Genomic DNA, 144,179 nt, shown 5'->3' on the forward strand with positions numbered 1-144,179 from the left:
CTATGATGAAAGGCAATGAAGACAAGGGCTCCTCATGTAGGTATCAATATAAATATTACTGGAAGGTCAATTAATATGTAAATTAACTCCTCCATTTAATTAGCTATTTAACTATTTTCCGAGGCATGAACATATTAAATCATGCTTAAAGACCCCTCTAACTAGGCTCCTGACAATAGTGCTAGGGAGTCGCGGGCTCATAAACTACCGGCTTGACCTATAAAGAGCCGCGAGTCTGCTAATTCCATCTCAGGCTAATTTTATGACTTGTATAAAATAACCATAGTGCTTTGTGGCTGTGAAGAGGACGTGGGTGATAAAACTAGAGCTGGGGAAAGCATCAGACATCTCCTCTTTACTAGTGTCCTCATTTATTATTCTATTATTCTTTGCAGGGTACCGGGCTCCCGTGAAAGACAAATGACCTTATTATATTAAATCATTTGTGAGGATATTAACAGTTAATCACACATAAACAGCATTTAAAAGGTATTGATTTCCCAGCAGCTCTCAACAGCTTGTTAAATTTATGTCTGATAACATGATAATAGATAATCAGAAGAATTGTGCCCGTCAACCTAGGGGACAAAGGAAAGATAATGGGTGTTACCTGCACCCACCCCACCCCACCCCCACCCACTGATGACCTTTGTTTCAACAGGTTCATGACCTTGACCATTCCCAACACCCACGGAGAGATAAACAACATGGACAACAGGCCTATATCTGTCCTCTATCAGTTTTCTGTATCATACCACATTACTTACCATGTAATGCTATTTCACATGTTCATATGGATTAAAACTGCTTTTGTCACCATTTGTCATTGTGATATTACAAATAGTAGACAATACCTTATTGTCAAAGGTAGGAGAAGACATTATATACGTACAGGCACAATCTCTTTTGTTCACACTATCTGGCTAGCAGTTTTTAGTCAATGGATACGGGACAACAAACTTGGTGAGAAAAACTGACACCTATAGTTGGGTTTTTGACACCTCAGGTGAATCATCACACTTTATTTGCAACTATGGACAGCCATATTGTAATCAACCTGAGAAATTAACTTCAAAGACTGTGTATGCGCACCTGTTGTGCATCTAAACCACCCGCAGATACCATTTAGTTTTAAGAGTCCTCCAAGTTGCTGTTGGGAAGCTGGCTTGCCACAATAATACATTAGCAGCAGGTAGCAGAGGATAGAGGCATGCAAATCAATCTTGGTGTCCCTCTGGGGCCAGGGAGAGAAAATGAAGCCGTGGTGCTCCAAACACTCTCTCCTCTCTCTCTGGGACCTGAATTAATATCAGAGAGGAGAATATAAGGTTCAGGCCTCTCTATCCTCTATCCTATCTATCCCCTGTTTCGATGCACTGTGGCTCATAATATGGTATCAGAGATAGATATGTGAGAGGATAGACTCACACTTTAAGCCTGACACAGGTCCAGCTGATTCAGTGTGACAGGCCTACCTTTTATTAGCCTGTGCCTCGTATTTAAATTCCATCTCGTTGGGGAGGAAAAAAATGTGAATTTTCTCTGGATGAATACAGCTGATTTATTATGCAGCCAGATGTATGGGCTATCCAGGTAATTATTATTATCCCTGTGTGTCCTGACAGGTGTGTTGAGTAGGGTATTATGTAGGGTATGCCTATATGATATTAGGGGTAGGGTTAGTTAGGGTTACACCGAGTATACCAAACATGATTAACATTTTAGTTATTTTATATAGCTAAGATTTCAGTCAAACGATACCTTCATTAGACGAGTCTGATCTTCCTGCAGTGTAGCTTCTTTGTCTTGTGTATGGTAGAAATCTTCAGTGTCTATAGTTCTGACCTCTATCAGAGGGGAAAAGAGAGATCGCGGTTCAGGAAGTCAAGGCAGTGATGATGGGGTGGGTGGTGTTGATGGTAATGGTGATGGTGGTGGATGTGCTTCGATGTGTGTGCTCTGGTGTTGGGAGAAAGGGACCAAACTGTATTGATTCTGATAGTCTCATTTTTGTAAGCGGCCAGCGTTTCACACTTTGTTTGGGCACATTTTTGATGGCCCCCAACAGGCCTGCTGATGCTATCTGGGAAAATTTGACAGACCGGACGAGTCTAGGGAAAAGGGGGGAGGGGAAGGAGAAGGGGGGAGAGAAGGGGAGAGAGAAAGGAGTGGAGTTAGGAGGCAGGAGGCTCTGCTCAGCTCAGCAGCAGTGACTATCCTATCCTGTTGCCTCCTCCTCCCTCAGCCTCCTGGAATCAATTCTGTGTGTTCACAGACCATTTACCTGTACCATCACTGGTGTCAATCCCATAAACACCCCCTATATATAATGGATGAATTAACATAATGGTTCAAACAAGACTCCGGCTACGAGCACCAAGAAAATGTCAACATGTTCTCTTCACTAAGGTAATTAGAGACCATTACTATGGCAGGCTTGGCAGGAAACATCATCAAGGTTAACATCAACATCCACAACTGTTTTTTTTTTACCCCTAAGTCTCTAATAGATGAGGAATAGAAATGTAAATGTTAGTAAACAGAAGCATTAGCAGGGTTTCTTCCAGGTTAAACTCTAATCAGTCCACTTATTCAGCGTTCACAGGTAAAAAGTATATTTCTACCACTGTGGCTTTAACTGTCTAGAGGGATGAGTATCCGTGAGCTGGTGAGCTGGTCAGATAGAGAGCCTTTAGACTAAAGGTGCTTCCAAAATGGCACCCTGTGCCCTAACAATGCACTACTTTTGACTAAAGCCGTATAGGCTCTGATAGGGGATAGAGCAGTGCAGTATATAGGGTATAGGGTGTCATTTCAGAAGCAGACTAAACCATTTAAACAGAAGCCAGGAAACACAACACTGGCTACTACATGGAACACATGTTTAATAGGACATGATGCAATTTAGATTTATCCCCTGCACCAAAAGAATTCATTTAATGAATTACTGAACACACACTTAAACTGGTCAATTGAGTATTTGTGTAATTATATTTTTGAAATGGGTTAAATGGTTTCGCTGCTGAGCCTATTCTCATTTGAGAAAGCAAAATAAAGAAATACTATGTAGCCTATCATTGCTTACACTGGCAAATATTGATTGTCATATAAATCAATTGAAACGGAATAGCTTACTTACAATAATATATATTTCTATAACATGTGTAATATGTGTTGAGTAGAATACTTTGGGGGGAAAACAGCACATTGTCTCAGGCGTCCAATGGCAACAATTTAGGAGAACGTTCCACGAACGTAGCACCAGCCTGATTCCAACGTATGAAAACTGAGCTACACTGCTGATGGCGTTAGGTAAAGACCTTGGAAGTATTGCCTCAAAACTGCAGATGCAAGCAAGGCCAAGAGACAATGGTTCATGACCACACATCATCCTATGGCCTTAAAGAATGGCTGTAGCTGTGCACAGGCCTGATTGGGTATGATATCTTGCTCATTCGGAGGTTACTGTGTACATCCCAAAGGCCATGGCTTTTTAGTCCAGAGTTTTTCAACCTTCATCAAGGTGCTGACTTGACCAGACCACTACTGTAGACATCTGCTGAGGGAGCTGGGAGCAAGAGTTAAGCTAATATACTGTATAGTAATAGTTGTATAGTGAGTATAAATCATTCTTCTGTACAGTGTTGCAAAGCATGCAGAACTCCATTACTATACGGTTACAATGCAATTACCAAAGTACTATGTAACAACACGTTAAATACAATGTTTTAACTAGTGTAACTTCAGTGTTACTACACAGTTATAAGAGCAACTTAAAGTGTTGCTAAAAATTAATTTCTAAAAATTCCATTTTCATTCAGCAGCGGTATCCAGTCTGACTAAATCCTGCTTGTCCATAGAGAGCCAGGCTGGTCAGGCCGCAGGCCGCACGTCTGCATCAGAACCGCCCGACTGCCTGCCCTTCCAACGCCAGATGATAAGTCACCTAGCCAGGCCATATTGATTGGGCTTCTGGAGCCTTACAGAAAGGAGAGGAGCTCCCTGAGTGATTGTGTTTTACAGAGAACATTATCACTCCACTCGTGACAGAGTGGTGAGAGAGAGAGAGGCCCAGCCGGACGGCGGAGGTTCTTCACTTGCCCAGGAAATGGAGAGACCACCAGCTACGGCGAGAGGGAGTATATGACTTGACTCAGTGAAGCGCTCAGTCCAATTTGAAAGCCAAATTGTGGGGCTTTAGAACAAAAGAGACAGCTACAGATTCTCTCCAGATTTTTCTACCTTTGGTTTGGCCTTGACCAGATTTACAATACTATTACTATTTCTATTCAGTGTGTTCTCTACTATAATTTATAATAGCACTGAAATGAATTACACTGTAGCCTACTAAACGTGTTTAGAATTTCATATTCAACTTCGTAGAGAAAAAAACATGTTCCAATGTAACATCAGGTTTGATCTTATTCAGTGTTTCATCTATTTTTATCATGACAGTGGGAGTGGGATAGGCTGGTTGAAGATGAGTGTCACGCGGGCTTGGCTGTGTATAGATGTAGGATCTTAATTTGATCATCATCCTTTTGTTGCTGAGAATGCAAACTTGTAGTATATTCGAGGTTTAAAAAGGCTTCTAAAGTTTATAATTTCTACTTTAAAATGCCAGACTTGATTTGCCCTGAGGAAAAATGTATCAACCCCTACAAAAAAAAATCCATTATTATAATCCACATAATAATTCAGATCTCCTGATGCTACAGGATACTTTTCCTGCTGTGGGAAACTGGCTCAAATTAAAATCCTACATCTGTATGTTGAGCCCTCAGCAAGTGATCTGAGGCAGCGTCTTTGTTGCATATAACACAGTAGATGTGTCCATTATGGGAATTCAAATAACATTTACAGTTTTATCTTAGTCTATTTGAGATAAGACCATATGAGATGTATGCAGGAGCCCAGGTTCTATATTGTTTTCTCAGTTCTGTCTGTAGATTAAATCTGGACCCTTCTGCCAAGAGATCCTTGTGATCCTAATGAATGCCATAATCCTCAATTGGAGATGATCTCGTCGGCAAAAATATTACCTCAAGTCGACGCTGCATGCAGGCGAATGAAAGCACTCTCCTTCCCTCTATCCCTCCCTCTTTCCTCTCTCTCTGTATTATTTTGCCAGTCAAGCTGTGCTCTTCATAGATAGGACTAACCTGGTAATCAGTGAGGGTATCAGAGCTCTAATAAACTCGCACAACAGCTTCTCTTTTCAGCCAGGTGCAATCTGGGGCCGCCGCGCTTAACAAGGAATTAAATATTTTTCCATGCTGCTGTCGCCACTTTAATTGATTGATGCTAAAAGTTTAGAAAATAAAACCCTGCCTGCCGGCCGGCCTAGCGCCTTGTAGGGCTGCTTCCCGGGCACCGTCAGCCCCTCAGAGAGAGAGAGAGAGAGAGAGGGGGGCCCTCGATTGGAAGTGGCAGCTCGCATTCTCTGCATCAGCCGGCCCTGTCATCTGGCCCGGGATGTGTGTGTGTGTGTGTTAGGGCCTGCCACTTCACACGAGAGCAGCGTCTGAAAGACACATGTACTCTAAATCAGGGAATCAATAGAACACTTAATGAACAATTAGGAGAACAGCTGTAGGGCTGTCAAAGGCCCATCTCTATACAGCTCAAAGCGAGGAGGGGAGGGGGAGGGGAGAAGGAGAGGAGGGAAGAGATGGAGAGAGAAGGAGAGGGGAGAGGAGGAAAAGAGGGAAGAAGGGGGAGAGAAGAGATGGAGAGAGAAGGAGAGGGGGGATATAGGGAGAGGGAGAGAGAGGAGAGTGGGAGTGGAGAGAGGGTGAGAGGGAGAGTGGGGGAGAAAAAAAGAGGGGAAGAAAGGGGAGAAAGAGAGAGTGGGGGAGAAAGACGAGAGGCGAGAGAGAGAAGAGGGGGGAAGAGAATGGAGAAACAGGAGAAGGGGGATAGAGGGGAGAGGAGAGATGGGGAAGACAAGGGGAGAGAGCGGAGAGAGAAAGGGAAAGGGTAGAGGGCGTAGTCCCATAACACTGGGGCTATAGCTTCAGGACATATCCCTCCTCCTCTCTTTCCCATAACAGCCATGCCTATTTAGCCAGCCGAGCCTCCCTCCATCTCCCTCCCCTCATCTCACATTAGAGAGAGGCCAGTAAAAATATGGAAATGGCTCAAGACATCCCTCAGGCTTCATGTCAGGGTGGAGGATCGATAAATTTGACAATCCATGGCATTTAATTAAAATGGCTGCCGGAAGCGAGGCAGTTTGTTTTTTTGTGCCGACTCGGCCCGTCGTTTATAGCTTAAATGAATACATAAGTGTATTCATAATCACCATTACATTAAATCCTCCTTACTCTTTTAAATAGGGTGGCGGACCATGGTTTCACCCTCGCCAGTTCCTACCTGCCAACCACCACGGAGAGAAAATGTATAACTTCACCTCTCTCTACCGCTCTACAGTAACTTTTAACTTATTCTTGATGCATAAAGAGATATCCTTCCACCTCAAGCACTGACGAATGAGCGTTGGCGACAGTGAGCTCTCTAATTCGCTTGTCACTGACAGTAGCGACCTGAGTTGCCAATCAGGTGGACAAATAGTCAACAGTAAACAGACACAGAAGTGTTGGATAGGTTCAGCCTTCGTGTGTAGTCTGCATAGCCGACATTTACGTGTGGAGTTGAATCAGACCACTGCCGTATGACTGACACATATTATGGTTAACTAAGCACCATGTAGAATTTGGATGGGGGGATGGACAGAGTCTTGTAATTGACCTTGGACACCCTCCATCGTGCTTTATTAAAACTTCATTTAAAGAAGAACAACCCCGGGTGGAGGAGGGATGAAGACTCTCTCTCTCTCTCCGGCTATAATGGATTAGATGGGAATCCATTATGCATTTCAGCCAGAGAAAAAGTAGGGCCTGAGACCTGCTTAAAAATATATTTTTAGTACTGAAAATTAATGCGTTCACACAAGCCACTGAATCATTTTAAATGTTCTTTTTTAGTATATTAGGTATATGTGTTGAGAAGACCTATATTTCAACGGAGTGTGGGGACCAAGTCTTAGAATAATGGGCACATTAATACATTAATGATTTGATCCAATGTGCTATCTGTGTTTTGCAGTTGTTATGGTATACTTTAAGAACACACACACAGTGTCTTCACTATACTGTTGTTGTGACACTCCTCTCACCTCCACATCAGAGTGGTTGTATGTGATCTTGTCACTACGCTGTGTAAATAACTAACTCTTTGGCCCTAACTCCATGGGCGGATGCACACCAATAGCCACCAGAGACGTTCCACTATCCTGACATTTTCTTCCCTGACATCCAGTCTCCTGGCTCCGCTCCTCTAACCTCATATTTATCTCGGACAATGGTCCACTCATTGGTAAAAGTGTTTCGAAATCCAAGCGATTACCAGGCATATCATTTTTTATAATTCAAATTTCTGAGTTATTAAAAAAAGGTTTGATTACACCATCAGGTTGAGTCTTTAACAGGTGCAGGTACTGATTAAGTTGATTCACTGAGGTAATTACAGCCGGATCCCCTTTAATTAGTCTGGCTTTATGGCGTCTCTCTGCAGCATCAGGATCATGGAACAGCTAGCTAGGCCCTACAGCCGCAGGAGGATAGTTTGTGTGTGTGTGTGTGTGTATGTGTGTGTGTGTGTGTGTGTGTGTGTGTGTGTGTGTGTGTGTGTGTGTGTGTGTGTGTGTGTGTGTGTGTGTGTGTGTGTGTGTGTGTGTGTGTGTGTGTGTGTGTGTGTGTGTGTGTGTGTGATCTTGCCTGTGTGCACATACACAAGTACTTATACATGCAATCACGCACAATTCTATTCACGTGCACACGTGAATATGTATGCATACACACATTCTCAAACACATACCGTACCAGTCAAAAATGTGGACACACCTACTCATTCCAGGTTTTTCTTTATTTTTACTATTTTCTACATTGTAGAATAATAGTGAAGACATCAAAACTATGAAATAACACACATGGAATCATGCAGAAACCAAAAAAGTGTTAAACAAATCAAAATATATTTTCTATTTGAGATTCTTCAAAGTAGCCACCCTTTGTCTTGATGACAGCTTTACACACTCTTGGCATTCTCTCAACCAGCTTCATGAGGTAGTCACCTGGAATGCATTTCAATTAACAGGTGTGCCTTGTTAAAAGTTAATTTGTGGAATTTCTTTCCTTCTTAATGCGTTTGAGCCAATCAGTTGTGTTGTGACAAGGTAGGGGTGGTATACAGAAGATAGCCCTATTTGGTAAAAGACCAAGTCCATAATTTTATTTTTTTATTTTATTTAACCTTTATTTAACTAGGCAAGTAGGTTAAGAACAAATTCTTATTTAAAATGACGACCTACCAAAAGACAAAAGGCTTCCTGCAGGGACGGGGCCTGGGATACTTTATTTATTTTAAATACAATATAAATATAGGACAAAACACACATCACAACAAGAGAGACAACACAACACTACATAAAGAGAGACATAAGACAACAACATAGCAAGGCAGCAACACATGACAACACAGCATGGTAGCAACACAACATAACAACAACATGGTACCAACACAGCATGGTAGCAGCACAAAACATGGTACAAACATTATTGGGCACAGTCAACAGCTCAAAGGTCAAGAAGGTAGAGACAACAATACATCACACAAAGCAGCCACAACTGTCAGTAAGAGTGTCCATGATTGAGTCTTTGAATTAAGAGATTGAGATAAAACTGTCCAGTTTGAGTGTTTGTTGCAGCTCGTTCCCGTCGCTAGCTGCAGCGAACTGAAAAGAGGAGTGACCCAGGGATCTGTGTGATTTGGGGACCTTTAACAGAATGTGACTGGCAGAACGGATGTTGCATGTGGAGGATGAGGGCTGCAGTAGATATCTCAGATAGGGGGGAGTGAGGCCTAAGAGTGTTTTATAAATAAGCATCAACCAGTGGGTCTTGCGACGGGTATACAGAGATTACCAGTTTACAGTTGACATAATATGGCAAGAACAGCTCAAATATCCAAAGAGAAACGACAGTCCATCATTACTTTAAGACATGAAGGTCAGTCAACCCGGAACATTTCAAGAACTTTGAAAGTTTCTTCAAGTGCAGTCACAAAACCCATCAAGCGCTATGATGAAACTGGCTCTCATGAGGACTGCCACAGGAATGGAAGACCCAGAGTTACCTCTGCTGCAGAGGATAAGTTCATTAGAGTTAACTGCCTCAGAAATTGCAGCCCAAATAAATGCTTCACAGAGTTCAAGTAACAGACACATCTCAACATCAACTCTTCAGAGGAGACTGTGAATCAGGCCTTCATGGTTGAATTGCTGCAAAGAAACCACTACTAAAGGACACCAATAAGAAGAAAAAACTTGCTTGGGCCAAGAAACAAGAGCAATGGACATTAGACCAGTGGAAATCATTATCATTATGGGGTATTGTGTAGATTGATGAGGAAAATGTTTTGTTTAATACATTTTAGGATAAGGCTATAATGTAACTTTTTTGGGGAAAAAGTCAAGGGGTCTGAATACTTTCCGAATGCACTCTATGTAGAGTGAGCAGGACTATGAAAGCTTATACGGTTGTGGCAGAGACTGATTCACAGACATGGCTACGAAAGATAAAGCTAGTGGTTGAGCGAACCGTGTGTGTGTAATGCACACACACACACTTCCCACCCCTCTCAACACAGCAGTGCAGGAAAACTGAGTCGACAGCTACATAGCAGGTAATATCCCATGCCTTCAGCCCTGGTGAGGTGCTGGCTACTTTCTTCTCAGGCTGCAAATGCATCTGGTTAGCGAAAGCTGACAGATGGCTGGCCAGGACTGAGAGGAGATGGGAATGAGGAATTTCGGTGTTCCTCCACAACACACGGGAGACGCGGGAACACTGGAGTGCTTCTCGATTCGCCCGAGATTCCCTGTCACCGGGAATGGAAATCGAAACCGACACACACGTCCGTTATCTAAATGTTAACTCCAGTGCCCTCCGTGTTGTCACAGCCAAGCAAGGTAAGCCAACACCGGCTAGGAGGCATTTCTTTGGGTTCCTGCCATGACAGCGCTCAGCAGAAAGAGGGGACACGGACGCCTCCCATTCCCAACACAAAGTCACATTGTAATAGAATTTAACCACATCTTAAATATTTAATTTAAATTCTTCAGAGTTTTCTTGAGGTCTTTGCTGGACATCTCTAGGAGGACGATCTTAGTGGCTGTTGATGTATGGCTGCATCATGTCGAGTGTCTGGCATATGGCCAGCAGAGACATGAGGCATGCGACACCTCAGCACTCCTCAGGAGCCCAAACAACTGAACCAGGATAGGACAGGATAGGACAGGACAGGACAGGATGGGACAGGATGGGACAGGACAGAGAGACAGGACAGGACAGAGAGACAGGACAGGATGGGACAGGACAGAGAGACAGGACAGGACAGAGAGACAGGACAGGATGGGACAGGACAGAGAGACAGGACAGAGAGACAGAACAGGATGGAACAGGACAGAGAGACAGGACAGGATGGGACAGGACAGAACGGTTCAGGTTAGGGCAGGAAAAGACAGGAGTGAGAAGAGGGGACGGATGTGGGAGCGGACACACTTTGAAACGGAGACATTCGTGCACCAGGCAGTATTTATGTTCTGACGACTGCTAGAGCTAATATATTTAGCCTGTTAGACTTATCACACCAAGATGAGATTTCAAAGTGGTGGAGGTACCTGTTTGAAGAAGCACTGCATTCCATTCCACAAAGGTGGACGATGACGGAGGGGCGAGGGCCGAGCGTAAATGTATCACCGCTGAACCTGGCGTAGGAACAGGGATGGTTTGAGAGGGGACGGGTCCAGACACCTGAGAGGAGGACTTCACATTAACACTGCATGTCAGTGTGTACATAGGTCACAATCCATGAATGAACACACACATACACACAGGCATGCACACAAGCACACAAACGGTGCATATATTATGATATATACAGTACCAGTCAAAAGTTTGGACACATCTACTCATTCCAGGATTTTCTTTATTTTTTACTATTTTCTACATTGTATAATAATAGTGAAGACATCACAACTATGAAATGACACATATGGAATCATGTAATAACCAAAAAGAGTGTTAAACAAATCAAAATATATTTTAGATTTTAGATTCTTCAAAGTAGCCACCCCTTGTCTGGATGACAGCTTTGCACACTCTTGGCATTCTCTCAATCAGTTTCTCCTGGAATTTTTTAAATTTTATTTTACCTTTATTTAACTAGGCAAGTCAGTTTTAAGAACAAATTCTTATTTTCAATGACGGCCTAGGAACACTGCCTTGTTCAGGGGCAGAACAACAGATTTTTACCTTGTCAGCTCGGGGATTCAATCTGCAACCTTTCGGTTACTAGTCCAACCCTCTAACCACTAACCACTGCCGACCCAATGCTTTTCTAACAGTCTTGAAGGAGTTCCCACATATGCTGAGCACTTGTTGGTTGCTTTTTCTTCAGTCTGCAGTCCAACTCATCCCAAACCATGTCAATTGGGTTGAGGTCGGGTGATTGTGGAGACCAGGTCATCTGATGCAGCCCCTGATGCATCTCCTTCTTGGTCAAATAGCCCTTACACAACCTGGAGGTGTGTTTTGGGTCATTGTCCTGTTGAAAAACAAATGATAGTCCCACTAAGTGCAAATCAGATGCAATGGTGTATCGCTGCAGAATGCTGTGGTAGCCATGCTGGTGAAGTGTGCCTTGAATTCTAAATAAATCAGAGACAGTGTCACCAGCAAAGCACCTCCACACCTCCTCCTCCATGCTTCACGGTGGGAACCACACATGCGAAGATCATCCGTTCACCTACTCTGTGTCTCACAAAGACACTGCGGTTACAACGAAAAATCTCAAATTTGTACTCATCTGACCAAAGAACAGATTTCCACTGGTCTAATGTCCATTGCATAATTTCCACAAATGAACTTTTAACAAGGCACACCTGTTAATTGAAATGCATTCCAGGTGACTACCTCATGAAGTTGGTTGAGAGAATGCCAAGAGTGGAGTGTGCAAAGCTATCATCAAGGCAAAGGGTGGCTACTTTGAAGAATCTCAAATATAATATATATTTTGATTTGTTTAACACTTTTTTGGTTACTACAGTACATGATTCCATATGTGTTGTTTCATAGTTTTGATTTCTTCACAACTGTTCTACAATGTAGAAAATAGTTAAAAATAAAGAAAAACCCTGGAATGAGTAGGTGTGTCCAAGCATCATGCTGTGGGGATGTTTTTCAGTGGCAGGGACTGGGAAACTAGTCAGGATCGAAGGAAAGATGAATGGAGCAAAGTACAGATAGATCCTTGATGAAAACCTGCTCCAGAGCGCTATGGACCTCAGACTGTGGCGAAGGTTCACCTTCTAACAGGACAACGGCCTTAAGCACACAGCCAAGACAATGCAGGAGTGGCTCCGGGACAAGTCTCTGAATGTCCTTGAGTGGCCCAGCCAGAGCCCGGACTTGAACCCGATCGAACAGCTCTGGAGAGACTTGAAAATAGCTGTGCAACGACGCTCCCCATCCAACCCGACAGGGCTTTAGAAGATCTGCAGAGAAGAATGGGAGAAACTCCCAAATACAGGTATGCCAAGCTTGTGGCGTCATACCCAAGAAGACTCGAGGCTGTAATCGCTGCCAAAGGTGCTTCAACAAAGTACTGAGTAAAGGGTCTGAATACTTATGTAACTGTAAGAGTTCTGTTTTTATTCATATAAATTTGCTTAAATCGACAAAAAAACAGTTTTTGCTTTGTCATTATTGGGTATTGTGTGTAGGTTGATGAGACTGTAACTTAACAAAATGTGGAAAAAGTCAAGGGGTCTGAATACTTTCCAAATGCACTGTATATTATATTATTATATATATATATATGCATTATATTATTATACATTTATTATAACAACATTTTGTGACGTTTTTGATCAGTTTGGTGTTTGGCAGGTTTCTTTTCAGGCTGTTCGTGCACAAGACATTTTTTCTTGAGGTGAGTCGAAGTTTGGTAGCAAAAGTCTACGCCCCTTCGTCGGTGATTGGTCAACAGTATTACTCCTAGGAGTGGCAACTATGGAGGTGATTCTTCAATGAAGTGCTTGTTTTCATTCAACAACAGGCACCTAGTTTTCATGCACATTTTTTCACTTGAGAAATACTGCACCAAACATTTTAGATAGATGTCAAATTAATCGAATAAGACCTCCTTATAAAAACATCCAAATTAATGACAGATTTCTTGATTTATCTTAGATCAGGGTCTCTAACCCTGTTCCTGGAGAGCTACCCTCCTGTAGGTTTTCACTCCAAGCCTCCAACTCCTGTTGTAACTAACCTGAATCAGTTTATCAACCAGCTAAGTATCTAAATCAGGTGTGCTAGATGATGGTTGGGGTGAAAACCTACAGGATGGTAGCTATCCAGAAACAGGGTTGGAGAGCCCTGTCTTAGACTAATTAGGACTATTTTGAGGAAGTGTATACTGGCTATGTTGTTGCTTTTGGTTCTCAAGAGGGACAAACAGTAATATTTTCAAGCGAAGGTATGCGAGCACAGATGTTCACTTCCCTATGCCGAGTTCTGCTAGGAGCAAACCGAATTTACAGTGCCTTCAGAAAGTATTCACACCCCTTGACTTTTTTCACAATTTGTTTTGTTACAAGATGGGATTAAAATTGATTTAATTTCTTGTCAACGATCTACACAAAATAATCCTTCATGTCAAAGTGGAAGAAAAATTTGAAAATGTGTAAAATATTTTTGAAATATAAAACACTAATATATCTTGATTACATAAATATCCAACTACCTGAGTCAATACATGTTAGAATAACCCTTGGCAGTTATTACAGCGGTGAGTTTTTCTGGGTAAGTCTCTAAGAGCTTTACACACCTGGATTGTACAATATTTGCACATTATTATTTTTGAAATTATTCAAGCTCTGTCAAGTTGGTTGTTGATCATTGCTAGACAGCGATTTTCAGGTCTTGACGTATATTTTCAAGTAGATTTAAGTCAAAACTGTAAAAAGGCCACTCAATGTCATCTTGGTAAACAACTCCAGTGTATATTTGGCCTTGTGTTTTAGGTTATTATCCTGCTGAAAGGTGAATTTGTCTCCCAGTGTATGTTGGAAAGCAGATTAAATCTAGGATTTTGCCTGTGCTTAGCTATATTCCGTTTATTTCTATCCAAAAAAACCTCCCTAGTCCTTGCCGATGACAAGCATACCCATAACACGATGCAGCCACCACCATGCTTGAAAATATAAAGAGTGGTACTCAGTAATGTTTTGGATTTGCCCCAAACATCACGCTTTGTATTCAGGACATAAAGTGAATTGCTTTGCCACATTTTTTGCAGTTTTACTTTAGCGCCTTATTGCAAACAGGATGCATGTTTTGGAATATTTTTCCTTTTCACTCTGTCATTCAGGTTAGTTTTGTGGAGTAACTACAATGTTGTCGATCGATCCTCAGTTTTCTCCTATCACAGCCATTAAACTCTGTAACTGTTTTAAAGTTGCCTCATAGTGTCACGGACGTCGAATGAAGTGGACCAAAGCGCAGTGTGGTAAGCGTACATATTCCTTTTATTAGGTGATGATGCCGACAAAACAATAAACAATACAAAAAACGACCGTGAAGCTTAAGGGCTATGTGCCACAAACAAAGTTAACTTCCCACAGAGAAAGGAGGGAAAAGGGCTACCTAAGTATGGTTCCCAATCAGAGACAACGATAGACAGCTGTCCCTGATTGAGAACCATACCCGGCCAAAACATAGAAATACAAAATCATAGAAAAACAAAACATAGAATACCCACCCCAAATCACACCCTGACCAAACCAAATAGAGACATAAAAAGGCTCTCTAAGGTCAGGGCGTGACACATGGTGAAATCCCTGAGCGGTTTCCTTCTTCTCCGGCAACTGAGATAGGAAGGACGCCTGTATCTTTGTAGTGACTGGGTGTATTGATACACCACCAAAAGTGTAATGAAGAACTTCACCATGCTCAAAGGGGTATTCAGAGTTTACTTCTTTTTTTACCAATAGTGTACCAATAGGTACACTTCTTTGTGAGGCATTGGAAAACCTCCCTGATCTTTGTGGTTGAATCTATGTTTGAAATTCACTGTGTGCTACAGAGATGAGGTAGTCATTCAAAAATCATGTTAAACACTATTAATGCATCCAGAGTGAGTCCATGCAACTTATTATGCGACTTGTTAAGCACATTTTACTCCTGAACTTATTTAGGCTTGCCATAACAAAGGGGTTAAATACTTATTGACTCAAGACATTTCAGCTTTTAATTTTTTATTCATTTGTAAAAATGTCTTTGACATTATTGGGTATTGTGTGTAGGCCAGTAACACAAAATATCTTACAATTCAGTCAGTAAAACATCAAAATGTGGAAAAAGTCAAGGGGTGTGAATACTTTCTGAAGGCACTGTATGTATGCGGCTGCCTTAACACACAAACGTACTGTACGCACGCACACGCGCACGCGCACACACATGCGCACACACATACACCCTGTTTATCTTCCTGTAATCTGTTGGACCAGATTTAATTCCAGTGGATGTGCCCCCTACCATCCATCATCCTGTGCTCTGGGCTGCAGCAGACCTGGCTGGGTATACACAGCGCTGAGTTCATGAAGATGGCCAATATCCAAATTAAACAGCTCTCTGCATTATAAATGCAACATGTTTAATGGCACTGCAAGATCAAAGGTTATGCTGCACCGCAATGATCTAAGGGTTTAACAAGTGCACAATTAAATAAGACTAATCTCAAACATCTACAGTAGAATAGTGGAATGTAACAGGGTTGGATTTACTATGCTGATTTGGCTTAAATACTGTATTTTCATATTTTTCTGTGTGAATGTTTATTTTTTTTACACATCTTGACCCAAACACATTGTATTGAAGGGTCTTACTCTAGCCCTCAGAGACTCCGTCAAACCTGTAGGCCTAGTCCCAAGAACTTGCGTGCTGCCGATTCCGCCAAAACTCTGCTTCATTCCATTCCCGCGCATTAACCGACAAGTCGCCCAAGGGCTGCGTGACCAGCGACACAAGCCATTTCCTCCCATGAATGACACCAAAAAATCTTTATTGAGCGTCTATCTGTGAGCTCCAAACTCTGGGACAGAAAGATGCCTCTCATGGAGTCCCTTTCATGTGAGGAATGTGCTCGGCTGGGCAGATTAGATTTTCTGGAATCCACAATGTCAATGACACTATTGGCAGCTGTGCTCTGTTAAACAGGAGGGCATGGTTGTGTGTGTGTGTGGCTTTGTACAGCCGCTGCATGCCTACTTAGTGTATTTCCCCCGAGCCCATCCATGACTCATTAATCAAATATTCATACATCCCTGTAAATACATGGTGAACACAGCAGTCCCTTACAGCACACAGCAGCAAGCCCCGTGCCCCCCAGCACAACACTCTTTCATGTTCACCTGGGGCCTGACAAAAATCCACAAATCCTTCCCCTCATAACGTTCCCCCTCCCATGTCATTCCTCTCCACAGCCACAGCACCAAAACATTGCTGCATATTTGATGACTCGATGTCCATCTCTCCATCCACACAGCCAGCCGGTTTGGCCCTAAAAACAGCCTGTTATGTACTGTTCAGACACTTCCTCTAAAATGATGCTATTATGTTCTCTGCCAGCTCTCTGGTTCCTCTCGCTCAGTGAACGGACATGAGAACAGATCCCTGATTCTTCCTCTCGGTCTCTCTTTCCATCCTCACCCCTACCGTGGCATCCTCTCAGAAGGGCAACTTTCCCCCCAAAAATGGGACCTCTGACCCCCTAACCCAAGGCCAAGCTCCTCACAATACAATAATTTGTATTGTACGTGAAAACATGTACAGCATAGCTCAAACGATAGGGGCACAAGAAATATTACCCATGGCAACAGTGCGTCGTTGCACGAGGATATTTTCTTTTCCTCCGCGGGCGGACACAATCCCAGCCTGTGTCAGAGGGTCACATTTTTCCCGCCGGCTGGTTAATGGGCTGTAGAGATGGTTAGCACTTACGATTAGTTTTAATCTAGTACATTTGACTGGGTAATAAACAGGATTTCAACACAACAAGTGTTGTATTATGCATGGCAAGATGAGACAAAACAAATATGTTTTTCCAAGAGATATCTCTCTCTAATGCTTGTGAAGAGGTGCACAGATCAGATGAGAAAATCAAAAAGGTTTTATGACTTTATTCTACTTTGCTGCACAGCAGTGTGAGAATCAATACTGTGATAAAGATATGCATTTTGGGAACATTTTGCAACACGGGTAGAATGTAGCTGTCTTTCTGCATTTACAGTTGAACATTTCAATTACATTCAACCCACATAAGAAATTGTGGCTTCTACAAATATCACCATTTAAATGAGATTACTCAATTACCACAATTAACTTAGTATGTGGGTAACGTATATTTAAAGTTCGTAATTATTGTGAAAGTACAAAGAGAAGCAAGGCATTGTACCGGTCACCTCTATAGACGGGTTTGACTGTGACATTGGAAATTAGACAATTCATTTGCTTTGGAAAAAAAAATGCATGAACCAAAGTACTGTATCGTTTCAAGGACAATAATCAGAAATTCTCAAATGGCTGTTTGAAAATTCAAAGACGTGTTGAAATGATTTGGCAACCTAAAACTTTTCCTCCTAATGTAAATGTGGTCTCGAAATCATAAGAGTATAACCCTAGAACATATTTGACCACTAAATCTTCCAGGACTATCAAAGTATTTCTAAACACTTCTAAAAATAGTCTGTGAATGACACTCTCCTATAGCACTTCACTGTGTTATAAGGCCCAGCTATAGAACAACAGTGATATCCTCACACATAACCTCTGATGACTACCGTCTCCTAAAGTGCAGAACTGATTTCCTTACAAGGCAAATGTGTTTTATATTTGGCTGAGAGTTTGTTTTCCAATAAGCCAAGGCACCCAATTCTCCATCTGTATCAATAATGCACAGTGTACAAGATACAGTACATCGCATAACCCTCAATACAACCTCATAGCGCTTACAGACCCATGGTATGTTTGTTTGATCCTTTGCCCTATGTTACCGATTTACACAGAACAATCAAAACTAACAGCAACTATCTACAGTATAAGATAACAATTTTAGTATTTTTAGGTTTTGTGTATTAAGTCATGAATGCTGGTGTGAGATTTATTTTATATTGGCTATGTATTTTCATAATTGTGGAATATAGAGTCCTGGCCTTGGATAAGCAGGTATCAGTCTGTCTGGTAGTCACTTCGCTGGTCGTTGTAAAAGTCTCTGACCATGACCTTTGACCGTGGCGTTGACCTTCAGAGCAGCACGAAGTCTCCAGCGGTAGCGGCTGCTCGCTGTGGGTCACGGATAAACGGCCATTCCCTCTTCTCCGGGGTCAACTCCGCCGAAAGGTTGTAATCTCTTCCGTGACCTTGCATGAAAGTGAATGCTGGGTATTTCTCATTCGCTGATGGCAGCAACACCTGATACACAAACACAGACACAAAGACAGACACAAAGAATGTTATATAAAAGCCTAAAAAGTTTAATTGAGTTAAGAAGCGAGCATCCTGCATGAAAGCAACAGACACAGTTGTAGGGCAGGGATGGGAGCAGGGAGAGGGGACTGCCTCAGATTAACAGCTAAATAGTGCCACCAGATGGCCAGTTCATTTAACTTCTCTTAGACATTCAAACTACTGTATAATACGGTCATTATAGCAGACACTTTTATCTACAGTTAACACATATATGCTTTCCTCTCACTCACGTTCTATGCTTTCATATTGGGTATTAATTTATCTGATGACAATGATTAAGAAATAAACTAAGATGATTTTGACTAAATAGTAAAGTCTTTAGTTCACCCACCTTGGACAGTTCGTGGCTGATTGTCTGGTAGTCCTGGACACTTCTAGAGTAAAAGCCTATGGTACAACTGGGGTCCATCTTACTGAAAGGCATCTTCTTTGGCGACGGGCAATGATACGACTAAAAATACAAAATGTTCGCTGTGTCAAATTGACAACAATTATTATCACTGGTTATTAAAAAATATATGGTTTAATTGATCGTGATAATACAGTGAAGTATTGAAGATAAGTATGAAATAGGTAGGAAAGTTTATGAATATAAAATGTTATGTTTTATGAATGCAATGAAATTCAAATTCATGAATTCAAATTAATCTCAGACTGCTGAAAATAAAAAAATCTAGCTCTGTTTCTGGTCTCTTGTCCCACTGTGTGCTGGTTCTACAGCCAAGCATCAGGAGAAGTTTCAATGCAGTAGTCAATGATAAATGCAGGTTTTTATGTGTTCTACTGCTGAAATATTCAGGATCATAGTATCTGAGCTTCTCTATATTCTCCATATTTCTCCTCCACAGCAGCCTCACATATCTGAGTAGCAAATAAATCAGCAGCCAGGGACTCAGTAATTGAACGGGGGCTGCTTTAGGATTCATACCCTTAAGTACTAACAGAAACTATTAAATTCACATTACTGAGCCCCAGTCAGCTCAGTGTAATTTCCCATTACCTGAAGAGGGAAATGGTTAGTGCTGACATCCACAAAAGACTGACAGTAATGAGGGTCCATGTAAATCAAGCTGTCATCTGCAAGGACAAAACAAAAGACAAGTTATTCAAAAACATCTGATTATTACAAACGCTACCACGCCGACGAGCGACGACATACTCCTTCCCTCCAATTTCTATGCAGGAAAGTCATTTCGCTAGGCTACTGTTAGCATTCTTACAGTCAAATACGCCTCCTGTTTTTTAATATCGACCAGGGTGGATTCAACTCTGCATAATCAAATGCTGTTGTACAAGCACATTTTTTCCTCCCGGCCACAGAAAGGGGGCTGTCCTTAGATGTGTGTGGGGAAATTACTTTTACAAACACGCAATTATATTCGTCCATTTACATATGATGTATGCGGGCCGGAGTCGACGCTTGGCAGGGAGAATGTATTGCTTGTCATTTAGACATCATCCGGCACTTCATTTCAAATTGGTAAAATGTAAATGTGTAAATATTGACTGCCAAGATGTACAACTGAAGGTTCCTCCCGTCCACTGAAGGTGATGGAGAGTGGCTCACTTTGGGGCCCCGCTGGATGGATGAGAATGAAATGATATGCATAATGTCTCCTATGGAAATCAATTACGGACACAACTTCGGATGTTTACCCCTTGTGATAAATGAGTAGGGCTTTGATGGGTCAGAGAAAATAAAATAAGAACTGTTTCACACACACTCCTCTCCTCACAAACACGAATGCATTACCTTAGTCTCTTTATACAGAAAGAAGAGAGGAGGGGGACAGTACGGTAAATTATCTCCACTGTCCTCTAGTCTTTAGTCCTCTGGTTGGTTTCTGGGTGAAACACTAACCTTGAAAGCCCACGAAGTAGCAGGCCTGTTTGGGCTTGCCCCCGATGATACCAATACAGTACTCCAGACTCAATATGCTCTGAGGAGGATGGAGACCAGGGGACACACGGTCAAATACTCAGCCATACAGAACAGGTTTACGTACTGCTGTAGCTAATACTGTCTCTAGGTTTATATTCAGAAATATGCATTATAACAGGTTTACGTACTGCTGTAGCTAATACTGTCTCTAGGTTTATACTCAGCCATATGCATTATAACAGGTTTATGTACCGCTGTAGCTAATACTGTCTCTAGGTTTATACTCAGCCATATGCATTATAACAGGTTTATGTACCGCTGTAGCTAATACTGTCTCTAGGTTTATACTCAGCCATATGCATTATAACAGGTTTATGTACTGCTGTAGCTAATACTGTCTCTAGGTTTATACTCAGCCATATGCATTATAACAGGTAATGCTGTCTACTGTCTCCCTGCTATCATATCTAAATTAGCTGAGAAGGGGGAACTACTACTCATGAGTAGCTGTGCTGGTAAAGCCTTTTTTTCTTAATAGCAAATCATTTCTGTGTAACAAGTAAGTACCTTACTGTAATTATTTGAAATTAAAATGGTAAAATGTAACAAAAATAGCTTCGTAGCAAAGAGCAATTTCTCATCCAATAATTTTGATAAGACTGTCTGGGAAAACTGAAAAAATAGCTGTTATTGGCAGAGAAGTTTGGAACTCATTCTTATTGGTCTAACTAATTTACCACCTGGTGATGTCACCAGGCAGGCCAAAACTCCATCCCACCAAAACAGGCTGAAATATCAGGCGGTCCTTTCAAACAACTCTTATACTAAAAGGGCATTATCATCATTTTCACAATTTCACAATATTATTCCAACCTCATTGTGGAAAAATATATAAAACACAGGTCAATCACATTTTTGACTGCACTGGGCCTTTAAGACAAAATAAATTAAGAAATTTGCACACTATATGTGCTTCCAACAATTGAATGGGTAAACTTCATCAGCAACGAAGTGAAAAAAAATCTAAACTGAAGGCGTGGTTGAAGAGTTGATGAAGTTCACCCATTCAATTGTTGGGAGGACATTAAGTATGGTGTGGGACTTTATTTTCAAAAAGTTTATTCACCTTTACTCTTCAAACATTTCTGGGTGTGTGTCTGCTCATGCTTTTTATTAGGTCACTTCCCTGCAGACACAACCTTTAACCTGAATCTGGAATTCAAAATATAGTACTGCGTATGTATTTTTGCTAACACACAGGCTCTCTGATTAGGTTAGAGATACCTTTGTCTGATATAACATAGCGGTAGTAAGTGTATGTGTTTTCTGGACATTCACAATTAGTGATTTTAAAACCACAACTCACTCAAATCTACATTCTAGACAGGATCATCCTACAAGGGTTAGGGCTATTGTTTTTCCCACCTTGACAAAGCTGAAGTACTCTGGGTTGATCTTCTCTCCCCCCAGTCGAACTGGGATGAAGATGATGACCGCCCGGCTGTCAGTAAGGGGCAGGGCATCCGCTCCCCCAGCCACACACGACTGGTGGCTATCGATGACATCAGCATTGTAAACTATAGGGGATCAATAGAGGTCAGACAGGGGTCAAACGCCTGCCTGGTCATCTGCCTGCCTCTAAACCCTGCTATCACACACTGAAGGACATTTGCAATGATCATGAATATTCTTATTATAAAGTGAACATTTCTAACAGATGCAGTCGAGTGTTATTACACAGGTAAGCTATAGAGCAACTTCTGTACTCAACTCTCTCACCCAGGTCTCCAATCATAAGTGTGTCTGCATTCTGTACAGTAGTGAGAGTGTAATCCACTGCTGCTGTCCACATCTCTCATTCTTATAGTGCCCTACTACTGAACCCACACTGATCCCCTCACACACTGGGAGAGTCTAGATCCTGCAGCTCTCATCTTAACATTCTCCTCTCTCCGTCACACAACCAGTCCCAATCACTCGCTGTTGAGAATAATGACTTCATTCAAAATCCAGGTTATTGGAAGGAGGACGATTTAGGACAGGGGGGGTTGGAGGAGGTGGTTAGCCTCCTTTCACCTCTGTACCACTCGCCTGGCCAGCTCTCTCTCTCTCTCTCTCTCGACCCATCCCCTTCTCTACCCATCCTTCCTCGATCCTCTCTGTCCATCTAGTCTCTCTCTCTCCTCCGGCTCTCTCCTCCCTGGCTCTCTCCTCCCTGGCTCTCTCCTCCCTGGCTCTCTCCTCCCTGGCTCTCTCCTCCCTGGCTCTCTCCTCCCTGGCTCTCTCCTCCCTGGCTCTCTCTCCATTCCAGCTCTATATACATTGTCCTTCTACACTGTGTTTCTCCTGATGAGATTCCCAGACCCTGGGCCCAGAGGAGGTTCATCTGTCATACCTGTACAGTCCTGGGAGACATAAGCAGTTATGCCCGACAGCCCAGGGTCTGTTGCCTCCTCTACAGCTTTTCTAAGAGCGAAAGAGAGGGAAAGATAGTTATTTGGTGGCCACCAAGAATGTGTGAAACAGCATTAATATAACCCTAGAACCAGACCCACCTCAGGATGTGTGAAACAGCATTAATATAACCCTAGAACCAGACCCACCTCAGGATGTGTGCCACCACGGCAGGGCCATACCAGTCCCCTGCCCGTTTCCCAGACACCAGGCCTAACTCCACCAGTCTGTGGACACCCAGCTGTGCCTGAGGACTGTCCCCAAGCCAGGACACCAGGGTGCGGTGGTAGACCTCCCTCTGGTGGATGTCAGCCTCCTCCGCTCTTCCAGGGGCCCCTGGAGCATGAAGCATTGGTCCTGGGTCCGAGGGCCTCTCTCCCTGCAGTGAGGCCTCCAGGCTGGCCACCAGACGCTTGGCTGCACTGGTGGTCCAGGTCTCTGTGTCCAGAGGCTGGAGGGCCAACGCCTCCGACCACGTCCATTCTGAGGCACACAGACAGAGGGTCAAAGGGATTTTTTTAACATCTGGTATATCTTTTCCATTTTGTTAGTTGAACACTCTGCTATCGAAGGAAATCATTTAAATATTAAAACATTTGTATGAGCCACTTATGTTCAGCAAATATGCCAATATCTTGAGAAAACTAAATGTAAGCCACATTCAGCACAAGAAAGCTACAGCAAATGGTACTGGCGTTCTGGCTCTCAACTCGACCGCAGAAATGATCAAACTGAAAATATATACACAAGTATTTGGCCTGTTGTCAATGACAACGCCTCAGACATTGAACCACATTCTCCAGACCAAAGACTCTTAGAATATAGAGTTTCAGAACTCAGGGAAATAAAGTTCTGGCTTAAATCTTCTGCTAAAACAGATAGTCGAGTTTGACTTTAAATAAGAGAATGAGAAAACCCTATTGTATAATAGTCCAATTATAGGCCTCTCAGTATGTCCAGTATTTCACTTTTACAGCGCTTTAGCCCTACAAACAGGGTGGGCACCTGGGGTGGCGAGGGGCAGTAACATAATGACCTTGCAGAGTGAATGAAAGATATTTATTGATCAATTTCAGTTCTTTAAGTGGCCATTAGTCATTTTATAGCTTAAAAGATTTATTTAATGACATACTGTATTTCACATTCAGTGGAAGAACAAGTTAAATATTGTTTTCTAAATGGTTGCATTAAAATGGTAGTAAATTAGTTTCCTATTCACTAGTGTGAATCTCAAGAGATCCTACTCTGAAGAACAGAGAATGCACTTCAATGACGAAACTCATTAAATTATGAAATTCTTAGATATTGTTTGACAAAGGAATGAGGAACCAAGGACTTTCCCATTTTTAGTAAGAGTTATAAGGGTCATACTATAAACTTGGATTGCATTCATTAGGGCACGCAACAGAAAATGTATTTTATTTTTTTGCAATGGAAAACTAAAATAAGTATTTCTTACTGGACCAGGGGTGTACTCATCAGTGCACAACATAGCAAACCATTGCAAGAAAGCAACTATAGAAACTGTAGCAATATAAATTCTTATTGGACAATTTCAGGTTAGTCCCTCGCCGTTTGCTTCCGTTTGAATACACCTCTGGTAGTCCCCATTTCAAAAGGTTTTCTTCCATTTAGTGCCTAATGAACACAACCCTGGCCCACTGCCATCCCACTGACCTCTGCCCAGGAAGTGTAGTATGAGGGCCTGAGCCAGCATCATTTGTCCCGCCCTCAGCATACAGCCCCAGCCACAGTCAGAGGTTAGGGAGGAGCCTGGCAGGGCAGGGAACTCCTCTCTGTAGGTCAACCACACACGGGAAGCAAAGTCCCTCCGGAAGGCCTCCACGTCGTCACCCCCTGTGGCGGGGGGTGCATCACAGACCTCAGTGCTGCAGCTCTCTGTTGGGCTATCCTCATCTGATCAATGAAATCACATTCAATCAGATCAATCACATATTGAAAAGGAGCCAGTGAGTAAGAGTCTATTTGGAAAGGGAACACAGCAATGCAGACCGAAATTCAGTATGTGTGTGTGTTACCTTACCGTCAGCCTTAAAATGGTAGCATTTCCCCAGGAGGAACACTGGGGAATTTCTGCTAAAGTAGGTTTTTGACTTCAAAGCCCAACCTAAAGATCAGAATGAAATAGTTAATTAGCCATAGGGTGGGTAGTTGTGAATGAACTCAGTAGCTTAGTTGGTAGATCATGGATAAAAGCATATGCCAAATGGCATATATTATTATACTGAACAAAAATATAAAACGCAACATGCATCAATTTCAAAAGATTTTACTGAGTTACAGTTCATATACAGAAATCAGTCAATTGAAATAAACTCATTAGGCTCCAATCTATAGATTTCACATGACTGGGAATACAGATACACATCGGTTGGTCAAAGACCCCTTAAAAAAAGGTAGGGGCGTGGATCAGAAAACCCGTCAGTACAACACATTTCCTTCGCATAGAGTTGATCAGGCTGTTGATTGTGGGCCTCAGGATCTCGTCAAGGTATCTCTGTGCATTCAAATTGCCACCGATAAAATGCAATTGTGTTTGTTGTCCGTAGCATATGCCTGCCCATACCATAACCCCACCTCCACCATGGGGCACCCTGTTCACAACGTTGACATCAGCTCGCCCACATGATGCCATATACGTGGTCTGCGGTTGTGAGGCCGGTAGGACGTACTGACAAATTCTCTAAAACGACATTGGAGGCAGTTTATGCTCTGGCAACAGCTATGGTGGACATCCCTGGGGTCAGCATGCCATTTGCACACTCCTTCAAAACTTGAGACATATGTGGTATTGTGTTTTGTGACAAAACTGCACATTTTAGAGTGGCCTTTTATTTTCCACAGTACAAGGTGTACCTGTGTTATGATCATCTATCTGAAACACAGATAGTATTGCTAGGGTCAGACAGAGGATCCATATAGAAATTATATGGAGTATAAACACATGCTTGAGAAGCTGCAGTCAGCCACAATTGATTATTATCTTATCAGAATAATCACACATGCTCTGATAATTATCACATCTATCATGTGCTGAAGCGAATGACAACTCAGCTGACAGCTGTTAAATCTTACAAAGACTGTTTTAAATTTCCGTGGTCAATTAACTTAAATCAGAAGGATTGAGACAGCAACCTGTAGAGGATAACAGGAGCCTAAAGGGGAGTCTCGAATAACCATTACGATGCACTTACTGTACTTCACATTGTGCCATGCTGACAAGAACTTTGTCTTCAATTTCTCCACCTCATCAGTCCCTTTATTCTCCATTTTGACCACCGGGAAATTGAACTCATCCCAGCGTAGTTAACAATCTCACTGTCTTCCTGAAATGCTTCATTTGAAAGGACAAGACATTCATTTATTTTGTCGTTTTAGTTAAACACAAAGGGCTTGAATTGAAACGGTAACGTTAGTGTTGCCGACTAGCAGTTTACCAACATTAAACCCCCAGCTAGCTACCTAATCTCTACCCCCATCCAACTCATTATGGAAGTGTCATGGCAAACATGTTTGGATTGACAATGAAAGCAACTGAGTTGGCAAGAGCGCAAACAGTTAGCTAGCTAACGTTAGCGAGCTAATTTACACATTGTTCAGCTAGTTAGCAGTCACGCGAATAATTTAACTTTGCGTTCAGTCTCCGGTATAACAACATACATCCGAGACTCGTTCGAATACATTTATACATGTCAAATAATTTAACATAAAAGTTCGTATTTCAGTTTGATACTTACTGTGTATCTAGCTAGCTAACCAGCTCCCAGTGTTTACATTTTGAGGAAGCAAAACCACAAGCCAAGCACGCGACTCTCGCGGTGTTTGCGTCATTCTGCAACGTAAATGTGCTGCGCGGCTACTACAAGCACATAATCTCTTTTACAGTCACATTCATTCATTCAGTTAAATTGTTGGTGCTGACCTAATTTTAAATTGATCCATTACTTACAATTCACTTTTAGGGTGCCAAAACATTCCATTCCCAGAAATGCTTTATAGTCAGACAATGTATTGGGACTTGCATGATATTCAATAATCCATTGAGGTTGTGATAAACTATTTGAAAATGAAATTTTATTCAACAGTAAATATGTGCCAAATGGTATTATGAAACTTGTATTAATTCCGTTTTTGGTGTCATACAACTACAGTCTGTCTAACCTCTGGCAGGGTGTGTTCGTGTGCGCCTGCTTTATGAGGTTTACGGTAGCTATTCCCAGTCTCTTTTTTTCCAGCAGCTGAGAGTAGTGGAAAGCCTGTGAATCCAAGCACATCAGCGGCTACAGCTATGGCTGAGCGCCGCGCATTCGCCCAAAAAATCAGCAGGTAAGGGAGTTACTTCTAACTTTTACAGTGATTGCACTGACAGAGTCCCCCGTTCAAGCTATGCCGTTTTCAATCTTTAAAACCCTATCGTCCTCTGCGCTCTATTTCAAGGCAAAGCCATTGGCAATTAAGGCCCAGCCAGCTAGCATCCATCCAAGTTAGCTGTCGTTAGCCATATCAAAGATGCTCCAGTGACCCGCCCATAGAGAACAGGGGTCTGTTTTTCGCAATGTTATTTTTGTCTCGTGCGGTTACATACGGGTTTGAAATGTACCTTTGACATCTATCGTACTATCAATTCCAACCATTATCTTTCTTTACAAGGATTTAGCTAAGTATTCATTGGACTGCGTGTAGACTACTAGAAAATCCGTAGTAACGTTAGACAACTGAGCTACTTTGGTGGCTACGGCTGGGTGGTTGCCACTGACACATCGACGAGACTTCATTGACACCGTAGCAAACAATACAGTAGCTAAAATCGTCATGGAGAATGTTAACTAGTTTACCTGTAAAAGCCCGACATGATCAAACCTATCTGCCCCAGTTAAATGTATGCATTCAGATCAAATACGTCTATTGAAACGAACAAAGGGCTTTGTGTCAATTTCCATTGCTTGCTGTGCATACCAATGGAATTAAAGCTGGATGTAAAACAATGGAGTAGAAAATGGGTCATATCTCACATGCGAAGAAAGAGTTTGGTTACCCCTTTGCTATATCATAAACAAGCCATCACAACATCCAACTGTTGATTGATTGTTATTGTCAAACTGAAACTGCCAAATCATCATAAAGTAGCTAGCCAGATTATGTTGCACAAATCACACTTAACCCGTATGTGGTAGAGCAAATGAATAAGACACCTTTAAGCAGTATTTAGTCCCCCCATCAAACGTTTTACAGGACAGCAGTCTGTGCCAGGAGGCAAATTATAGGCCTATTCATAATGATTATTGTGGCTGTGGGGTTGGTTTCAGTTTAGGAGCGACTAGTGTCTGCAGTATTGTGACATTTGCCAAGCCATGAGTGTAAAAAGGAGTCTATGAGTCTATGTCTGCACAAATAAAGAAGAGGGAAACAAATAAGTGATTTATGAACATAACCCTTATATAGAAAATAATCACACACACACGTCTTACTATACTTGAGGACTTTTTGGGAACAACAATTGATTCCCCTTTTAAAATCCGATTTTCCCTTAACCTTAAACCTAACCTTTAAGACTAAAATAGCCATTTTACAAGTTAGGACTGAAAAAATGTACTTCTGGTACTCACAAGTATAGTAAAACACACACATACATTATGGTTGATCTCAGACCTCCATGCTTGATGGAGCACCACCACCCCCAAAGGATCATGGTTTATCTGTGAGGGTTTTTGGAAAGCTCTGCCTTTGCTTTATCCATCTGATCTGAATAAACTAATGTGATGACATCTGGTAATATTTAGAAATTACTGACAGAATGAGAGTAAGAATAGCAGGTATTTTATCCATCATGTCTTCTGTTGTTGGTGTGAGTCTGGCTGTCTTTTTTTATTAGGAGGACTGGGGGAGTATGGCTCTATTCTGTATATTGTCTGATCTGAACAACAGTATTTATTTTCAGTCTTTGCTTCCCAAATGTCATCTCAGAAAGTCTAAACTTTTTGGAAGACTTTAGAGACCGTGAGGCCTGTTCAAAGTCCCTTTTCAGCTTTGGAGTTGAGACTGAGGTTCAGATCTTTCTCATTAAGTCAGGCCAAAACAATGTCTGATTGAGTTTTCCATTTAAAACTGCAATATGTAACTTTTTGGGCAACCTGACCAAATTCACATAGAAATGTTTTGTATACATCTGTAATTCTCATTGAAAGCATGTCTAAAAAGTGGTAGATTTTTTTTCTGAGCTCTTTCTATGCTTCCCATTTAAGTTTAGTTTTTGCTTTACTTTCAGTTTTATATTACTTTTTACTATCAGTTTGGTTTTACTTTCAATTATAGATCTATAACTCATATTTCTATGTGAATTTGGTCTGGTCGTCCAAAAAGTTACATATTGCAGCTTTAAGTGTGTGTGTGTGTGAGGTGACCTTGTGTTCCTCCAGTGTTCTAAATGATGCAAGGAGCGCACTAGCCTGCCTGTATCATGCTGTCTGTTCCTTTTCTCCTGTCCTGAGCAGTGACCAGGCAGGCTTAATAAAGGTCCTGAATATAAGCCCTAGCAGCAGAACCGTGCTATGTATTGTAGCTGGTTCAGTGCATCTGCCTGTTATCCAGGTGACAGCACTGCAGTAGCCACCAGTATATCTAGGCCTAGCCTACATCATAATGTCTTTCCTGAGTTGGAAAGTTATAAGCTATATTTACACTTGCCTGAGATTCAGAAATTCATTCATGATATTGGCCTAGCTTCCTGTTACCTTTTCTCTGACCTAACCTGCCTCTGGTCACCCTCTCATCCTCTCTCCATTTCTTTAAGTTCCTCATGTGACATTTTGTAATTTGTTGTTTGTTTGTGCCTCCCTCCCTGGGCTAGTGCTGCGTAGTTGTTTTGTTCAAGGGCACGAGGAGGGGTTTTGATGGTGGCTGTGATTTAAAGGCACACAGAGTGGTGCAGTCAGTCAGCAGCAGTTGCCTAGCCAAGCGCTTTGTGTTGCTGACGGAGGTCCAGGGGATTTTATTTGTTCTCTCTCTGTGGTGTGATATAGTGCCGTATCAGAGGGGGCAGTAAGGCCACCAGCAGGGCCAGGGAGAGAGAGAGCCCTGAGCCACAGCAGGGACCATAATAGTAATGTTTGGCCCACAACAGAACTGCTGGACTTGACTACTGTACCTGACCTGCGGAGTGACCAGACCACTGCAGTTAATGGCCTTCTCTAATAACGTATTCCGCTTACACACTGCCCTGTCTTTCGCTTGCCCTTTTCAAACTCGTGTATGAGATGGCTTTACCGTAAGCAGCCTGGAGGCATCGTCTATGACTGTGTTGAATATAAGCAAAGCCTAGATCGAATAGATAAGATATATAGCCACAAGCTATAGGCTTACATGTTTTATCTGAGTCTGTTACCTGTTTGGCGTAATGTAACACGACAGCTTGACATTCACTGCTAAGCTTCTCCCTCTCTTCCCTGCAGAACTGTAGCAGCCGAGGTGAGAAAACAGATCGCTGGTCAGTATGGGGGCTCCCCACAGCTCCTCAAGAACCTCAACGTGGGTGCCGCCGCCAGCAACACCGTAAGTACCTACACACAATGCATCTTAGTGTTCAGGGAGGGAAATAGGGTTGGAGTGTATCTGCTAACAGTTGAGGTCCATTCTTCACACCCTCTCACCCCTATTATAGTGTGGTCAGGGACTACACGGCCTGGCCCATCCCACCAGTAAGTGTTTGCTGAGGCAGCCCATTGACTTTTAGCGACCTTGTGCCAAAATAATACAGCCCTAATGGTGTTCTCTCCCTAGTCCCGACTACCGCTGAGCTGAAGGAGCAAATAACCATCCTTAATTAGGCTAAAGCTGACTGTTTAATTCAACTGTGAACGGATTGTGTTTGTGTTCTAAATTCCCCCCAAAAGCTTTAACTGTACTTAGTGAGGAATTAGACTCCCCCTAGGTGCTTTGTTTTAGAAATAGACAGAAGCAAGCCTATAAAGCCATTAGACTATGCCTGAGGTGGTTTGCTTGCCAGTACTTGCTTTTCCAGTTACATCAGGGTTTGTGAGCATTTCCTCAGTGATCCAAAGTGTCTGTCTGCCAATATAAAATATATGGTTCCCTGAAAGTTTTGATTTGTTTTAAAAAGGTTCCAGGGCTAGAACTTGTCTTGTGGCATGCATCAAGCCACAGGATTGTCTGACAGCTAAGTGTTGATATTTCTTTGCTAGTAATCCAGCTGGACTTTTTGGGGATGATTTATTTTTGGCAGCTAACCCAGTTTCATAGGCAGGCCTATTAAGATCTGATTTGACACTCGCTCACACAGCCTTTCCTCTCTGTTTCCAGGTTCCTCTCACAGAGGCAGTGGAGCCGGTGGACTTTGAGGAGTACCTCATCACCCATCCCCCCATCATCGAGTCGGGCCCCCTGAGGGACCTCATCGATTTCCCCCCGGATGACATCGAAGTGGTATACACCCCCAGAGAGTGTCGTACCGTGGGACAGGCCGTGCCTGAGGAAGGGTAGGTGCTGCTGGGGACGGCTCTACTGTCTGGGTTAGAGTTGGTACTGAGGAGCATCAATCAGCTTAATCAACCAATAAAATGTATTTATAAAGCTCTTTTTACATACAGTTGTCACAAATTGCTTTACACTACAAAAAAAAAGAAGAAAAGGGAAACAAAGTACAGTGTACTGCAAAAGCTCATAACCCCTCAAATCAAAACCCTAACCAAACTGTGGAAAACCCCACTGTAACACTCCACATCTGTCCAACTGCTGGAGCTTGATGGAGATATCCCCTCATCGGGAAGGCAGGAAGCACCATACTGAACCAGTAGAGTCTGTATTATCAGTAGAGATGTTGTCGGGGCCCTCTAGCTATAGAAGTAGGCCTACATCAGGTCTAACTAACTCTAGTACAGCAAATGGATGTTTCTCAGATCCTCTAACCTGATTTACACATATTGATTTACCCAATGAATAAAGCAAATAACTGATCTGGTTTGGCGTGTGTCACATAGATGCAGTCAAAAGAAAACATTGAACCTGACAAAAACAATTGAATTGCTATGGAAACACGTGGGGGAAATATCACTTGTCTCCTCATTACCCCCCAGCAAAATTAGCCTTCATATCGGCTGTTGTTTATGTGTATTTCACACTATGTTTAGGTAGAAATCGGTGTATAATGATTGCATGGATGTCAACACCAACACGTTTATGTCATCGTCACCAATCACCTGCGTTACAGTTAAAAACGACTGACCACTACCATCGATTTAGCTATGCTAACCAGCTTATACGAATGGGAGTTAGCATTTAGCAGTCACTTCTTCTAAACCTGAAAAAGGACCACTTTTACATGTTATGCAGCAAAAACAGCCAAATATATCAAAATTGGACTTAAGTAACCACATTGTGGGCCTGTTACAATTCCCTAAATCATAATGGATTTGACGAATATCCACTTTGGTGCACATTCAACAAACCTGATTTTACAATCTGGTCGGTGGAATATCTGCGTTCCATTGACTCCTTTACGGCATCTATAGAATTGCCTCTCACTTGATAGGCTAGTAGAGATAAGATTGCTGTGGCTCCTGTTACTACCATAGAAATAGAACGGGCGTCGGGAAAAGTCAATGATGGTATAATGGGTGGGCTGGCGGCCATTGCAAGTGTACTCATAGAGGCAAAGAAGGAAGTGTACCCATCAAACTGTGCTATGATTTGTTGAATAAACTCAGCTGACAATACAAAAAATACATTCCATTGCATGAGCCACATTGGTTAGCATCATTTTAAATGAAAGTTCTACATTACCATGGAAATTATTGCATCACAATACTAGGCAGCCCATGAGTACCCATGAGTTTACCAGTCAAATTGCCAGGGTTAGAGGTTGCAAGACAATTAATAAAACTATCTTACTATGGCTGCCATTGCTACCATCCTCTATACAGACAGGACATTTGCTGCAGTATAGCGATTCATTAGCGTTATTGATTTAACACTGTCTGTTGATGGTGTCTGATGGCTGCAGCCTGGGGTCTGGTAAGATATAAATGTGTTGTCTAAACAGACGTGAACTGACAGAAATTAGTATTTGTCAGGTAAAATAGGTCATTGCGTTTGCTTTATTGATTGCGTTTCTATCTGAACGTTTAACTTCAATGAATACACCCCTGGTGTTGAAACTGGGACTGAAATGCTGTGTCTCTTTGTGTTCCAGGGACAATGACGCCCACGTCAGAGACTGTGTCAGGTCCTACACTGAGGACTGGGCCATCGTCAACAGAAAGTAAGGCTCCTCTCTGTTATTTAAGGAGCTTTTCCATTTATAAGACCAATTCATTCAACTTTAACACCCCCAATTTAAAACATTTTAACACATAGCTACTAGTTGTTTAGCTTAACACTCATGTTCTGCTTATTTCAACAGATACCATAAGCTTGGTACAGGATTTAACCCTAACACCCTGGACAGGCAGAAGGAGAGGCAGAAAGGCCTGCCCAAACAGGTGTTTGAGGCCGATGAGATGCCAGACGTTAGCACTTACCAGGACGACCAGGTAATCCATAGCAATGGGGCGGTTGACCAGGTAACCCGTAGCAATGGGGCGGTTGACCAGGTAACCCGTAGCAATGGGGCGGTTGACCAGGTAACCCGTAGCAATGGGGCGGTTGACCAGGTAACCCGTAGCAACGGGGCGGCCGTCTTACGCTTCATCTTTTGTGGTATGTTTAGTCCCTGACCTGTGTTTTTCTGTCGTCTTCCAGGATGATCTGAAGCGTAGGTCCATGTCCATAGATGACACCCCGCGGGGCAGTTGGGCCTGTAGTATCTTTGACCTGAAGAACTCTGTCCCCGACGCCGTCCTGCCCCACCTGCTTGACCGGGCCCCCAACGAGGAGATAGACCGCCACAACGAGGAGCACCGCAAGTCCCACCGCCACCGTGAGCTCTTCGCCCTGCACCCCGCCCTCGATGAGGTATAGACACACACACACACACTATCCTCCAGATAGTGCCTTTAGAAGTGTCAGGCCAGCTGTTGCTTTGGCGTAGTGCATGTCGGTCTCCTCACATTAATGCGTATCGTCATCCATAGTAATGCTATGAAGCACGTGCTACTGAAGTGTGATGTTTTTTTTTTTCTTAGGTACAGGGCTCCTACACAGTACATTCCAATAACTGTTATTATGTTCATGGTTTTCCTATAATTATTATTTGGATCTGCGTCCTCAGGAAGAACCCATAGAGCGCCACTGTGTGCCTGACGTCCCTAAGGAACATTTTGGCCAGAGGCTACTCGTCAAGTGCTTGTCCTTGAAGTAAGTGGAGGACACACACACACACAAAGCCTTTTAACTGTCTTTTTACCTGCCTTCTGCTGACCCAATCCTTTTTCCCCTTGAAGGTTTGAGATTGAAATTGAGCCCATATTCGCCTGTTTGGCCTTATATGATGTCAAGGAAAAGAGAAAGGTAAGCTGTTGTGTTTTCCTCAATGCTACTCGGCCCTGAGTTGTTGGGTCAGTCTCTGAAAACCCATTTAAAGTGCATGTGAACTAGATGACTGGGCTATAAAAGTGTCTGTATTGGACCTGTTGTCCTTGTTTGAATGCTCCATATATCTATATGAGTGACTCTCCACTCAATCCTTTCTCATTCCCAATAAACACTAGAGGGTAGAAGTAACTGTTGTTAAAAAGTCAAGTTTCTGCTCTCAAGTCGCCTCGTCTTCCATGTGAGTTCTCAGTCAATTTACAGTAAAGAACATTTTTATTTTTAAGATGTGGTATTGGATAGTGCAACTTATTTCTCAATCAGAACCACACTTCAGGACCAGCAGACAGTGTGGTTGTTAATCATTACTTGTTTTTGTAAGAGGTGTTGACAAGCTGTATGTACCGAGCTGTCTGTTTAAAATACTAGCACACATGCATACCCCACAAGACATGCCACCAGAGTTCTCTTCACAATCCCCAAGTCCAGAACAGACTATGGGAGGTGCACAGTACTACATAGAGCCATGACTACTCTATTCCACATCAGGTAATTGATGCAAGCAGTAGAATCAGATTTTTTTTTTAAACTGGTAAAAATACACCTTATGGAACAACGGGGACTGTGAAGAGAAACACAGGTACAGTCACATGCATACAGTGTGATAATGGAGATCACAAATTTTTATTTATTTTTATTTAACGAGGCAAGTCAGTTAAGACAAATTAATATTTTCAATGACAGCCTAGGAACAGTGGGTTAACTGCCTTGTTCAGGGGCAGGACGACAGATTTTTACCTTGTCAGCTCGGGGATTCGATCCAGCAACCTTTCGGTTACTAGTCCAACGCTCTAACCACTAGGCTACCTGCCTCTAACCACTAGGCTACCTGCCTCTAACCACTAGGCTACCTGCCTCTAACCACTAGGCTACCTGCCTCTAACCACTAGGCTACCTGCCTCTAACCACTAGGCTACTTGCCTATAACCTCTAGGCTACCTGCCAACCCGAGCTGGTAGCCTACAATACAAATATTAGTCTGCTGTCTGTCATTTACAGTATTTTAGTATAATGCTCATGTGTCTCTCTGTCAGATATCGGAAAACTTCTTCTTTGACCTGAACTCAGAGCAGACTAAAGGGATGCTGCGCCCCCACATCCAGACAGCAGCCATCTCTACTCTCGCCCGCTCCGCAATTTTCTCCATTACATACCCCTCCCAGGACGTCTTCCTCGTCATACAGGTAAGTCAAGTCAATGTCAATCATCACAGGGTCTCTCTCAACTGTCAATAGACTTTACAAATATAGTGAGAGAGAATCAAAATGGAGACAACAGAGCCACACACAGGACTTCCTCTCCCATGGATCAGCATCACCTCTGTCTGGCTGTGTTGGGGTAGTGACTGATAACCTCTCCCGTGAGGCGGCGGGGGGGTCTGTGACTGATAACCTCTCCTGTGTTGACTGTCCCCAGCTGGAGAAGGTGTTGCAGCAGGGAGACATAGGCGAGTGTGCAGAACCGTACATGGTCTTCAAAGAGTCTGATGCAGCCAAAGTAAGATCCTTCTCAACCTGATGGTCAAATGAACAATAGACTGACATCAGTGGTCGATGTTGATGGGTAGATCTCCAAACAGATGGAGGAGATGTATTGATTGTTTCTCCTACCATATATAGAACAAAGAGAAGAACAGATGTATTGATTGTTTCTCCTACCATATATAGAACAAAGAGAAGAACAGATGGAGGCAGATGTATTGATTGTTTCTCCTACCATATATAGAACAAAGAGAAGAACAGATGGAGGCAGATGTATTGATTGTTTCTCCTACCATATATAGAACAAAGAGAAGAACAGATGGAGGCAGATGTATTGATTGTTTCTCCTACCATATATAGAACAAAGAGAAGAACAGATGGAGGCAGATGTATTGATTGTTTCTCCTACCATATATAGAACAAAGAGAAGTTGGACAAGTTGCGGAGCCAGTCGGAGCAGTTCTGCACACGTCTGGGTCGGTACCGGATGCCCTTTGCCTGGACAGCCATCCACCTGATGAACATCGTGAACAGCGCCGGCAGTCTGGAGAGAGACACTGAGCTGGAGATGGGACCTCCAGGTGAGAACTCTGGGGGGGATCAATAAAGTTGGACTGAGTGGTATTGAACACCACAGGGGCAGATCAGTGCTGGGACTCCTGTCTACTAAGTTCAACTTTTGATCACATGAAATTAAACGGATCATTGACCGTATAAGAGAGTATTACCTTTGACCTTGTGACGTCATGATGATTCTATAACTCTGACCCTGGCTGTGACTTTCTGCTGACGCCCGACCCAGAGAGGAAAGGGTCGTGGTCTGAGAGGAGGAACTCGAGCATCGGCGGACGGCGCTCATTAGAGAGAACCACCAGTGGAGATGAATCATGTAGCCTGACCAGCTTCAGACCTGCAACCCTCACCGTCACCAATTTCTTCAAACAGGTCAATACATACACTACCCGTCTACACACACCACACAGAAATGCTCATGTTAAATCATTTTCTTCCCGACTGAGCCGCACTCAGTCATGACACACACCACACTCTGCTACTCAACTCACAAACTGAACTGACTTTTGTTTTGGTTTGTTCATTTTTGACAGGAGGGAGACAGACTGAGTGATGAGGACCTGTATAAGTTCCTGGCTGACATGAGGAGGCCGTCTTCAGTGCTGAGGAGACTAAGGCCAATCACAGGTACACCACCACCACCAGTGCTTCAACAAAGATCTTCTTATTTTATATTGTCATATAAATGAGTTTAAGGGGCGTTGTTGTTTCTCCAGACGGACTTAAATCTGAGCTAGCAGCTAGCGTAAGACTGAGTCTGGCCTGAGAAACGGGTTTTAGTTGAGGTCTGTGTGTTGATGTCGTGTCGATGCTGTCTTGTTCCTCCAGCCCAGCTGAAGATCGACATATCCCCGGCCCCAGAGAACCCCCACTACTGCTTGACCCCTGACCTCCAGCAGGTCAAGCCCTACCCAGACAGCAGGGTTCGCCCTACCAGAGAGATACTGGAGTTCCCCCCCAGGGATGTCTACGTACCCAACACTACCTACAGGTAATGAAACGATACCACTTACATTACCCAACACTACCTACAGGTAATGCAACAATACCACTTACATTACCCAACACCACCTACAGGTAATGCAACGATACCACTTACATTACCCAACACCACCTACAGGTAATGAAACGATACCACTTACATTACCCAACACCACCTACAGGTAATGCAACAATACCACTTACATTACCCAACACCACCTACAGGTAATGAAACGATACCACTTACATTACCCAACACCACCTACAGGTAATGCAACGATACCACTTACATTACCCAACACCACCTACAGGTAATGCAACGATACCACTTACATTACCCAACACTACCTACAGGTAATGAAACGATACCACTTACATTATCCAACACCACCTACAGGTAATGAAACGATACCACTTATATTACCCAACACCACCTACAGGTAATGCAACGATACCACTTACATTACCCAACACCACCTACAGGTAATGAAACAATACCACTTACATTACCCAACACCACCTACAGGTAATGCAACGATACCACTTACATTACCCAACACCACCTACAGGTAATGAAACGATACCACTTACATTACCCAACACCACCTACAGGTAATGAAACGATACCACTTACATTACCCAACACCACCTACAGGTAATGAAACGATATTACCTACAGCTGTGTAAACACAACTCTACCAATAACACAACCCACTGAACACCACTGCAAGAGAACATGCATAGATATTAGTCTATAGAGCTCCAGTCCAATACCACCTACAGGGCATTGACATTGTTTCCTGACAGGTTGATGTCGTTCTTAGTCCTTCAAGGTAATGTGACACAAAGTCCTGTTTTTGAAAGGGTGTATTTCCACCTGCCTGTTCTGATCAAACACAGCGATGCCTGGAGGACAACTCAGAGGAACCAAAGGGTCTTTCTCCCTTCCACTCTCGCGTTCCTCTGAGCCATGGGGATAACACTACTGTAAGAACAGCAACACAATATACAGGCCTCCCTGACACTGCCTGATAGACTACTGCACACAATCTTGTGTTGTGTGTCCTAATCCCTGCTGCTATTTTAGTCAAGGTTAGAGGGAGAGAGAAGGCTCTTATCAGAGGAGAGGGAGACAGACAGAGAGACTTTGTGACATGGAGAGACAGATGGTTAGAGAGAGGGGCATAGAGAGAGATAAAGAAACAGAGAAAAGGAGAGAGGGGGCCCTTATCAGAGGCTGTTGACATGGTCTCTTTACCTGACATGGAACAGAGAGGAGAGAGAGGGGGCTTATCAGGGACTGTTGACATGGTCTATTTACCTGACATGGGGCCAGAGTTTCCGTTAGCTGGCTTTTAGCCAATTTAAAATAAAATGAAAAGCCAATAAATACAACTGTTGTCCCCCAAAATGACTGACCTTGCTAGCTGAGATCCTGACGGCTTTAGTGACTCTGCTGCAGTAGTGACTGCTTTAGTAACTCTGCAGGCTACCTTGTTAATGATGGAGTATAAACGCTGTGAGCTCTGGAGTTTTTCATATGTACATTTATATGCGTGTTGATTGGATAAGCCGTAGATCTGGGTACAGTAGCCAAGGCACAGTGTACTGTATGTTGGCTCCTCAGTGGCATAAGACCGTTAATGCAAATGATTGTTTCAGGAGCGTTGTCAACGGTCGTTGTGGGCCGATCAGACTCGGCTGTTGAGTTTATAGTAGGGCTGGGAATTGCCATGGACTTCATGAACGGATATTATCAATATACTTAGGTGCTGATACGATATGTATTGCGGTTCTCACAATTCTATCTGTATAGCAATTGATACTGTGATTTTATTGCGATTCAGGATATGTCAGCTGCAGAGGGACAAGAGATCCATGAGAAAACAAGTGGAAATAAAAGTGCTGGAAAAAAATTGGCTCCTTATTTAAAAAGATGGAGAACAAGCTATCAAGGAAAAATACTTGGTACAGCCAACTACCACAAATAATATTGCGATATTGTCAAAAATAATATCCCAGTATATAACTGTATCGATTACATTTTCCCCCCATCACTAGTTTAAAAGCCAGAGAGGGGTGTGATGACTTGTGGTTGGTCACGTAGACGGAAGTGAGTTCCATTACATCAACAGCCCAGTTTGTATGTTGTTTTTCTTGGCAAAGAATACAAAGGACAGACTTGGAGTATGTGTGTTTTGAGTGTGTTTTATTTTGTCTTTATAAATGTTATATTATAAAGTGTTAGTAGTAAGAAACACAAAATATGTAACAGCCATTTTAATTCAGCAGAAAGATGACACCGAGTAGACAGGAGACGAGGAGTCAATATGACCCAATGATATGATCAATGTAAATTACTAACCTTGCAGGACATTTAATGGAGCATTAGGAAAATGGTTTTAAATACAGTTCAAAAGACAGTGAAAATACTAAGCTCATATGCTACTTTGGAAGACCTATGCATCATGTTGATCTTGGTCTACTAACTTGTGGATGTTTAGTACATTCAGCAACCGCCACATAACAGGCAGCAATACAGCAGGGTAATACATGCTTGGTAGTAGGGCTGTTAGGATTATGTCGTTGTCACATGCACTTAACTTATTATACCAAAGCAGAGTGGTGTGTCAGTTATGTATTGCTTTGGAATCTTAAAAAAAAAAAAATACGTGCTTCAGTTGAAAGTAACTTCTCAGTGCTGTTATTATGGCCCAGACCAGACAGTGTAGAACCATCTGACATTCCGTCCTGACCAAATCAACGCTTGTCGGTTAGGAACCCAAACGACCCCTCCCAGGTGTTACCCAACTCTATTGGCATTTCTTGAACCAATTTGTGAGGCCCCTTATTGGCTGACTGTGGTTGTTGCATCACTGACAAATCGTCTTCTTTTCTCTGACATGGATACGAATTGGCTGCTGACTTTTTATTTTTTCCTGCTGCAAACAACCCAGCTGCACTATCTGTTACCATGACAACATCATGTAACTGGGAGGGTGGGGTGGTCAATGGAAAGTTCCGGGCGAGGGGGGCATATGTGTTGTTACCATGCCAATGTGTTGTAATGGAAGGAATAGAAGGGTTAGTGGAAACTTGAGGCCAGGGGGACGGCTTCAGACGTGTCGTATGGAGATCTTGGTGGTCTTGAGGGAGTAGGAGATGCCCAGAGGTTTCCAGTGGATCCCTTTCCTCCTCATGGAACGACCCTTTGACCTCAGCCACATGTACCTGCCGTTCAGGTTGGTGTCGCCACAGGCGTTGAACCACCAGCCACCTGCAAGGGGAAAGAGTAGATTCAATTCTATAACAAGTGTAGAACCCATAGTCAATCTCTGTGCTGTCTGCTTGGAAATGTCTTTAACAGGTGTATGGTACCAGACTGTACCTGCATCGAGTGTGTAGTCAGTACCTGTAGTTGCATCGAGTGTGTAGTCAGTACCTGTAGTTGCACCGAGTGTGTAGTCAGTACCTGTAGTTGCACCGAGTGTGTAGTCAGTACCTGTAGTTGCATCGAGTGTGTAGTCAGTACCTGTAGTTGCATCGAGTGTGTAGTCAGTACCTGTAGTTGCATCGAGTGTGTAGTCAGTACCTGTAGTTGCATCGAGTGTGTAGTCAGTACCTGTAGTTGCATCGAGTGTGTCGTCAGTACCTGTAGTTGCATCGAGTGTGTCGTCAGTACCTGTAGTTGCATCGAGTGTGTCGTCAGTACCTGTAGTTGCATCGAGTGTGTCGTCAGTACCTGTAGTTGCATCGAGTGTGTAGTCAGTACCTGTAGTTGCACCGAGTGTGTCGTCAGTACCTGTAGTTGCACCGAGTGTGTCGTCAGTACCTGTAGTTGCACCGAGTGTGTCGTCAGTACCTGTAGTTGCACCGAGTGTGTCGTCAGTACCTGTAGTTGCACCGAGTGTGTCGTCAGTACCTGTAGTTGCACCGAGTGTGTCGTCAGTACCTGTAGTTGCACCGAGTGTGTCGTCAGTACCTGTAGTTGCACCGAGTGTGTCGTCAGTACCTGTAGTTGCACCGAGTGTGTCGTCAGTACCTGTAGTTGCACCGAGTGTGTCGTCAGTACCTGTAGTTGCATCGAGTGTGTCGTCAGTACCTGTGCCAGGAGTGTAGTAGTCAGTAGACCTACCTGTGTAGGTTTTGGCGCAGTTTGAGTCCTGGTGGTTGTTGTTGTCTCGGTCCTTGGTGGAGAACCTGGTGTGGTTGCCCATGGCGTTAGGCAGATCTCCAGACAGGTGGGTGAGGTGGAGGGTGTAGTGGGCCTGGGGTCCCTCCAGGGTGAACTGGTACTCTACTGACCTCCTGTCTTCCTTCCAGTCCTCCAACTCAATGCGCAGGATAGAGTCACCCTGGCCAGCCAGGCTGTGGATCTTTATCAGGCCCAGCCAGAACTCTCCTACAATAACACAGATAACACACACACAATGTTAGACACTCCAAACTCTCCTCTACAACTCACAGGAAACACACACAGTTGTGGAATGTTCACATGGCTGTAATGGACAGTCAACAAGCACTGAGGCTGTTCTTTTGGAAGCATACAGATAACAGACAAACATTCTGTCATCAACTGGCAATCGATCTGGAGCTGTAATGGACAGTAAAATTCTGACTTTCTGATGCTGTACTTTGTTTTCATTGGCTTCAGCTGTTTCTGTATGCCATGACTCCACAGGAAGTTGGTGGCACCTTAATTGGGAAGGACGGGCTCTTGGTAATGACTGGAGCGGCATAAGTGGAATGATATTAAATACATCAAACATGGTCTCCATTTGTTTGATGCCATTCCATTTGCTCCGTTCCAACTGTTGTAATGAGCCGTTCTCCCCTCAGCAGCCTCCACAGCCTGACTCGTGGTAAATAGTGTGAAAACAAGTTCCGACACTCAATACTCTTTTCCCCTAGCCTCTGGCTGTAGTCATGGGTGTGATGACATAATTGGCTAGGAGCAGCGACAGAAACGGACACTGAATAATTCATAGCCTAAAGGACCTGTGGCCTTGTTGGAATGCAGTAGGACTCTAGATCTATGGGCTGGGGTCCAAGCAAGGCTGGTGGAAGTGAAGTGCTGCAGGTGCTTTGTCTAGTCAAACAATGGAGGAAGTCAATCTGTCAACAGGGACCTGATAAGCTACAGTGACTGTTTCCTTCAGGATGTACTTAAGGGCGGTGGAGTGACTAGTTCTATTGGCTGTTTTCTGCTTTATAAAAGCTGCTTTGTAGACCGGAAACTATAAAAGATAATTAAGGAGATGGGATAATCCGGTATAGTCGTCACTCTCACACTCTCACACTCTCACACTCTCACACACACACACTCTCACACACACACACACACACACACACACACACACACACACACACACACACACACACACACAACAGGACTTTTAACTCTGAACTGAGTTGAATTGAGCCATAAAGATATTTTATGTTTTTTTATCTTTATGTATTGACTGTCTCTCTAAATAACTGACAAAATGTACTGATAGAAAGAAATAGATCAATCTCACTTTCCAGATCCCCAAATCCTTTCTCGTACTTCTCCCATGTCTGGTCAAAATCCACGGACCCCTCCTCCCTGCGTTGGATGACTGTTGACCCTCCTGGGAGATGTGGTCAATACATGGAGAGGATCACAACAACAACAATGTCCAGTTCCTTACTGATTAGGGAAAGATGATTGCACTTATTTCCTTCTGATAGCCGGTTTGACCCTTCTTCCTATAGAGGAGATTGTTCAGTCTGGTTTTTATCTAGACTATGTCCATTGAAGTATTCAGACGATGTAATGTAGGGAAATAGCTTGACACATGGAATCTCAGACTTGTTTGGCTGTTCAGTCACAATGACTTTATGAAGAAAATGTAGGCTAATGACGTTCTTTAAAGTGTTGTCTTACCTGAGGTCAGTTCACAGTAGACATTGAAAGGCTCTGACTGATTTGGCTTGATGGGGTACACCCCACTGTTCCTCTCTCCTCTGTTATAAAGATCACTGCAGTCCACGGGTAGGTCTGTGTCCTCACCACTGGAGTTGCCTGTCAGGTACTCAAACATGTCTGGGGTCTCTGAGTCGGAAGCCATTGCTTTGTCAGTCGCGTCTTGGAAATGATCGATGCTGATCTGGAATAGCAGGCAAACATAACGTTATGGCGTTGTCTTGTTAAATATTTGTGTCCTTTCTATACACTGATTGGACAGGGATGAAATCTAACTGTAGTTTTCAATAAATGGCCATTACCTTTGGTCTACTGTATAGAAGTGGAGACCCTCTAAGCAGCAGAGATATGTACCTTTTCCTCCAGAGTATTGATCTTAGTTTTCTGTTGGTTGAGCTGATCATGCTGCTCCTTCACAGCTTTCAGCAGGTCAGTGATGGTCCTCTCCTGAGCCTCAATCACATCCTGAAACAGACCAGTTGACACTGTCTCGTTAATGATCACATTTAAAGGACATTTTCCAATAACTTGAAGTTAAAAGCATTACTACTCATTTAAAATGGTATGTTTTCTTGAGGCTAATAACTGAAACTTCTCAATGAATTCAGCAATTGGAATATTTAGTAGGATGTAATTTTAAACATGCAGAAATATGTTGAATACGGAATATTCCGCATATGAATATGCGGCAGAAACACATCTTATTCAAAAAAAAACATTTCACATTGAATCAAAATAAATTCTTCCTCTTCGTACTGATTAGTGTGAGTTACGGACAGCAGCGTACCTTGAGTGACTTGATCTCACTGAGCTGCTCTCCCGGCATCATGCTCTCAGACAGTCCCTTCAGCTTCTCCTCCAACCCCCCTACTTGACTCTGCAGCAAGCTCCTCTCCTGCAGAATACTGTTGATCTTGGCGTTGATCTCCAGTGACAGGTTCCGGATCTCCTCGTTGTTAGCCTTCAGGAACGTGGTGGTCTTCTTCAGCTCCTCCTCTTCTTCCTTGATCTCTGAGGTGACCACGGAGAGCTGGTAAAAGGAGCGATCGAAGTTGGTCAGCTTCTGGAAGATGTCGTTAATCTGGGCCTTCGTCTTGTGAACAAAATCCCTGAGGCTCTGACCCAGCTGGAGCAAACCGTTGGCCAGGAGACGGACATCGTCCAGCATAGCAAAGCGGGACTTGGCCTCAGCTGGAGGCTGCGTCTGGGGCTGGAGTTGAGAGGGCATGGTGGGATAGACCCTGGAAGAGTCCCGAGGAGCTGCCTGGGCTACAGACAGACCAACCAGGAACAGGAGGCAGAAGAGCTTCATGGTTAAATCTCTCTGTGTGCAAGAAGACGACAAGAAGTAGTCTCGCTCTAATGCTTTCACTCGCTTCTTCCTCTGTTCTGTCCTACTCTGTCTGGACTTCTCACTCAGTCTCTCCCTCTACCTCTCTCACTCACTCCCCCTCTCTGTCTCTCTCTGCTAGAAAGATTTGAGAGTAGCAGACAGGTCTGTGTTATATACCCCCATCCAGCAAGGGGAGGGGAGATTAGTTGATCATTAAGCCCTGTTATGCTTGAGCTACTGTGCCCCCTGAAATCCCCTTGGGAGCCCCTTCAGCCCCCCGCCCTCCAAGAACAAACAAATCATGTAGTGAGCGAACAGCAAATACACCCCTTCAGCACAACAGCAGCCCCCCTCTCCTCTTTACACCCACCTTACTCCCATCTGCACTACTCTGCTTTAGCTGACCAGCAGAAAGCCAACAATGGAAGGCCATCAGAGATTTGATGGATCATTCGTCCCAATCAATCTCAGATCTCACCTCATAGCAGCCACACCTCACCGTGATTGATAATACAGCATCCAGTTGATGTCTCTGGATTTGATTTAACATCCTGCTGAATCAGCCCGGCGTTACTCTCCCTGGGGCCTCTTGCCGGGTCTAGATGAGGTGTACTGAATGTACTGGCGGATTGATGTCATCATTGCTATGGGTTTTGCTGTAGTTTGTATTAGGGGGTGGGGGGGTGATGTGCTAAATTTGAACATGTATGAACTCATCATCTTGGTTATTGTTTGATCATTCTGTTTTAATGTAGTCTAGTCTTTCCGATCTTTGTCTGAACATCTAGTGACTTCTACTGAAAAGAAAAACGGAGGAAACGTGCTGACTTGCCTGCACCTTTTTCAAGCACTCTTTGGCATAGTGTGTCCGCTCGTAAAATATATTTTGATGGAACTCTTAGTGGTTTGTTCTTGGCTGTTCGTTCCAAAACTACTTTACCATTACTGTACATACTGTATATCCACTAATGATTATTACGAAGGTGGGCCTAAATTCCTGTGGCCTTCTGTTTCCGTATTGAACTCCATTCTAGTTCTGTAATCTGACAGGGCTGCGATCAGCGTTTCTCTTTGTGAGCGTCCTTTGTTCTTCCTACTTAGCCAAGATTATCTTAATGCTCCCAATAATCTGACTACTTTGAGCTTTTGGTCAAACTGTCTCGACAGCATGTTTCAATGTGGTTCAGTAACTCTAAATCATATGTGGGTTACTTTACTGCTATTGGGTGGTGGATGGAGAGAGTGGGGGGCCTCTAGCAACTTTGGCCTTTTAGGTTGATTATCCAACTGATGAGAAAGCTATGCTTCATAATGGGGTTTACACATTTTGAAAACCCCCAAAAGTTTAAAATGAAACGCCAGTAGATGACGAGGAAAGTGTGTTGGACAGCAACTTCCCTACAACAGCGTTACTTCCTGACATATTGTGGAGAGGTAGCTAGCTTCTCCTTTGCAGAGCAAAGTTGTCCGAGTGAAATTTTATCATTTAAGTTTACTGTAGTGCATGACTAAACTCACCATGCCGTTACAGACACAGGTAACTCTGGTTCATAGCACTGCAGATACACTGGCTATTTACTCATGTGTAAAGAGTGCAGAGACCCCTGGCTGCAATATGTTATTAGTAAGAGTGAGTTTCTGAGCAAACACATTTCCTATCTGATTCTGAGCTGTGCTTGTTTAGCTTAATGCTGGCTACATGATTCCCTACTCCCTATACAGTGCCTTCAGAAAGTGTTTACACTCATTGACTTTGTTCACATTTTGTTGTTACAAAGTACGGTTAAAATTGATTTAATTGTCATTTTTGTCAACGATCTACGCAAAATACATTTGTATAAAAAAATAATGAACAATTAAACAGTAATATATCTTGATTAGATAAGTATTCAACCCCCTGAGTCAATATATGTTAGAATTACCATTGGCAGCGATTACAGCTTTGTAAATCTGGATAAGTCTCTAAGAGCTTTCCACACCCATTTTATTATTTTCTAAATTTTTCAAGCTCTGTCAAATCGGTTGTTGATCATTGCTAGACAACCATTTTCAGGTCTTTGTCATAGATTTTCAAGCAGATTTAAATCAAAACTGTAACTCGGCCACTCAGGAACATTCACTGTCTTCCTGGTAAGCAACTCCAGTGTAGATTTGGCCTTGTGATTTAGTTTATTGTCCTGCTGGAAGGTGAATTAATCTCCCAGTGTCTGGTGGACAAAAGACTGAACCAAGTTTTGCCTGTGCTTAGCTTCATTAAGTTTTTTTTTTTTTTCTTCCTTAAACTCCGTCCTTACCCTATTACAAGCATACCCATAACATGATGCCACCACCGCTATGCTTGAACACATCTAATTTATTGTGTTATGTTTAGGGCAAATCCAACACTTTGTCTTCAGGACAAAAAGTGAATTGCTTTGCCACATTTTCTGCAGGATTACTTTGGTACCCTGTTGTAAACAGGATGCATGTTTTGGAATATTTTTATTCTGTACAGGCTTCCTTCTTTTCACTCTGTCAATTAGGTTAGTATTGTGGAGTAACTACAATGTTGTTGATCCATCCTCAGTTTTCTCCTATCATAGCCATTTTTTTATTTTACTTTTATTTAACTAGGCAAGTCAGTTAAGAACAAATTCTTATTTTCAATGACGGCCTAGGAACAGTTCAGGGGCAGAACGACAGATTTTTTTTTTTTACCTTGTCAGCTCTGGGATTCGATCTTGCCGCCTTTCGGTTACTAGACCAACGCTACCTGCCGCTCCAGGTAGCCTAGTGGTTAGAGCGTTGGAACCCACTGTTCCTAGGCCTCTAACTGTTTTTTAAAGTCATTGGCCTCATGAAGAAATCCTTGAGCGGTTTGACTCAGCAACTGAGTTAGGAAGGATGCCTGTATCTTCTATAGTGACTGGGTGTATTGATACACCATACAAATTGTAATGAATAACTTCACCACGCTCAAAGAGATATTCAATGTCTTATTTTATTTGTACCCATCTACCAATGGGTCGGTCCCCTTCTTTGAGAGGCATTGTAAACCTCCCTGGTCTTTGTGGTTGAATTTGTGTTTGAAATTCACTGCTCGACTGTGGGACTTTACAGATAATTGTATGTGTGTGTGGTACAGAGATGAGGCAGTCATTCAAAAATCATGTTAACCACTTATTGAACACAGTGTGTCTATTCAACTTATGTGACTTGTTAAGCAAATTTTTACTCCTGAACTAATTTATGCTTGCCATAACAAAGGGGTTGAATACTTATTGATTCGTCATTTCCGTTTTTATTTTATATTAATAATTTGTAAACATTTCGAAAAACAATTCCACTTTGACATGATGGGGTATTTTGTTTAGGCCAGTGACAACAAATCTCAATTTTATCGATTTTTAAATTTAACACAACACAACAAAGTGTGGAAAAAGTCAATGGGTGTGAATACTTTCTGAAGGCACTGTATGTTCTCCTTCCTACATCTGTGGGGAGCACATACAGGGTCCAGTATTCACATTGGGACATCTAGCAGGCCTTCAGTGGGAGACGAGTGCTGTCAATGTAACTGGTCCGGGCCTGCCCTGATGGCCTCTTACTTTGACCTCTGCCTGACCTTTTAGAATGACCCCAGGGGTCTTTTAACTTATCTTTACTGACATGTCCATGGTTCATGCCATGGGTCGGCAAACGGCAGGATTGGCCAGTTTGGGTGCAGGCTCTTGTTCCAGCCAAGCACTAATACACCTAATTCATCCAATTCTAGGATCCAGTTGAATTGTTGATTAATTGATTAGTTGATTTGATCCCTCATGCCATGATTCATAACTACTACTGTAGCTAATAGTAACCTATTCTGTTGAGCTGCTGTGTGTTGTTAGGGCTGGAGTTCCCTGACATCACTCTCTCCATGCGTGCCATGCTTTGTGCCCTCCCAACACGCTGTGTTTCACCTGCCTGGTGTCTAGGACTTGGCCTTAATCTCTGTCTGTAGACACAGTAAACAATGAACTGCTCCCTTTGTGTACCCGTAGGGGGATGAGGATGGTGGGGTTGTGTACCCACTGGGAAGGGGAGGGGGTTGGGGTTGGGGTTAAAGGGGGCTGTGTGGGGGCGGGAGGCCCAGGGGTTTTGAAACAGTGCTTAGGCATGGCTTGGTTTGGTAACACACACAGCTACTATGAGTCAAGTCATTTATTAACCTGAGATGAATCTGTTGAGGCTGAAGGACCAAGAGGAGAGAATTGACCGTGTGGCTAAAAAGGAAGCCAGGTTCATAGGTGTGTAAGAATGGCTTCTGCCTGGAGGTTATTGCAATTACATCATTCTAAAATCAGCATGGATGCCTCAATACAGAACAAGCAAGTTGGAAAAATTTACCCCTTTTTTACCTAAATGTCATTGAGACACGTGACCAGCGAGTGAGAAAGCCATTGAGACACGTGACCAGCGAGTGAGAAAGCCATTGAGACACGTGACCAGCGAGTGAGAAAGCCATTGAGACACGTGACCAGCGAGTGAGAAAGCCATTGAGACACGTGACCAGCGAGTGAGAAGGCCATTGAGACACGTGACCAGCGAGTGAGAAGGCCATTGAGTCACGTGACCAGCGAGTGAGAAAGCCATTGAGACACGTGACCAGCGAGTGAGAAAGCCATTGAGACACGTGACCAGCGAGTGAGAAAGCCATTGAGACACGTGACCAGCGAGTGAGAAGGCCATTGAGACACGTGACCAGCGAGTGAGAAGGCCATTGAGACACGTGACCAGCGAGTGAGAAGGCCATTGAGACACGTGACCAGCGAGTGAGAAGGCCATTGAGACACGTGACCAGCGAGTGAGAAGGCCATTGAGACACGTGACCAGCGAGTGAGAAGGCCATTGAGACACGTGACCAGCGAGTGAGAAGGCCATTGAGACACGTGACCAGCGAGTGAGAATGAGTGGATTAGGGATTCTCATGGTTTGACTGTCGTCACAGCTGTGGTCCTTGGTGACCCTCCCACGCGGAGGGATCTACGTCACTGTGGTCAGGCCGCTGTGCTGCGGCTCTCTCTGACTTCCTGTGGCTGTCACCCTGGAAACCCTTCACCGTGTGTGTCCAGCTCGTTGACTGAAGCCCAGCTGATGTTGGACCTATGGGCTATCTCAATATTGTCCAAGAGACACTTTTCTTTGATGGAAAATATCAATGCAAATTACATCTTCATTGGTTGTTTAGTCTTGTCCAAGTTAGTGATGAACACTATACCTCTGATTTTGAACAGTGACTGTATTGAACATGTACAGTTGACCATAGCTTTGACCCCTTGCACCCTGAGGTGGGTCATCCCAGCAGAGAATTTAGGGCAACTACAGTTTGTGTGTGTCCAGAGTGATTGACAGAACGAGCCTCCCTTCTCCACCAATCAGTGCCCACAGATGCCAACAGTGATGGCCTTGCTCACTCCAAACACTGACCTATTGATGACTGTACAAATCAGATACTACTGTACAAGTGTTTTGTATTATGGTCAGCTGTGATATGTACAGTACATTTATATGAGGTATGTATGTAATGTCCTGAGGAGAATGGTGAGGGGAAAAGGTTGTGAAATTCACTCAATGACCTGTCAAAGTTGCTGCTATGTCGGTTGAGCTCATGTTTTTCTGTTTGGTTTCAAAATGTGTCTGTGTGTGTGTTCCAGGAACCTACTGTATGTGAACCCACACAGCCTGAACTTCGCAAACCGTCAAGGCTCCGCCCGGAATATCACAGTGAAAGTACAGTTTATGAACGGGGAGGACCCCAACAACGCTATGCCGGTAAGCAGTGATGTATTGTACACATGTAGGTACTGTCTGTCTGTCTGTCTGTCTGTGCTGACACAGTTTTCAGAGAATGCTTCTTATAAAGTTATTGGGGTATTTTAGTACTTACCAGGTACTGCTGCACAATCCTAGACTGAATTCTTGGAAATGGATTGTTAAGCATAATGAATGGTGTTCATGTATTTGAGTTCTGTTACTAAAGTATTGTACAAGTTGTTTTAACACCTGTAGACAAACAGAAGTCTGTCTACTATCCACTGTAAGCTGCCTCGTTTCCTCTGTTCCCCTCTAATACCAACCCTGTTCACTGTACTCCATCTGTTTCTTCACTCTCTCTCCCGCAGGTGATATTTGGGAAGTCCAGCTGTGGAGACTACACCAGAGAGGCATACACTGCCGTGGTGTATCATACCAGGTGAGGCTCTTAGACTCAGCTTTAATTGTGTATGAAGTCTGCTTAGGGCCTTTCTTACAAGCAGATGAACTGGTATAGAGTGAGCTGATGTCTTAGCAGCTCTATCACACACCGTTCATGTCTCCTATGTTCTGAGGCGTTGTTAAGCATCAGTCGAAAAAAAGTGATCACATATTTGGTAAGGATCCACCTTTGCTCTTTGGATGTTTAGCTACAATCCCAGCGGCCAGCCAATACTGTTATCTTTCCCATTGGGGCTAAGGTTACCGCTGCTCCAGTCCTGCTCCTTCAATCTGAAGGAGGTTCATACCCTTCATCCACAAACAAACAAACAAACTATTTTGTCTTCTCCGTGAGAAAAGGCTTGGCCTATTAGGATGTTTATTCCTATAAACCTCTGTCCTAAATAACCGTGTCATTTAGAGCCCGTTCTCATTCCTGTGAGGCCCTAACCGACCGTGTCATTTAGAGCCTGTTCTCATTCCTGTGCGGCCCTAGCCGACCGTGTCATTTAGAGCCTGTTCTCATTCCTGTGCGGCCCTAGCCGACCGTGTCATTTAGAGCCTGTTCTCATTCCTGTGAGGCCCTAACCGACCGTGTCATTTAGAGCCTGTTCTCATTCCTGTGCGGCCCTAGCCGACCGTGTCATTTAGAGCCTGTTCTCATTCCTGTGCGGCCCTAGCCGACCGTGTCATTTAGAGCCTGTTCTCATTCCTGTGCGGCCCTAGCCGACCGTGTCATTTAGAGCCTGTTCTCATTCCTGTGCGGCCCTAGCCGACCGTGTCATTTAGAGCCTGTTCTCATTCCTGTGCGGCCCTAGCCGACCGTGTCATTTAGAGCCTGTTCTCATTCCTGTGCGGCCCTAGCCGACCGTGTCATTTAGAGCCTGTTCTCATTCCTGTGCGGCCCTAGCCGACCGTGTCATTTAGAGCCTGTTCTCATTCCTGTGCGGCCCTAGCCGACCGTGTCATTTAGAGCCTGTTCTCATTCCTGTGCGGCCCTAGCCGACCGTGTCATTTAGAGCCCGTTCTCATTCCTGTGCGGCCCTAGCCGACCGTGTCATTTAGAGCCCGTTCTCATTCCTGTGCGGCCCTAGCCGACCGTGTCATTTAGAGCCCGTTCTCATTCCTGTGCGGCCCTAGCCGACCGTGTCATTTAGAGCCCGTTCTCATTCCTGTGCGGCCCTAGCCGACCGTGTCATTTAGAGCCCGTTCTCATTCCTGTGCGGCCCTAGCCGACCGTGTCATTTAGAGCCTGTTCTCATTCCTGTGAGGCCCTAGCCGACCGTGTCATTTAGAGCCTGTTCTCATTCCTGTGCGGCCCTAGCCAACCGTGTCATTTAGAGCCTGTTCTCATTCCTGTGCGGCCCTAGCCGACCGTGTCATTTAGAGCCTGTTCTCATTCCTGTGCGGCCCTAGCCGACCGTGTCATTTAGAGCCTGTTCTCATTCCTGTGCGGCCCTAGCTGACCGTGTCATTTAGAGCCTGTTCTCATTCCTGTGCGGCCCTAGCCGACCGTGTCATTTAGAGCCTGTTCTCAATACTTTTGTAGATGTTTATTCCTGTGCAGCCCTGACCCCTTAACAGCTATTGATTCCTAAAACCAACCATTCAACTCTGGCTCTGTTATGCCTGTTGTGTTTCCTATGCAGGTCCCCGGACTTCCATGATGAGGTGAAGATCAAGCTGCCGGCCTCTCTGACTGACCACCACCATGTCCTGTTCACCTTCTACCATGTCAGCTGCCAGCAGAAACAGAACACCCCCCTGGAAACCCCTGTGGGATACACGGTAACTACTGTGGACACGTGTGGAAATACACATGCATGTACACACACACACACACACACACTATGCACAATGATATGTGCACGTGCATGACACACACACACACACACACACAGGTGTGTGCAAGCAAACGTAACATGCACACGCACCTCATACAAGCACACGTGTATAAACATTAACATGCCTTTATTGTTTTTCAGGCCCTAATCATGTTTTTCTCTCCTTCCTCAGTGGATCCCCATGCTTCAGAATGGACGTCTGCGTACAGGAAGCTTCTGTCTGCCGGTGTCTCTAGAGAAACCTCCCCAGTCCTACTCTGTTCTCTCCCCTGACGTTCCTCTACCAGGGATGAAATGGGTGGATAACCACAGAGGGGTGTTCAACGTTGAAGTGACATCCGTTTCCACTGTCCACACACAGGTATAGCCCATCACAACCGTACTTTTCACGGTATTCCGAATATGAAAACCAGGTGTGGTCCTAGAATTGTTGGTACTTTCAGGACTTCTGTCAAATGTCTCACGTCCTTTACTGATTTGAGAGAATCAAGTCTATCAGCACAGCTGATGCTCAGTGACTGCTCCATGTTCTCATGGCTAGCTCTAGTCTGTCCTGGGGAACCACTGGGAGTCTGGACTGCATCATGTTAGCTCCCCTCTCATAGTGACTCTAGTCTGTCCTGAGGAACCACTGGGAGTCTGGACTGTATCATGTTATCTCCCCTCTCATAGTGACTCTAGTCTGTCCTGAGGAACCACTGAACTCACTGGGAGTCTGGACTGCATCATGTTAGCTCCCCTCTCATAGTGACTCTAGTCTGTCCTGGGGAACCACTGGGAGTCTGGACTGTATCATGTTAGCTCCCCTCTCATAGTGACTCTAGTCTGTCCTGGGGAACCACTGGGAGTCTGGGCTGCATCATGTTATCTCCCCTCTCATACTGACTCTAGTCTGTCCTGGGGAACCACTGGGAGTCTGGACTGTATCATGTTAGCTCCCCTCTCATAGTGACTCTAGTCTGTCCTGAGGAACCACTGAACTCACTGGGAGTCTGGACTGTATCATGTTAGCTCCCCTCTCATAGTGACTCTAGTCTGTCCTGGGGAACCACTGGGAGTCTGGACTGTATCATGTTAACTCCCCTCTCATAGTGACTCTAGTCTGTCCTGAGGAACCACTGAACTCACTGGGAGTCTGGGCTGCATCATGTTAGTTAACACACTTGAATAATGCAACACGGCATGTAGAAATGTTGAAACCGTTCATTACTGTAAGCAAAACAAAGTATACAACTGAAGCTAACATTAGTTTCCTTCCCTAGTACCTTGTTTGTGATGATATACGAATCATAATGCAAAAATATTACTGATTTCAAAGTTAATTGTCATCAAATACTTTACATTCACTTCATCTTCCCCCACCTCACGTCTCTCCCAGTCAAGACCTTATTTGCTCAAGCCTCGAGCTGACTGTGTGTGAGAATGACGTCATGGGGCTTAAAGAGACGGTGCAAACTTTTATAAAAGAAGAAATTGCTTCTTCTATGCAAATGTTATTGACCAGTGCAATAAAATGAGTCCCAAATGGAAAGGAAACATTTGTTTTTCATCTGTAGCGCTGTGAAATCAGCCAAAACAAGCTCATTGCATGAAAACAGGCCTATTGAATATGCACTTACCTGTATTTGGTAGTGGTTAGAGGCAGGCAGCCTAGTGGTTAGAGGCAGGCAGCCTAGTGGTTAGAGGCAGGCAGCCTAGTGGTTAGAGGCAGGCAGCCTAGTGGTTAGAGGCAGGCAGCCTAGTGGTTAGAGGCAGGCAGCCTAGTGGTTAGAGGCAGGCAGCCTAGTGGTTAGAGGCAGGCAGCCTAGTGGTTAGAGGCAGGCAGCCTAGTGGTTAGAGCGTTGGACTAGTAACTGAAAGGTTGCAAGATCAAATCCCCGAGCTGACAAGGTAAAAATATGTCGTTCTGCCCCTGAACAAGGCAGTTAACCCACTGTTCCTAGGCCGTCATTGTAAATAAGAATTTGTTCTTAACTGACTTGCCTAGTTAAATAAATATATACAATATATAATAACATATTGTGAATAGACCTAGGCTACATCTTGATTTACCCAGTTTATCAATAGACTAGAGATTTACCATTTTATTAAATTATTATGCTGTTTGATTGGTAAAAAACTAAATCAAATTGAATGTATTACTTGATTCATTAATGCATAGATTCAAAAATGTCAAGTGCATAGATTCTGTGCATATATTCTGAGACTTTGCCGTCGTGACATTTTGGCATTGAGTATGGTGATGGCATCGAGTATGGTGATACTAAACCTGTTATCAGTATCAAAGTCAAAATTCTGGTATGATGACAACTCGGGCTGCTCTGGTGACTGTATTAACACCACACCGGCAGTCGTGACTGCAGTAAAATTCTACGTGACGGTAATGTTGTCTTATGCACTCGGGACATGTGTTAGTAGTACCCAACTCTATTGTCCCTCTAACCACTCTGACTCCAATGCAATGGAAAAGCACATCAGACTTATCATTGAAACAGTATCCTGGTTTTAATACCTTTTACTCCCTTCCTTCTGATCAATTTGAAGAAAAGGTTGAAACTGAGTGGAAAACATGGTCGTTATGGATGTTGTTTCAAAGCCAAACACAATGAAATGGACAGCTCTTTCTAAGCGGAGGATTAATTGAAGTATGTGGACACCTGCTCATCGTACATCTCATTCCAAAATCATGGGCATCATGGGTCCCCTCTTTGCTGCTAAAAGTCTCCACTCTTCTAGGAAGGCTTTCCACTAGATGTTGGAACATTGCTGCAGCAATTTGCTTCCGTTCAGCCACGAGCATTAGTCAGGTAGGGTACTGATGTAGGGCGATTAGGCCTGGCTGGCTGTCGGCATTCCAATTCATCCCAAATGTGTTAGATGAGGTTGAGGTCAGGGCTCTGTGCAGGCCAGTCAAGTTCTTCCACACCGATCTCGACACCATTTCTGTATGGACCTCACTTTGTGCATGGGGCATTGTCATGCTGAAACAGGAAAGGGACTTCCCCAAACTATTGTTACAAAGTTGGAAGCACAGAATTTTCTGGAATGTCATTGTATACTGTAGAGTTAAGATTTCCCTTCACTGGAACTAAGTGGCCTGAACCATGAAAAACAGCCCCAGACCATTATTCCTTCTCCACCAAACTTTACAGTTGGCACTATGCATTCGGGCAGGTATCGTCCTCCTGGCATCTGCCAAACACAGATTCGTCCATCGGACTGACATTTGGTGAAGCGTGATTCATCACTCCAGAGAATGCGTTTACTCTGCTCCAGAGTCCAATGGTGGCTAGCTTTACACCACTCCAGCCGACGCTTGGCATTGAGCATGGTGATCTTAGGCTTGTGTGGGGCTGCTCGGCCATGGAAACCCATTTCATGAAGTTCCCGACGAACAGTTCTTGTGCTGACGTTGCTTCCAGAGGCAGTTTGGAACTCGCTACTGAGTGTTGCAACCGAGGACAGATTTTTACGCGCTACGTGTTTCAGTACTCGGTGGTCCTGTTCTGTGAGCTTGTGCTGCCTACCACTTCGCGACTGAGCCGTTGTTACTCCTAGACGTTGCCACATCACAATAACAGCACTTACATTTGCCCGGGGCTGCTCCAGCAGGGCAGACATTTGAACTGACTTGTTGGAAAGGTGACATCCTGTGACGGTGCTACGCTGAAAGTCACAGAGCTCTTCAGTAGGGGCAATTCTACTGCCAGTGTTTGTCTATGGAGATTGATTTGCGGTATGCTCAGATGTATACAGTTGTCAGCAACGGGTGTGGCTGAAGAAGCCGAATCCACTAATTTGAACAATTCAGATTTAGCTTACAATTATAGTGAATTTGTATTTGATTTTGAATAGCCTAGTAAAAGGAGTTTATATACATTTTAAAAATCATAATTAATGTGAAGACACATTAGCTTTTTAAGCTACAGAAGATCTCACCGCTGTGAATTTCTTTCGCCGCCCTTCCTTCATTCCATTCTCCAGCGTGCAGAGAGGTGCTGTCAACAGTTTCATCAAGTATGCTTTGTTGTGAACATGTTACTGTCGATGTTACATTTGGTTTCCCAAATTAAGCACTGGGTAGCTGCACGAACAGTTGGAGAGCCTATGGCAGAATATCACCTGTCACTACAGCGAAATTACCAGAGCAGCCTACCAACATGAGTGAAAAACGTACCGGGGGAAAGTGGGCTGCATTCGCTATTCCGGTGCATATGGATCATGTATATTTTGTCTTGCCCCTGTTCTTGCCCATTTGATAGTGGGCCATTCTAAATCTAATGCTAACCTCTCACCATTACAATAACAGGGGAGGTTAGTATTTTTTTTTCTCACTCATCATTGTTCACGATTCATTCATGATTATTTGTAATTCTGGTAGCATCCACAATGTAAAAGTGTTTAGAAACACATTCTATTCTTAATTACAGTAAAAGTGACTCCAAAATGACACACTGCATTATTTACCATTTCATTTCTACTGGGCACAAAGTAGCAGCAAATGTATCCAACAAATGTGTAGAGTCACAAGCTTGATGTAGTCATAGCATACAATGAAAATACCCTCAAATTAAAGCTGACAATCTGCACTTTAACCTTTTGTAGTCATTGTTTCATTTTAAAACCAAGTCCAAATAATTACTGATTGCGCTGTATCTGTGTTAGATATCAGACCATCAGACAGACAGAATACCTCAGCGTGGAAGGAGTGGAAAGAGTAATGTGTCCCTCAGTTCATTAGTGGTTGAACTTCACTCGTGTTATTTAGTAGAGCCCACTCCATCTCTCTGTTCTGTTGGCTGTCCGGGGGGGGGGGGGGGGGGGTAGTGGGGATGGGAGAGGAGAGGGGAGAGGAGTGGGTTGAAGAGGGTGAGTGTTTTCCCAGCAGCTTAGCCTGGTGCTAATGTGATCATAAATCACTCGGTCTATGTGGATGAGACTGAGCTGGGCTCAACTCTGCTGTAGTCTCTATACATGGGCTGGAACCACAGAGCGCACAGTTACAGCACTTTCATTGTGTAGTGGGGGCTCACATTTATTTCCCTTCTATTGAAGCTTGGTTTTCTTTGTGTCCTTTCATTCCTCTCTTCCTTTTCCTCTCTCTCTCTCCTACCTCCTTCCATCAGGACCAGTACCTGGATAAGTTCTTTGCGTTGGTGCATGCCCTGGACGAGCACATGTTCCCTGTGCGGATCGGAGACGTGCGCATCATGGAGAATAACCTGGAGGCGGAGCTAAAGTCCAGCATCGCAGCACTAAACTCCTCCCAGCTGGAGCCCATCGTCCGATTCCTCCACCTCCTATTGGACAAGCTGGTGGTGCTGGTGGTGCGGCCGCCCGTCATCGCAGGACAGATAGGTTTACTATCCCCCTTAACCTAAGCCTAGCGTAACCTAAGCCTAGCTGTACAACTTAGGCCTTGTGTGAACTATAATATAACCCTCCATTTAATTCCAAAAAATAACATTAAAAGGAAAGAAATGTAACTCCCTCAACTGTGTTTGTGACCCTACCACTACGTATTCTAAACTACTAAACAGCAAGGGATTGCTGCCACTGACTGTACTGTCTCTTACTACGATGTATTGTACCGTCTAGTCCTAAGTATGTGTGTTCCTGTCTGTCTCTGTGTGTCTATAGTGAATCTGGGCCAGGCCTCGTTCGAGGTGATGGCCTCCATAGTGAATCGGCTCCACAAGTACCTAGACACCAGTCAGGACATGCACGGCAGAAACAGTCTGCTCTCCTCTTATATATACTATGTCTTCAGACTGCCCAACATGGACCCCAACTTCCCCTCACCAGGTACACTGTCTGTTCTTGTTTACATTCTATCTGTTTTACTTCTGTTAAATTCATTACATCCAGGTCATAAAGACCATTGGCTACGTCAGGTGACTTTAGGAAAATAGCATTTATCAGGAGCAGCAAGTGTCCCTGACTTCCATTGTTTTGTTCCATGTGTGTTTTTGTCTCAGGTCCTGGAGGGCTGGGTGGTTCAGTCCACTATGCCACCATGGCCCGGTCAGCCCAGCGACCAGCTAGCCTAAACCTCAACCGCTCCCGTAGCCTTAGCAACAGTAACCCGGACATCTCCGGAACACCCACGTCCCCTGACGACGAGGTCCGCTCCATCATCGGCAGTAAGGTAAGAGACACCCCACAGACCAGACCTGGCATACATCATGTTCTGTTTGTCAGTACTTTTGGGGTACAGTCAGTCCTTTATGCATCTGTGGTTTAGACCTCTACTTTCAATGAGAGAATAATCTAATCTGAATGATACTATATGGAGAGCAATATATAGGGGTAGCAGGGCTCCAGACCATTTAGTCGCATTTTGCAACACTTTGTCTTGGCTGTGGAGTAAATGTTTAATTGACTGCACTGGCGCAAGCTGCACATTCTACCTGGTCACCTCAATTCACATTTTTTGTGCTGATAAAACCATGATTTGATCAAACAGGAAAGTGCATTATCCTCATGATTGTTGTAATGAAACTGTCTGCGCTGCCGCCGAGCCTGTTGTGCTTGGGCCGGCTGCTATAGACCAAATGAGCGAGTCCCCCACACTCTCTCTACCCTTCGTGCACCCTGAAAAATGCGTTCTGATTGTGTAACATTTCCGAATGCAATTGTATAAAAAAACAACTTTAGAAGCAACTAAGAGAGGAGGGTCTCAGCTTTCTGTAGGTATAATCTTGTTTTCTCAGCTCTCAATATTGAGCTCAAAGCACAATGTTTTGCAATCGAGATATCTGATATGGCTTTGAAATACGGAGTTGGCAAAATGCGCATCGGCCATCGCCAGTGAGCTATTATACCTAGGCTTACTACCGATGCAACGTTTGTCATTTATTTTAGGACTTTAAATTTACTGTTCGATTAATTAATGGCTACTAGCGGTATGTGTTATATAGAGTGAGAGATTTAGCTAATGTTTTTTCAGTTTCCAACTTCTCAGATGGTGAAATAGCACAAATTAAAGTAAACCTGTATGTAATATTAGTGCACATAAAGATGAAGGTAAGTTCATGGAGCCCTATTTTGACAGTAAATATAACAAAAATGGCCTAATTCTCAACCCAAAAATCATGACAATCACTGGATTAGGTTGCATATCAAAAAATCTTGTCCAAGCAGGAATGCATGATTCATGTTAGATGAAAATGTATTTATTGAATATCATCTCAGTAGTCTGACTACATAAAACACTGTGAAAGACATTCTTAGATGATTACTCATATTTTTTTTCTATTGCGTGATGCTGCGGAAAAATATTTTTGGGTGCGACAAAATCATGGGCTAGTGTCAACAACTGAACAAGTTTATGGCAGCAGTAACACCAGGGGAAAACGTTAGTCTGGAGCCCCATGTAGCCAAGTGTATTGCAGATAAACTTTGTAAATGAGTTAATAACATGGAGTTCTTTCTCTAATACATCCTACAATGATTCGTTACCCTGATCAAATGACTTGTTGATTCGGTACCCCAAAAGTACTTGACAGATGACTGAGTGAGTGGACACTCCTGTCTTTCTGAATGGTCTGGTCTAACGTGATTGCTTGGAATGGATGCTGGCCCATAGAAATAAAATTACCACCCATCATGGCACATAGACTTGAATGGGGATACATGCTCTAGTCATTACTTTAATTATATTTCTATGGTTTCCCCTGTCTGATGAATGATGATACTAAACTAAACCGGCCCTCTCTTTTCTGTGAACCGAGGGAGGGGTGCAGATTGTCATGATGGGATATGCTATCTAATCTGTTCATGCATTGTTGTTTTTGTGAATCAGGGAGTAAATGAAATGATTAGGGTTCTTTAACAAGCTAACTATATTATTCCTCATTGCTGCTTACGGTTCAACCCTCTTAACCTTTAAACCTCTATGCTGTTCTCTCCTCCCCTGTGCTGCTCCGTCCTCTCGCTCGTTGTTCCCTTGCTCCTGCCTGCCCTGTGCCCTTTGACCTGCGACCCCCTGACCTCTCAGGGTCTAGACCGCTCCAACTCCTGGGTGCACACCATGGGGTGTAAGAGCACCCCCTGGGGATCCAGCCCTGTCTCTGACACTGACACCATGCAGGTGCTTCAACAACAACAGAACCTTCCTCTACCCCCTTAAGAAATAACTCACTTTCACCCTCACACCCTACCCTCTTTAACACCAACCTCCCCCACCCCTCACACCCTACCCACTTTAACCCCAACCTCTCCCACCCCTCACGCCCTGCCCTTCTTAACCCCAACCTCCACCACCCCTCACTCCCTACCCTCTTTAACACCAAACTTCCACCACCCCCTACCCTCTTTAACACCAACTTCCACCACCCCTACCCTCTTTAACACCAACCTCCACTACCCCTCACTCCTTACCCTCTTTAACCCCAACCTCCACCACCCCTCATTCCCTGCCCTCTTTAACCCCAACCTCCACCACCCCTCATTCCCTGCCCTCTTTAACCCCAACCTCCACCTACCCTCTTTAACCCCAATCTCCACCACCCCTCACTCTCTACCCTCTTTAACCCCAACCTCCACAACCCCTCACTCCCTACCCTCTTTAACCCCAACCTTCACCTACCCTCTTTAACCCCAACATCCACCTACCCTCTTTAACCCCAACCTCCACTACCTCTCACTCCCTGCCCTCCTTAACCCCAACCTCCACCTACCCTCTTTAACACCAACCTCCACCTACCCTCTTTAACACCAACCTCCACCACCCCTCACTCCCTGCCCTCTTTAACCCCAACCTCCACCTGCCCTTCTTAACACCAACCTCCACCTGCCCTCTTTAACACCAACCTCCACCTGCCCTCTTTAACACCAACCTCCACCTACCCTCTTTAACACCAACCTCCACCTACCCTCTTTAACACCAACCTCCACTACCCCTCACTCCCTGCCCTCTAACACCAACCTCCACCTACCCTCTTTAACACCAACCTCCACTACCCCTCACTCCCTGCCCTCTAACACCAACCTCCACCTACCCTCTTTAACACCAACCTCCACCTACCCTCTTTAACACCAACCTCCACCTACCCTCTTTAACACCAACCTCCACCACCCCTCACTCCCTGCCCTCTAACCCCAACCTCCACCTACCCTCTTTAACCCCAACCTCCACCACCCCTCACTCCCTACCCTCTTTAACCCCAACCTTCACTACCCTCTTTAACCCCAACCTCCACTTCCCCTCACTCCCTGCCCTTCTTAACACCAACCTCCACCTACCCTCTTTAACCCCAACCTCCACCTACCCTCTTTAACCCCAACCTCCACCACCCCTCACTCCCTACCCTCTTTAACCCAAACATTCATATCCCTCTTTAACCCCAATTTCCACCACCCCTCACTCCCTGCCCTCTTTAACCTCCACCTCCACCTACCCTCCTTAACCCCAACCTCCACCACCCCTCACTCACTACCCTCTTTAACCCCAACCTCCACTACCCTCTTTAACCCCAACCTCCACTACCCTCTTTAACCCCAACCTCCACCACCCCTCACTCCCTACCCTCTTTAACCCCAACCTCCACCACCCCTCACTCACTACCCTCTTTAACCCCAACCTCCACTACCCTCTTTAACCCCAACCTCCACCACCCCTCACTCCCTACCCTCTTTAACCCCAACCTCCACCACCCCTCACTCCCTACCCTCTTTAACCCCAACCTCCACCACCCCTCGCACCCTGCCCTTCTTAACCACCACCACCACTCACCTACACGCACCACCAGACTTAGGAAGTCACAGCTGCCTCCATGAACCCTTAACCGCCATCTTTAGTTCTCTCACTTATCACCTTTCTATTTTTTACCTCTCTGTCCAGTTGGTTGGAGAAGAAAAATCTATGCCCACTCTGAAGTTGTAGAGTTGTCAGTAACCGCTTGAAGTCATGTCAAACAAGTGCACAGGGCTGCCCCTCATTTCTCTCCACTTTGTAACACCCCCAGTGCAGGAGAGGTGTGTCAGTGAACCTCTAGCCAAGACTCACCTCTACACATGTGGCTCAATTTAAAAAAAGAATTCTTCTCATACTTGCCTTTAAAAAAAAAAAATGTAATTGGCGGTTCAGAGGTTAGCACCACTAACTTAATTTCCCAGTTTTCATTTGCTGACTTCATCCTCTCATTCCCTGTCCTGTTTCCTTTTCTTAACCATGATCATTTAAACCCATGCATGACCTCCTGCTGCTATTAATCTCATTCACCACGTGGGTTCGCCATGATGTGGGATACTGCTGCATGTGGTGGTGTGTTGGGTGGGTTTGGGAATGTGTTGGGTGGGTTTGGGGGGGTGTGTGTGTGTGTGTGTGTGTGTGTGTGTGTGTGTGTGTGTGTGTGTGTGTGTGTGTGTGTGTGTGTGTGTGTGTGTGTGGTTGTCTGTCTGTCTGTCTCATGTTGTCTTTTTGGTCTCGTCTCCTTCGCTCCTTCTGTGCTGTGTGCAATGACTGTAGGGTGTGTGCACCTTTCAATGTATACACACACACCAAGCCCCTGCCACGTACAACAACAAAGATGAGAGATCACTTCCTCTCTGTCAAGTGGTTTCAACTCGCTATTCGGATTTGAGGTTTGGTCCAACCGAATCGGTCATATGGACATTGAGACATTAATTTACTGTAATAGAGAAGTTAACCCTTTTTATGTCTCAACTACTCAAATTGTGTGCAGAGCAGACAAGACTGAAATGGGAGGATCAATAAACATTTATTCTGGAAAATGTATGCTCAGTTTGTTGTACCGCTAGCAGCATTTTAGCCAAAGACTGTTATAATAGCTGTCAAGTCTGTGTTTTATAAATGTGCAATAAGCATAAAACACAATTACATAAGGAATTGGCAACTCGTTCTCATTCTGAGAAATAACGTATGCCACTTGATTTCAACATCTGAACAAAGTGGACAGCTAGCGTGCTTTTCAAACACTTGGAGACACAGGTTTGTTCATAACAATTCAACTGTTTTACCTTGTTAGTAAATAGATCCATGTTGGCTAAACTTGAAATATAACAATTAGCTGGCTTGTCACTAACACGTGGGCTTGTGCTTGAGAGATTGTTAATGAGAGATTTGTTTGAGACCTGTGTTCATTTTCTATAATGCCTGCTATAAGTTATTAGTGAATGTGCATGGTTCTGGTTACATTTGTAACAAAAAGGTCATAGACTTGAAACCCAGATCAGTGATTATTGCATCAAAACAGGTTAAATTATTTTTGATTAAATTATTAGTGGGTCTTATGGTTGTGGAATGTGTATATTTAGCCTAGGTATAATTTCAGAAGCCCTGAATTCATTAGATTAATGCTGACTGTCTGAAATGCAGTGTATTTGACCTATTAATTGTGCATCAAAGCTCATTTAGAGAAAACAATTGCGAAATCTAGATATTGTAAATTGTCCATAAATTAGAACAAATCTAGATGCTTTTTAGGCCATATTGCCCAGCCCTTAGTGTGTATGTGGGGGTCTGCTGGGGGTCTGCTGGGGGTCTGTGGGTGTATATGTGTTTGTGTAATGTGTTTGCCTGCTTGAGCACTTTGTCATCTTCTTTTCCTGTCTTGGTGTTGTCCTGTGTTGTGACAATGGCTGTCCTCATTGGTTGTCATAAAGGCTATTTTGTGGCTCTAGTCATGGCCAAAGATTCAGTAAAATTCATTACTTTGAGGTAAGTTGTACACAGAGGTATTTTTTTCCACAGGTTGAGACTGTCTACAAACTGCATATCTAGAGGCATAAGTATAAAATATATATCAGATTATGTGTGTAAGAATAAAGATAAATATGAGGGAACTCAATCATTCTGTAACTATGTGGAACTGTAGTTAAGGTTATATGATGAGGGCTGTTGTGTGATTGTTGTTTGTGTTCATGTTTGTTAACTGTGTGTGTAATTCTGCTAGGTGCTACAGCTATAACCGTAGTCCCTCAATAACCTGTTGTTGTTGTCACATCCCATCCATCCCACCCATAGGCCATGGAGCGCTGTGGCAACCGCATGTCTTCGCACACTGAGAGCACCAGTTTCTTGCAAACTTTAACAGGACGGTTACCCACCAAAAAGGTACCAGCCACTGTCTACACGGGGGAAGAGCCATACGGAGCCCCCTCACCTTATTCGCCTGTTTATGCGTATGTCTGTGGATGTGTGCCTCTTGATTGGATTGTGTATTTGGTAGTTGTTGGATGTAGTGTAGATGTCCCGCCTCTTGGCTGTGATTTGAAGTGTGATGTTGACAGTATTGCACAGGAGGTGTGTGTGGTACCAGGCACTAACTGTAGCACTGTTATCCTTGTTCAGGTAAATGGCACTCACTTGATGTTTCTATTTGAATGAAGCCTCCATTTTCATTGTTACCAACAGACACAGACACACGAAGTGGATTGTTGAGTAAATATGGCATATGTACAATAAGATCAGGGGTTCCCTAACCGTCTTACGCTCAAAAGCTGTCTGCAAGAGTTCATTGAAACACTCTATTGACTCTATAATTGTAGGCATTCTATAGTACTAATATTATAGATATCATCATAGTTAGTTAATTAAAGGTTAAATAAATAAAGGGATAAGGTTTAGGAACCCCTGTATTGAGAATGATTGTGTATTTCGGCACATAGTACAGTGTTTATATAATGCCAGATTGTGATGCAGAGGAATGTCTCTCGGTGCTCTGTTGTAAGAAGGACCACCTGCCTGGGTCAAGGAGTTCTTGGTTCAGCTTGGCACTTGGTTCCATTGCAGTGACCAACTAAATCCGGGCCAGGTTGAACCAGGTCTGATGTGCTGTACTACGCGTGTCTGACTGTCTGGTCCGTGTGTCTCTGTGTCTCAGTTGTTCCATGAGGAACTGGCTCTACAGTGGGTGGTGAGCAGTGGCAGCGTCAGGGAGGGAGCTCTCCAACAGGCCTGGTTCTTCTTCGAGCTCATGGTAAGACAGAACACTACACAGTTTCACACTGCCGAGCCGTACCGCTGTGGCCTGGTTACATGTCCACCATAGTTTCTGGAGCCGTGTTGGAAAGGACAATGTGATAAGTAAATATCCAGGTAAAGACCGTATGGTTCAGGTTGGCAGGATAGTGTGACAAGGGTTCACTGTCGTGCTTTTCATCCTGGTACCATAACTACGATTCCCACTACATGGCCAAGCTGCAAAGTAAAACATTTGGCTTTATCGGAAACATTTATGAAAACAAAAAATTATTGGTTTTCATTTAAATTTAGGGTAAGGCATAAGGTTAGTGTGATTGGAGTTCGGTTTAAAATCAGATTTAAGAAGAGATTGTAGGACTGGGCAGGGCTTCCGACTTTGTAACTTGGGCAGATAGTGAGGACCCATGACTACCACTACGTGTTGGGCCCTGTCTCACCTTGATGACCTCACACCCCCAGGTGAAGAGCATCATCCATCACCTGTACTTCACCGACCGGCTGGAGTCGCCCAGGAAGAACCGTTTCCCCGAGCGCTTCATGGATGACATCACAGCCCTGGTCAGCACCATTGCTGGGGACATTGTCTCACGCTTTCAGAAGGTACGTTGTCACGGGGACACACAGGGACAATAAAGATGTGGCCGACATCAACACAGCATGTTTTAATTCCATTAACCACACAGCTACTTCCAATACAGTGAATGGTCTGAATGAACCTTATCGGGTTTTAAGTATATCAGAGTGGGTAGCGCTCTCTACACTCAAACCTGACCTCTGACCCTGTGTTTCTGTTCAATCAGGACCTGGAGCTGGTGGAGCGTCTTAACACCAGCCTGGCCTTCTTCCTGAATGACCTGCTGTCTGTCATGGACCGAGGCTTCGTCTTCTCCCTCATAAAGACCTACTGGAAACAGGTACTGGGAGAGGGAACAAACTGCTTTAGCACCCCAACATAACAGCACCTCAATGACAACATCCCTGCAGAATCTACTTTCATTTGAAAGGCTTGTGTTGAAACCACTATGGTAGATTTTGGACTTTGTGTACATGATTTTAGCCACAACAGTACTCTGTCCTGCTCATTACTATTGGGTATCACTTGGGAGTAAAGGGCCTCAACAGTGCCTTTCCATCGAACCCTGTTTTGGGCAGTTTTCTAGACATCATTCCTTGTGTCCCCAGGTGTCCACTAAGCTGTACATGCTGCAGAACCCCACTCTGGAGTCTCTGAGACTGGACTTACTGAGGATCGTCTGCAGCCACGAGCACTATGTCACCCTTAACCTGCCCTGCAGCCTGCTCACGCCCCCCGCCTCGCCATCTCCCAGCGTGTCCTCCGCAACCTCGCAGGTCAGATATGCACAGTACATACATGCTAGACACACACAGACTCACCGGATACACACACACTGGACACACACATCCACATCCTATCTGGATGATTACGAGGTGTGTGGAAAATGTCTCTGAATCATCCCGTGCTCGTCTTTCTCTCCCTACCTCTCTCCCTACCTCTTTCCATCTCTACAGAGCTCAGGCTTCTCCACCCATGCGCAGGACCAGAAGATAGCCAACATGTTTGAGCTGTCTGTCCCCTTCAGAGAGCAGCACTACCTGGCTGGACTGGTGCTGTCTGAGCTGGCTGTCATCCTGGACCCAGAGGCCGAAGGGTCAGTACACTGTGTTAATGTGTTTGTGACAGAGAGAGATTGTCATTTGCCCCGCATGTCTGTTTCTGTCTCTCTACCCTCTCAATGCTAAGGGGTCTGTACAATGTGTTACTGTGTTTGTGTGAGACGGGTTAGGTCCATTTGACCCCTCTTTCTTTTTCAACGATCTCAAGGCTGATGGTCAGTACATTTTAAGGGTGTTTTCACATGTAGTCCTCTTTAAAATAACCAATCTCAGGCCTCTAAAGTGATTTTTTTTTTTTTTTTTTAAGAAGCAAAAGAGCTCCGTTGCCTTTGTCTTCACACGGCTCTTGCCTTGGAATAAGGACTCAACTCTTTTGCCAGTTCACTTCACCTATTTTGTGGTCTGAGTCCTCTTTGCATTCACACTGCTATGTTTAGAAAGGAACCCAGATCTTTTTCCAACATTCACTCAATGAACTGTGGGTTTTTATAAAGTGCAGGACAAGCCATTTCATCAAAATATGTTATCGGACAGCTAGATATACTGTATGCCTACCTAGATACTATTAAGATGTAAATTATTATTGGAAACAGAATAAATAGCAGAAGAATAACTGCAGATTAAATAATGCTGTAATTGAAAATTGATCACACAATATAAGCCCCTTTAAGAGCTAGAATAGATGTTGAACCCTATGTTGTGATTCTCACCAAACATGTTATCTTCTCACGCTATTCAAGCCCCTATAGATCACATAATGCAAACAAATAATCTCAACTAAAAACTCTACACGTTTAGGATTTTCTGTGCATCCTTGACAATCGCTAATCAATATCCAAAAACAGAACGTTTTATCAGTGAACCTGCGCATTATCATTTTCTCTTTTGTAGCACCAATGTGAGAGGTTATGACAGGGGAAACTGTGTTGCAGTTGTCTAGTGTGTGGCGCCAGAATAATGACAAGCGAACCTGGGGAGATTTGCATTCACATTGCCCTACAAAAGGTTACCGGGCCACAGAATTCAAGCGATTCAAGCTCAGGCCCCCTCTCGAGATGGTCTCAGTTCGTTTGGCTTCAGGGGTTCTTTTGAGGGGCCGGAATTCCTTTGGAGTGTTCACACTAGGGCTGTTACAGTAACTGTATTACCGCCACACCGGCAGTCACGAGTCATGGAGGCAGTCAAATTCCATGTGATCGTTTAGTCACTTTAATTAGGCTTCTCCAAGCCTACCAAATGTGCTAACTGCCTGGTACTCAGAACTATATTATCACTCTGACATCAATGCAAATGTATTCGAAAATCGGATCAAAGACTTCATGAGGGCCCATGAGCTCATGTTGTGCAACATTTTTATAGGCTATGTAATTGTGTGAGAACCGAGTGATGACCTCTATTAAAAAGAGGAGGAGCCCATCAGATTTCTATAGGCTAGGCCTACAATATTTATTTCTCAACTTTCCTAATATTAAGCACATTGCTTCTCTTTAAAACAGGCTGGCTGGCATGAAAATGAACCACGGGAAAAGCGTATAACATTAGTTTTTCACAATTCCTGACATTCAATCCTCGTAAAAAATTAGGTTAGGATCACCACTTTATTTTAAGAATGAGAAATGTAAGAATATTAGAGAGAGTGATGTATTTCAGCTTTTATTTCTTTCATCACATTCCCAGTGGGTCAGAAGTTTACATACACTCAATTAGTATTTGGTAGTAATGCCTTAAACAATTTAAATTTGGGTCAAACGTTTCGGGTAGCCTTCCACAAGCTTCCCACAATAAGTTGGGTGAATTTTGGCCCATTCCTCCTGACAGAGTTGGTGTATCTGAGTCAGGGTTTGTAGGCCTCCTTGCTCACACACACTTTTTCAGTTCTACCCACAAATGTTCTATAGGATTGAGGTCAGAGCTTTGTGATGGCCACTCTAATACATTGACTTTGTTGTCCTTAAGCCATTTTGCCCCAACTTTGGAAGTATGCTTGGGGTCATTGTCCATTTGGAAAACCAAGCTTTAACTTCCTGACTGTCTTGAGATGTTGCTTCAATGTATCCACATAATTTTCCTTCTTCATGATGCCATCTATTTTGTGAAGTGCACCAGTCCCTCCTGCAGCAAAGCACCCCCACAACATGATGCTGCCACCCCCATGCTTCACGGTTGAGATGGTGTTCTTCGGCTTGCAAGCATCCCCCTTTTTCCTCCAAACATAAAGATGGTCATTATGGCCAAACAGTTCTATTTTTGTTTCATCAGACCAGAGGACATTTCTCCAAAAAGTACGATCTTTGCCCCCATGTGCAGTTGCAAACCGTAGTCTGGCTTTTTTATGGCAGTTTTTAAGCAGTGTTTTCTCCTTGCTGAGCGGCCTTTCAGGTTATGTCGATATAGAACTCGTTTACTGTGGATATAAATACTTTTGTACCTGTTTCCTCCAGCATCTTCACAAGGTCCTTTGCTGTTGTTCTGAAATGCATCCACATGTACACCTTCTTGAAATACATCCACTGGTACACCTCCAATTGACTCAAATGATGTCAATTAACCTATCAGAAGCTTCTAATGCCGTGACATCATTTTCTGGAATTTTCCAAGCTAGTTTAAAGGCACAGTCAGGCATAGCCAGATCAGGACAACGCAGATTATGCTTTTCTGTTCTTCTGAAATAGACTACATTCTCTTCATATCATGTGTCTATAGACCTGTCTAAAATAAATAATGCATTTATTGTGATGGTCTAGGCTATATGTTATTTTTTTGGTAATTTTTATTTATTTATGTAGATGTTCCAAAGGTCTGCATCAGTGGCTTGTATGCTATGTGTGGAAGCCAGGAGATACTAAATGTCTCTACGTTAATAAAAGGTCAATTACCGTGAAACCGGCTGACATTTTCATGACCGCCACAGCCCTAGTTCACGCTGCACCAACATTTTTACGAACCGCACTGAGTTCACAAAAATTGTCTGAAAGGGACAATTATTGAGACAGGTTCTTTTAAACCCCCCTCCCTCCCTCTCCCTACCACCCGCTCTCTCTCTATGCTGTAGGATGTTTGGCTTACATAAGAAGGTGGTCAGTGTGGTACATAACCTGCTGTCCAGCCATGACTCCGACCCCCGCTACGCTGACCCCGAGGTCAAGGCCCGCGTCGCCATGCTCTACCTGCCGCTCATCGGCATCGTCATGGAAACACTTCCCCAGCTTCACGACTTCACAGGCAAGTCTACACACTAAATATAGCCCTCCAAGTCCCAACCCTCCAGGGTTAGGCAGTAGTTATGTGGAGTTTGTCCAGACTTGAATGGTCTGTGTGGTTAATATTTAAAGGAAGATTAAATGGTTTTAAAAATCTATGGACATCACACTGGTTCAGGTGCTTCTCAGGAAATGCACATTGAAAAACATTAAACAATGTCTGCGAGTCTAAAGTGCTAGTCCCAACAGTGATATTTGTTTTGTGCTGGTTGATCCTGATTGGTTTCTCTCCTCTAGAGTCCCATAACCAGTGGGGTCGTCCCGGCGGGGCTCAGGGGGGTGGGGCCGGGGGGGACGAGTCTGGAGAGGACGGCAACAGCATGATCAGTCAGACCGTTGCCATGGCAATAGCAGGGACATCCGCTCCGATATCTCGTCCCAGCAGCTTCCTGCTCAACCCACAGGTAACTTACACTTCCTGTTCTCTCTTTCTCTTTCATCCCTTCCTCCTTGTTCCAACTTTCTCCCTGTTTCCTCTTCCTGAGGCTCTCTCGTTCTCCCTCTTTATTTTCAAAAAATATTTCAAATTATTTTTTCTCTCGCTCTCAATACCCCCCCCTCAGGCCAGTCGTCAGCATGGCACCTTCTCAGCAGAGTCCAGCCGCAGCCTGTTGATCTGTCTGTTGTGGGTTCTGAAGAATGCTGATGAGTGTGTCCTACAGAAGTGGTTCTCTGACCTGTCTGTCTCCCAGCTCAATCGTCTGCTGGACATGCTCTACCTATGTGTCTCCTGCTTCGAGTACAAGGTAACGTTGCACCTGGAGCACAACAAAAGGACTCATGTTGTACTTTGTTCATATAATTTGTAGTACTAGTGTAATGCCTCAGTTCCGTAGAAGCACGTCAAGTGTATTGCCTCACCGACAGTCCTTTATTTCATCCCTGGATAAGACTGGATGGAAACTACTTTCAAATGGTTCTATGAGTTGGTCTTGAAATATGAGAGCTGTCTTTACTCTGTACTACTCCACATCAGTGTTCCACCTCCTCTTATGGCATTTCTGATCCATCTTACCTCTCTTGTTTTGGTGGTGTGGTGCAGTAACCCTGTAACTTTTCTCTATCCTCGTCATGGAAAAAGGCCCATGTTGTGTTCACCATGCAGGGGAAGAAGGCCTTTGAGCGCATGAACAGCCTGACCTTCAAGAAGTCCAAGGACATGAAGGTCAAGCTGGAGGAGGCTATACTGGGGAGCATCGGGGCACGCCAGGAGATGGTCCGTCGCAGCAGGGGACAGCTAGGTACACTAGGTAACACGGAGCGCACACACGTTTTGGGAAAAGTGATCTTAAAATGACCATTCCATCTCTCTCCCCTTAACTTATCTTGCCCTTTCCCTCCCTCCCTCTCCTTCCATTTTCTCTTTCTCCTCTCCTGCAGAGAGGAGTCCATCAGGCAGTGCCTTCGGCAGCCAGGAGAACCTGCGCTGGAGGAAAGACATGACACACTGGCGCCAGAACAGCGAGAGGATGGACAAGTATGCTTACCTTTTTACTGTGTTTGAGAAAGTCTACGTGTTTAGGCTGCTATTGGTCAGCATCATGTAATCAAAGTCAAGACGTCACAATACACTGATGATAATTTCTGGCCAAGATAATGCATATGTCGCCATCTCACAATCCACTCAGGCCCTATAGTGGGGTTCTTAGAGGAAACGAGAATCTGATTGAAATGAACAAGCCCACACAGAGAGAGAGAGAGAGCATCTTTTTTGGAGTCCTGGTTCTACAACAGTAGAATGCATGCTAATGGCTCCTATTGTATTTGGTTGATGATTGTCAGACACCTGTGCCTTTTCTTCTGTCTCTGTGTGATTTGATTTGTGCTGTTAACTCATTCCTCCATATGTTCTCTGTGCTGTGTCTCTGTAGGAGCCACAGATCACTCAGGTATTGTATTGTATTGAATGGTGTCAACCTGGAGTCAGTGTGCTGCAGTGCTTTGAGTTCCTCCCTGCTGCTTCAGTGACCTGAACCCTGACCCATTACCTCCGAACCCTGACCTCTCCTGTAACGGTGCTTGAGGTGTTTGTCTGTCTGGTGCCTGCAGTGGGCCTGCTGTGCTTTTAACCAGTGTGCCGTGCTTCTCCTTTGGATCCTGACTGATGTGTCTGTCTTCCCTATTCTGGGGTTAGATGGGTGAAATCAATGTGATCTTGACGCAGCTGGTAGGGTTAGTCAAGTTGTTCTCTTCTCAATGATCTGATGATTAGAATCTGTGACAATTCACACAGTAGAAAAAGGTAGATTGTACAGCATGTGTACTTTCCCTTTTTAAAATGAAGTCTCTTTTGAAACAGACCCGTTTGTACTACTGATGTCATTAGTCAACTAAGAAACATACTACAACACTACAGAGAAGTGGTAAAAGTATACTTCTCTCCATCCCCCGGTGCCCCCCCGGCCCTAACCCCCCCCGGCCTTACCCCTCTGCTGCCTATCTCTCTCCCACCCTGGTGGGGCAAGGGATGGAGGTGCGTTTGGGCCCCTGGTCCCCTGCTCTCCTCTCTGTGTGCTAGCTATGCCATTTCATGCAGTGTGTAGCTACCGTGTTCTGTGGACTCTGTGGTGAACCGTGTGAGTACCGTGTACTGTGGAGTCTGTGGTGAACCGTTTGAGTACCGTGTACTGTGGACTCTGTGGTGAACTGTGTGAGTACCGTGTACTGTGGACTCTGTGGTGAACCGTGTGAGTACCGTGTACTGTGGAGTCTGTGGTGAACCGTTTGAGTACCGTGTACTGTGGACTCTGTGGTGAACTGTGTGAGTACCGTGTTCTGTGGACTCTGTGGTGAACCGTGTGAGTACCGTGTACTGTGGAGTCTGTGGTGAACCGTTTGAGTACCGTGTACTGTGGACTCTGTGGTGAACTGTGTGAGTACCGTGTATTGTGGACTCTGTGGTGAACTGTGTGAGTACCGTGTATTGTGGACTCTGTGGTGAACTGTGTGAGTACCGTGTACTGTGGACTCTGTGGTGAACTGTGTGAGTACCGTGTATTGTGGACTCTGTGGTGAACCGTGTGAGTACTGTGCAGGTTTAGAGACAGCGTCCTACTACGCAACCCAGGTAGTCGAACCAAAACCCAGGAGCCTTTAGTTGTTAGGTGTGTAACTCCTCATCATCAACAACTGTAACAACATAATCATAACCCCCCCACCACCACCACCCTCATTCTACTCCTCAACCCATCCATCCATCCATCCATCCATCCATCCATCCATCCATCCATCCATCCCAAGCCCCCTACAGTACTTTGCACATGGAAGAGCTCCTTTCTGTGTGCAATGGCTTGAATGTGACTGACTGGCATGAGTGCTGTGTCATTCAAGGGGACCTCGTGAATACGGAGCTGGCTGGCGGCCATCTTGGAGAGTGTCTGACCATCTATCACTTCCTGTTTCCTGTGACAGAACCAGAGCGGAGCTGGAGCACGAAGCACTTATTGATGGTAACCTGGCAACCGAGGCAAACCTGATCATTCTGGACACTTTGGAGATCATCGTTCAGGTAGAAAGACCTACACACACACACACAGACACACAGACAGACAGACAGGTTGGACATTTGAGACAATTTAGGCAAAATGTCCATACTGGAGACAATAAAGATTGATTGGTTTATTAATATATGTGCATCTGTGTCTGTATAGACGGTGTCTGTGACAGAGTCTAAGGAGAGTATCCTGGGTGGAGTGTTGAAGGTGCTCCTCCACAGCATGGCCTGTAACCAGAGTGCCCTCTACCTGCAGCACTGCTTTGCTACACAGAGGGCTCTCGTCTCAAAGGTCAGATAAGTAGCTGTGTACCATCACCTTATCCTTAGACATGTGGCGCTTTCCTGGGATTTTGTGAAATCAATTTGTAAAATATCTGCATACTGTATTGTCTGTTTATCTTTGTCTGTCCTGTGTCATACTTATGTACATTTGTCTGTGCGTGCATGTGTAGTTCCCCGAACTGCTGTTTGAAGAGGAAACAGAGCAGTGTGCTGACCTGTGTCTGCGTCTGCTGAGGAACTGTAGCAGCAGTATCGGCACCATCCGAGCCCACGCCTCCGCTTCACTCTACCTGCTCATGAGGCAGAACTTTGAGATCGGCAACGTGAGTACACCATCAGGACAACACACAGCAAACACGGATACTTAGAGGACTGTCTACATAGAGCCAGCTGCACACATAGAGGACTGTCTACGTAGAGCCAGCTGCACACATAGAGGACTGTCTACATAGAGCTAGCTGCACACATAGAGGACTGTCTACATAGAGCCAGCTGCAAACATAGAGGACTGTCTACATAGAGCCAGCTGCATACATAGAGGACTGTCTACATAGAGCCAGCTGCAAACATAGAGGACTGTCTACATAGAGCCAGCTGCAAACATAGAGGACTGTCTACATAGAGCCAGCTGCAAACATAGAGGACTGTCTACATAGAGCCAGCTGCACACATAGAGGACTGTCTACATAGAGCCAGCTGCACACATAGAGGACTGTCTACATAGAGCCAGCTGCACACATAGAGGACTGTCTACATAGAGCCAGCTGCAAACATAGAGGACTGTCTACATAGAGCCAGCTGCAAACATAGAGGACTGTCTACATAGAGCCAGCTGCATACATAGAGGACTGTCTACATAGAGCCAGCTGCAAACATAGAGGACTGTCTACATAGAGCCAGCTGCACACATAGAGGACTGTCTACATAGAGCCAGCTGCACACATAGAGGACTGTCTACATAGAGCCAGCTGCACACACAGAGGACTGTCTACATAGAGCCAGCTGCATACATAGAGGACTGTCTACATAGAGACAGCTGCAAACATAGAGGACTGTCTACGTAGAGACAGCTACATACATAGGACTGTCTACGTAGAGACAGCTGCATACATAGAGGACTGTCTACATAGAGCCAGCTGCAAACATAGAGGACTGTCTACATAGAGCCAGCTGCACACATAGAGGACTGTCTACATAGAGCCAGCTGCACACATAGAGGACTGTCTACATAGAGCCAGCTGCACACACAGAGGACTGTCTACATAGAGCCAGCTGCATACATAGAGGACTGTCTACATAGAGACAGCTGCAAACATAGAGGACTGTCTACGTAGAGACAGCTACATACATAGGACTGTCTACGTAGAGACAGCTGCATACATAGGACTGTCTACGTAGAGCCAGCTGCAAACATAGAGGACTGTCTACGTAGAGCCAGCTGCATACATAGAGGACTGTCTACGTAGAGCCAGCTGCACACATAGAGGACTGTCTACGTAGAGCCAGCTGCATACATAGAGGACTGTCTACATAGAGACAGCTGCATACATAGAGGACTGTCTACGTAGAGACAGCTGCACACAGAGGACTGTCTACGTAGAGCCAGCTGCACACATAGAGGACTGTCTACGTAGAGCCAGCTGCACACATAGAGGACTGTCTACGTAGAGCCAGCTGCACACATAGAGGACTGTCTACGTAGAGACAGCTGCATACATAGAGGACTGTCTACGTAGAGACAGCTGCATACATAGAGGACTGTCTACGTAGAGCCAACTGCATACATAGAGGACTGTCTACGTAGAGCCAGCTGCAAACATAGAGGACTGTCTACATAGAGCCAGCTGCACACATAGAGGACTGTCTACATAGAGCCAGCTGCACACATAGAGGACTGTCTACATAGAGCCAGCTGCACACATAGAGGACTGTCTACATAGAGCCAGCTGCACACATAGAGGACTGTCTACATAGAGCCAGCTGCATACATAGAGGACTGTCTACATAGAGCCAGCTGCACACATAGAGGACTGTCTACATAGAGCCAGCTGCACACATAGAGGACTGTCTACATAGAGCCAGCTGCACACATAGAGGACTGTCTACATAGAGCCAGCTGCATACATAGAGGACTGTCTACATAGAGCCAGCTGCATACATAGAGGACTGTCTACATAGAGCCAGCTGCACACATAGAGGACTGTCTACATAGTGCCAGCTACGTTCCTATTTTCATTATAACTATTGATTCTCCTCACAGGTTCCTTCTTTTCAGGACAGGTGAATGTACCTGTTCAATGTTCTCACTCCTACTGTCCCTTCCGTAGAATTTTGCACGTGTCAAGATGCAGGTGACCATGTCCCTGTCCTCCCTTGTGGGAACGTCTCAGAACTTCAACGAGGAGTTCCTCCGACGTTCCCTGAAGACCATCCTGACCTACGGAGAGGAAGATCTGGAACTCAGGGAGACCACCTTCCCTGATCAGGTACCACTACGCAGATATACTGGATACCAATAGATTACTGACCTTTTGTTATTGTAGTACAGAACATTAGGACTACTTGTTCAATTTATTGAAGCACTACTTGTTCAATATACAACTCCATGAAAACAATGAAAGTTTGTCAGACCTCCCAGAAAATGGATGATATGACAGGAAGTACCTTATCCAATCATGTGAGATGCTGCCATCTTATTAATCATGCTTCATGTCTTAATCTGTATTCCAGGTTCAGGACCTGGTGTTCAACCTCCACATGATCCTGTCTGATACAGTCAAGATGAAGGAGCACCAGGAGGACCCAGAGATGCTCATAGACCTCATGTACAGGTATGAACGACACACACACACACACACACACACACACACACACACACACACACACACACACACACACACACACACACACACACAGTGAACTTTCCTTGAGTGTGTTTCTGTGTCCAGGATCGCTAAGGGTTACCAGACGTCTCCAGACCTGCGTCTGACATGGCTGCAGAACATGGCGGGTAAACACTCTGAGAGGACCAATCACGCAGAGGCAGCCCAGTGTTTGGTGCACAGCGCCGCCCTGGTGGCAGAATACCTCAGCATGCTGGAGGACCGCAAGTACCTGCCGGTCGGCTGTGTCACCTTCCAGGTCAGGCCAAGGGAGAGGACTCTTTTAGGATTGTGTAGATGTGGGTATTTTTGTTTGGACCCGGCAGTCATCCTTTAACCTTCACCTGGAGAGATGTAGCATTGCAGGGTTCATCCTAGCTGAGTGCCATCACAACTGACTCAACGAATGAATTGAATATACAGAGTGAAATGTTGTAAGGAACATTAATACCATGATGAACCCATTACAGTATTATGTCTAAATAATGAGTGATCATGTCTAACTTGTCTCTCTGCATCAGAACATCTCTTCCAACGTGCTTGAGGAGTCAGCAGTGTCTGATGACGTGGTGTCTCCTGATGAAGAGGGTATCTGCTCTGGGAAATACTTCACTGAGGCTGGCCTGGTGGGACTGCTGGACCAGGCTGCTTCCTCCTTCTCCATGGTGAGTAGCTGTGATGATTATGGATGGGCAGATTATTAAACCTACATTTGAATCACATCACAAACCTGCTATGACAAATTCACACATTTCTTTCAATCCCAGTCAAATGTTTAACCTCAACTCCACCAATCTCAGTATATTATTTAACTTTAAAGCTGTGCAGTGTGAATAAGACAACCCCCCTCCCCCCAGGCTGGTATGTACGAGGCGGTGAATGAGGTGTACAAGGTACTGATCCCCATTCACGAGGCCAGCCGGGACGCCAAGAAGCTGGCCACCATACATGGTAAACTACAGGAAGCCTTTGGCAAAATCGTACACCAGGTAATTCCACATGCTTTATCCATCTCCTGTACATACTGTAGGTATAGAGAACAGACCGACACCGGACATTGTTACGTGCTCTACCTCAATGTGGAGGTTGTGTAGGACTGCCTGTCTATCCTGGATGCCACGTGTCTATCTGGGGTTCTGGCACAGTGTGTTTGACAGAGGAACAGGACTTTGTCATGTACTGTGACTACTGTAGCGTGTGTGTGTGTGTGTTAGGAGCAGGAACCCATTGTCTGTGGGTGGCATGCTGAAAAGAACATGCCAAATATGTACACTTCCAGACAGACACAGTCACAAAACCCACTCACATACATTCGTACTCTCACACACACAATTTATTATTTATAGAGGTCTCATACACCCACAGACAAACATGAATTCACGCCACACACTTATACACTCATTTAAACCCACACACTGTTCATATGCACACATAAACACACAATTACCAATGACCTGAACTGCTTTGCATTAAATGTTTTTATGAAAACAATTATTTGCTGCTTTTCCCAATGGAACTTTTTATTTCCCCCTGGGAATTCAGAAAGAGAACCTGCCTTCCCTGTTCTATGGATAGCTTTTAAAGTGCCTTTTCATTTAAATACAGTCTGCATGGGGTGACTATAGCAGTACAGTATGGCCTGTCCCACAGGGATATGATATTAAAGACCTGAGACTCGCCTGGCTGTGTTTTAGGCTAGAGGGAGTACGAGAATCAGGTTAAGGTTAGCTAAAATGCCACAGTTGTCCCCAACGCCACTCGAACATGCAACTGTTGGGCTGTAGCTGTACTCTATCTAGCCACAACTCCTGGCTGTGTGCTGTTGGCCATGAGGTGTTGTTCCTCTAGTGGCCGGGGGGGGGGGGGGGGGGGCTGCACTGTACCAACGTGACTAAACGTGTGTTCTTTTTATTGTCCTGTGTTCTCTTTGTCACCACAGAGCACTGGCTGGGAGGTAGGTCGGTCACTAAGTCATGGTTCCTGCTTGGCTACTTCATATGAGTTATCTGCTAGTCCTGGGCGTTGTTGCTCTCGGCTGTTACTTTAAACTGTACCATCCATTAACATCTACCTGCCTGGACTGGATGCTGTCCCTCCGTCCATTCAACCAACTGTGGGACTGCTGATGCCATGTTACGGACAGCACCCCCCTTACTCCTCCTCATCCTTCTCTTTCTGTGGAAGAGGAGGTTGTTTTAACGTGACTGTTTTGGCAGGCCATGCATGGGAGCCCCAGTGTGACACTAATGACAAGTGTTGGTGAATGAATGATTCACCTGTCTGCACACCTGCCTTTTCAGACCATCTCTCTCATCAACGACAAACTGGTCATCTGCTCGCTCATCTCATCTCCAGCCACAGGGTTCGATTTTAGTCAAATATTCATGCAAAAGATACACTCCCCAGGTTGTTCTCTCAATACACACTCACACAAACAAATGAATCACAAACTATTACCGTATGCAGTTCGGACTGGATCCACATTCGAGGATCCAGTCCATTTCTTCAGGAGGGTGCAAATCAAATTAATCTGGATTGTTTAATTTGTCCCACCCTAATTTTGATTAGTACATTTTTTTTTCTCCCTTTTATTTGAAAAAGACTAACTAAATCGACCCCTGAGTTCTCTCATTCATACTGCTGGTCTTCTGTTAACTGGTATTAACCTGGTCTGTTGCATGATAAGGACAGAGCACTCCTTCTTATTCTTCACTGAGGAAACTAAAGCACTGGGAGTACAAGCCCCATGAATAGTGTGTTTCTAGGGGCTGTGGAACTCACCACTTCACTACGTCTGCCTTCGCTCTCTCTCTCTTTCTCTTGTTTCTCTTCGTTGCATGTGTTGGCTCTTCCACGTTGAGTTTGTCTCTTGAGTTTGTGTTCTTTCTCAAAGTCAAAAGGAATGATGTGTTTTTCCGTTGGTGGTTGCTGTTATTTCTATTTGTTTTGGTTTATGTTTGTTCTGTTAGTTTCTCTAGTGAAGTACCTGAATCCTGATTAAAATGTCTTCTGTTTTCTCCTTTTGATTTCCCCGGTTGCCATGCCGACCCTTCCTTCCCACTTTACTTATTGTGTGTTGTGGTAAGTTCCTAGTCTGAGGGTTACTTAATTTCTGTTACTTTTGAAAGGGGAATGTATTACGATGAACAATGCACTGACGAGAGCAGAGCCAAATGGCAGCGCAACTGATCAACAAGAAAGACATTGTATTTCACTGTGTACTGTATACCTATATAGTGTGTTATGCTACTGTAAGGCTGTGTAAATAATTGTGCAATAAGAGCAGTATTGGGAGCCTGAACCCTTCAGCCTTGAGTTGACCTGGTTTAGCTTAGTCCTGGAAAGTTTATGTGTACTTGATGCCATATATATCCTCCCCCTTCTCTTCACACACCTGTTTCCTTACCACGGCTGCACTCCTCCCTGATCCTGAACGGCTCTGTCTGCTAGACACGGGACTCCTGTTCCTTTCTTTTTCCCTGGCTCTTTGTCCACTTCTCTGTCCGTCATCACCATCTCTGGCCTTCTAAACGGTGACATTGTCAGGTTTCTGCCTTAGCTGCTCTCGTCTCTCTCAGGACACCTCCAGGCATTGAGCTCAACCTGCCTCTGCTATTCTATGTCGCTCTCACGTGGATAATATGGATGTACTCCATGTTTACAAGCTGAGCTTCTGTTCTGGTTCTACCTCTTGAATGCCCATTTTCAGCACCAGTCTCTGTCTATATAATGTATCTATAGGCTGGCTCTGACATAATCAAACTCTGTCACCAGAGTTACTACCGTGCTTCATCCTTACAGTTCCAATGACTTTCTGTGTAAAATGCTGTGTTTAAGCAACATGTTTCATGTACTATGAATGTGCTCGTATTATATCTGAACAGAGTAAAACATATTTTCTGTCTGACAGGATGGGAAGAGAATGTTTGGTACGTACTTCAGAGTCGGATTGTACGGTTCTAAATTCGGGGACTTGGACGAGCAGGAGTTTGTATACAAAGAGCCTGCCATCACCAAGCTGGCTGAGATCTCTCACCGACTCGAGGTAAATGGCAGTTTGGAGGAGTGCGTCTTTAGGAATGATCTCTTCTCTGTGAAACGGTGGAGCACTCCGTGTGTGCTGTGTTGACTTTGTGTTCTGTGTGTTTGATCTCTTAGGGGTTTTATGGCGAGCGCTATGGAGAAGACCAGGTGGAAGTCATTAAGGACTCCAATCCTGTGGACAAGTGCAAACAGGACCCGAATAAGGTGTGTGTTTGGATGGGGCGGGGGAGAGGGCGTGTGGATAAAGATGTGATTCCAAATGATCCCTTAATTGAATACGAATTGAATCAAAGCATGGTCAAATAAATAGCCTTTTTGGTTATTAGGTTATTAACTTCTTATGGCTGGGGGCAGTATTGAGTAGCTTGGATGAATAAGGTGCCCAGAGTAAACTGCCTGCTACTCAGTCCCAGAAGCTAAGATATGCATATTATTAGTAGATTTGGATAGAAAACACTCTGAAGTTTCTAAAGCTGTTTGAATGATGTCTGTGAGTATAACAGAACTCATATGGCAGGCAAAAACCTGAGAAAAAATCGAACCAGGAAGTGGGAAATCTGAGGTTTGTAGGTTTGCCTATCCAATATACAGTGTCTATGGGGTCACTTCCTAAGGCTTCCACTAGATGTCAACAGTCTTTAGAACCTTGTTTCAGGCTTCTACTGTGAAGAATGAGGGAATGAGAGCTGATTGAGTCAGGGGTCTGGCAGAGTGCCATGAGCTCACTCAGGCGTGCCCCCGTGAGAGGTAGCTGCGTTCCATTGCATTTCTACAGACAAAGGAATTCTCCGGTTGAAACATTATTGAAGATTTATGTTAAAAACATCCTAAAGATTGATTCTATACATCGTTTGACATGTTTCTACGAACTGTAATGGAGTTTTTTTTTACTTTTCGTCTGGCCTGCGCGTCATGAATTTGGATTTCTGAACTAAATGCGCGAACAAAAAGGAGGTATTTGGACATAAATTATGGACTTTATCGAACAAAACAAACATTTGTGGAACTGGGATTCCTGGGAGTGCATTCTGATGAAGATCATCAAAGGTAAGTGAAAATGTATAATGCTATTTCTGACTTCTGTTGACTCCACAACATGGCGGGTACCTGTATGGCTTGTTTTTGTGTCTGAGCGCCGTACTCAGATTATTGCATGGTGTGCTTTTTCCGTAAAGTTTTTTGAAATCTGACACAGCGGTTGCATTAAGGAGAAGTTTATCTAAAGTTACATGTAAAACACTTGTATCATTTATCAATGTTTATTATGAGTATTTCTGTAAATTGATGTGGCTCTCTGCAAAATCACCGGATGTTTTGGAGGCAAAACATTACTGAACATAACGCGCCAATGTAAACTAAGATTTTGGATATAAATATGAACTTTATCGAACAAAACATACATGTATTGTGTAACATGAAGTCCTATGAGTGTCATCTGATGAAGATCATCAAAGGTTAGTGATTAATTCTATCTCTATTTCTGCTTTTTGTGACTCCTCTCTTTGGCTGGAAAAATTGCTGTGTTTTTCTGTGACTAGGTGCTGACCTAACATAATCAGATGGTGTGATTTCGTCGTAAAGCCTTTTTGAAATCGGACACTGTGGTGGGATTAACAACAAGTTTATCTTTAAAATGGTGTAAATTACTTGTATGTTTGAGGAATTTTAATTATGAGATTTCTGTTGTTTGAATTTGGCGCCCTGCACTTTCACTGGCTGTTGTCAAGTCGATCCCGTGAACGGGATCTCAGCCGTAAGAAGTTAACCAGTTGTCACTGCTGTGTGTCCAGGCTTATGTCCAGATCACGTATGTGGAGCCGTACTTCGACACATACGAGATGAAGGACCGCATCACGTACTTTGACAAGAACTACAACCTGCGGCGGTTTGTCTACTGCACGCCGTTCACACTGGACGGGCGGGCGCATGGGGATCTGCACGATCAGTTCAAACGCAAAACCATCCTGACCACATCCCACGCCTTTCCCTACATCAAGACCCGCATCAACATCATCCACAAAGAGGAGGTGAGGCCCTGGGGGTTTCATCTGACTGGCGTGCAGCGCCACAGGCAACACACCATTACTACATGACCTCTACAACCTGACTCCTAGACGGATCATCCGTAGGCCAAACTACTCTCTTTTAGAGGAATCAACATACAGACACACATTCATAAGACACACAGCACACACATACACTTCTTAGTTACTATACATTGTATATAATCAGTTGTCTAATAGTCTGATCTCCTCTCTCTGGCCCTGTGTCAGATCATCTCTATGCCCATCGAGGTGGCCATAGAGGATATGCAGAAGAAGACCGGAGAGCTGGCCTTCGCTACCCACCAGGACCCATCTGATGCCAAGATGCTGCAGATGGTGCTGCAGGGGTCAGTGGGGACTACCGTCAACCAGGGACCTCTGGAGGTGGCCCAGGTGTTCCTGTCAGAGATCCCCAGTGATCCTAAACTCTACAGACACCACAACAAACTACGCCTCTGCTTCAAAGACTTCACCAAGAGGTAAATTACACTGTTACTTTACAGTCAGTGTTTTTAATGTACGATTATGGACTCGCAATTTCCTGGTCATGAATGAATGTCAAATTTTAAATAATCATACAAAATTGCTTGTACCAAGTTCCTTTAGACTTATGTGCAAGGCATGTTGAAGTGCAGTGCAGTGCTCACGCCTCTCCTCCATCACCAGGTGTGAAGATGCCCTGCGTAAAAATAAGAGTCTGATTGGTCCAGACCAGAAGGAGTACCAGAGGGAGTTGGAGAGGAACTACCATCGCCTGAAGGAGGCGCTACAACCACTCATCTGCAGAAAGATACCCCAGCTTTATAAACCCGTGCTGCAGGTCAACTCTCACAGGTGAGTGGGCATGTGCAGACGAGCAGGAACATAATGTCTCTTTTGGAGTGTTCTTGTGATGTGCATACAAAAGCTCTGACGAAGGCCTTGAGGCTGATACGTAAAGAGCAGTGATACTATCACCAGCAGTGTGCAGCTTGTTTCTCATGATATGCATTTTGTCATATTGCATGTGTTCTCTCTGACTGTTCATGCACCTCCCCCACCCCACACACATAAATATGATATTTTGCTTGTGCTTCTGTTACATGCAGCAAACGGACAGCTTGACCAGGTAGTTTGGTATTCTGTGACTGGAACCTTCTCTGTAAACCTGTCTGCACTGGGTCTCTACAGGGTGGAAGGTTATATAGATATACATGTCCAATCCGGTATGGCTTCCCCATATTTCACTAACTTTTACACTATGTGCTCCCCCCCCCCCCCCCCCCAGAGATTCCTTCAGCAGAATGAGTCTTCGCAAGCTTGAACTTTGAAGATGAAGAGAAATCGAAGGATCACAACCTTAATTTATTAATGTGTAAATACTGAGCGTCAGTGTCTTGAGAAGTCAGTGTTCCCCATAGAAGGAAAGCTAAAGTGTTACTACGAAGTCGGTACATCATTCCAGTGTCTTATTCGTTTACAGGCAGCCTGTTACGCAATCAGTGGGTTTAACAAAGTGGAACTTACTATGTACGATGTGTCAAATCTGTATACATATTTCATGTGTGCACCTTTTTTTTCATTGCATTTTCTGACTTGAAAGTTTATTATTTAATCCAAAATGAGAAAAAAAACAAGCAAAATATGTGTTACCACTCTTTATCATAATGCTTTATTTTTAGTTAAGATACTTTTGTTTAAAGTTAAGGAAATGTTTTAAACATCATGAGTCATTTTATGTAGTTTTTGTTTACTTTAAGTATTTTACTAAATCAATATTTTAATGTCCAATGGATGCATTGGTATTTTCTTTGTGATGGGAGGTTAATGGAATATGGGTTTCCCAGTCAGGGTATGATTTCCATGGTTCCCTATAAACAAAATGATTAATTCAAGCATGTCCCCTGAAACCCAAAATAAGATCAGAGGGGCGGGCGGTGCGAGAGGGAAAACTGGGCCAAAGATTATGGATATACTGACAAGATGCATGTCTCTCCACCCTAACAATGGGAGTCGTTGTCCACAAAGTGGAATGGTCTGTCTAGCTCCCGCCTATCCTTTATTTGGATTAGTGGATACATCTCATTATTGTAATCTGTTTTCTTATATATATATTCGATGAGGGTTGTTGACGTCAACCGCCTGTATTCAATGGAGAGATGCTATGCTACTAGCCTCATGTAATGAATATGCATAGCCATCTCGAGACCTCTCCGGTAGCAGTGCGTGGGTAAAATCACTGGGGAAGGGAAGCAAAGCCATATTACAGCCATATGTGTTGTGATAATTGCATTGTTTGTTCTGTATCCTGTTAGTTCACATGCCTTGCGAACGTGATATATAGGCCTAAGGCCGAGACAATAAGAGGACACAGTGGCAGAATAAATTCAACCACACCTTTTTCATCATAAAACCGGAGAGAAATCTCTGTCTGGTGAAGTCCACAAAGCATATCGCATTTAACAAACAGTTACATGACCTACAGCATGGTCAAGCAAGTTAGGGTTTCCGACTACTAAACAACTATTGATTTAGAACCCCTGAGAGTTACCGCAAGTCGCAAACAGGAGCTGCCTCCACTCTTCCAGCACCATTTCAACTTCAACATCAAATCACCTATGCTTTAGTCTAATACAGTGACAACTAAAAGATAACAATTTAGTCCTATCAACGTAAGCTAAATATGATGTGGCTGTCCATGGTTCTGATTTGTGTGTGTGTTCAAATAGAAAAAACAACATGTTGACTCACCCTACTTGTAGAAAACCGCCAATGCCATCCTCCTCTCATGTTGACGAAACGGTCTATGACTGTCGTACAGTACACAATTGTATTTTTTGTTGTCCTAAGCTACCGGGCTAAAATGCTTGCTCGCTAGCCTAACTTCATTTCATGGGCAATGAGGACGACAACAACGAGATGCAACAATTCAAGTTTCTGTCAATGACTTTGCTCTCGATTGCTCTCGATGTGAAGTAAAGTCAAATCCAAACTGGCTTGACTTGACACTTTTGTTTTGGTGAGCCAGGACCATTCACAGTTGAGCTGGCAGATTGGATATTATTGAACTTTTTTTTCATCAAGGGAGGCCAAATGGATGCTGGCTTTTCTTTAATTCAATGCTATGGGCGGCAACATTGTCATACTCTTTTTGACCAGACAGAATTAGATGGCCTACACATACAAAGGAAGAGGGGCGTTGTTTCGCTCGCTCGGATGCTTTCTCTGGTAAGATACATTCAGTCTCGTGTGAATTTAAAGACAATTATGAAACACAGAGATGAAAGATACATTTATTTTAGAGTGCATTCGGTAAGTATTCAGACTCCTTGACTTTTTCCCCATTTTGTTGCGTTACAGCCTTGTTCTAAAATGGATTATTAATTTTTTTATTCCCATAAATCTACACACAATACCCCATAATGACAAAGCAAAAACAGGTTTTCAAATGTATTAAAAATAAAAAACAATCACATTTACATAAGTATTCAGAACCTTTACTCAGTACTTTGTTGAAGCACCTTTGGCAGCGATTACAGCCTCGAGTCTTCTTTGGTATGACGCAACAAGCTTGGCACACCTGTATTTGGGTAGTTTCTCCCATTCTTCTCTCCAGATCCTCTCAAGCTCTGTAAGGTTGGGTGGGGAGCGTCGCTCCACAGCTATTCTCAGGTCTCTCCTGAGATGTTCAATCGGGTTCAAGTCCGCGCTCTGGCTGGGCCACTGAAGGACATTGAGACTTGTCCCGAAGCCACTCCTGCGTTGTTTTGGCTGTGTGCTTATGGTCGTTATCCTGTTGGAAGGTGAACGTTCCCCACAGTCATCAAATGTATTTATTTAGCCCTTCTTAGATCAGCTGATATCTCAAAAGTGCTGTACAGAAACCCAGCCTAAAACCCCAAACAGCAAGCAATGTAGGTGTAGAAGCACGGTGGCTAGGAAAAACTCCCTAGAAAGGCCATAACCTAGGAAGAAACCTAGAGAGGAACCAGGCTATGAGGGGTGGCCAGTCCTCTTCTGGCTGTGCCGGGTGGAGATTATAACAGAACATGGCCAAGATGTTCAAATGTTCATAAATGACCAGCATGGTCAAGTAATAATAATCATACTAGTTGTCGAGGGTGCAACAGGTCAGCACCTCAGGAGTAAATGTCAGTTGGCTTTTCATAGCCGATCATTGAGAGCATCTCTACCGCTCCTGCTGTCTCTAGGGAGTTGAAAACAGCAGGTCTGGGACAGGTAGCACATCCGGTGAACAGGTCAGGGTTCCATAGCCGCAGGTGGACTGGGGACAGCAAGGAGTCATCATGCCAGGTAGTCCTGAGGCATGGTCCTAGGGCTCAGGTCCTTGTTGAAGCAGGTTCCTGAGACAGGTGACTTCTTTCTGCAGGTCTCCAGTCTGGGCCACCAGCTCATTACAGATGGCCTGGGCTTCCTGAGGATCCAGGGACCACACAGACTGCTGAAACAGTCTGAAACCTGCTCAGGATTTTCATCAAGACTCTCTCTGTACTTTGCGCCGTTCATCTTTTCCTCGATCCTGACTAGTCTCCCAGTTCCTGCTGCCAAAAAACATCCCCACAGCATGTTGCCAACACCATGCTTCACCGTAGGGATGGTATTGGCCAGGTGATGAGCGGTGCCTAGTTTCTTCCAGATGTGGCACATGTCATTCAGCCCAAAGCGTTCAATCTTGGTTTCATCAGACCAGAGATTTTTTTTTTTCTCATGGTCTGAGAGTCCTCTAGGTGCCTTTTGGCAAACTATGCTGGCTGTCATATGCCTTTTACTGAGGGGTGGCTTCTGTCTGGCCACTATCATAAAGGCCTCATTGGTGGAGGGCTGCAGAGATGGTTGTCCTTCTGGAAGGTTCTCCCATCTCCACAGAGGAACTCTGGCACTCTTCTAGAGTGACCATTTGGGTTCTTGGTCACCTCCCTGACCAAGGCCCTTCGTAGCTGGCCGCACGTCCAAACTAAGCAAACGGGGAAGAGTCTTTTGATAGTTCCCAAATTCTTCATTTCAGAATAGAGGCCACTGTGTTCTTGTGGACCTTGAATGTAGCAAACATGTTTTTGTACCCTTCCTCAGATTTGTATCTCGACACAATCCTGTCTCGGAGCTCTACGGACAATTCCTTTGACCTCATGGCTTGGTTTTTGCTCTGACATGTACTGTCAACTGTGGGACCTTATAGACAGGCGTGTGCCTTTCCAAATCATGTCCAATTAATTGAATTTACCACAGGTGGACTCCAATCAATTTGTGGAAACATCTCAAGGATGATTAATGGAAACAGGATGTACTTGACCTCAATTTCGTGTCTCATAGCAAAGGATCTGAATACTTATATAAAAAAGGTATTTCAGTTTTTTTTATTTTCAATACATTTGCAAAAATGTAAAACTCCGTTTTCGCTGTGTCATTATGGGTATTGTGTATAGATTGATTCACTAATCCCCCCCCCCCCCCCATATACGTCTGTAAAGTAACAATGTGGAAAAGGGCAAGGGGTCTGAATACTTTCTAAATTCCCTGTATGTTTTGGTACATTTTGGGGGGGGGGGGGGGTCTTGGCTTCCCTTGGCATCAACAAGCCACTGTCTGAACTTGTGACATCCGGGCAACTTTGAGAATAAACGTGTCCTACTTACGTTTGTAACAACTTAAGCAACTTAAGCATTGCGAAACTTATATTTTGATCAAATAAACCTCATGTTGCAAATAAGCCATAAAAAAATGTTGTTGACCAAATTCGACCACACTCTTTGACCTACGTACAAAGGCTCCTTGCTCGGGGGTAAAACAACAAAAAAACGCCTCGTGCTGAATGAAGGGAGACAGATTTTTTGCCGAGTGGGGCCTCTCTTCCTCTTTGACTGGGCCCAAAATAAGTCTGGTTGTCCCTAGTTACCACAGCCACAAAGTCATAAACCCTGCCTATTTCTACAATTTATCTTTTTAAATTTGATTTTAAACCTAACCTCAACCACACTGCTAACCTTATGCCTAACCTTAATTTAAGACCAAAAAGCTCATTTTAGTTTTCATTCTTTTTTGGGTGACTGTGTGGAAACCGTTGTGCCTGTTCACACACGTATCTGCCCTCTCATTGGCTAGAATGGCCCCACCTCATCTTTCCTCCTCCCGACTGCCTTAAATTTAAGACATTTATTTTTATTGTTAGAACGGCCTCTAGAGTATCTGGTCAATGTAATGGATAATCTGTGAAGAGATGCAATGCAACCAAATATATTTTTTAACTAAACCAAGAGACCACAGCCTGTCGTTTCAAATTGGAACAAATTCGTCATAGTGGGCAGAACAGGCAAGGAGGTGGGCAGAGCCAAGCATGAGCTAGCGAGATCTAATTGGTGCATTCTAACAATTTGTATATTTCAGTTAAGGAACGCCTACTCTGAAGTGTGCGTGTACAATAATTTAATTTGTCTTTGCACTCCTCAATAATGCAATTTTTAAAAACTTTGGCAAAGTGTAAAGTCTTCAAAACTTTAACAGATTCAAATTTTGGGAACAGAACTGTATTGAGATCAAAAGTTTCATTGGTGAGAACATTTGCGGAATGTCGGCCAAAATTCAATCAGTTGCGATTTTTGCATGTCAATCTTGGTGGGGCAAAAACAAAAGTGGGATGCATGCCAGCAAAGCCACTACACATCACTAAACAATACATTAATTGCATTATAACGGTGACAAATGGTGACCACAAACTGTTAGAGCCAACATTAAGCTGTCCCAACATCTTACCACTGCTACACCTGCCTATCAGTGGAGCCTTGTCTGGCAGCGAAACAGTACATTCATTCAGCCTAATTTACTGCCTTGTAAAAAAACAGCTGGTATGGCTGACTTGCTTAAACAAATGTGGTTTCTAATGACAATTGAGATGTGGCATAAGGGGACGACAAGCGGATAAGAGGCAATCCATAACTGATTAAGACATTAATGAGAGAGCTAGGATGGACGTAGTCAATATAACTTTGTTTAGCATTTTTTAAATGTATCACGACAGAATTCAGGACATGGGCTGTTCTTAGTGTTCTCCCTGTACACCAAGTCAGAACTGTAGGATAAATAAAGGGGACTTATAAGCAGATAATGATAGCTCTTACAATATTCGATGATTACCTTTCTCTAAAACAGGTTATAGGCTACATGTGCACCACCAAGTCAGAACAGTAGGTGAACATAAGAGGGGTAAATAGACCAAATTATTAGGGTGAGGCACATGGGCTACTAACAGCTTACTACACAACATAGTATTACTTTCTTAGCTACAGTATGCATACTACATAATTTATGCAGCAGCATACAATACATTTTTACATTTTTGCTCACTTGAACAGAAAGGGCGCGGCGGTCCTCCGTGGGAAATTGTCATCAAAGTCTGGCATTCTCTGGATTTATGGTGCTTTCAAAACAACTGGGAACTCTGGGGGGGAAAACAAGGTTGAATCATGATGACGTCATTGATCTTCAGGTCGTAGCTCTAGAAAGAGGCTGGATTTACAATTCCAAGTTGGGTGACCGTTCCCAGTCGGAATTCGTTTATTCCCGATTTACCAGTTGTCTGAAGTCAAGTTTTCACCGTTACGAGTTAAGTTGTTTTGAGCGTGGCACATATCATGCTTCATTGACTGCATGGCCAATGTTCAATGTTTATCATTTTAAACTTGGAAAAGAGAACCTTAATCCCAGATTTGGGACTACACAGCCACTCCACTGAATAGTCGGCTAGTGATTGCTTTGCAATGCTTGCAGTTAGCCACTGTCACTGATTCTTTCCAAACCACTCATTGTTGAATTTGTGATTTCCAACTTGTGTGATGTTTATATCCATTTACATTTAAGTCATTTAGCATATCCAATGGCCGATGAGCACCGATACATTTTCATTTCTCTTCATATGACAAGGGTTAAAAAGGATTTGGATGGACACTTCTAATGTACTCTATGGCAGCACCCAAGGGGCTAGAATTTTCTAGCTCTACCCTTAGACTTGACGGTGACGTAGCGTCCCCATGAGTGACAGAACACTGAGCCAAGCACGGCGCAAGCACGGCGCAACGCTTGTCCTACCACCACAGAAAGCACTGAGCTAGGCTGAAACACCTGCATTTTGGAGCTGCCTTACTCTAGAAAACAAAAAAAGAGCTGTTTTTATGCGGCTTTATTAACACAATGATATATTTTTTACATTGTTTGCAAACTGATATGTGAGACGTATTAATGCCAAAATAATATGCAAAAGAGGCTAACTTATATATATATTTAATTAATTAATTTGTGGGGCTCGAATAACGGGTCCCCGCTGCGTTCTATGTCCTCACATTGGGTTTCCTAAAACGCCAAGCGGATGCTGCCCTCATCTGTGATGCAACATCTCCAATGTGCTGGCTACGTAGTTGATCTCAAACACGTGTCATTCAATCATTGGTTAATTTGTGCAGCGTGCAGAAAATGAATACCTAAAGGTTCTACAGTTGTAGGTGTAGTAATCTTGATAATAATTTGGGAAGAACAATCACAGTCGGAGGGAGGACTAATCCATTTAACAGGGTAAGTATTATTAAAACCGTATTTGAAGACTGTCCATATAACATATTATGGGAAGATGAAGGCTGTGTTGGACGAATATATCACCTCGTAAATTTCATCATGTGGAACTTTCATATTTGACAGATAATCAATGATTTGCTCAAGTGTATGGAAATGTTGACTCATGAGGAAGGGGACGGGACAGGGTCTGAGCCACGTTCTGTTGCCAAACGTTTGTTGCAGATAAAAACGTTGCAGGTACAAAAAAGGGGCATTAATAGATGAGTCCTTGTTTTACGTGTTGGAAAGGCATGTTTGTTCTACATAACATATTTATCTCTGAACGTTCCAAAACGTGTCCTGTTGAACGTGCCACTGTTCTACATTTACTTGGACCGGGGTGGAAAAAGTACCCAATTGTAATACTTGAGTAAAAGTAAAGATACCATAATAGAAAATTACTGAAGTGAAAGTCACCCAGTAAAATACTACTTGAGCAAAAGTCGTAACTATTTGGTTTTTAGATATACTTAAGTATCAAAAGTGAATGTAATTGCTAAAAGTATTTATACCTAAGAACTTTATACCACTGACCTGGACGCTGTGCCCTCCTGAACATGCCCAGGTAGAGCTAAATTGAAAATTCCTAATCCAGGCACTTGTCATCTCCCGTCTGGATTACTGCAACTCGCTGTTGGCTGGGCTCCCTGCCTGTGCCATTAAACCCCTACAACTCATCCAGAACGCCGCAGCCCGTCTGGTGTTCAACCTTCCCAAGTTCTCTCACGTCACCCCGCTCCTCCGCTCTCTCCACTGGCTTCCAGTTGAAGCTCGCATCCGCTACAAGACCATGGTGCTTGCCTACGGAGCTGTGAGGGGAACGGCACCTCCGTACCTTCAGGCTCTGATCAGGCCCTACACCCAAACAAGGGCACTGCGTTCATCCACCTCTGGCCTGCTCGCCTCCCTACCTCTGAGGAAGTACAGTTCCCGCTCAGCCCAGTCAAAACTGTTCGCTGCTCTGGCACCCCAATGGTGGAACAAACTCCCTCACGACGCCAGGTCAGCGGAGTCAATCACCACCTTCCGGAGACACCTGAAACCCCACCTCTTTAAGGAATACCTAGGATAGGATAAAGTAATCCTTCTAACCCCCCCCCCCCCCCCCCCCCTTAAAGGATTTAGATGCACTATTGTAAAGTGGTTGTTCCACTGGATATCATAAGGTGTATGCACCAATTTGTAAGTCGCTCTGGATAAGAGCGTCTGCTAAATGACGTAAATGTAAAATGTTGATTTGCTGGAGGATCAAAGATTCGCGCAACACCCAAGGTGAGGGAGGGTTGAATGCTCTGGATTTTAAAACCTCTAATATATTTAAGATTAAATGGATACAAAACTATTTAAGAAATAAGGATTGCATCTGGAATGTAATCCCTAATTTAATATTCCAACAAATTGGTGGTCTAGAATTTTTACTTTGATTTGGGTAAAATCCCTATTAAGCTTGCAAACTTTCATAAACAAGTACTTCTAACTTGGAACCTCATGTACAAAAACACATTTTCCCCTCATAGGTATACAATCTGGAATAATAAAGACGTAAAATACAAAAACAAGTCTCTGTTTTTCCAGAACTGGTTTGACAACAACATTATTTGGGTTAAACAATTATTGAATAATGATGGACAACTATATGATTATCCAGAATTTATGAGAACACACAATGTTACATTCACTCCCAAGGAGTATCACATTGTTGTTAGAGCTATCCCCAAAGGTGCTATTCTTATTTTAGGAGAATATAACAATACTCCAAGTGCAACTGTTGAGGATTTTGTAGCCTCAATACAGCTAGAAGGAATTGCCATTTTAAACTATAAATGTAATAACATGTATATAAGGAAACTATGTCAATATTATTACTATGCCCTCTGCTAAAATGTACTGGAATGCAGCCCTAGGACAAGTGAACTGGAATGCAGCCCTAGGACAAGTGAACTGGAATGCAGCCCTAGGACAAGTGAACTGGAATCCAGCCCTAGGACAAGTGAACTGGAACAAAGTTTCATTGTTATCTGGTAAATATTGTATATCTAATAAGGTGAAAGAAGTATCATAACTCATTCATAGAATCTACCCTGTAAAGACCTTTATTATACATAGATTTAAAATAGCTATTGATAACAAATGTGTATTCTGTGATTGTGACCCAGAGACTCTTGACCATTTATTTTGGGACTGCTCTTATGTCAGAAGATATTGGAGTGAGTTAGAAGATTTTATTTTAATAGAAACTACTGTTAATGTTAATTTGAAAGACTCTGATATTGTTTTATTTTGATCCAAATGATATGGACCCTGATTTAACTTTCATTGTTAATTTGTTTATCGTTCATGGAAGATTCTTTGTCCATTAAATGAAGAGAACAAACCCCTCTTCACATTATTTAAGATAGAATTGAAATATTATTTTGAAATGATCAGTAAATGTACAAACAAAAAAGCAATAAGCACCATAAAAGTATTTAACAAATTGAAAATTAATATTGATATGTAATACCCCACCCTGTCTGTTAGGTTTATGTACTCTTGTTTGTATATTTCAGTTTTTTTGTATCTGTTGTGTTCATAATAAAAAATAAAAATAATTGTTTAAAAAAAACTAAGATTCGCGCAATGGCGGGATTTATTTTATTTATTTTTTGCTTTGTCATTATAGGGTATTGTGTGTAGATTTATGAGGTGGGAAACAATTTCATCCATTTTAGAATAAGGCTGTAACCAGGGTTGGGGAGTAACGAATGAACATGTAATCCGTTACATATAAGGGATTACAAAAACGGTAACTAATCCGTTACATTATCAGCAAAAATATTGTAATCAGATGACCGATACTTTTGAAAAACAAACTAGATGATTACTTCGAGGATTACTTTAACAGTCAGAAACGATGTTTGCGGAAAAAAATATTTGACAATTCTCTGTTTTTTTCAATGACATTCAAGTCAGCACTGAAAAAAGACGCAAATGTAAGTGTGTTCCATTTGAGCGAGTCTGACCACAAATTAGAGACCAATATGATGACACACCAAATGTGCTTGATTGAAGGCGGGAAAAGAGCAGGAATAGGCTTTTGTAGGCTACAGTCCAAACTATGTCTTCCAGTGGTGCGACTGCATCCAAAGATTATCCAATTTGAGTAAACGCTTGGAGGGAAGGGTGACAGTAGTGGTGATACGGAACTACATTTTTTTTAATATACATATGTTTTATTAACCTGTATTTAACGAGGCAAGTCCGTTAATAATATATTCTTATTTACAATGACGGCCTAACGGAACAGTGGGTTAACTGCCTTGTTCATGGGCTGAAAGACAGATTTTAACTTGTCAGCTCGGGTATTCGATCCAGCAACTTTTCGGTTACTGGCCCAACGCTCGAACAACTAGGCTACCTGCCGCCCCAAACACCGCTACATAACGTTAGCGCATTGATGTGAATCACACTGCTGCTCTCTCATTTAGCTGTTTGCGCCTTACGGGATTGTGGTTGTTGTGAATGGCTGTTGACAAATCTAAATGTGTATTTGAACCCAATAATGAAGTTTAAACTGCCTATCAATCATTGTTTTTGAAACCAGTGGACAGACAGTGAAAAATGCGCTCTTGCAACAGCTGCATGGTGTGGATCCCAGCCTATGGAATAAAAGTGTTTTTTTTATTGCTCAATCTAAATCATGCTGATAATTTTTTTTATCCATAAGCCTAATGGACACATGCTCATGTAACAGTATAACTTTAAACCGTCCCCTCGCCCCGACACGGGCGCGAACCATGGACCCTCTGCACACATCAACAACTGACACCCACGAAGCGTCGTTACCCATCGCTCCACAAAAGCCGCGGCCCTTGCAGAATAAGGGGCAACACTACTAATAGGTTTCAGAGTAAGTGACGTAACTGATTGAAACGCTACTAGCGCGTACCCGCTAACTAGCTAGCCATTTCACATCCGTTACACTCACACTTTTTATAGACTTAAAGGGGCAATCTGTAGATGCAACATGTATTTTTGAACTTATAAATTATATAAACTACCAGTCGAAAGTTTGGACACACCTACTCATTCAAGTGTTTTTCTTTATTTTTACTATTTTCTACATTGTAGAATAATTGTGAAGACATCAAAACTATGAAATAACACATAGGGAATCATGTAGTAACCAAACAAGTGTTAAACAAAGCCAAATATATTTTATATTCTTCAAAGTAGCCACCCTTTGCCTTGATGAAAGCTTTGCACACTCTTGGCAAAGCATGCCATTCCATGAGCGCAGCATCAACTCGAATCAATGAGCCCAATCAGTCCCCATGAAAACAAAATCATAAACAACACAGTAGGGCTGGCTAATAAGTCCTTAGTTTTGGGGTCATGCTCAGGTTAAACAATTTGGCTAAACTATACCTCCATATTTCCAAGTCCTATTCTTGAAGATCAAGGGGTATAACATGTATTGGAATGACTGGAATTCTGATAGACTTTGGTTTTTAATGTAGATATATAATTTAAACGTTTTATTATATGTAGTAAAAAGCGATGGATTAGAAGAAGCCTACGTAACCAACCCATAAAGTAAATTTTTACATCCATATATGGCCAGCTATGTAAACTTTAACATTGATTTTATCCTGCAATATATGTCTTTTAATTGGTAACATACATTTTTGTCTTCTTCTAATGCCGCTTAAGGGGAAAGTAATCTAAAAGTAACATAATGTAATCGGATTACATTACTGAGTTTGGGTAATCCAAAAGTTACGTTTCTGATTACAATTACAACTCGGAACTGGGAAATCTGACTTCAGTGAGTTCAAGACAACTGGAAAATCAGAAACAAAACAAGCTCCGACTGGGGAAAATACATTTTGAACGGTCATCCAACTCGGAATTCCAAGTCGGGAACTCAGGCCTCTTTCTACAGCTCCGACATAAAGATCACTGATGTCATCGTGATTCGACTTCTTTTTTTCCCCCGAGTTCCCAGTTGTCTTGAAAGCACCCTAAATCCAGAGAATGCCAGACTTTGATGACAATATAGGCCCACGAAGGACCGCCGCGCCACCTTCCTGTTCAAGTGAGCACAGCACAACAATATGAGTCCAAAAATGTCTTATATGCTGCTGCTTAATTGATGTAATATCCAAGGGAGATATGTATACTGTAGCTAAGAAAGTAATACTAAGTGTATGTTGTGTGGTAAGCTGTTAGTAGTCCATGTGCCTCACCCTAATAATTTGGTCACTTTACCCCTCTTAATTTCGCCTACTGTTCTGACTTGGTGCTGCACATGTAGCCTATAGCCTGTTTTAGAGTTCGTCGTCTCCTTATGCCGTAGTTTGTACATCTCAATTGTCAGTAGAAACCACATTTGTTTAAGCAAGTCAGCCATATCAGCTATGTTTTTTTTAAAGGCAGTAAATGAGGCTGAATGAACTGTTTCACTGCCAGACAAGGCTCCTCTGATAGCCAGGTGTAGCAGTGGTAAGGTGTTGGGACTCTGCTGTAGGACAGCTATATGTATGCTAACAGTGTGTGGGCACCGTTTATCACCGTATAGTGCAATTTATTTATTTTTTAGTGTTGTGTCTTTGCTAGCATGCATCTAAAACATGTTTTTTTTGCCCCACCAAGATTTACATCACTATGACTGGGAAAACATCACAGGGCAGCGGCAAACAGACTGTGGTGAAAATGAAAACATTTCTAACCGACGTTCTCAGGGCGGACTATAGCCATATCCTTCAACACATGCAGCAGAAGGAACTGTTCGTGAATATGAGAACCAATATGCCCTCTCAGTCAATTTCACCAGAGACGACAGTCATCAACCTACTGGACAAAATTATTAATAAAGGAGAAGTCTTCTGCCATAAGTTTCTAGCCCTCCCGCAGGAGCCAGACATCACAGACACCTTCCCCAGACAGAGAGCTCTGAGGCAACACAAAACTATCCACCACTACAACTGACTCATCCCCAGGCCCCAGCACAGGTCAGGCCCAGAGCACTTCATTACTGTAATAAACCTTGAGACCACAGTACGTCAGTATCCCTGTAAATACTGTAATTTTTCTCTCCCTCTTCACCCATAGGCTCAAATACAGGAAGAGGAACTAACAAACATGGATATATCCATGATGTGACAAAGGTGCTCAAAGGGCCAGTGAAGGAATATTTCTGCGCAGTTTTACAAGAAGAAAAGGACTTTCAAGTTTTTGTTTTCCAGCCATAGCCCCATGAGCGGTTTGCTTCTGCAGAGCAAAGGAAGTTGTGTATGAAGTGTTACATACCCAGAGGCCCATGGTGGACGGACATCTAATCAGCCCCTGGAAACGTTATTTAGAAAATCAGACAAAGAAAGGAAGGCCAATTCAAAGGAAAGGACCATTTCAAAATGATAAAGAACCACGTTGAGCAATGCATGTTATGTTGATTGTATTTATTGTACATTGCATGTTTTCACAGGACTCCCGTGGAATTGAAAAATGTGACGCTTCAGAAAACCAAGAACGGAAATGGCAAGACTGAGATCAAGTTTACAGACAAGTCAATATTTTCTGTCGTCAGACATTTACCCTACAGTCAACGAGGATCATCATTTGAGGTGTAAGGACGTTTCCCTGGCTGACCTTCAAGAATCCAAGGGAAAGAAGGTGATGAACGCATGATCATTTGACAATTGATATTTCAGTACAATGAGATACTTAATATACTTGAGGCTTTAGAATATGTGCATGATACCCACTGTGACTGAAAGTAAATGTTACTGGTTTATCGCCCATGTCTGTATTTTATCTCTCCTTTTGGGTAAGAGTATTTGTATTTTTCCTCCTCTATAGGTGAATGTTACTGTTCTTGTGATCCGGAAGCTGAATGAGAGCCAAGGTAAAACACGAGCTGGGACAGACATGCTAAAGGTGGAGTATAGTGTTGCTGATTTGAACGCACTTGCTGAGCTAACCGTGTAGAGACCGAAGATGGTTGAAGAGGGGCAATGGTACAGAATCACCAACGTCTCTGCTGGTCAGTTTTGGGGCAGGATCACACTGGGTACAACACCATCCAGTGTAATTTACAGTGTGGCTAATCGTAGATGTGAGAAGTTTAAGGGAAAAATCTGTGGAGCCAGTTTGTCCCAAGTGGGAAGGAAAACCAGTGGAATGATCTTCATAGACAAGACAGACAATATTCTGAAGGTAGATGACGCTGCCATCAGGAGTGCTCTAAATGGAGAATGTATTGAGAGTATGTCTACAGCTGATCTGGTGACAGCGCTAAATTAAGTACTGGTCGAAGTCAGAGTGCTTGATAAACTTGTATCAATTACCCCTCTACCAGTCTAATCAATTTTAGTTTTTCTTACCCAGTCACACACAATAACCCATAATGACCAAGTGAAAACGTGTTTTTAGAAATGTTTGCAAATGTATTGAAAATGAAATGCAGAAACATCTAATTTACATCTAATAAATGTTCACACCCCTGAGTCAATACATGTTAGAATCACCTTTGGCAGTGATTACAGCTGTGAGTCTGTCTGGGTAAGTCTAAGAGCTTTGCACATCTGGATTGTACAATATTTCCGCATTATTCTTTTTTTAAATTCTTCAAGCACTCAAGTGTTGATATTTTCTAGTCTTGCCATAGATGTTCAAGCTGATTTAAGTCAAAACTGTAACTAGGCCATTCAGGAACTTCAATGTCATTGGTAAGCAACTGGCCTTGTGTTTCAGGTTATTGTCCTGCTGAAAGGTTAATTTGTCTCCCAGTATCTGTTGGAAAGCACACTGAACTCCTCAGTCCTTGCCAAGGACAAGCATACCCATAACATGATGCAGCCATTGACCAAACATTTTGTATTTATGTTATACATTTAATATAATATAAAAATCTGGACTTTGTATTTTATTTTAGTTGTAGCCTAGACTAACAAACTGATTGTATTTTGCAATTGAATCAACAATAAAATTGATATAGGAATACATTTATTGTTTACGTATCAATGCATTCCTTGTCTTTTCAGTTGTTTCTGACCGGTCAGCTATGGAGTCCTTTGTGAAACGCAGTTAACGAACCATTTATAAATAAATGAGTTGGGCTCCCGAAAGGACTGATCTCTATAATATATAAACTTTAGGAAAGCTCCTATTCTGAGCTAGCTATTAAAATAGTATGGTCCACCTGAACATACCTTTAACGGCAACAGAATGTGGAAAAATATGACCTTGGCATCCCATAATCCGAAATATACATTTTAAATTTGACTATTTAACACCAAGGAAACGTTTTATGAAATTGTCCCCAACTCCCAATTGTTCACTGTCCCCTAAAATCAGGTAGGCACATTCCTTCATATGACGTGGGAGTACCCTGCAGTTAAATGCTTTGATTAGTTGACAGGCAGCATTTCCGCAAAAAAAGTTGGCTCTTACTTAGATGGCAATCGCCTCACTCTCTCCCAATTCGACAGTGGATAAAGTTACTATTAAAAGTTATAACCAAATTATCAACAGCGATGAATGGTGCTAGTCAAGGAACAAGTGAGGCCTGGACAAACATATTAGATGAAATATATTTGAAATTAATACAAATCCCCCCCCCAAAAAAGATGCCAAGTACAGACCAGTAATACATTAAATGTATAAATAAACCATTGTGGTCTGTTAAACTAGCCATGGTGACATTTGACAATCACCTTGTCGATTGGTTAAATAACATTTGGAAATGCACACAAGTGCTTTGCATGTGCTGGTGTTTTATTACATGTACAAGATAATCTACAAATTATAGCAGGAGTGGGAATTATTCACATTAAAAAGTAACTACTTTCCTGGTTTCAAACTCAAACCATTTATTTTAAATCTATAACACTTTACAGCAGGGAAAGGATGAATAGAAAGTCAGTTTGACAGGAAAGTTCAAACTTTATTGCTTGTATAGTACTTTATCATTCTAGGTATGCTCTGTAAGTCAGACAGTATGGCCACAGACCTTTTTCACTGGAATGAGGTACTGCCATTGAACGAAACTGCACAACTTCAGGAGAAAACCAACCGAGGAAAAAGCCAAGACTAGGGGCTCTATTCAATCTGTAAAACTGAAACGTTAGATTCCGCGATATACATTTAAAGGTAATTTCCCCATTGAGCAGACATCCGCAGCGTCTACCGTGAATGCAGTCTCCACTAAAGCAGGAACATTGCCTTTAAATTTGAATCACGCTGTAAAGCTGAACTTCTGCGTTCCGAATTGAATAGAGCCCTAGGGTAGACAATCCCTGAAGCCAAAACAACAGTCTACTTCCCCCTCTATACATATCAAATCTGAGACTAACAGATATGCAATGTTGTACTAGCATTTTGTAAAGTGATTGTCTATCTTATTGGCTAGGTATTTCATCACTGCTTTCATTCACTTATTAAACCTTGTACAAAATTATATCAACCAAGAGAAGTAATTTATTTCTCTTCACGTGCAAAAGTTCTTCCACCAAGAACCAGACGGCCAGTTTATCTGAATCTAAGTGAACTTAAACATTATGGACAAAACTAGTCCTCTTATTTCTGACAGACCAACAGTATGAACATTAATCAACAGACATTTCTCTCCTGGACAGAAGGCATGAAGCCAGAACAGGATAAATATGTACAAGAATAAAAATGTGCTCTTTATTAAAAAAATAATCTGAAACCCCCAAAAAATTGTGTCAGGGAGAAACTTTGTACTTTCCATTCAGACCACTTCCAACAAGAGGGCAGGAAAATCAAAGGACAGGTTGCTTGATGTCATATGTACCAAGATGCATTCTTGTAGACTGCTAATGTTATATTCCCAGCACACACAAAAAAAGGATAAACTGAATATTAAACATTTTAAAATGACATATACAGGTTATAAACATCAGTGACAGGAGTATCAAACCCAGCAAGCCAACCAGGCTGAATCTCAAGTTGACTCGTTCTCAAAACCTCAGGAGATAATTTCCAATGCTCTCGACACTTCCCTATGACATTTGAGAAAGAGGTAAGGAGAGAGGAATCAAGGAAAATCCTTAATTCACCCACAAACATAAGTTTCATACCCTCCTATAGAACAGAAGATATGGGGTAGATGTGGAGCAGGTTTCTGGAGAACAGGCTCTCAGAAAGTCCTCCTCCTCAAAGAGATGCACCTCAGAGTCGTCAAACAGCATCCACTTCCCTTCATACTGCAGCAGGCTGCTTAGGGCCTGCTCCGTAGCCACCCCAACCCCCTCACACCCAGCCACAGAGGCCTCCTCGCCCCCCTCACCCTCCCCAGGCTCCTTCTTAAACCCTCCACTACCGCTGTGTCCCGGGACACTGGAGGTCCGTCTGGATGATCTGGTGGCGTTGCTCTCTACCCCAGTACAGGCAGCTTTGTCTGGGTTGGTTGTCTGCTTGTTGCCCCCTAGGTCATAGCTGGACAGGCTCCTCTGACCCCCCAGAAGTCCTACCCCATCTGAAGCCTTCTTGGAGCCCATCTTACTGGTGTTGGTGGAGTTAGCATTCACAGAACCACTCTGTCCTGCTTTACCACGGAGACTGAAGGACACTTCCCCATCGTCATAATCCAGCATCTCTTCTTTGGGTTCCAGACCCGGCACTTTCCCGCCACACTCCTCTTCTCCCTGCTTCTCATCCCCCTCAGGCAGGCGGACCTTGGTGTCCTTAAGGTCCATCATCCTGATGTAAGTGGTGTAGTGTCCGCTGGAGATGGTGACCCCGCTGTGCATGACCACAGCAAACAGCTGGTAGTGCTGCCCTCCGGTGGCAGTGGCTGAGGGGTGCGTGCACCACTCCTCCAGAGAGAGCTTCAGCGGGGTCTGTAGGGGTGTGTTCACCTTTGAGAGGCCGCCGTACGGGTCCATCCTGAACAACAGAGGAAGACAGTTTACACAAGCCGAGGAACGATGGAGCGGTCCCTGACTTTCCTTAGATCTGCTTAACATGTGCCGTTGTATTAATATGGTATTACATTCATGTGTTGTATCTGATTGTGTGGATTTTTATGTTGTGACAGGCTCTTAGGAAACTGTTACTCTCTCTGAGGACAATAAAGCATCAATCTAGAGTAAAAGCAAAACCCAGCAGATAAACACTGAAGACTCACTCTAACCCGTTGGCTGAGAAGCACTTGAGATGGATAGTAACGACCTCTGGGGTTTTATCAAACAGGAGACTCCTCTCAGCCTCTGTGTAGTGGTGGCAGGTCTCACAGAAGTACTTGTCCTCCCCTACAATCCTCTCCACTGAGGCAAACTGGGAGATGGCCCACTTCAGAGTCTTCAGCACCGGTTTGGGATCAGGGGAGACTGGGGGGGTGGAGAGGGGGTTGGGGGGAGGTAGTTGGAATATGAGAGGATAGACATTTTTGAGACAGCGTTGTGCTTTGGCTGATCTTTCACAATTTGTTTGAGTGGTGACTGTTCATGTATGTGCAACAATGTACTAATTTGTGTATAGTACAGTCTTGCGCTGCAGAACTGGTCCATTTATACAAGAACACTGAGTGTGTACACACACACACACAACTCTCCTTACCCTCTGAGCTGCTGTCTGGGCTGCAGAGTTCTTCCTCCTGCACTGGGACACTGATGTCCTGGAAGTCTTCTCTCCTCTCGGTGTAACACTCACACTCCAGACAACGCGTCCTCAACACCAGACAGCCCTGGAACAGATGCTCCATCAAGTCCACACCCAGGCACTCTGGACAGGAGAGAGGAGAGTCAGCGTTCAACATGATAATAAACAAAACTATTAGGTTGTTTTATTTAACTAGGCAAGTCAGTTAAGAACAAATTCTTATTTACAATGGTCTCCACCGGCCAAACCTTAACCACACTGGGCCAATTGTGCACCGCCCTATGGGACTCCCAATCACCTCCAGTTGTGATACAGTCTAGCATCGAACCAGGGTCTGTAGTGACGCCTCTAGCACTGAGATGCAGTGCCTTCAACCGCTGTGCCACTCGGGAGCCCCAAATGGCTAAAGCAAGGGTACAAATCCTATGTGACAGACAGGACATGATCGATGACCAAGTATGTTTCCAACGGCATGATTCAACAACTATAAACTCACCTTCACTTTTAGCTTTCTCCTCCTCGGGCACTTCTGTTACCTTCTCCTGAGGGTTCTTCCCGTGTTCCCCACCATCATTCTCCTGAGGTTGGCTAGGACCCGTCTCCTCCTGGTCAGGGTTGGCTGTCTCGGTCTTCCCTCCTGTGTGGCAGCTGATCCGTCCCATGCTCATGAACTTAGAGAAGATACTGGGCTGCTTCCCCGAGGGCCTCAGCCAGCTCAACTTGGGCCTCTTCTTCCTCTTAACCTCCACCTCTTTAGGGGTCACCTCCACCTCTCCTTTCCCCTCCACATAACTTTCCTCCTCTCCCTGCTTTTTCTCCCCCTCTTCTTCACCTTTTTCTTTTGGCACTACAGTGATGCCACCGGTAGACTTCCTCTTGGAGCGGGTGAGGGGTTTGCCATCGTTGGCTGCAACAGCAGCAGCATTCTTGGACTTGACGGATTTTGGCTTCTTCTTGGCGTTGCCTGCCTCTGTATCGCTCTTCCTCTTACCACTGGTTTGGCCATCATCATCATCATCAAGTGATGTTTCTGAAGTTTGGGCCTGCTCCTCTGTTGAAGCCCCGTTGGTGCCCACAGGGGCGGAACTGCCTTGCTTGACCTCTATGACATCGTCCTGGTCCTCCTGTTCCTTCCTGATGGTCTCAGAGGCCTCCTGGATGTATCCCAGGATGCACTGCAGCACCTCCTGGGCATCGTGCTGTAGGTAGCCTTCGTACATGGGGTTCAGCTGTCTGTAAACACACAACCATCAGTCAGTCAAATACAATACCAAACATCTTGTTCAAGGACGGTGAAACCCTGATTTGAGGAAGCTTGCTTTAAAGCTAAAATCCTGGTTTTCTGTATCATCGCACCACCGATAAACTTCCATAATATTCTGCCTAATGAATGTGACCCAGTATTGCAGGGCCTTGCTGTAGTGCTGTGGGGTCTGACCTGAGTGTGTTTAGTAGTTTGCGTGGAGGTGTGGCCAGCTCCCCATCACTGTACTTGTCAGGGTTGTGCAGATAGCTGGACTGGAGCTGCTCTACCGAGGTGATCAGACTGTGGAAACTACCCAGCAGTTCCATGTGCACTGGCACCGCCTCCTCTGGACCCTCCGTCTGCTGAGGGAGAAAGAGGGATTCCTGTTATTATAGTATCCATATGCTCTACGTTCAAAAGATTTCAACATGCTACTATAGGCAGCATTGATGAGTGTAACTGAAGCATATGTTGACTGTAGTCTTAAAAAATGCATCGCTATATTGGAAACATCATAGGGAATCTAAAGTCTTGCCGGATAATAATAACCAGACACTGTTTACGAAACGCACCTTTATTGAGATGTGTGCTGGTATAAATGTATGCATGATTGTGACCTTAATAATCTGGATTATAATTTGTGCATTGTAATGCTAATTGATTATCCTGATGTGAATGATTCTCATAGGACTACCCATCATGCAATGGCCAATCTAAAACAGTCATTTGTCTGTTTTAGGTAGTGGTGGGGAGTCTACTCCCATTTCTGGACATCAAGAATCGACTCCTAATATTCAGTATTTTTGCAAAGGGGTAAACTAGTTGCCATAGGCTACTTCTGAGAACAAACTCTTGCATCTTTCACAGCAAAGAGAGATCAGGCTAAAGAGAGAGAGGGTACAGCCAGGCAGGCATGTCGGCCTCTAGGCAGACTTTCAGAACCCTGCAGGCATAGGCTATTACAATGCTGTATCTAGGCAATTTTTTTGGCTTGCAATGTCTCGCGCAACTGCGTGAATTGAAGTTGAACATCGTCAAATGCATCAGTTTAATTATCCTTAAAATGTGCAGTAAAAATTGTCTATAGTTTATATAATGAAAGCCTGTTTGGCTGTTGATGTCCTTGGTCAGGGCTCTCCAACCCTGTTCCTGGAGAGCTACCTTCCTGAAGGTTTTTCACTCCAACCCCAGTTGTAATTAACCAGATTCATCTTAACATCTAATTATTGAATCAGTTGCGCTAGATTAGGGTTAGCGTGAAAACCTACAAGATGATAGCTCTCCACAAACAGGTTTGGAGAGCCCTGTCCTAGGCAATAGATTGCAAAGCAGGGCATCCCTGCTAAACTTTCTGGAAAGGGCAAGTTTACGATCTCATCCATAAAGGCATCTCAAGTGCAAATACAAGACAAGATTCTCTGGTCTGATGAAACCAGGATGAAACTCTTTGGCCTGAATGCCAAGCGTCACATCTTGTTGGAAACCTGGCACCATCCCTACGGTGAAGCATAGTGTTGGCAGCATCCTGCTGTGGGGACGTTTTTCAGCGGCAGGGACTGGGAGACTAGTCAGGATCGAGGGAAAGATGAACGGAGCAAAGTACAGAGATCCTTGATGAAAACCTGTTCCAGAGCGCTCAGGACCTCAGACTGGGGGGGCGAAGGTTCACCTTCCAACAGGACAACAACCCTAAGCACACAGCCAAGACAATGCAGGAGTGGCTTTGGGACAAGTCTCTGAATGTCCTTGAGTGACGCAGCCAGAGACCGGACTTGAACCTGAACAAACATCTCTGAAGAGAACTGAAAATAGCTGACAGAGCTTGAGGATCTGCAGAGAAGAATGGGAGAAACTCCCCAAATACAGGTGTGCCAAGCTTGTAGCGTCATACCCAAGAAGACTCGAGGCTGTAATCGCTGCCAAAAGTGCTTCAACAAAGTACAGAGTAAAGGGTCTGAATATTTACGTGATATTTCAGTTTTTTATTTTGAATACATTTGCAAAAATTTCTAAAAACCTGTTTTTGGTTTGTCAATATGGGGTATTGTGTGTAGATTGAGGGGGGGGGGACTATTTAATTTTAGAATATGGCTGTAACATAAAATGTGGAAAAAGTCAAGGGGTCTGAATACTTACCGAATGCATTGTGTGGGAATGTGTGTATGTATATATACAGTACCAGTAAAATGTTTGGACACAGCTACTCATTCAAGGGTTTTTATTTTTATTATGTTCTACATTGTAGAATAATAGTGAAGACATCAAAACTATGAAATAACACATGGACTCATGTAGTAACCAAAAAAATTGTTAAATCAAAATATTTTATATTCTTCAAAGTAGCCACGACAGCTTTGCACACTCTTGGCATTCTCTCAACCAGCTTCACCTGGAATGCTTTTCCAGCAGTCTTGAAGGAGTTCCCACATATGCTGAGCACTTGTTGGCTGCTTTTCCTTCACTCTGCCGTTCAACTAATCCAAAACCATCTCAATTGGGTTGAGGTCGGGTGATTGTGGAGGCCAGGTTATCTGATGCAGCACTCCACCATTCTCCTTCTTGGTAAAATAGCCCTTACACAGCCTGGAGGTGTGTTGGGTCATTGTTCTGTTGAAAAACAAATGATAGTCCCACTAAGCGCAAACCAGATGGGATGGCGTATCACTGCAGAATTTTGTGGTAGCCATGCTGGTTAGGTGCCTTGAATTCTAAATAAATCATAGACAGTGTCACCAGAAAAGAACCCCCACACCACCTCCTCCATGCTTCACGGCGGGAACCACACATGCGGAGGTCATCCGTTCACCTACTCTGCGTCTCACAAAGACACAGCGGTTGGAACCAAAAATCTCAAGTTTGGACTCCAGACAAAAGGACAGATTTCCACCATTCTAATGTCCATTGCTCGTGTTTCTTGGCCCAAGCAAGTCTCTTCTTATTATTATTGGGGTCCTTTAGTAGTGGTTTCTTTGCAGCAATTCGACCATGAAGGCCTGATTCACAGTCTCCTCTGAACAGTTGATGTTGAGATGTGTCTGTTACTTGAACTCTGAAGCATTTATTTGGGCTGCAATTCCTGAGGCTGGTAATTCTAAATGAACTTATCCTCTGCAGCAGAGGTAACTCTGGGTCTTCCTTTCCTGTGGCGGTCCTCATGAGAGACAGTTTCATCATAGTGCTTGATGGTTTTTGCGACTGCACTTGAAGAAACTTTAAAAGTTCTTGAAATTTTCAGATTGACTGACCTTCATGTCTTAAAGTAATGATGGACTGTCGTTTCTCTTTGCTTATTTGAGCTGCTCTTGCCAAAATATGGACTTGGTCTTTTACCGAATAGGGCTGTCTTCTGTAAACCACCCCTACCTTGTCAGAACACAACTGATTGGCTCAAACGCATTAAGGAAAGAAATTGCACAAATAAACTTTTAACAAGGCCCACCTGTTAATTGAAATCTATTCCAGGTGACTACCTCACAAAACTGGTTGAGAGAATGCCAAGTGTGCAAAGCTGTCATCAAGGCAAAGAGTGGCTACTTTTTCCAGATGTATCCCAGTTTCAACTGTACTGGGTAGATTTCAGACAGCGTGTATGGCGTTGTGTGGGCGAGCGGTTTGCTGATGTTAACGTTGTGAAGTGCCCCATAGTGGCGGTGGGCTTATGCTATGGGCAGGCATAAGCTAAGGAGACCGAACACAATTGTATTTTATCGATGGCAATCTGAACAAACAGAGAAACTGTGACGAGATCCAGGGGCCCATTGTTGTGCCATTTGTCCCCCGCCATCACCTCGTGACAGCATGACAATACGCGGCCCCATGTTGTAAGGATCTGTACAATTCCTGGAAACTGAAAATGTCCCAGCTTTCATGGCCTGCATACTCCATGTCACCCATCGAGCTTGGGTGACATGGAGTGCATAGTGCCAACTGTCAAACGATCAAGCACCATGATGAAACTGGCTCTCATGAGGACCGCCACAGGAAAGGAAGACCCAGAGTTACCTCTGCTGCAGAGGATAAGTTCATCTAGATTGACGTGTACAACAGCAACAGCCATTGAAGAGGAGTGCGACAACAATCAAAAGCCTGATCAACTCCATCCGAAGGAGAAGTGTCACACTGCATGAGATAAATTGTGGTCACCAGATACTTACCGGTTTTCTGATTCACGCCCTTACTTAAAAAAATAATAAGTTACAGTACCTGTGACCAACATACGCATATCTGTATTCCCAGTCATGTGAAATCCATAGATTAGAGCCGTTGAAATTGTTGCATGTTGCGTTTATTTTTGGTCAGTTTAAGTAAGTAGCTGAATTAATAAGGTGACAGGGTATCATATTCTGTTAGCTTTTTGCCATGTTTGAGAGGTCAAAGCCCTTTGGATGAGTTATGTACAGCTGCCACTGCTACACTTTATATGCAAATGTGGACACCCATAAGAGTAAATTAAATTGGGAAAAAACAAATCCTGTGTGAATCCTCTGGAATAACGCACATGCTTGGATAATAATTACATAACCAACGTCTAGTAATACCTGTCCGAATAGGGCTATAACATGGCAAAGAATAGGCTTATCAACGTAGAGTGCACAGCATCATCCCATGGGATCCGTCAAGCCTCCTGCACACTGCAGAAATATCACTGAAATATTTGAGTTCCTACACATCACCTTTATTCAAACAAAATAGGCCTTTTATAGGCTAAGTTGATGAGCAAATGGACAGCATCATGGTCATGTCGGTCTTCCAAAACACAATGTCTTCCTAGTAAGACTGCAATAATGACATGGTGTGCACGTGTCCGTTTCAGAGTGTAGACTCCAAATCCTGGAGGTCACGCACCATTAGTTTTAGGGAGACAGACAAGGAACAGACCAACATGCTGCAAGAGTTTTCAGGCATGATTGAAGTTCGGGTTTTCTTTTGAACAAGCTAATACAATTCAGTTTGTACTTGGTTGCTCTATGGCCAGTTTGTTATTTCTGTAAATATCGGGCGCCTGTTAATTCCTCACCTTTAATAAAAGCCTCACTCTGGGCAAGTAAAGTAAAGAACTGCTGTCTCCACTTCACTTTTAAAATCCAACCGCATGGTCAACCTCATTGTTGTACATAGCTAACATACCTCATCACTATTAGCAGCCTCTTCCTTTTGCTTGTCCCTTGTTTTGGACAAACTGTAGAGGTTCTTGATGCCATCTCTGAGCCCAGGACAGTAGTACAATACCTGAGTTGGTGATAAAGAAAAGTTTAATTTCTAAACCATTTAGTATAATAATGTGCCTACCTATACAGTCATCAAATGTTGATGGCATGATGCAACTGTTGAGAATGAGATACCACACCTGTAGAATGCTGTTCAGGTAACAGGTGTTCCCCAGGTTATTGAGCCCAACAAAGGGCACCAGCGTCTCCTCTCCCTTGTCACTGGGGCAGATGGGAGAGGTTGGACACGGGGCAGGTCCAGGCAGTGGGATTGGCACAACCTGGTCACAGCTAGAAAATAATGGATACACATGAAAGGTTCTCAAAACCACATTCCTAAGTACATCTGAGCCAAATGTCCGTGTGTTGTGAAATCTGTGAATGTATTGTAACGTTTTAAAATGCCTTAATTTTGCTGGACCTCACGAAGGCTAATGGGGATCCATAATAAATACAGTACTTTAAATTGAGTGGGCGGCAAACAAGACGTTACCTCAAGAGGGTATTTACACAAAATGATCAATCTGATAGCCACGCTAGCTTCGCCGTCATATGGGTGCTAGCAAGCAGTCTAGGTATCAACAGCCAATCCAGCATTGTCTGGAAGCTTTAGTGAGCTTTGATTGGTCAATAGCGTTGCATTAGAGTATTTGCATAAATATTAGTTTACCCCAACTTCGGTCTCACATTTAACTTACCTCAATTGAAATTGAACGGGACTCAGTTGTTTAATCGCCCCCATCGTGTTGTGGAAATGCAGTGTCAGCCTTTATTTTATCATTAGCTACCTGGTAAAGACTGTCACTCACCTTGTAGGCTCCTCAGATTTAACTCTGACTGGTTTTGGTTCCTCTACTTGAGGTTCGGAGAAGTCCAAGGCTCGCTTCGTCTCCTTCTTCTGGAAAAACTTCAGAGAGAGTTTGCTCTTTTTGATGGGGCTCCCAAGAGCCGCGGCATCGCCCTGTAGGCCGGGCATCTTCGACCGAATTTAGTAATTGATGATACAGCCAACACAACAGCGCTCCACACTGGCAACAGAGCGAAAGTGAGACTGGGTGAATTTCGCAAGTTTATACTCCCTCCCAGATAGTTATCTGGCAAAAAGACACGTGAATTACGCTGATACTAACTTGTTTGTTGACTAGATAGACTACAGGACTAGTGGCATCTGCTTTCAGTTCAGCAAGCCAACTTGCCATTAACGTTAGTTAGCTTGCTGATAGCACCAGATGCCATCTGATATGGCTGATTAATGGGTTGCCTAACGTTAGCAGGCTAACTTAAGATAACCAAAAGACAACAGTTGAGATGGTTGTCAATAACGTCAAGCTAGCGAAGTAGCTATTTACCAACACATGCCGTTTACAAAATGTGGTAAAATGTCATTTCTAAGTTATAATTATCTAACTAACTACCATCCTGTTAGCGTGCCAGCTAGTTAGACATCTTGCTAAGTACGCAGTGAGTGAGGGGAAAAAGCAACAACACCGGGCGGTTTCAGTTGCTAGCAAAGCCAGTTGTAACCAAAATATATCCAACCATTTTAGTTTACTCACCTTATTGAGTCATGTTATACTTTATTTTCGATTTCTGCGATAGCTTATTCAATTTCATAGTATATTTGATCAACCACGCAATGTGCGCAGGACTTGGCGCTTTTTCCAACCGCAAGACCCCAGCTGCACCCGCGCCTGCACGAGATCATTAACATCAATTATAATAATAAAAAAATACAATAATGATAGAAAAACTGTCATTATTAATTTAAAAACAAAAACTACCATCGCTGATTTAAATTTTAGAAAGTGAAAACGAAGTAATGCAACAGGCATTTCTTGAGACATGTCACCGTGGGAGAAACACGGCCATGACTAGAAGGGATCCAGCTTTTGTCAAAAGTTGTTTTTTTGTGTGCATTTTAGCTAACCCTAACCCTTTTTGTAATCTTAACCAATATATTATAATCTGCTACATTAGTTATCCTAACCTGCTACGAAAAGTCAAATCTGACATTTAAAAAAAGCTGGATCTTTTCTAGCCAAGACCGTGAAACGTCACCGTAGAGCAGCCATCTTTAGAGGGACAACCAATGTATTTTTTTTTTTTTGTATCATGCATGAACATTGTCTGGCTTTGTTGGTCTGAAAACAGTTGCTACATCAAAAATGTATACACCATAACTATATTATTTCCCCCTAAATATATCAATATAATTAAAAGATTGGAGAGTGATAATCAGTGATCTCTGATCGATGGCGATGATTCCAGGTCGAGATACACTCCAGTACAAGATTTTAGCCAGCAGAGGGAAACCTTGGACATTAATATAATATATCGTGCGCTTCCCTGAGAAATAGCCGTGCATCTCGAAATTTTGGAGCATATTTACCTTGTACCATCCTTATGCAAATGCAATAATTAACGGTAAGACATCTATCATATTTGTACCCGTTTTGTTGCAGTGGTTTTCATGTAATGGAAAATGTCTGAAATGTATTCGCTATGTCAAATTCTTTATATAGGCTATAGAGAATATTCTCTATCATTTGATGTAACGGTGTAACCTATATCCCATCCGTAAGGGGGATCCGTATGCTATTGCATCCATTCAATAATCCGTGACTAACGTCATGTTTTTCTTTTCTATCTTGCACATGTATGTATCCCCATGAAGATCCATGCGTTCAGTTGACTTTCAGCCGATTATAAGGTTATTATTGGCGAGCGCCAAAATAAATGACAGGTGTATATTCTGGCACCCTACTACAGATATCGAGGCCATTAGCACAAAACGGCTTGTGGATACTACCGAGTCACTGTATTTGTTAATACAGAGCGGGTTAATGCATGCAGGGCATTGAGCTGCTGCTGCGGTTCCTTGCCTGGTCAGCAGCCCGACTTCTCGATGGAGCTGAGCTTGGAGAATCCCATTCTGGTCGAGGCTGAGCGCGACGGAGTGATGTGATGCTCCCCCTCCATAGCATACATGGGCTACTGCGGCCCCAAGCTCTGGTACGAAACCCTGAGAGATGACATTATTGATGCATTTATTTACCCAGTATGTAGTCTAGGTTACTGTAGCCTACATAACATTACTGGATATGTTAAATCAAATATAAAGGCATTAAGACTATCAAGCAGATAGCACATGATGTCCCATGTTTTGTCATTACACGATTGTGCAATAAATGTACCTCGATATGACAGTATTTAATCTAATGCATACTAAATATAGTTATTCTATTTATTCTATGGTTGTAGAGCTAGTCTGATAGTGGGATAGGTATGCTATTGAAGGAGGTAGCCTGCCTGCCTGCCTGGCCTGCTGATTCCAGGTCAGGTCTATGGGTGGTATAGCAGCTAGAGTGGGATCATTAGCGGAAATGCATGGAGAGAGAGACAGGGATAGAGGGAGAGGGTAGTGCACTCCAAGAATGACAAGTATGTCCTGGAGCCGCAGAAATTAAGCCCCCAGTGCTGTTTTTTCTAATTACAGTGGGGCTTAGCATTACATCCCCCCTCCCCAGTCAAACACACACACACACACACACGCTACAGTGAGTGCGCAGTCATACCATCGCAGACATTAGGAGCCGTGCAGTCTACATGTTCAAACTGCCCTGCTTTTTAAATCCCCCTTGTTGTTTTGCTTTTTAAATCCTCCTTGTTGTTTTGCTTTTTAAATCCTCCTTGTTGTTTTGCTTTTTAAATCTCCCTCGTTGTTTTGCTTTTTAAATCTCCCTCGTTGTTTTGCTTTTTAAATCCTCCTCGTTGTTTTGCTTTTTAAATCTCCCTCGTTGTTTTGCTTTTTAAATCTCCCTCGTTGTTTTGCTTTTTAAATCTCCCTCGTTGTTTTGCTTTTTAAATCCTCCTCGTTGTTTTGCTTTTTAAATCTCCCTCGTTGTTTTGCTTTTTAAATCTTCCTCGTTGTTTTGCTTTTTAAATCTCCCTCGTTGTTTTGCTTTTTAAATCTCCCTCGTTGTTTTGCTTTTTAAATCCCCCTTGTTGTTTTGCTTTTTCATCAGTGGGTTTATTTTCCTCTCAGTCTTAAAGCAGCCATGCCAAATTGTCTCTCTTCAGTCCAGCTGCCTGCCCAGTGTGTGTGTGTGTGTGTGTGTGTGTGTGTGTGTGTGTGTGTGTGTGTGTGTGTGTGTGTGTGTGTGTGTGTGTGTGTGTGTGTGTGTGTGTGTGATCTGACCCCCAGCACTCTCATTGGACCAGTGCTGAGGAAAGTGGGTGTGTCCCCACCAGCTAGTCCAGCCCCCTCAGCACAGCAGTGCTGGTGTTGTAAAGTACTTTACCGTCCCGTATGTTCAGTCCTCTACACTCAACTCAATTGTTCCTGTTCCTCTGCTCCAGATGCTGAGTGTGAGCGAGAGATAGACACAGACACACACACACACACACACAGAGGACACTGACAGAGGACTGAGGCAGAAAACTGGACTTCCATCAACACCTCTGAAGAAAACTAAGAAAATAAGAGCCTTGCTTAGAGGTGAGAAGATATGACAGAGATTACGCTCTTTCTTCACTAATTTCCATCTCTCAACTCTTTTCTTAACTCTGTGTGTTTTCTCAAGTGGGATTCTCTCTCATTCCTTCAGTCTTCTTTTCTCCTCTGTTTTGTTACTATCTCCAGTCCCCCCACTCTCCTTTCTTCCTGTCCTCCGATATCATGTTTTATTCTCTCCTCTGTTCCTTGGGGGTTTTCAGACTTTCAGAATGTGGTAATAGGATGCTACACACACACACACACACACACACACACACACACACACACACACACACACACACACACACACACACACAGCGAGAGAGAGAGTACACACTCAGTGTAACCACTATGGTCTGTCTTCATGGGTCTATTAGAGCTTTTGACTGTCGCTGTATTCCATATTCTATCCCATTTGGCGGTTGGCCGTGCCATGTTTTAGTTTAAAGCTCTGTTGGGCTGGCTAATGTCTTACAGCTGGGGGTTCACTCAGCCAACCAGCCTCATACAGCCAGGACAAGCATACAGGGGAATGGCGATGGATAGGGAGAAAGAGAGAGAGAAAGTGATGGAGAGAGAGAAAGTGAGAGACAGAAATGGATATCGAGAGATAGAGAGAGCATTGCACTAGGCTGGGCTTTAACTTGAGTGCATATTCGCTTGGCTGCTCTTTTACGGCCTGCATGTATGCACACAGCATTGCTCCTGACTCCTGCCTGGTTAGTGAGTCTGTGAGTGAGTGCATCGTCCATTGTTGGCTTCTCAGAGAGGGAACATTGAAGGCAAGGCGTTTACTTTTATCTGATCTCTGGGCTACCTTTCTGCCTAGCTGCCTCTGCTCTGTGGAGCCTGCCTGGAGCAGGGGGGCTGGCAGAGTGGAGCAGGCGATGGCAGAGAGTCTGCCTCTTTGGAGAGCCAGTGTGTGTACTGTTGTTCTTTCTGTATATGTGGCTATTTTGGTCCTTGTGTGTGGTGTTTGTTTGTGTCTGTAGATCTGTTTATGTTTGTGCTGTTGATTTTGTTCATGTGTATACATAATGTGTGTGTGTGGTCTTTATTCTGGTTTAGCTGTGTGTTTATGTGTTAGTGGGTTTTTCTTTGAGTTCACCAACAGGAGAGCTCTGTTAGTAGAACTCACTGCTCTTAGTTACCTCCCCTCCATAATAATGAGTGTGTTGTGTTGTTCGATTCTGCACAACATCACACGGCTGCTACCCACGGTTGGCCAGTGCCCTAGTCATTGTGTGTGTGTTAGGGTGATTCCCTTTGAGGTAGAGAGTCATCTGAACTGAAGCTGAGCCACAGTGCTCGAGACTGTAAATAGGTTCATTGGTTTACAGTACAAGGAGGTTGAACACTAAAACACTACTGTGTGACTCTCTAGACACAGCAGGAGCGGTAGAGATACTCTTAATGATCGGCTATGAAAAGCCAACTGACATTTACTCCTGAGGTGCTGACTTGCTGTACCCTCAACAACTACTGTGATTATTATTACTTGACCATGCTGGTCATTTATGAACATTTGAACATCTTGGCCATGTTCTGTTATAATCTCCACCCGGCACTGGCCACCCCTCATAGCCTGGTTCCTCTATGTTTCTTCCTAGGTTTTGGCCTTTCTAGGGAGTTTTTCCTAGCCACCGTGCTTCTACACCTGCATTGCTTGCTGTTTGGGGTTTTAGGCTGGGTTTCTGTACAGCACTTTGAGATATCAGCTGATGTAAGAAGGGCTATATAAATAAATTTGATTTGATTTGTGGGGGGTACTACCTGTTATGGTAGAGTATGGACTTAGAAGTAGGGCTCGGTGGTATACCATATTTTGCTATATACCGGTATTGATGCATGGGCCAGTTTAGGTTTTTACTTTACCTTCTATAACGGTATTTAAATGTTTGTTTTGTTAAATGTGACATGTAACATCCATTTTTATAGTTTACACCGCTATTTGAGACATTTCTCTCTGCTCTCTCTCTCTCCATGCTGCTTTCCACACCGAACTAGTCCCGCCCCCTGTCACTTAAGGAGAGCATTTGTTGTTGCCTGACCATGAGACACTTGTGTTCAGTCTGCATGGTCACTGCAGCACATGCAACAATGTTGATGACAATGATGTTGTTTCCACTTTGCTTCTTAACATAAATCCACAAGCATTCTATAATTTGACCATTAGGTTGTGTTTCTTATCTGCAAACAGCTAGGTTGTCTTTTCTTAGCAATTTGTATTTTCTTGTTAGCTGCTAATGCTAATACTAGTTAGCTGGCTACCTAGCTAGCTAATACATTTACTGAGTTAGAGCAAACAAATGTAGCTAACTAATACAGCCTGATACCAGCGCTGGTGTAGGCTTAAATCACTATAACTATGGCTCCCACGAAGTATAACTGTAGCTCCCACTAAGTATAACTATGGCTCCCACGAAGTATAACTGTAGCTCCCACTAAGTATAACTATGGCTCCCACGAAGTATAACTGTAGCTCCCACGAAGTATAACTGTAGCTCCCACGAAGTATAACTGTAGCTCCCACTAAGTATAACTGTAGCTCCCACTAAGTATAACTGTAGCTCCCACTAAGTATAATTGTAGCTCCCACGAAGTATAACTGTAGCTCCCACGAAGTATAACTGTAGCTCCCACGAAGTATAACTGTAGCTCCCACGAAGTATAACTGTAGCTCCCACGAAGTATAACTGTAGCTCCCACGAAGTATAACTGTAGCTCCCACGAAGTATAACTGTAGCTCCCACGAAGTATAACTGTAGCTCCCACTAAGTATAACTGTAGCTCCCACTAAGTATAACTGTAGCTCCCACTAAGTATAACTGTAGCTCCCACTAAGTATAACTGTAGCTCCCACGAAGTATAACTGTAGCTCCCACGAAGTATAACTGTAGCTCCCACTAAGTATAACTGTAGCTCCCACTGAGACTTACACTGAGTGTACAACACATTAAGAACACCTTCCTGATATTGAGTTGGGGCATGGACTCTACAAGGTGTTGAAAGAGTTCCACAGGGATGCTGGCCCATGTTGACTCCAATGCTTCCCACAGTTGTCAAGTTGGCTGGATGTCCTTTGGGTGGTGAACCATTCTTGATACACACGGGAAACTGTTGAGCTTGAAAAACCCAGCAGCATTGCAGTTCTTGACACAAACCAGTGTGCCTGGCACCTACTACCATACCCCGTTCAAGGTAACTTAAGTCTTTTGTTTTGCCCATTCACCCTCTGAATGGCACATATACACAATCCATGTCTCAATTGTCTCAAGGCTTGAAAATCTTTCTTTAACCTGTCTACTCCCCTTCATCTACACTGAGTGAAGTGGATAAAACAAGTGACATCAATAAGGGATCATAGCTTTGACCTGGTTTCATCTATGTCATGGAATGTTTTGTACACTCAGTGTATATAAACATGTAGCATGGTGTGTGTGTGTATAAGTATCACTGTGAGTCATGCAGAGCGCTGTGCTGTTCTGGGGATTTAACATTGTTTTATCTTCACAGGGTGTCTAGAGAAAAGCAGATCCTCTCTCCTTTCACTTAATAGGGCTAAGGAGATTTAGTGCCTCTTAATGCCAGCTTGCCTCACCTCGTCTCAGGGGGGGGAGGGAGGGAGGCAGGCAGGGGAGTAAGAGAGAGAGAGAGAGAGAGAGAGAGAGAGAGAGAGAGAGAGAGAGAGAGAGAGAGAGAGAGAGAGAGAGAGAGAGAGAGAGAGAGAGAGAGAGAGAGAGAGAGAGAGAGAGAGAGAGAGAGGAGAGAGAGAGAGAGAGAGAGAGAGAGAGAGAGAGAGAGAGAGAGAGAGAGAGAGAGAGAGAGAGAGAGAGAGAGAGAGAGAGAGAGACTCTCTCTCTAACTCCCTGTGTGTGAGAACCAGGAATTTCAGAGAGAGCATCGATCACAACTAAGACTGAGCAAATGCCATGGGATAGTACTGGGTTAGTAATGGGATAGTAGTAATGTTATGCAGCGTTTGTACTGAAGTCCTTAGCTATGTTACAGCTTTGTCAGTATTTCTCCTAGGGCCCAGAATTGTTCCTGACCATGTATCTCACCAGGAACATCTTGGAGCCTGGAGTTTTCCTGAGTATACTAATTCCTGGTGGCACACTATGTTCCTCCTGTCATTGTTGAAGGCTGCGGGGGTTGTGCAGTGGCCTCCGCTGTGCTGTTGTCAGGCTCAGCTCCTGGTTCTAGCTGGCCTGTGGGAATTATGTTCTTTTGCAGGTAGTCTGGAAGTCATTATTTCCCTGCTGTGCTCTGAGCCAGTCGCCCCAGGCACATCTGCTAGAGCAGGGGTGGGCAACATATCTGCGGGCGGGCCCATTCAATCTGACCAGCGGTAAGTTTGAGTCCAGACCACTCTGTCTAAAACTTGATAGAAAGTATGTAGACATGATAATGGACCTGTACGTTTTAAAATAACCGCCCTTTTTTCTGGCCTGCAAATAGCTTTTGATGAAGAAATCGGCCCCCCAAAAAGTCATTGCTGCTCTCCGCTGAATTTTGCAATCCTTGTGGCGCTCTAGACAAAATTACACCCCCATGCTAGACGGATAACTGCCCTGCCTTACCTCGCAATGAACTCTACCAATGGAGAATATCTGGGCTGCATTGTCACTGGCTTGCCTTGCGGTGTGCACTGTACTCTACCAATAGAGAATAGCAGCCTATCATTGTCGCTGTAGAAACAATAGCAACACGCAGCTCGAGTTCCAATACAGAGCTGTAGTCTTTGTGGAGAAAGGCAGGCTCCATAGTGGGTGTGTGAGTGGAGAATGTCAGCCAGGCAGGGGTCACCATAGTGGGGTAAGGGTTGTAGCATTGCCAGAGGGGTATGGAGGATGGAGGAACGCACGAGGGCAGGAGGGTGATTCCTTGTCCTTTGTTTCCTGCCTGGGGGAATGGACTGAGGAACAATGGATGAGCTGACTTTGCAGTTGGCCCCAATGATCTTAAAGGGGAACTGCCTCCTAGAACCAACTTCTCTGTTTATACACGGCCTATGTGGAATCGATATGAGTCAGAAACATTCATTATAGTGTTAAAATTGACTACAAAGTGTAAATAGGATCATTTTGGTTATAAAGTCAGTAAGTGGGTCATGACAGGTATGGATTACTTACATGTTTACTTTTGCCAATGATGTCCAATTGCCCAGAGACAACAAGGTATGGTTCGCCCCCAGCTGCCACGTGTTGTGGACATATTGTCAGGTCTGCAACGCATGCACACTTGCTTGGCATAGGAGTGAAGATGGGCTTCCATAAAGTTGGTGCAAACTTCTAATGCTTTCAACAATATTGCGCAAGATGGCAAAGAATGGTTTACATGCAACAAACGTACGACATGATGGCTGTAACTGGTGTGTGGTGAGTAGCTAGCTATAACACTGTGATACTGTGATGTAACTAGCTAAATACATTGCCTCTCGCTAATGTGTAATGTGATGTAATGTCATAGAGAGGGACATTTGCATAGCTAACGTTGCAGCTGACGACAGAATGTAACGTTCGATAATGTTTCAACTCCAATTAATTTAAACTCGGAAAAAGATATTGATAACTAACCCGGATTTGCCAGTTAGGTATCTAGCTACATTTATGAGAACAGGCAGGTTGTTTGGGTTAGTACTTGCTCTCGATAACCCAAGGCGGCATTCTGCCTTTACTGTAATGGAACTGGGAGTCATGATCAAGGGCTAGGTTAGCACTAATGTTAGCTAGCTAGCGTTCGGGGGCTTTTTCTGCTTGTGCTAAAACAACATGGCTGTTCTCATAAAAGTCTATTGGGTATTTTCTAGGGCTAAAATAAATTAAACATGGTACTTGTCTAGCTTGAGTACCAGTCATTTTAGCTAACATGCTAAAAATACGTGTCAGTAAGCATTCAGTAACATTACACAGCTGGTTGCATAGTAACGGTGTCAGCGTTACTGACCTGAATCTATTCCGTACTTAAGGTCACTCTATTAGTATAATTACTTCCAAATTAGAAAAAAAGTGATTTTTCTCACTATGTTTATTGAGTGATGATATTTTATTTAATTCATAGGCTACATACAAAACCTGATGAATATGTTGTTCAGCAGTGTCGTGGGAACCCCCGACCATATCAGGAGTAGAAGGCTGATGCAGCACGTAGCCAGGCCCCAGTCACACTTCAGGTTGGTTACATTTGATCTGGTTATAGGTCAAAATACTATTACTTGTCTGTCCTGGAATTCACTTAACCACCATTGATAATTTAATCAGTGCTGTGTGTATCAACTCTACCTTGTTTTTTCTACAGATGGAGGACAGGAGAGATGGTTTGTCATGGAGTCCCCTGACTAAAAGACAGGTTGATACAGATGTCTGGGAGAGACCTTTCACTCAGCATTAAAATGATACCAGACCTCTATTACTTTTCGTCATCTGTTGTTACTATTGAATTGAATGGTGGGGGAGGGGGACTCTCTGTATTCTTCAACCGTGTCAGGAAACTGTCTTATATGGGACACCATACGAAGGGATGACGACTAACATGTACCACCAGACAAAATGCTGATAGGTACAGTATATGTATAGACTGTGAATGACAACAGAAGATGAAAGACAAGTGTAATATTTGCACATTGTTATATTAGCAGAACACTGTTCTACAGTATTATGTGAAGGATGGTTTGTTCTACATGGAACTGTTTCACTGGAAAGTTATCAAAATACTTTGTTTAGAATATCTACATAAGTTCAGCAATTGCACTCTTCTTATATTACTCTGTAGGCTACTGACCGATTCAAAGCTTCCTCCAGGACTGAAGACCGGACATTCAACTTGCAGTTGTGGTAACACGTCTTTACATGATGTGAAAAACTTCAAGTTGTAAGCTGCTTTCATAGCAAGGTGTTGTAGAACGAATGTCTCATGAAAGACATTCCAGACACTGTTACTTCTTGCTGTCTTGGCATCTGTGATTGTACAGATAAATATCCGCTAGATAATCTAGCCAGCTGTAGCTATCCCCAAGCTATGCTAGCTAGCTGCTGTCAGGTTGGCTAAACACAAGGTCAGCGCAGGCTTTAGCCTACACATAGAACTGAATCAGCAGATCATCTTGAGATGGTGAGTCAGTCAAGAGGGGAGAAATCCTCAACTTCAAAATTTCTCTCTATAGCAAAGCCATCTTAGTTTACCTCGCTGTCACTAAGTTACTCACTACTGCCCTTGTTTATTTGTTCTGATTGAATGGGAATACACACCCAAGAAGCACCCACATTAAACCACGCCCCAAAGACAACACTCGTTTGGGCTTCAGAAATGGCCGCTGCATTACTTAATGAGCACCTGAAGAACACGTGCAGAATCAGTGAGGTTTGCAGTCAGAGATACTTTTGGGAGAAGGGAAACTCCATTGGAATCGTATTAACGTCCATTGTGGACAATGCCCAAGCGTCGTCAATGGGCTGCACGTTGTATTCTGGGCGATTCTGGGACAAGGAGAGCACTCCTTCAAGAAGTGAATGGGAGACAATTGGGCGCAAGATCAAAAACCCAACATTAGTATGAATTTTGTGAATAACAAGAACAACATTTCAAATATTTTCGGAAATGTGAGGTAATTAACTTGTTCTCTGTAATATTGGATAGCTTTGGAATCGTGACCTTACATACTTTCGACGAAAATAGGCAGGTTACTCGACTCATCCTGACTTTGAGAAGAGATTGTGTGACGATTAGCTTAGCAACCGTGTGACGCAGCATGACAACCTGGAGGCGATTGGTCGAAAGTCTGCTGGGCGGGGCGTTATACGTTCCTCCGAGCCACTGCCTGTTCACCCCGCTATCATCCAGAAGGTGAGGTCAGTACAGGTGCATCAAAGCTGGGACCGAGAGACTGAAAAACAGCTTCTTTCTCAAGGCCATCAGACTGTTAAACAGCCATCCTTAGCACATTAGAGGCTGCTGCCTATAGGCATAGACTAGGAATCACTGACCACTTTAAGGAAGGGAACACTAGTCACTTTAATAATGTTTACATATCTTGCATTACTCATCTCACATGTACACTACCGTTCAAAAGTTTGGGGTCACTTAGAAATTTCCTTGTTTTTGAAAGAAAAGCACATTTTTTGGTCCATTAAAATAACAATATCAAATTGATCAGAAATACAGTGTAGACATTGTTAATGTTGTAAGTGACTATTGTAGCTGGAAACTGTTGTAAATGACTATTGTAGCTGGAAACTGCTAATTTTCTATGGAATATCTACATAGGCGTACAGAGTCCCATTATCAGCAATCATCACTCCTGTGTTCCAATGGCATGTTCTGTTAGCTAATCCACGTTTATCATTTTAAAAGGCTAATTGATCATTAGAAAACCCTTTTGCAAGTATGTTAGCACAGGTGAAAATGGTTGTTCTGATTAAAGAAGCAATAAAACGGGCCTTCTATAGACTAGTTGAGTATCTGGAGCATCAGCATTTGTGGGTTCGATTACAGTCTCAAAATGACCAGAAACAAAGACCTTTCTTCTGAAACTTGTCAGTCTATTCTTGTTCTGGGAAATGAAGGCTATTCCAGAGGAGAAATTGCCAAGAAACTGAAGATCTCGTACAACGCTGTGTACTACTCCCTTCACAGAACAGCGCAAACTGGCTCTAACCAAAATAGGAAGAGGAGTGGGAGGCCCCGGTGCACAACTGAGCAAGACGACAAGTATATTAGAGTGTCTAGTTTGAGAAACAGACGCCTTAAAAGTTCTTAACTGGCAGCTTCATTAAATAGTACCCGCAAAACACGAGTCTCAATGTCAACAGTGAAGAGGCGACTCCGGGATGCTGGCCTTCTAGGTAGAGTTGCAAAGAAAAAGCCATATCTCAGACTGGCCAATAAAAATAAAAGATTAAGATGGGCAAAATAACAGACACTGGACAGAGGAAGATTGAACTTCTTTTTTATGGACAGACAAATCTAAGTTTGAGGTGTTTAGATCACAAAGAAGAACATTTGTGAGATGCAGAATAAAGAAAAAGATGCTGGAGGAGTGCTTGACGCCATCTGTCAAGCATGGTGGAGGCAATCTGATGGTCTGGGGGTGCTTTGGTGGTGGTAAAGTGGGAGATTTGTACAGTGTAAAAGGGATCTTGAAGTAGGAAGGCTTTCACTTCATTTTGCAACGCCATGCCATACCCTGTGGGCGGCGCTTAATTGGAGCCAATTTCCTCCTACAACAGGACAATGACCCAAGCACAGCTCCAAACTATGCAATAACTATTTAGGGAAGAAGCAGTCAGCTGGTATTCTGTCTATAATGGAGTGGCCAGCACAGTCACCGGATCTCAACCCTATTGAGCTGTTTTGGGAGCAGCTTGACCGTATGGTACGTAAGAAGTGACCATCAAGCCAATCCAACTCGTGGGAGGTGCTTCAGGAAGCATGGGGTGAAATTTCTTCAGATTGCCTCAACAAATTGACAACTAGAATGCCAATGGTCTGCAAGGCTGTAATTGCTGCAAATGGAGGATTCTTTGACGAAAGCAAAGTTTGAAGGATTGCTCAATTAAAAATCATTATTTATAACCTTGTCAACGTTTTGACTATATTTCCTATTCATTTTGCAACTCATTTCATGTATGTTTTCATGGAAAACAAGGACATTTCTAAGTGACCGCAAACTTTTGAACGACAGTGTATATACTGTATTCTATCATTTTCTATGGTATCTTAGTCACTTAGTAATGTTTGCAAATCTTGCATTACTCATCTCATATGTACAGTGGGGCAAAAAAGTATTTAGTCAGCCACCAATTGTGCAAGTTCTCCCACTTAAAAAGATGAGAGAGGCCTGTAATTTTCATCATAGGTACACTTCAACTATGACAGACAAAATGAGAGAAAAAAAATCCAGAAAATCACATTGTAGGATTTTTAATGAATTAATTTGCAAATTATGGTGGAAAATAAGTATTTGGTCACCTACAAACAAGCAAGATTTCTGGCTCTCACAGACCTGTAACTTCTTCTTTAAGAGGCTCCTCTGTCCTCCACTCGTTACCTGTATTAATGGCACCTGTTTGAACTTGTTATCAGTATAAAAGACACCTGTTCACAACCACAAACAGTCACACTCCAAACTCCACTATGGCCAAGACCAAAGAGCTGTCAAAGGACACCAGAAACAAAATTGTAGACCTGCACCAGGCTGGGAAGACTGAATCTGCAATAGGTAAGCAGCTTGGTTTGTAGAAATCAACTGTGGGAGCAATTATTAGGAAATGGAAGACATACAAGACCACTGATAATCTCCCTCAATCTGGGGCTCCACGCAAGATCTCACCCCGTGGGGTCGAAATGATCACAAGAACAGTGAGCAAAAATCCCAGAACCACACGGGGGGACCTAGTGAATGACCTGCAGAGAGCTGGGACCAAAGTAACAAAGCCTACCATCAGTAACACACTACGCCGCCAGGGACTCAAATCCTGCAGTGCCAGACGTGTCCCCCTGCTTAAGCCAGTACATGTCCAGGCCCGTCTGAAGTTTGCTAGAGAGCATTTGGATGATCCGGAAGAAGATTGGGAGAATGTCATATGGTCAGATGAAACCAAAATAGAACTTTTTGGTAAAAACTCAACTCGTCGTGTTTGGAGGACAAAGAATGCTGAATTGCATCCAAAGAACACCATACCTACTGTGAAGCATGGGGGTGGAAACATCATGCTTTGGGGCTGTTTTTCTGCAAAGGGACCAGGACAACTGATCCGTGTAAAGGAAAGAATGAATGGGGCCATGTATTGTGAGATTGAGTGAAAACCTCCTTCCATCAGCAAGGCCATTGAAGATGAAACGTGGCTGGGTCTTTCAGCATGACAATGATCCCAAACACACCGCCCGGGCAACGAAGGAGTGGCTTCGTAAGAAGCATTTCAAGGTCCTGGAGTGGCCTAGCCAGTCTCCAGATCTCAACCCCATAAAAAATCTTTGGAGGGAGTTGAAAGTCCGTGTTGCCCAGCAACAGCCCCAAAACATCACTGCTCTAGAGGAGATCTGCATGGAGGAATGGGCCAAAATACCAGCAACAGTGTGTGAAAACCTTGTGAAGACTTTCAGAAAACGTTTGACCTCTGTCATTGCCAACAAAGGGTATATAACAAAGTATTGAGAAACTTTTGTTATTGACCAAATACTTATTTGCCACCATAATTTGCAAATAAATTTATAAAAAATCCTACAATGTGTTTTTTTGGATTTTTTTTCTCATTTTGTCTGTCATAGTTGAAGTGTACCTATGATGAAAATTACAGGCCTCATCTTTTTAAGTGGGAGAACTTACACAATTGGTGGCTGACTAAATACTTTTTTGCCCCACTGTATATACTATATTCTATACTATTCTACAGTATCTTAGTCACTTAATAATGTTTACATATCTTGTTTAACTCATCTCATATGTATATACTTTATTCTATACTATTCTACATTATCTTTTTATTTTTTTATATATATTTTTTATTTCACCTTTATTTAACCAGTTAGGCTAGTTGAGTTCTTATTTACAACTGCGACCTGGCCAAGATAAAGCAAAGCAGTGCGACACAAACAACACAGAGTTACACATGGGATAAACAAACGTACTGTCAATAACACAATAGAAAAAGTCTATATACAGTGTGTGCAAATGTAGTAAAATTAGGGAGGTAAGGCAGTAAATTAACACTGGAGTGATAGATGTGCAGAAGATGAATGTGCAAGTAGAGATACTGGGGTGTAAAGGATAAAAAAATTAATAATATGGGGATGAGGTAGTTGGGTGGGCTATTTACAGATGGGTTGTGCACAGGTGCAATGATCGGTAAGCTGCTCTGACAGCTGATGCTTAAAGTTAGTGAGGGAGATATACGTCTCCAGCTTCAGTGATTTTTGCAATTCGTTCCAGTCATTGGCAGCAGAGAACTGTAAGGAAAGGCGGAGTTGGCTTTGGGGAGGACCAGTGAAATATACCTGCTGGAGTGCGTGCTACAGGTGGGTATTACTATGGTGACCAGTGAGCTGAGGTAAGGCGGGGCTTTACCTAGCAAAGATGACCTGGAGCCAGTGGGTTTGGCGACGAATATGAAGCGAGGGCCAGCCAACGAGAGTATACAGGTTGTGGTGGTGGGTGATATATGGGGCTTTGGTGACAAAACGGATGGCACTGTGATAGACTGCATCCAATTTGTTGAGTAGAGCGTTGGAGGCTATTTTGTAAATGACATCGCCAAAGTCAAGTATCGGTAGGACAGTCAGTTTCACAAGGGTGTATTTAGCAGCATAAGTGAAGGAGGCTTTGTTGCGAAATAGGAAGCCGATTCAAGATTTAATTTTGGATTGGAGATGCTTAATGTGAGTCTGGAAAGAGAGTTTACAGTCTAACCAGAAACCTGGGTATTTGTAGTTGTCCACATATTCTAAGTCAGAACCGTCCAGAGTAGTGAATCTAGACGGGCGGGCAGGTGAGGGCAGCGATCAGTTGAAGAGCATGCATTTAGTTTTACTTGCATTTAAGAGCAGTTGGAGGCCACAGAAGGAGTGTTGTATGGCATTGAAGCTCGTCTGGAGGTTTGTAAACACAGTGTCCGAAGAAGGGCCAGAAGTATACAGAATGGTGTCGTCTGCGTAGAGGTAGATCAGAGAATCACCAGCAGCAAGAGCGACATCGTCGCCTATGGGCACAAACCCACCGTCACTGGACCAGCCAGGACTGGCAAAAAGTGCTCTTCACTGACGAGTCGCAGTTTTGTCTCACCAGGAGTGATGGTCGGATTCGCGCTTATCGTCGAAGGAATGAGCGTTACACCGAGGCCTGTACTGTGGAGCGGGATCGATTTGAAGGTGGAGGGTCCGTCATGGTCTGGGGCGGTGTGTCACAGCATCATCGGACTGAGCTTGTTGTCATTGCAGGCAATCTCAACGCTGTGCATTACAGGGAAGACATCCTCCTCCCTCATGTGGTACCCTTCCTGCAGGCTCATCCTGACATGACCCTCCAGCATGACAATGCCACCAGCCATACTGCTTGTTCTGTGTGTGATTTCCTGCAAGACAGGAATGTCAGTGTTCTGCCATGGCCAGCGAAGAGCCCGGATCTCAATCCCATTGAGCACGTCTGGGACCTGTTGGATCGGAGGGTGAGGGCTAGGGCCATTCCCCCCAGAAATGTCCGGGAACTTGCAGGTGCCTTGGTGGAAGAGTGAGGTAACATCTCACAGCAAGAACTGGCAAATCTGGTGCAGTCCATGAGGAGGAGATGCACTGCAGTACTTAATGCAGCTGGTGGCCACACCAGATACTGACTGTCACTTTTGATTTTGACCTCCCCTTTGTTCAGGGACACATTATTAAATTTCTGTTAGTCACATGTCTGTGGAACTTGTTCAGTTTATGTCTCAGTTGTTGAATCTTGTTATGTTCATACAAATATTTACACATGTTAAGTTTGCTGAAAATAAACGCAGTTCACAGTGAGAGGACGTTTCTTTTTTTGCTGTGTTTATATGCAGAGAAAAGAGTCAGCCCGAGAATTGAACCCTGTGGCACCCCCATAGAGACTGCAAGAGGTCCGGCAACAGGCCCTCCGATTTGACACACTGAACTCTATCTGAGAAGTAGTTGGTGAACCAGGCGAGGCAGTCATTTGAGAAACCAAGGCTGTTGAGTCTGCCGATAAGAATGTGGTTATTGACAGAGTCGAAAGCCTTGGCCAGGTCGATGAAGATGGCTGCACAGTACTGTCTTTTATCGATGGCGGTTATGATATCGTTTAGGACCTTGAGCGTGGCTGAGGTGCACACATGACCAGCTCAGAAACCAGATTGCATAGTGGAGAAGGTACGGTGGGATTCGAAATGGTCTGGGATCTGTTTGTTAACTTGGCTTTAGAAGACTTTAGAAAGGCAGGGTAGGATAGTTATAGGTCTGTAACAGTTTGGGTCTAGAGTATCTCCCCTTTGAAGAGGGGGATGACTGCGGCAGCTTTCCAATCTTTAGGGATCTCAGACGATATGAAAGAGAGGTTGAACAGGCTCGTTAGGGGTTGCAACAATTGCGGTTGCAACTATTGGGGGTTGCAATAATTGCGGCGGGTAATTTTAGAAAGAGAGGGTCCAGATTGTCTAGCCCAGCTGATTTGTAGGGTCCAGATTTTGCAGCTCTTTCAGAACATCAGCTATCTGGATTTGGGTGAAGGAGAAGTGGGGGAGGCTTGGGCAAGTTGCTGCGGGGGGTGCAGAGCTGTTGGCCGGGGTAGGGGTAGCCAGGTGGAAAGCATGGCCAGCTGTAGAAAAATGCTTATTGAAATTCTCAATTCATCGGTGGTGACAGTGTTTCCTAGCCTCAGTGCAGTGGGCAGCTGGGAGGAGGCGCTTTTATTCTCCATGGACTTTACAGTGTCCCAGAACTTTTTGGAGTTTGTGCTACAGGATGCAAATTTCTTTTTGAAAAAGCTAGCCTTTGCTTTCCTAACTGCCTGTGTATATTGGTTCCTAATTTCCCTGAAAGTTGCATATCACGGGGGCTATTCGATGCTAATGCAGTATGCCACAGGATGTTTTTGTGCTAGTCAAGGGTAGTCAAGTCTGGAGTGAACCAAGGGCTATATCTGTTCTTAATTCTACATTTTTTGAATGGGGCATGCTTATTTAAGATGGTGAGGAAAGCACTTTTAAAGAATAACCAGGCATTCTCTACTGATAGAATGAGGTCAATATCCTTCCAGGATACGCGGGCCAGGTTGATTAGAAAGGCCTGCTTGCTGAAGTGTTTTAGGGAGCGTTTGACAGTGATGAGGGGTGGTCGTTTGACCGCGGACCCATTACGGACACAGGCAATGAGGCAGTGATTGTTGAGATCCTTGTTGAAGAGAGCAGAGGTGTATTTATAGGGCAGGTTGGTCATCATGATATCTATGAGGGTGCCCATGTTTACGGATTTAGGGTTGTACCTAATAGGTTCCTTGATAATTTGTGTGAGATTGAGGGCATCTACCTTAGATTGTAGGACGGCCGGGGTGTTAAGCATATCCCAGTTTAGGTCACCTAACAGTACGAACTCTGAAGATAGATGGGGGGCAATCAATTCACATATGGTGTCCAGGGCACAGCTGGGGGCTGAGGGGGGTCTATAACAACAGTGAGAGACTTGTTTCTGGAAAGGTGGATTTTTAAAAGTAGAAGCTCGAACTGTTTGGGCACAGACCTGGATAGCATGACATAACTCTGCAGACTATCTCTGCAGTAGATTGCAACTCCACCCCCATTGGCAGTTCTATCTTGGAGGAAAATGTTGTAGTTGGGGATGGACATTTCTGAATTATTGGTGACCTTCCTAAGCCAGGATTCAGACACAGCTAGGACATCAGGGTTGGCAGAGTGTGCTAAAGCAGTGAATAAAACAAACTTAGGGAGGAGGCTTCTGATGTTAACATGCATGAAACCAAGGCTTTTACGGTTACAGAAGTCAACAAATGATAGCGCCTGGGGAATAGGAGTTGAACTGGAGGCGACAGGGCCTGGGTTAACCTCTACATCCCCAGAGGAACAGAGGAGGAGTAGGATAAGGGTACGGCTAAAGGCTATAAGAACTGGTTGTCTCATGCGTTGGGAACAGAGAATTAAAGGAACAGATTTCTGGGCGTGGTAGTGTCACGTTCCTGACCTGTTTTCTGTTGGTTTTGTATGTGTTTAGTTGGTCAGGGCGTGAGTTGGGGTGGGTAGTCTATGTTATGTGTTTCTATGTTGGGTTAATGTGTTGCCTGATATGGTTCTCAATTAGAGGCAGGTGTTTGACGTTTCCTCTAATTGAGAACCATATTAAGGTAGGCTGTTCTCACTGTTTGTTTGTGGGTGATTGTTGCTGTGTCTGTGTTTGTGCACCACACGGTACTGTTTCGTTTTGTTTAGTCTGTTCGTGCGTTCTTCGTTTTATGTTAGTTCGCATGTTCAGGTCTGTTGTCGTCGTTTGTTGTTTTGTAGTTTGTCTTGTATTTTCGTATTCGTTATTATAATTAAATTCATTATGTCTACATACCTCGCTGCGTGTTGGTCCGATCCATGCTCCTCCTCGTCTGAGGAGGAGAACGACTTCGACAGCCGTTACAGGTAGAATAGATTCAGGGCATAATGTACAGACAAGGGTATGGTAGGATGTGAGTACAGTGGAGGTAAATCTAGGCTTTGAGTGACGATGAGAGAGGTTTCGTCTCTGGAGGCACCAGTTAAGCCAGGCGAGCTCTCCGCATGTGTGTAGGGTGGGACAAAAGAGTTATCTAAGGCATGTTGAACGGGACTGAGAGCTCTACAGTGAAATACAACAATTAGAACTAGCCAAGACAGCAGTAGACAAGGCATATGTGTCGAACTGCTTTGCTTTATCTTGGCCAGGTCGCAATTGTAAATGAGAACGTGTTCTCAACTTGCCTACCTGGTTAAATAAAGGTGAAATAAAATAAATAAAAAAATATTGACATTAGAGAGAGGCATAAAGCAATCACAGGTGTTGATCAGGAGAGCAAAGACAACAATGGGTAAATGGCGATGAATGGGCAGATCGGGTTAGTTAGGTACATACAGGACCTGAGTTCGAGGCTGGGGCCGACAGGTAAACAAAATGCCGTGTTATTGAAACAGTCCAGAGGGCATCAGCTGTGTAGCCGAGTGATCATAGGGTCAAAAGAGCAGCAATAGGTGAGTCAGGGTGCCGTTCGGTAGTCACTACTTCGCTAGGCGAGCAGGGGACACAGCGTTCAGAAAGCTAGCGGGCCGGGGCTAGCAGATGATTCTTCCGCGACATCGTAACAGAATAGCCTGTTGAGAACACATCGGGCGATCACGTCGGCAGTCCAGTCGTGATGGATCGGAGGGGCTCCGTGTCGACAATAAAGGGTCCAGGCCAATTGGCAAAAGAGGTATTATAGCCCTAAAATTAGTTGGTATATGGGCCTAGCTCGAGACTAACTCAAGGCTAACTGGTGCTTGTTTCGGGACAGAGGCGTTAACTAACAGTAGCCACTCGGTAGCAGCTGGCTAGCTGCGATGATCCAGTGTAATGATCCAGAGCGGCAGGAATCTGGTGATGTGTTAGAGAGAAGCAGTCCGATATGCTCTGGGCTGATATCGCGCTGTGCAGACTGGCAGGTATTGTCCGAGTTAAGGCTGGCTGGTGTCCGAGCTAAAGGTGAAGACCGCTAGCCGTGGCTAACAAAGACTGGTAGCTAGTTAGCTGGCTAGCTCCTGATGGAGGTTCCAATTATAAGGAATAAAAATAGCAGATCCGTACCACATTGGGTGAGGCGGGTTGCAGGAGATAGTTTGTGGATAGAAAGTGAGATTAAGATATATACAAAAAAAACGGCTATTTACACGGGATAAGACAAACATAAAACACACGTCCGACTGCTACGCCATCTTGGGAACTTAGTCACTGTCACACCCTGGCCTTAGTTATCTTTGTTTTCATTATTATTTTAGTTAGGTCAGGGTGTGACATGGGGAAGTTTGTGTGTTTTTGTATTGTCTAGGGCACAGGTGTCAAACTCATTCCACGGGGGGCCGAGTGTCTGCGGGTTTTCGCTCCTCCCTTGTACTTGATTGATGAATTAACATCACTAATTAGTTAGGAACTCCCCACACCTGGTTGTCTAGGGCTTTATTGAAAGGAAAAACCAAAAACCTGCAGACACTAGGCCCTCCGTGGAATGAGTTTGACACCCCTGGTCTAGGGTGTTGTATGGTTTAGGGGGTTTAGTAGAGTAGATGGTTTAGTGTTCAGTGTAGGTGTCTAGGAAAGTCTATGGTTGCCTGAATTGGGTCTCAATTAGAGACAGCTGGTTATGGTTGTCTCTGATTGGGAGCCATATTTAAGGCAACCATAGGCTTTAGCTGTTTTGTGGGTAATTGTCTATGTCTAAGTGTTTAGTGTCAGCACTTATGTTTGTATAGCTTCGCGGTCGTCTGTTTTGTTGTTTTGAATAGTTGTTATAGTGTTCGTGTTGTTTTCGTCTTCTTTCTTCAATAAAGAGGATGTACTTTCCACACGCTGCATTTTGGTCCTCACTCTCTTCGCAAGACGATCGTGACAGAATTACCCACCAACATCGGACCAAGCAGCGTAAATCAAGGCAGAGTGGCTGGAAGCCCGAGAGGCTCCCCCAAAAATTTCTTGGGGGAGGGCACACGGGGAGTGTGGCTGGGTCAAGTGGGAGAATTGAGCCAGTTCCCCGTGCTTACCATCAGGAGCAGTTGGCTAAACTAAGGTATGAGTCGGAGAATGTGGAGGAGTTATTGGACAGATTGGAGGAAAGTGAAAGGATGGGAGATTATGAGACATTTGAGGAGTTGTTGGTGTTATTGGAGGAGAGCGAAGAGAGAGAGATGTTGATATGGGGGAGCATACAACCAGGTAAGGTTGGGAAGCCTCCTGTGCGTCTCCTGAGCCCTGTACGCACTGTTCCTTCTCCCCGCACTCTTCCTGAGGTGCGTGCCCTCAGCCCGGTACCACCAGTAACGGTACCACGCACCAGGCCTATAGTGCGCCTCAAGAGTCCAGTGTGCCCTGTTCCTCCTCCACGTACTAGCCCTATGGTGCGTGTCTCCAGTCCGGTACCACGCACCAAGCTTCCTGTGTGTCAACAGAGCCCTGTTCCTCCTCCACGCACTAACCCTGTGGTGCGTGTCTCCAGCCCATTACCACCAGTGCCTACACCACGCACCAAGCCTCCTGTGTGTCTCCAGGGTCCAGTATGCCCTGTTCCTCCTCCCCGCACTAGCCCTGAGATGCGTGTCCCCAGCCCGGTACCACCAGTTCCGGCACCACGCACTAGGCCTAATGTGCGTCTCCAGGGTCCAGTATGCCCTGTTCCTCCTCCCCGCACTAGCCCTGAGATGCGTGTCCCCAGCCCGGTACCACCAGTTCCGGCACCACGCACTAGGCCAAATGTGCGTCTCCAGGGTCCAGTATGCACTGTTCCTTCTCCCCGTACTCGCCCTGATGTGCGTGCCCTCAGCCCGGTACCACCAGTGCCGGTACCACGCACCAGGCCTATAGTACGCTTTGGGAGTTCAGTGTGCCCTGTTGTTGTTCCCCGCACTAGCCTGAAGGTGCGTGTCCTTAGCCCGGTGCCTCCAGTTCCGGCACCACGCACCAGGCCTACAGTGCGCCTCATCCGGCCAGAGCCATCCGTCTCCCCAGCGCCATCTGAGCCATCCGTCTCCCCAGCGCCATCTGAGCCATCCGTCTCCCCAGCGCCATCTGAGCCATCCGTCTCCCCAGCGCCATCTGAGCCATCCGTCTCCCCAGCGCCATCTGAGCCATCCGTCTGCCCAGTGCAGTCTGAGCCATCCGTCTGTCCCGAGCCATTAGAGCCGCCCGTCTGTCCCGAGCCGTCAGAGCCGTTAGTCAGTCAGGAGCCGCTAGAGCCGTTAGTCAGTCAGGATCTGCCAGAGCCGCCAACCAGACAGGATCTGCCAGAGCCGCCAACCAGACAGGATCTGCCAGAGCCGCCAACCAGACAGGATCTGCCAGAGCCGCCAACCAGACAGGATCTGCCAGAGCCGCCAACCAGACAGGATCTGCCAGAGCCGCCAACCAGACAGGATCTGCCAGAGCCGCCAACCAGACAGGATCGGCCAGAGCCGCCAACCAGACAGGATCTGCCAGATCCGTCAGCCAGCCATGAGCAGCCAGATCCGTCAGCCAGCCATGAGCAGCCAGATCCGTCAGCCAGCCATGAGCAGCCAGATCCGTCAGCCAGCCATGAGCAGCCAGATCCGTCAGCCAGCCATGAGCAGCCAGATCCGTCAGCCAGCCATGAGCAGCCAGATCCGTCAGCCAGCCATGAGCCGTCCAGCCAGGATCCGCCAGAGCCGTCCAGCCAGGATTCGCCAGAGCCGTCCAGCCAGGATTCGCCAGAGCCAGCCAGCCAGGATCCGCCAGCCAGCCAGGATCCGCCAGAGCCAGCCAGCCAGGATCCGCCATTCAGTCCGGTGCTGCCCTTCAGTCCGGTGCTGTCCCTCAGTCCGGAGCTGCCGTCCCTCAGTCCGGAGCTGCCCCTTATCCTGGTGCTGCCCCTTATCCTGGTACTGCCCCTTATCCTGGTGCTGCCCCTTATCCTGGTGCTGCCCCTTAGTCCGGTACTGCCCCTTAGTCCGGTGCTGCCCCTTAGTCCGGTGCTGCCACTTAGTCCGGTGCTGCCCCTTATTCCGGTGCTGCCCCTTATTCCAGTGGGGTTAAGAAAGCGGGTAGTGACTATGGTGGGGTGGGGACCACGACCAGTGCCAGAGCCGCCACCGTGGACAGACGCCCACCCAGACCCTCCCCTAGACTTTATGCTGGTGCGCCCGGAGTTCGCACCTTAAGGGGGGGGTTATGTCACACCCTGGCCTTAGTTATCTTTGTTTTCATTATTATTTTAGTTAGGTCAGGGTGTGACATGGGGAAGTTTGTGTGTTTTTGTATTGTCTAGGGTGTTGTATGGTTTAGGGGGTTTAGTAGAGTAGATGGTTTAGTGTTCAGTGTAGGTGTCTAGGAAAGTCTATGGTTGCCTGAATTGGGTCTCAATTAGAGACAGCTGGTTATGGTTGTCTCTGATTGGGAGCCATATTTAAGGCAACCATAGGCTTTAGCTGTTTTGTGGGTAATTGTCTATGTCTAAGTGTTTAGTGTCAGCACTTATGTTTGTATAGCTTCGCGGTCGTCTGTTTTGTTGTTTTGAATAGTTGTTATAGTGTTCGTGTTGTTTTCGTCTTCTTTCTTCAATAAAGAGGATGTACTTTCCACACGCTGCATTTTGGTCCTCACTCTCTTCGCAAGACGATCGTGACAGTCACTTAATCTTAGCCACTTAATGTTTACATATCTGGCATTTCTCATCTCATGTGTATATACTGTTTTCTATACTATTCTACGGTATCTCATTCACCTCATAATACTTACAAATCTTGCATTACTCATCTCATATGTATATACTGTTTTCTATACTATTCTACTGTATCTTAGTCCGTTCCGCTCTGACATCGCTTGTCCATATGTATATAGTCTTAATTCATTCCTACTTAGATTTGTGTGTATTGGGTAAATTTTGTGTAATTTGTTAGATATTACTTGTTAGATATTACTGCACTGTTGAAGCTCGAAGCACAAGCATTTTTCTTCACCCGCAATGACATCTGCTAATCACGTGTATGTGACCAATACAATTTGATTTGATTGTCCAATGGGATTCCTATCTCCTCCTTTTTCTAATACTGTATATCTGGTGCAGTTCACCTTTAAGGCTGACCTATAATTGGTTCCTCATTAGTGGGCAGGAAAAAACAAGCAGTTGTTGTGAGAGGCCTATGGAACAGTGATGGAAAGGGGTTTCCTTACTTCGACCATCCAAGAGCAACCGACCACTCTGATTGGACAGCAGGAGAGGAAACTTCCTGTTGGAATCCCCTGGTGGAGCTGGAGGAGACCTCTCCCTGCAGCTGTAGCCAGTAGTACGGTAGCGTGTGTGAATTGTGTGTATGTATTTGAAGGGTCCAGTGTGTGTCTGTGCACCTGTGTGACATTGGTGCCTTAGGACCTGGGGTGTGTCCTGACAGCTGGGGTATTCAGAGCAGAGGTGCTCCTCTCCCCATAGAGACATACTGCCAGAAGCCTGGAGCCGTGCTGACTGTGGACCACTGTTTTTAGTGGGTGTCACTGTCACACTACTGGCAGGCCACTGCAGTGGCTACTGACTGGCTGACAAGTACGGACTGAGAAACTGTCCTTAGACCACAGCTACGTATGTGAGAGTGTAAAAGAGGCTATGTTTGCCACTGTGGCTCTTTGTTTTAAACTTTCTTAGATTCAGTCATTCTTCTGGGAATCTCTCTCTCTCTCTCTCTCTCTCTCTCTGTCTGTCTGTCCCCCCCCTCTTTCTCTTTCTCTCTCTCTCTCCTCCACCTCTCCTCTATTGCAGCAGGTCAGAGGTGTCTGTGGGGGCCCTTGTAGTGAGTGATAGTGTTGATGTAATTAAAACGGTAAAACATCAAGTTCTCCACTTCACTACCACTCCTGTTCTCTCAGGACAACAACACTGTACACATGCATTTCCAATCTGATGACTTGCTATCTAATAAAAGTTTTATGACTGCTGTCCTCAACCTTGAGGAAACTTTAGTTTATTGCTCTTTCTTTCCGACCTCACTCTGCAGTGGCTTTGGGTGATAATTGCTTTCTGAGGGCCCAAACACATACTGTCCAACCCCAGTGAGAAACCGATAAGAGATGTGCAAGGGAAGGGGGAGGAGAAGGGATAGAGTATGCCTGGAGAAAAGGAGGGGGAAAGATGGAGAGAAACTGAAGTCGCTCCATCTTTCAAATTCTCCCGTTCTATGAAGACGCTGCAAATGGTTCATAGTAAGCGGAGCGCTGGAATATAGATAAGCTGAAGCTGGGCAGTAGATCAACAAATGGGGCCGTGTGTGTGTGACTATATATCAGTTTATCAGCTCTTTCTGTGAAGGTACGCCAGCCCAAGCGAGGTGTGGGGACGATAGTCAGCCAGCCAGTCAGCCAGTCAGTACACAAGCCCATCTGTTTTAGCAGACAGCCAGAGATGGAAAAAGGAGAGTGAGTCCAGCTCACATGGTGTACTGTGTGTATACTCTGAGAGAGCTCTGGGAGTAGACCAGACCAGACACACTCCTGTCCCACAGAGTTGAGCTGCAGCAGCAATACAGGTGTTTTATAGCTTAAGCAGGAATTTCCCCTCTCCTATCTGTCATATCCTTGAGGAATCACACTGCTGCTGCACGTCTAAATCAACTCAGGCACAGTGTGGTGTGGACAGGAGAGACATTATCAACTGTGTGTGCGTGTGCGTGTGCGTGCGTATGAGTCAGTATGTTTGCCCTCTCCAGAGCTCAGTAGAGGTGCACTGACAGCTATTTAATGAGGCCTGCACTATCCCTGTCTTTCACAGCTCTCTCTCCAGCAAGCCATTAAGTGTGTGTGTGTGCGTGTGTGTGTGTGTGTGAATCATTTTCACAGCTCTGTCTCTACCTCATGAAGCTGTTATAATGGTCATTTTGTCTTAGGGACTGTGAGTGAAGTGCTTTCCTAGTTGTATTTACGTTGTGGAGGGAGAACACATACATGCATGAAAAGTGTGTCTTTATAGACATATTAAGCTCCATGGAGAGGTGTTTTCATGTGGCCATTTATTCATCCAAATATTGTTTTGTGTTATGACCCAGAGTCAGATAAGGATTTGCTAACGCAACGTTCATTATTATCTCTCAGCTCGCTACCGGCTCTGTCTCTGTTCTCCCCAGATACTTGGCAGCTCACAATATTGTCCAATAATTTAATAAGCCCCTGAATCTGATGCAGGAACACATACTTTCATCCTGGCACGATGAAGGAGGGGTGTAGGGAGGCAGGAGGAGATACATACTGGTACTGTAGATAGGATCATACTCACACACAGAAAATATGAGCTCTCAGAGAGGTGGTGGGGGGGGGGGGGGGGGGGTAGGGAGATAGAGAATGAGAGGAGAGACAGAGAGAGATATGGCAGCACAAGCCCCCGTCCATCTGGTGCATTCCAGCCTCCTGCATACACAGCTATCAGCCTGCTGTCTGCCTCCCAATCAGACATTTCCATCAGTCAGCAGTCTACTGGAGGCTGTTGCTCCTACCACGCAGTGTATTGTGATGCAGAGAGAAAGAAGGGAATGAGAGAGGAAAAGAAGGAGAGGGAGACTGGATGGGGAATTGCATCTGGGAATATGGTGGGAGTGAGAGGTCAGTTTGGGGTATAGGGAGAGAGAGACAGAGAGGGAAATGGAGAACAAAGAATATTAACACTTTTCCTCACACTGATGCTCCATGGTAACCCAGTCCTGCTATTGACTGTTTGGAGGGGTCAGAGGTCAACTATGGGTCATAAGGATATTCAATCACATCAAAACCACTTATTTAGACCTCTGTTTATTTCATCATCGTTATTCCCAACCCTGCTTGAGCTGCCCTGTATCATTTGTCCCTAACCCTGTCTCTCCTGAGGACTGGATAACCTGATCCACGCTGCCAGCAGGGCCAGCAAGATAGCGTTGTGTTGTGGCACAAATATGAAAGTGGTCAATAATGCTCTGTTGTTATTGTTGTTGTTGTTGCAGGATGATGTAGCGATCATCTGCATTGTCTACTGTGGCTAACTGTCTGGAAGCCTCTTCAGTCTCTCTCTACGGATGAACAGTCTGGCTGTCGGACAGAAATGCAGATTATGTCCGAATCATGTTGCTCCGGACTGTCAGTGAGGGTTTATGAATATAAAACGCGTAACAACACGAAAAGTAATCTGGACAGTGGATCATGTGGCTACTGATTATTTTGTCAGTGTGCCTGTTTGTTTAGGTTCCTTTGACTTCTACCTCTGGAATTGTTATTTGATTTATTAGCATTCCCATCAGCCGACGCCAATGGAGACAGCTAGTCTTACTGGGGTCCAACACATAACGTAAAAGACATTACAGACAAAATACTTTACCATTTACAGTACATACACACAACCAGTAGGTCACATGTCAGTACATACACACAACCAGTAGGTCACATGTCAGTACACACACACAACAAGTAGGTCACATGTCAGTACACACACACAACCAGTAAGTCACATGTCAGTACATACACACAACAAGTAGGTCACATGTCAGTACATACACACAACAAGTAGGTCACATGTCAGTACATACACACAACAAGTAGGTCACATGTCAGTACATACACACAACAAGTAGGTCACATGTCAGTACATACACACAATCAGTAAGTCACATGTCAGTACATACACACAACAAGTAGGTCACATGTCAGTACATACACACAACAAGTAGGTCACATGTCAGTACATACACACAATCAGTAGGTCACATGTCAGTACATACACACAACAAGTAGGTCACATGTCAGTACATACACACAACAAGTAGGTCACATGTCAGTACATACACACAACAAGTAGGTCACATGTCAGTACATACACACAATCAGTAGGTCACATGTCAGTACACACACACAACCAGTAGGTCACATGTCAGTACATACACACAACAAGTAGGTCACATGTCAGTACATACACACAACAAGTAGGTCACATGTCAGTACATACACACAACAAGTAGGTCACATGTCAGTACATACACACAACAAGTAGGTCACATGTCAGTACATACACACAACAAGTAGGTCACATGTCAGTACATACACACAACCAGTAAGTCACATGTTAGTACATACACACAACAAGTAGGTCACATGTCAGTACACACACACAACCAGTAGGTCACATGTCAGTACATACACACAACCAGTAAGTCACATGTTAGTACATACACACAACCAGTAAGTCACATGTTAGTACATACACACAACCAGTAAGTCACATGTTAGTACATACACACAACCAGTAAGTCACATGTCAGTATATACACACAACCAGTAAGTCACATGTTAGTACATACACACAACAAGTAGGTCACATGTCAGTACACACACACAACCAGTAGGTCACATGTCAGTACATACACACAACCAGTAAGTCACATGTTAGTACATACACACAACCAGTAGGTCACATGTCAGTACATACACACAACCAGTAAGTCACATGTTAGTACATACACACAACCAGTAGGTCACATGTCAGTACATACACACAACCAGTAGGTCACATGTCAGTACATACACACAACCAGTAGGTCACATGTCAGTACATACACACAACCAGTAGGTCACATGTCAGTACACACACACAACCAGTAGGTCACATGTCAGTACATACACACAACCAGTAGGTCACATGTCAGTACACACACACAACCAGTAGGTCACATGTCAGTACATACACACAACCAGTAGGTCACATGTCAGTACATACACACAACCAGTAGGTCACATGTCAGTACATACACATAACCAGTAGGTCACATGTCAGTACATACACACAACAAGTAGGTCACATGTCAGTACATACACACAACCAGTAGGTCACATGTTAGTACATACACACAACAAGTAGGTCACATGTCAGTACATACACACAACCAGTAGGTCACATGTCAGTACACACACACAACAAGTAGGTCACATGTCAGTACATACACACAACCAGTAGGTCACATGTCAGTACATACACACAACAAGTAGGTCACATGTCAGTACATACACACAACCAGTAAGTCACATGTCAGTACATACACACAACCAGTAGGTCACATGTCAGTACATACACACAACCAGTAGGTCACATGTCAGTACATACACACAACCAGTAGGTCACATGTCAGTACACACACACAACCAGTAGGTCACATGTCAGTACATACACACAACAAGTAAGTCACATGTCAGTACATACACACAACAAGTAGGTCACATGTCAGTACATACACACAACAAGTAGGTCACATGTTAGTACATACACACAACAAGTAGGTCACATGTCAGTACATACACACAACAAGTAGGTCACATGTCAGTACATACACACAACCAGTAGGTCACATGTTAGTACATACACACAACAAGTAGGTCACATGTCAGTACATACACACAACAAGTAGGTCACATGTCAGTACATACACACAACAAGTAGGTCACATGTCAGTACATACACACAACAAGTAGGTCACATGTCAGTACATACACACAACAAGTAGGTCACATGTCAGTACATACACACAACAAGTAGGTCACATGTCAGTACATACACACAACAAGTAGGTCACATGTCAGTACATACACACAACAAGTAGGTCACATGTCAGTACATACACACAAGAAGTAGGTCACATGGAGGAGAGGCGTTATGCAGTGAGGTGTTGCTTTATAGCTTTTTGAAACCAGGTTTACTGTTCACTTGCACTGTATGAGATGGAAGGGAGTTACATGCAATCATGACTAAATAATACTGTATATTTTCTTGAATTTGTTCTGGACCTAGGGACTGTGAAAAGACCCCTGGTAGCATGTCTGGTGGGGTAAGTGTGTGTGTCAGTGCTGTATGTAAGTTGACTATGCAAACAATTTGGAATTTCCAACACAATGTTTCTTATAAAAAGAAGAAGTGATGCAGTAAGTCTTTCCTCAACTCTTAACCAAGAGAGACTGGCATGCATAGTATTTATATTAGCCCTCTGATTACAATGAAGAGCAAGACATACCACTGTTATGGGCCAGCTGCAGTTTAACTACAGTGGGGAGAACAAGTATTTGATACACTGCCGATTTTGCAGGTTTTCCTACTTACAAAGCATGTAGAGGTCTGTAATTTTTATCATAGGTACACTTCAAATGTGAGAGACGGAATCCAAAAATCCAGAAAATCACATTGTATGATTTTTAAGTAATTAATTTGCATACACTGCCGATTTTGCAGAGGGGAGATGGTGCACATGCACAATAAGGTTTTAGTTTTGTCTGAGTTCAATCAGTAGCACGCATCATCTCAATTTCTCATTGTGTGTGTGTGTGTGTCGTTGTGTTTTTTGTGGTGTGAAAATGATTTTATAACTGCTGGGTCAAAAATGACCCTAAGACAATCTTTGTACCCTGGTGGTGTACAGCTTTCATGGAAATATGAACAAAGGCGATGTTTCACTTTTTCTAATGTTGGTGTCACTCTAGGAAAAGTAATCAAATTTCAAGTTGAAGAAATATCATTTAGGGGGTTTTCTCTGCTGTTAAACATAGTGGCGGGTCATCCAAGATGGCGTAGCAGTTGGACGTGTGTTTTTGTCTTGTCCCTTCCTGTCCCTTGTAAACATCGTTTTTCCTTGTTTTTTGTCTTCGTATATACATTTAATATTTTAAAATCACTTTCTATCTACGGACTGAATATACTCTCCTGCAACCCACCTCACCCAATGTGGTACGGATCTGCTATTTTTATACTTAAGAACTCATCAACTCATCAAAAGCTAGCCAGCTAACTGGCTACCAGCTAACTGGCTACTAGTTAGCCACGACCCGCTAGCTGTCTAAAGTACATCGAACTGTTAGCTTAAGAGGCCCATCGGACAAATTCTTTGGCCACTATACCCACCATACAGAGCCCTGCTGATCCGTCGTCTGAACCGTCGCCTGAACCGGAACCCCAACAGAAGCTAGCCAGCTAACTAGCTTCTAGCTAGTAGTCAGCTAGCCACTGCTAGCGGTCATCAGCCACCTCTAGCATGGACAACTCTCGCCAGTCTGCACAGCGCGACTCAAACCAGAGCAAATCTGATTTATTTTTCTCCATATCTCCGGATTCCTACCACAAGCATCCATAATCCATAATCCATAACTGGTCTGCGGTCAAACGACCACCCCTCATCCCTATCAAATGCTCCCTAAAACACTTCAGTGAGCAGGCCTTCCTAATCGACCTGGCCCGGGTTTCCTGGAAGGATATTGACCTCATCCCGTCAGTAGAGGATGCCTGCTCATTCTTTAAAAGTGCCTTCCTCACCATCTTAAATAAGCATGCCCCTTTCAAAAAAAATTGAACCAAGAACAGATATAGCCCTTGGTTCTCTCCAGACCTGACTGCCCTTGACCAGCACAAAAACATCCTGTGGCGTTCTGCATTAGCATCGAATAGCCCCCGTGATATGCAACTTTTCAGGGAAGTTAGGAACAAATATACACAGGCAGTTAGGAAAGCTAAGGCTAGCTTTTTCAAACAGAAATTTGTATTCTGTGTCACAAACTCAAAAAAGTTCTGGGAGATTGTAAAGTCCATGGAGAATAAGAGCACCTCCTCCCAGCTGCCCACTGCACTAAGGCTAGGAAACACTGTCACCACCGATAAATCCACTATAATTGAGAATTTCAATAAGCATTTTTCTACGGCTGGCCATGCTTTCCACCCGGCTACCCCTACCCCTACCCCGGTCAACAGCCCTGCACTCCCCACAGCAACTCATCCAAGCCTCTCCCATTTCTCCTTCACCCAAATCCAGATAACTGATGTTCTAAAAGAACGGCAAAACCTGGACCCCTACAAATCAGCCGGGCTAGACAATCTGACCCTCTCTTTTTAAAATTATCTGCCAAAATTGTTGCAACCCCTATTACTAGCCTGTTCAACCGCTCTTTCGTATAGTCTGAGATTCACTAAGGTTGGAAAGCTGCCGCGGTCATCCCCCTCTTCAAAGGGGAAGACACTCTAGACCCAAATTGCTACAGACCTATATCTATCCTAACCTGCCTTTCTAAGGTATTTGAAAGCCAAGTTAACAAACAGATTACCGACTATTTTGAATCTCACCGTACCTTCTCCGCTATTCAATCTGGTTTCAGAGTTGGTCATGGGTGCACCTCAGCCACGCTCAAGGTCCTAAATGATATCATAACCGCCATCGATAAGAGACATTACTGTGCAGCCGTATTCATCGACCTGGCCAAGGCTTTCGACTCTGTCAATCACCACATTCTTATTGGCAGACTCAACAGCCTTAGTTTCT

At 44.0% G+C, this 144,179-nt stretch overlaps 4 protein-coding genes across 10 annotated transcripts; 1 reads left to right on the forward strand and 3 right to left on the reverse strand.

Moving 5' to 3' along the window:
- Window positions 1-17,290: 17,290 nt before the first annotated feature.
- On the reverse strand, window positions 17,291-26,805 carry atg4c (autophagy related 4C, cysteine peptidase). The gene is made up of 11 exons (XM_039002875.1): window positions 26,748-26,805; window positions 26,205-26,344; window positions 25,034-25,117; window positions 24,667-24,906; window positions 23,139-23,472; window positions 22,931-23,001; window positions 21,961-22,112; window positions 20,515-20,593; window positions 19,654-19,730; window positions 18,985-19,104; window positions 17,291-18,596 (listed from the first exon to the last, which is right to left on the reverse strand). The coding sequence occupies exons 2-11, from the start codon at window positions 26,278-26,280 to the stop codon at window positions 18,429-18,431; spliced, it is 1,401 nt and encodes a 466-aa protein (XP_038858803.1). The 5' UTR covers window positions 26,281-26,344; window positions 26,748-26,805; the 3' UTR covers window positions 17,291-18,428.
- Window positions 26,806-27,253: 448 nt separating this feature from the next.
- Window positions 27,254-100,053, forward strand: dock7 (dedicator of cytokinesis 7). 5 transcript variants are annotated; one of them, XM_039002876.1, is made up of 49 exons: window positions 27,254-27,336; window positions 30,459-30,558; window positions 31,327-31,502; window positions 33,215-33,283; window positions 33,425-33,554; window positions 33,763-33,975; window positions 34,232-34,317; window positions 34,404-34,470; window positions 35,586-35,735; window positions 35,968-36,048; window positions 36,451-36,613; window positions 36,835-36,977; window positions 37,139-37,232; window positions 37,434-37,596; window positions 50,542-50,659; window positions 51,010-51,080; window positions 52,732-52,870; window positions 53,099-53,287; window positions 58,053-58,284; window positions 58,567-58,731; window positions 58,905-59,074; window positions 60,926-61,018; window positions 64,916-65,005; window positions 65,775-65,870; window positions 66,335-66,475; window positions 66,676-66,789; window positions 67,058-67,225; window positions 67,406-67,545; window positions 70,563-70,732; window positions 71,008-71,174; window positions 71,334-71,516; window positions 71,852-72,011; window positions 72,151-72,247; window positions 74,182-74,278; window positions 74,421-74,555; window positions 74,719-74,871; window positions 76,876-77,034; window positions 77,279-77,379; window positions 77,497-77,689; window positions 77,952-78,095; window positions 78,288-78,419; window positions 79,370-79,384; window positions 81,350-81,475; window positions 81,589-81,678; window positions 83,265-83,501; window positions 83,748-83,998; window positions 84,186-84,353; window positions 98,584-98,771; window positions 98,958-100,053. In XM_039002876.1, exons 1-48 carry the CDS (start codon window positions 27,299-27,301, stop codon window positions 98,726-98,728), a joined length of 6,522 nt encoding a protein of 2,173 aa, XP_038858804.1. In that variant the 5' UTR covers window positions 27,254-27,298; the 3' UTR covers window positions 98,729-98,771; window positions 98,958-100,053. The 5 variants fall into 5 exon arrangements, with proteins under 5 accessions (XP_038858804.1, XP_038858805.1, XP_038858806.1 ...); XM_039002877.1 differs by lacking the exons at window positions 98,584-98,771; window positions 98,958-100,053 and adding an exon at window positions 84,787-85,289 and having other exon boundaries at window positions 27,299-27,336; window positions 71,876-72,011; XM_039002878.1 differs by lacking the exons at window positions 79,370-79,384; window positions 98,584-98,771; window positions 98,958-100,053 and adding an exon at window positions 84,787-85,289 and having other exon boundaries at window positions 27,299-27,336; window positions 71,876-72,011; window positions 81,341-81,475.
- On the reverse strand, window positions 39,775-44,997 carry angptl3 (angiopoietin-like 3). Of its 2 annotated transcripts, XM_039002881.1 has the most exons (6): window positions 44,321-44,997; window positions 43,888-43,998; window positions 43,495-43,717; window positions 43,106-43,198; window positions 41,722-41,988; window positions 39,775-40,863 (listed from the first exon to the last, which is right to left on the reverse strand). In XM_039002881.1, exons 1-6 carry the CDS (start codon window positions 44,843-44,845, stop codon window positions 40,703-40,705), a joined length of 1,380 nt encoding a protein of 459 aa, XP_038858809.1. In that variant the 5' UTR covers window positions 44,846-44,997; the 3' UTR covers window positions 39,775-40,702. The 2 variants fall into 2 exon arrangements, with proteins under 2 accessions (XP_038858809.1, XP_038858810.1); XM_039002882.1 differs by lacking the exon at window positions 43,106-43,198.
- Window positions 100,054-101,022: 969 nt separating the features above from the next.
- usp1 (ubiquitin specific peptidase 1) lies at window positions 101,023-111,940 on the reverse strand. Of its 2 annotated transcripts, none has more exons than XM_039002884.1 (9): window positions 111,731-111,940; window positions 110,984-111,202; window positions 110,315-110,465; window positions 110,095-110,196; window positions 105,160-105,326; window positions 104,218-104,954; window positions 103,680-103,844; window positions 103,249-103,450; window positions 101,023-103,007 (listed from the first exon to the last, which is right to left on the reverse strand). In XM_039002884.1, exons 2-9 carry the CDS (start codon window positions 111,148-111,150, stop codon window positions 102,194-102,196), a joined length of 2,505 nt encoding a protein of 834 aa, XP_038858812.1. In that variant the 5' UTR covers window positions 111,151-111,202; window positions 111,731-111,940; the 3' UTR covers window positions 101,023-102,193. The 2 variants fall into 2 exon arrangements, with proteins under 2 accessions (XP_038858812.1, XP_038858811.1); XM_039002883.1 differs by having other exon boundaries at window positions 105,160-105,329; window positions 111,731-111,937.
- Window positions 111,941-144,179: the final 32,239 nt, after the last annotated feature.

The sequence above is a fragment of the Salvelinus namaycush genome, chromosome 10 (genome assembly GCF_016432855.1).
Source record: "Salvelinus namaycush isolate Seneca chromosome 10, SaNama_1.0, whole genome shotgun sequence".
NCBI lineage: Eukaryota > Metazoa > Chordata > Actinopteri > Salmoniformes > Salmonidae > Salvelinus > Salvelinus namaycush.

Bases quoted from the DNA above. Each gene is read 5' to 3' on its own strand.
- atg4c (XM_039002875.1), bottom strand. From the start codon at position 26,280: ATGGAGAATAAAGGGACTGATGAGGTGGAGAAATTGAAGACAAAGTTC. The intron at 23,473-24,666 runs GTCAGTGGGATG...TGTGTGCCTCAG, and splicing joins ACTACACTTCCTGGGCAGAG to AATGGACGTGGTCGGAGGCG. The intron at 22,113-22,930 runs GTATGACAGATG...GATCCCCTATAG, and splicing joins TGTCTCCCAGGACTGTACAG to TTTACAATGCTGATGTCATC.
- dock7 (XM_039002876.1), top strand. From the start codon at position 27,299: ATGGCTGAGCGCCGCGCATTCGCCCAAAAAATCAGCAG. The intron at 71,517-71,851 runs GTAACGTTGCAC...TCATGGAAAAAG, and splicing joins TCTCCTGCTTCGAGTACAAG to GCCCATGTTGTGTTCACCAT. The intron at 74,556-74,718 runs GTCAGATAAGTA...GTGCATGTGTAG, and splicing joins AGAGGGCTCTCGTCTCAAAG to TTCCCCGAACTGCTGTTTGA.
- angptl3 (XM_039002881.1), bottom strand. From the start codon at position 44,845: ATGAAGCTCTTCTGCCTCCTGTTCCTGGTTGGTCTGTCTGTAGCCCAG. The intron at 43,999-44,320 runs GTACGCTGCTGT...GGTCTGTTTCAG, and splicing joins GTGAGATCAAGTCACTCAAG to GATGTGATTGAGGCTCAGGA. The intron at 40,864-41,721 runs GTAGGTCTACTG...TTCCCCTTGCAG, and splicing joins CTGCGCCAAAACCTACACAG to GTGGCTGGTGGTTCAACGCC.
- usp1 (XM_039002883.1), bottom strand. From the start codon at position 111,150: ATGCCCGGCCTACAGGGCGATGCCGCGGCTCTTGGGAGCCCCATCAAA. The intron at 110,466-110,983 runs GTGAGTGACAGT...ATTATTTTCTAG, and splicing joins AAATCTGAGGAGCCTACAAG to CTGTGACCAGGTTGTGCCAA. The intron at 104,955-105,159 runs GTCAGACCCCAC...GTGTGTTTACAG, and splicing joins AAACTACTAAACACACTCAG to ACAGCTGAACCCCATGTACG.